The following is a 144,179-nucleotide window of genomic DNA, read 5'->3' on the forward strand; positions in this document are numbered from 1 at the left end:
CGGTGTTTTGATTCACATGGCCGCTTTTGATGTTTTGCGGGGGCAGGTGTGCGGCTTATCCGGTGTATTTTACTGCCAGCCGAGTGGTAACATCCTTCTTGCCGGCTGCGCCTGCGCAACTCTGCCCGGTGTTTCCCCGCTCTTGTTGCGTGAATATTTGCTTCTGCCTGAGTTATTGCTGACGCATGCGCACTTAAACGGGCGCCATATCTCTTCTCCAGCCGGAGTGTCATGTGGCCGTACCTGCGCAAATCCACTTGGCGTCTTCCCTGCTGTGGTTGCTAGGGAACGTATCGGCGCATGCGCGGTATATCCGGCGCTGCTCTTCCGCCCTTGCCGGACCTCTGCTCACCTGCTCTGTATCAGGTTAGTCATACCAGTACTATATATTGATGGTCGCATTTACGGACCATATCTTCCCCTGACGAAGCCCTGTTTGTAGGGCGATACGCATGGGGCCGCGTCTCTTGGTCCTCATTGAGCTGCACACGGGGACGGTATATCCTCTTCTCCCTTTTCATGTGGGTAACTCTATGATGCTTGGGCCTTATTATGGGCCTGTGTCTGGGTATTCGCTCTCACTAGGTCATGGATCATGCTGGCATCAGAAATTTTTTTTTTAGATGTTATGTCTCCTCTAGTTTGCTAGCGGTTTCAGCCAGATGGTATTCCTTGGATACCACGATCAGGACAGCGTGTTTTTTCCTGGCATACACACTTTTTGCCAATAAGGGTTGGTGTGTATCATAGAGGTTTGGGTTTATTCATTATTTCTGTAGTCCCATGAGCCAGATGGTTGGTTTATGTTGATAAATAGGTGTATGCAGGCTCAATTGATTTGTATTTATATATATTATATATGATATGTACATATGGACCAAGTTTCTTATGTGCTACTGTATTTTAATTATGTTTTATGTTTTTTTTGAAGTTATGGTCTGTTAATAAAATTGTTTTCTTTATATTTTGATGATTATTATCGCATTTGTTCATGGTGTGCATTTATATAAGTGGCTGCCTTTTTTCTTGTTCAGTGTTATTGTTTTGGTTGCTTTTTTGCACCCCGAGTTTGATTCATTTGTTTATTGATTGGTAGTGCGCTCTTTTTGCTTTATTGCCTGATAGTGGAATGGGGCCTCTGTGATAGGAAAATATGTTAATAAGATAAGAGCATAATAAATATACAGTATGTGTTAAATACATAGAGAATGGCAAGAACCCATTGTTCCCCGGCATATGTTCCTAAGGGTCAAAGTGGGGATTTAATCCCAAGGAAAAAGGGGGTGATAAAGGACCATAGAGCCACATGCAGAAAGATGGTGGAAAAATGAAAGTTACAGATTGTAAACCAAAAGGAAGATTATATATATATATATATATATATATATATATATATATATATATATATATATATATATCTTCCATAAAAGTCACCTGTTCCAGTGGATACCCATATTTTTTGTAAAGGTCTAATTTTTCATAAAAATGATACATACAGTACGTTGTTTTTACCACTACCTACAGAAAAAAAAGGGGGGCAGAGGCTAATGGTGTGAGCCCGGTGTTTTACTCCTGTTCTTTCGATATTGAGGTATGTTCTACAGTACTTGTAAATCCAGGATACCCCCCCAAAAAAGGGGGGGGGAAGGGTGTGGGTGGGGGGAAAAAACCAACCAGAAAAACCCATCCACAGTCCCATGACCAAGCATATCAAAAAATAGAAAAATGGATTAAAGGGGATTAGAAGCAAACCAGAACTGGACATGCAGTCTGTTGTAAAGTTTATTTTAATGCGACTCTAACATATGATATTGATATATTTATTCTATTTACTCTGTTTACTTGATTTCAGCGCACCACTTTTCTTACACTATTATAACATGGTTCTTTCTGCTTGAATTTTTATTGCAAAAATATTTCTTAAAAATTCATTAGAATTTAAGTTCTAAATTATACTCTTTTTGCAATGTACCCTTTTTCTCCTTATATTTCCCTTCTAAGGGGATGTGCTATGAAATTTTTCTCACATGTAGATTCAGTCAGTGAAGAAAAATCAGATTTCTGCACTGCCCCATTGAATCACATTGGTCTGAGTGCTGTCCGTTTATTTTACAGTCAGGACTCAGACCGAAAATGTAGTCATGTCAACGAGCTCTATTACTCCCAATTTCATACAAGAGATCTGTTGTTGTATATGAATATACATATTCAACTTAAAAGTTGCTTCCTTTAGTATAGGTACCTTCCCTTCAAAATAATGATTAAGTTCCCTTAAAGGTTATTATACTTATTATGCTTTTATTATGTACATTCACTTAAAAATGTGAAGGCTCCCCAATTTTTTTTTGAGTATTTAAAATTATTTGATTTATGGGTCTGAATGATTAAAGAGGAATTAGCATTGCAAGAGAACATAATGGGGTAAGAATCAGATGAGAATTTTGTCAACATGGAAACACAAGTATACAAATCGCATATATGTGGTCACTTGGCTGCCCACTTTCAGTGGGAATGTAGGAGACTTTTGACAGTGTGTATATTGCACACTGTCATTATTCTTTCGTCTACGATCACACACAGTGACTGAAATTTTACTAGGGTCTGGAAAACCCCTTTAACGATTTCTTTCTTTAGTGGAAAGATCAACAGGCAGTAGTTAACAAGCTGAAATTGAGGCAACATTAGGTACCAATGACTGCTTGCATAACAAGTCTGTCAATAATTTACAGCTAGACAGGAAGACATTTATCATTGAATGAATTAGTTACTTATTATGCCACCTTCACAGTTCCATTCACTCTTGCTTTGCTAGCAATGCAAGCTCTATGTCACATGCCTCAGTTTAAATAACATCCTTTCACAAGTGAAGAATAATTTTTTAAAAATGATTTGGCACTCAGACGAAAACAACAAAGAAAACAATTCCTTTATGAGAATTGAGATCCTTTTTATTTTATTTTGCATTCATAGTAGTTGAACATTTTCGGTCCTGCTGGGGACCTTCATCAAAACTGAATGCCCATGGAGAAGGAACCTTGTCGCAATGGCATGTGTAGTAGCGAACAGCGTCACAGGGATAGGACCGAAAACGGTCAACTACTATGAATGCAAAATAAAATAAAAAGGAGCTCAACTCTCATAAAGGAATTGTTTTCTTTGTTTCTTTTTGTCTTAGTGCCAAGTTTGATTGACATTGCACGATACGGGTTGGAGGCCCTACTTGAGCACCTCATCCTGGATACTTAGACTGCTGTATATTAATCCATATTGTTAAAAATTACTGTCAATTAATGACAAATCAAGTTGATAATGCTAGAAAGACATGCATTCATATCTAACAATAATCCCATATATATATATATATATATATATATATATATATATATATATATATATATATATATATATGCTTGAAAGACATGCATTCATATCTAACAATAATCCTATATATATATATATATATATATATATATATATATGTACTGTATATATAAAAATGTTTAATTATTTGCCTTTCTTCTTTCCTTCTATCTCATCTGCTAATAAGTAGTATAGTTGCAAACATAATTACACAACCTCTATCACACATTAGGTTTACCAAAATGTACAAACTTTATGCTGTTTTCAATTTTCCAATTAAACAAAAAAAATCTCATTACAACTAATATAGCAAGTGGTTTAGCCAAATTCAATAGAAAATGCCTTTTTGAATAAGGATCTCTCTGGCCCATTGGAGCACTGGAGAATTGCCTGATGGGCCCTAGATTCGTGCCATCTGCTGGTGCCAGGTATACCTTCAGCTGCATATGTGTACTTGGGTGTACATCTAGCTGAAAACTATTGCAAAACAGTAACTATTGCCACCCTGCCCTGCACTAACTGGATACTCCACTAGCCTATCAGACACCAGAAGCTGACGTCAGACCATTGCGTTGCAGGTGAAGCAATGACATCAGGCACCCCTGCACTGGACATTGGAGGAAGAAGAAGCTGCTCAACATCAGAGTGGGAAAAGCTGTGGGGAATTGGTTTTCGTTTGCTCATTTTTTAAATTGCCATGTAAAGAGCACTAGAGAGAAGGGAACCAAATTGAATGGGGACCAAAGAGGGATACATTATTTGGTACAATGACGACATGGGACATTATGCTGTATAAGCACCACAAAGTGGGACATTATATTATTTGAGGGCCATAGAAGGGGACATTATTACTGTACTGGGGGATACCATCATTGTATGCAGACACAACGTGTTCTATTACCATATTTGGGCTAGAATGTAGGACATTATTACTATTATTTTCATCATAGTTTTCACTCTCCCTGGTTGACAATGATACAAATTAATGTGATGTTTTAATCATACTCACTATTTCTCTGTAGATGCTGGAATCTTTCCATTTTCTTTGCTGTCTTTATTGCCCAGAAACCTGTCAGGAGCCTCCATGAACTGCACTCCAATCACGGTATTTTCCCGTACCTGGTGAGGTGATGTTTGTGTTTCTTTTTCCTTTCTTCCATTATCTAAACACTGGCTAATCATAACAAGTGACCACTAGTGTTGAGCATTCTGATACCGCAAGTATCGGGTATCGGCCGATACTTGCGGTATCGGAATTCCAATACCGAGTTCCAATATTTTTGTGGTATCGGAAATCGGAATCGGAAGTTCCCAGTGTATGGTTCCCAGGGTCTGGAGGAGAGGAGACTCTCCTTCAGGCCCTGGGATCCATATTCATGTAAAAAATAAAGAATTAAAATAAAAAATATGGATATACTCACCTGTCCGGCGGCCCCTGGACCTTACCGATTGTAACCGGCAGCCTCCGTTCCTAAGAGGCTGTTTAGGACCTGCGATGATGTCGCGGCTTGTGATTGGTCGCGTGAGCGGTCACATGAGCGGCACGTGACCAATCACAAGCCGCGACGTCATCGAGGGTCCTAAACTCCTCATTCTTAGGAACGGAGGCTGCCGGTTACAATCGGTAAGGTCCAGGGGCCGCCGGACGGGTGAGTATTTCCATATTTTTTATTTTAATTCTTTATTTTTTACATGAATATGGATCCCAGGGCCTGAAGGAGAGTTTCCTCTCCTTCAGACCCTGGGAACCATCCAGGATAGCTTCCGATACTTGTGTCCCATTGACTTGTATTGGTATCGGGTATCGGTATCGGCGATATCCGATATTTTTCGGGTATCGGCCGATACTATCCGATACCGATACTTTCAAGTATCGGAAGGTATCGCTCAACACTAGTGACCACACTCTATCAGCTCATCTTCTACTGTACCGAATATCATATTCAGACACAACATGAATCTGAAGAACCTTGTAGCTCCTAGCTGCATTCAATCATGTTATAAAATTAGACAAAATTAGAACGGATGGTATATTATACTTCTTTCCAGATCTTATGGGGTGCTATTGTTGTGAGAATGGATGGCACAGCACTGTTTAAGGAGTGCGCCACTGACTGCGGTGCACCCCCCCTCGCCCATTCCATTCACCTGGCCTGCCCCTCTCTCCCTTCCCCCCCCTTTTCGTTTATGTGTTAAATGGTTTGGCCCGTTTTTTGGTTGGTTCCCGCCCTCCTGTCCATCTCAGCCCTAGCCCCAGCCCCATTCCTTCTCCTGCACTGTGAGCAGGGCGCTCACGTGACCGCAGGGCAAGCAGGGCTGCCCTGCCCACACCAGGTCTGTCTGATGTAGCTCTGCCCCCTGTCTTTCAGAGTGTGGTGGCTCCACCCCCTGTCTTTCATAGCGTGGTAGCTCCGCCCCCTGCCTTTCATAGCATGGTAGCTCCGCCCCTGTCTTGCATGGCACGGTAGCTCCGCCCCCTATCTCTGCAATCATTGCTGCTCAGCCTGCCACTACTAATGTTTTCATTCCTTCTGTCAGGCACTCACATGGGCGCAATTCAGAAAGAGGGAGCAAACATAATCTTTCCCTGGCTACTCTCCCTGCTCCACAGCCTGCCGAGTTAGTAATGATACACTCGGGCTGGAAAGAGAGTGTGGCTTTGCCCACTGTGCCCCAGCCTAGTCTCCCCCCTCCCATAGGTCGGCGTGCAGGGCACTGTGGACGCTATTACTGAGGCTCCAATTTTAACCCCTCGGCCTCAGTATTTATTATTACAACCCCCACATAGTTTACAGATGGGGTCCAGAGGCATTACCCTGGCCTCTGCAGATGACTCTGCTGAGCCAATAAGAGTATGCATGCAGCAAGGCACGCAGCAAACTTCAGGGAGGCCCCCCTGCCTGAAGGTGCCGTGCCAGGCACGGTCGCTGGTAGTAATGTTGATCTTGGGATGGTTGTAGCCCCTGCTGTGCCTCAAAGGGCTTCCTCAATTTTGGCTAGTGCCACATCTAATGAGGTTGTATCACATAGGCATAGACACCATGATTCTAGTTTATCATCATTATCTGAATCACCACAGCATCATCGTCACCATGGACACCGCTCCTCACGCTGGTGTAGCAAGCGTTCCACGCATGTGTGCCGGAGGTCCGGATTTCACAGGAGGGTTCATAGGTCATGGTCTTCAAGGTGGCGCCCTCCGTCATCATCGGAGTCTTCGAGCGCATTGGCGAGTCCCGATTATCGGCGTCATTCTCGTGGCGAGAGACGTGAGCCAAGTTCAGCTTCCAGGGCATCCAGCCTGGCCAAGCCAAGGGCGGCATCCAGGGCTGCCAGCCTGGCTCTTACTCACCCAACTGTCGATCCAGGGGCTGGAGTTCCATCAAGTGGAGTCCCTCCTCCAACGACAGATTTGGGTGAGTGCAACTTTTCTTTTGCAGGTAAAAATGTGAATTCTGATTTGTTACCAGCCTTTAAGACTTTGATTGAGCAATTTGTGACGCCGGTTGGTGACACACTAGTAAATCAGAAGAATTCAGTTAAAACGGTTGAGCCACCTCTAGCCAGTATATTTAAAGGTTCATTATATTGCGGGATTAGCCCAGTTGGTTCTCATTTAGATAGTGAAACTAAGAATAAAATACGGTCAAACGATAATATAGATATATGGTCATTAGTATCAGTGGATCAGCATACAATCGATAAGGAGAAGCAAATTAATGATAGGCCGTTTGATAGGAGCAGGCAGAATGTTGCAAAAACCATGAGTAATTGGTTACAGGCTTTTTCGGTTTTGGGTTGTGTCATGGGCCAGAAACATCCGGAACAGTGTTCTGATTTGTTACACTTCTTACAAGGCCCACGGCGGTTCCGCCTGGTGGTGCTACGATGAGGAGTTCCGGAGGCGGCTGGCCCTGCAGCCTGAAATAGGTTGGGGGGTAAAAGCTGGATCAGGTTAATGCTTTCCCAAAAACAGCCCCCCTTTCCAACAGCGGCCACTAGTCAACCCACAACAGCAGGTCACAACTCAGTGGTCGTCCGAAGACCTGGAGCCTGCTGGTTGTTCAATGAGGGACATTGCCGTTTCTTTGGGTTATGCAAGTACAAGCATGAATGCTGCTCCTGCGGAGGAGCTCATCCTGCAGCCCACTGTCCCCGTCCAATGAGCAAACTGCCAGTCAAGCCTGCCTCTAATGAAAGCAGGGAACATAAGGACCCCGCGATGGGCCCTTGGCTAGACCATTATCCTAATAAAGACGCGGCGGGCCAACTTCGATTTGATTTTTCATATGGGTTTTTTATCCCTTTCAAATTTAGTAGATCCCCTTTGTTTGCTGCAAATTTGAAATCTGCCCGGGACCACTCTGAAGTTTTACGCGAGAAAATCATCAAAGAAGTGAAGCTAGGCAGGATTTTGGGCATGTTCGAAACTCCTCCTTTTTGGAACTTTAGAGTTTCCCCTTTGGGTTTAGTTCTGAAAAAGGAACCTGGCAGTTTTCGTCTTATACACCATCTATCCTACCCCAAGGGTAAGTCTGTTAATGATGGAATTTCCATGGTGGACGCATCGGTATCATACATTTCATTTGATAGAGCGGTGACTATTCAGTTCCTTTTTGGATTTGGGTTGTTAGATCCGGAACGGGTTCTAGGTCTGTCACACACTACTTGGACGATTTTCTGTTTGTGAGTCATAAAGATTCAACCATTTGTGTGCAGTTATTGAATTTTTTCAAGGAAATAGCACACCAGTTTGGGGATCCGTTATCTGCAGGAAAAACTGTAGGCCCAGTTACAACCCTGTCGCTCTTGGGGATTGTGTTATGATCTGGTGACCTTGGAGCCGCATGAAACTTTCTCTGGAGTCAGTGGAACCTGTACTGACCGCAATCCTGAACTAACACCGCAACTAGAAGTAGCCGTGGGGTGTGCCTAACACTCCCTAGACACCTCGACACAGCCGGAGGACTAAATACCCCTATAGATGGAAATGGGAATGCTATCTTGCCTCAGAGCAGACCCCCAAAGGATAGGCAGCCCCCCACGAATAATGACTGTGAGTAGGAGAAGAATAGACACACGCAGGTAGAAAACAGGATTTAGCAAAAGAGGCCACTCTAGCTAAATAGGAAAGGATAGGACAGATAACTAGGCGGTCAGTATTAAAACCCTTCCAAAAATATCCACAGCAGATAATACAAAAAGTTCCACAATCTAACTAAAGACATGGAATGTATATCTGCCACTCCAGAGAATCCAGCAAGACTGAGAAAATACTGACACAATCTAAGCTGGACAAGAAAACACAAAGAATAGCACTGAATTGTGAAGCACACAACATGTGTGCCACAGGGAAAAAGAACCAGACACTTATCTTTGCTGATTTGGCAGAAAGGCAGGAGGAACAAGGCAGAGGTCCTAAACCTCCCAACAACAATAGACAACTGGCAAGGACTAATGAATCCTGCATGCCTAAATACCCCAGTCAGATCTGCAACCAGCAGATACACCTGACCAGGACTGCAACTCAGGGGCAACTGCATTACCACCTACAACCACCGGAGGGAGCCCAAAAGCAGAATTCACAACAGTACCCCCCCTTGAGGAGGGGTCACCGAACCCTCACCAGAGCCCCCAGGCCGATCAGGAGGAGCCAGATGAAAAGCATGAACCAAATCAGCAGCATGGACACCAGAAGCAAAAACCCAAGAATTATCCTCCTGGCCATAACCCTTCCATTTGACAAGGTACTGAAGCCTCTGCCTCGAAAAACGAGAATCCAAAATCTTCTCAACCACATACTCCAACTCCCCATCAACCAACACAGGGGCCGGAGGATCAACAGAGGGAACAACGGGCACCACATATTTCTGCAATAAAGATCTATGGAAGACATTATGGATAGCAAAAGAGGCCGGAAGCGCCAATCGAAAAGACACCGGATTAATAATCTCAGAAATCCTATAAGGATCAATAAACCGAGGCTTAAACTTAGGGGAAGAGACCTTCATAGGAACATGACGGGAAGACAACCAAACCAAATCCCCAACCCGAAGCCGGGAACCAACACACCGACGACGGTTAGCAAAATGTTGAGCCTCCTCCTGAGACAACACCAAATTGTCCACCACATGAGCCCAAATCTGCTGCAACCTGTCAAGCACAGAATCCACACCAGGACAGTCAGAAGGCTCAACCTGCCCAGAAGAAAAACGAGGATGAAAACCAAAATTACAAAAAAAAGGCGAAACCAAAGTAGCCGAACTAGCCCGATTATTAAGGGCAAACTCGGCCAATGGCAAAAAGGCCACCCAATCATCCTGATCGGCAGACACAATGCATCTCAAATAAGTCTCCAAAGTCTGATTAGTTCGCTCGGTCTGGCCATTTGTCTGAGGATGGAATGCAGAAGAAAAAGACAAATCAATGCCCAGCCTAGCACAAAAGGCCCGCCAAAACCTAGAAACAAACTGGGAACCTCTGTCGGACACAATATTCTCCGGAATACCATGCAAACGAACCACATGCTGAAAAAACAACGGAACCAACTCTGAAGAGGAAGTCAATTTAGGCAAAGGCACCAAATGAACCATCTTAGAAAACCGGTCACAAACAACCCAGATAACTGACATCCTCTGGGAAACCGGAAGATCAGAAATAAAATCCATAGAAATATGCATCCAGGGCCTCTCAGGGACCGGCAATGGCAAAAGTAACCCACTAGCATGGGAACAACAAGGCTTGGCCCGCGCACAAGTTCCACAGGACTGCACAAAAGAACGCACATCACGTGACAACGAAGGCCACCAAAAGGACCTACCAACCAAATCTCTGGTACCAAAAATGCCAGGATGACCAGCCAACACAGAACAGTGAACCTCAGAAATCACTCTACTAGTCCATCTGTCAGGAACAAACAATTTCCCCACAGGACAGCGGTCAGGTCTATCAGCCTGAAATTCCTGAAGAACCCGCCGTAAATCAGGGGAAATGGCAGAAAGGACCACCCCTTCTTTCAGAATGCCGACCGGTTCAAGGGCCTCAGGAGAATCAGGCAAAAAACTCCTAGAAAGGGCATCAGCCTTAATATTCTTAGAACCCAGAAAATACGAAACCACGAAATCAAAACGGGAAAAAAACAAGGACCATCGAGCCTGTCTAGGACTCAGCCGTTTGGCAGACTTGAGGTAAATCAAATTCTTATGATCGGTCAGGACCACAATACGGTGCTTAGCTCCCTCAAGCCAATGTCGCCACTCCTCAAACGCACACTTCATAGCCAAAAACTCCCGATTGCCGACATCATAATTGCGTTCAGCAGGTGAAAACTTGCGGGAGAAGAAGGCACACGGTTTCATCAAAGAACCAACAGAATCCCTCTGAGACAAAACGGACCCTGCCCCAATCTCAGAAGCATCAATCTCAACCTGAAACGGAAGAGAAACATCTGGTTGGCGCAACACCGGAGCAGAAGTAAATCGGTGTTTAAGCTCCTGAAAGGCAGAGACAGCCGCAGAGGACCAATTCGCCACATCAGTGCCTTTTTTCATCAAATTAGTCAAGGGTTTAACCACGCTGGAGAAGTTAGCAATGAAACGGCGATAAAAATTTGCAAAACCCAAAAATTTCTGAAGGCTCTTCACGGATGTGGGTTGAATCCAATCATGAATGGCCTGAACCTTAACCGGATCCATCTCCATAGATGAGGGAGAAAAAATAAAGCCCAAAAAAGAAACCTTCTGCACCCCAAAGAGACACTTAGACCCCTTCACAAACAAAGCATTGTCACGAAGGATCTGAAATACCATCCTGACCTGTTCCACATGAGACTTCCAATCATCGGAAAAAATCAAAATATCGTCCAAATATACAATCAAGAATTTATCAATATAAGTCCGGAAGATATCATGCATGAAGGATTGAAAAACAGATGGAGCGTTAGTGAGCCCGAATGGCATCACAAGGTATTCAAAATGGCCTTCGGGCGTATTAAATGCAGTTTTCCATTCATCACCCTATTTAATACGAACAAGATTATATGCCCCCCGAAGGTCAATCTTAGTAAACCAACTAGCCCCCTTAATCCTAGCAAACAAATCGGAAAGCAAAGGTAAAGGGTATTGAAACTTGACCATGATCTTATTCAAGAGGCGATAATCAATACAAGGTCTCAAGGAGCCATCCTTCTTAGCAACAAAAAAAAAACCTGCTCCTAACGGTGAAGAAGATGGCCGAATATGCCCTTTCTCCAAAGACTCCTTAACATAACTCTGCATGGCGGTCTGTTCAGGCACAGACAGGTTGAAAAGTCGACCCTTAGGAAACTTACTGCCTGGAATCAAGTCAATAGCACAATCACAGTCCCTGTGCGGTGGAAGGGAACTGGACTTGGGCTCATCAAATACATCCTGAAAATCAGACAAAAACTCAGGAATTTCAGAAGAGGAAGAAGAGGAGATTGACATCAAAGGAACATCATTATGAACCCCCTGACAACCCCAGCTAGTCACAGACATAGATTTCCAATCCAATACAGGATTATGTACCTGCAACCACGGGAAACCCAGCACGATAACATCATGCAAATTATGCAACAACAGAAATCGACAATCTTCCTGATGGGCTGGCGCCATGTGCATGGTCACCTGTGTCCAAAACTGAGGCTTATTTTTAGCCAAAGGTGTAGCATCAATCCCCCTTAAAGGAATAGGGTTCTGCAAAGGCTGCAAGGGAAAACCACAACGTCTGGCAAACTCAAAATCCATTAAGTTCAAGGCGGCACCTGAATCCACAAACGCCATGACAGAGAATGATGACATTGAGCAAATCAAGGACACCGATAACAGAAATTTAGGTTGTACAGTACTGATGGTAGCGATCCTCTTTGTCCGCTTAGGGCAGACTGAAATGACATGAGAAGCGTCGTCACAATAATAACAACCCATGCTGACATCTGAATCCTTGTTGTTCCGTTCTAGACAAAATCCTATCACACTGCATTGGCTCAGAAATTGGCTCTGAGGATGACGCCACAGCGCGCACAGTTCTACGCTCCCGCAAGCGCCAATCAATCTGAATGGCCAGAGACATAGAATCACTCAGACCGTAAGGCGTGGGAAACCCCACCATAACATCTTTAACGGATTCAGAAAGACCCTTTCTGAAAATTGCAGCCAAAGCATCATCATTCCATTTAGTCAACACAGACCATTTTCTAAATTTCTGACATAACAATGCTGCCGCCTCTTGACCTTGAGACAGGGCCAACAAGGTTTTCTCCGCTTGATCCACAGAATTAGGTTCATCATATAATAAACCTAAAGCCTGAAAAAAGGAATCTACATTAAGCAAGGCCGGATTCCCAGATTCGAGGGAAAATGCCCAATCCTGTGGATCACCACGCAGCAGGGAGATGACAATTTTAACCTGCTGAATGGAATCACCGGAGGATCGCGGTCTCAGAGCAAAAAACAATTTACAATTATTTTTAAACCCCAAAAATTTGGACCTATCAGCAAAAAACAAATCAGGAGTAGGAATCTTCGGTTCTAAAGCTGGAGTCTGAACAATATAATCAGAAATACCCTGTACCCTAGCAGCAAGCTGGTCTACACGAGAAGCTAATTCCTGAACATCCATGCTGGCACAAGACTCCTCAGCCACCCATAAATAAAGAGGGAAAAAAAGACAAAACAGACTGCAGAAAAAAAAATGGCTCAACATTTTTCTTCCCTTTTTCTGAGATGCATTTAACTCATTATGGGCCCGTTGTACTGTTATGATCTGGTGACCTTGGAGCCGCATGAAACTTGCTCTGTAGTCGGTGGAACCTGTACTGACCGCAATCCTGAACTAACACCGCAACTAGAAGTAGCCGTGGGGTGTGCCTAACACTCCCTAGACACCTCGACACAGCCGGAGGACTAAATACCCCTATAGATGGAAATGGGAATGCTATCTTGCCTCAGAGCAGACCCCCAAAGGATAGGCAGCCCCCCACAAATAATGACTGTGAGTAGGAGAAGAATAGACACACGCAGGTAGAAAACAGGATTTAGCAAAATAGGCCACTCTAGCTAAATAGGAAAGGATAGGACAGATAACTAGGCGGTCAGTATTAAAACCCTTCCAAAAATATCCACAGCAGATAATACAAAAAGTTCCACAATCTAACTAAAGACATGGAATGTATATCTGCCACTCCAGAGAATCCAGCAAGACTGAGAAAATACTGACACAATCTAAGCTGGACAAGAAAACACAAAGAATAGCACTGAATTGTGAAGCACACAACATGTGTGCCACAGGGAAAAAGAACCAGACACTTATCTTTGCTGATTTGGCAGAAAGGCAGGAGGAACAAGGCAGAGGTCCTAAACCTCCCAACAACAATTGACAACTGGCAAGGACTAATGAATCCTGCATGCCTACATACCCCAGTCAGATCTGCAATCAGCAGATACACCTGACCAGGACTGCAACTCAGGGGTAACTGCATTACCACCTACAACCACCGGAGGGAGCCCAAAAGCAGAATTCACAACAGGACTGAAATTGACACTGTGAATATGGTTAATTGTTTACTTGCGGAAAAAGTGGAGAAGCTGATGTGCATGATTGAAGGTTTTTGTTCAGTTAAAAAAGTTACCCTCCTACAAATGCAATCCTTACGTGGGCTATAGGTTTCTGCCTTTTAAGTCATGCCGGCGGGTAGAGTTTTTTCATAGCATTTGTCATTAGCGACAAGAGGGGCTACCCTTCCCGGTCATAAAATCCGGTTAACAAGAAATTTACGGGCTGATTTGGTGGTTTGGAAAACTTTTTTTATTTCATTCAATGGCCGTAATTGTTCTATGTCCTCAGAAATTTCTAGCCAGGAGTTAAAATTATTTTCGGATGCGGCCGGGTCGGCTGGTTTTGGTACCATTTTCGGAGATCAGTGGTGTGCAACCGCTTGGCCAGAGTCGTGGAAGTTGCAAGGGCTTTGAAAAAACCTTACGCTATTGGAACTTTTTCCCATTGTAGTAGCTGTGGAGATATGGGGCACTCAATTTGCCAACAAAAAAATTTGCTTCTTGTGCGACAATCTCAGTGTGGTCCATTGTATAAATCGCTTGTCTTCATCTTCTCCTCCGGTTCTTAGCCTACTTCGTCACCTAGTTCTTGTCTGTTTAAATAAGAACATATGGTTTTGGGCCCGTCATGATCCAGGAGTGGAAAATGATATCACTGATGCTTTGTTGCGTTTTAATTGGCAGGTCTTCAGGGAGCTTCTCCCCAGTGCACAACAGGAAGGCTTGCTGTGCTCTTCTTCCCTATGGGACATTGTGGCCAACAGTTAATCCCGTTGGTCCGTTCATCAGTGGCTCCCTCTACTTAGCAGTCATGCGGTAAATCTTGGGTGGAATGGTGTCACCTGATCAATGGAGACCAGCTCATTCTCGCTGCCAGGCCAGATTTGAGGTAACAGTTGAATTTTTGTTGTTACTCTGGAATTCCGGAATTTCGGGTTTTTCGGCACTACAACGGCTATCTGGTTTGGCCTTTTATTTTCAGTTGCTAGGTTGGCCAGATGTTACAAAGGCCTTTATAATCAGGCAGGCCTTAAAAGGGTGGAAGAGAGCTCAACCCTGTAAAGAAAGGCCGGATGTAGGCCGAAACGTTGGAAAAAGTTTTTCTGTTATTATATCGGCTGTGGATACCATTAATAAAGACAAATTTTGTTCTCAGATGAGTGCTTGAGGTTATCTTTGTATATACTGGATTTTTTCCTCTTAAGTACTGCTCTTTTTCTATATATGAGAGTGCAACTTCAACTTTAATCTATATATTATACGTTTTTTGAGTTGCCCTGCACCCACCAGCCAGTTTTGATGTCGTTTAATACATTGTCATATGGTACAGCTGAAGCTGAAGAAATAATTTCTCGGATTAATATACCTGGTGAATTTCTCCACACACTGTCTGAGGAGATTCGGTCCAGAGATCTGGAACGGGAATAAAGGAGGAAGTTTGCCTTGGAGCTCCATTACGTCACTTTGGCGGAGTACCATAAGACAAAACGAATACCTAGAGGACTTCGTGTTTCATTGAGACCTACATTATTCCAGGATAAACCGGACTTTTGTCAGAAGTTTGAAGGCATTTTAAATAAATGTTCCATGGACATTATTGTATTAACTATCGAGTATCTTCAGAAAGATCTTGTGATAATTGAAGACCAGATTACCTCTATTAAACAACAATTGACAAGTACTTTATCATCAGATAAATTGGATCATATTCTACAAAAGACTAATTAATCTATCGAGGACTTTAGAACACAACTACAAGAGAGGAAACGGAAAAAGTTTTTTCGGGATGCTGAAAATTACCACCGCAATCAAGTTTACAAATGGCGAGATTCTTCCTATTACAGGGCACGACGCGGTTATCAGCAGACCGATACTTCAGCATCATCGAGTTCAGAGAGCGATTATGGTCCACACACTTCCCAATCTTTTTTAGAACAAAGATGGGGAAAATCCACAAGAGGCCGATGAGGAGGAGCCGCAGAAAATGTTCCGTTCAACAACACACGAATATGCACACGATCGCAGGTGGGGACAATCAGATCGTCTATAATATATCCTCCTACAACCTCTCCCTTGCAGAACTACAGGTCTTACAGAAGGGGCTTTCCTTCTACCCAACTCCCTCATTTCATGCCTTTGTCTTAGATCAAGAGTTACACCGGTTTTTTAGGACATTAAGATTGAAGGCACATTTTCAACCTGAAGGGATGGTTAATAATGGTAATTTGACTCTATCTCAGGAATCTTGTTCTTCACGATCAGATGCTTAATTTATTCTTAGAGATTTGAATCTTCATATTCCTAGTAATTTTAGTCCCTCACGGTCCTATCACCCCGTTGAAACGTATGTTGCTTTTGCTCAAAAAGATATAGCAAGTAATCTTCAGCATATTCACAGGGGTACTCTACGGTTACAGCGTAACTTATCCATAGATGAACAGGAAGCCATTAGGTCATTGAAAGAAAATAAACAAATCGTGATAAAGTCAGCTGACAAAGGGGGTTCAATTATGGTGCTAGATAAGGTGCATTATGTTACTATGGTTCAGTCTCTCCTGTCTGATGAAACTACATATGAGAAAATTGATAGGGATCCTACATTTGAGATCGCTAAGGAAATATGAGAGGTTGTTGACTGCTTCACAATGAAGGGAACCATTGATAAAAAATTGAGTGAATTTCTCATTAATTTGCATCCTACCATCCCTGTATTTTATGTTCTTCCCAAGATGCATAAGAATCTTTTGAATCCACCGGGTCGGCCCATAGTGGCGTCAACGAATTCTATCTTGTCACTTTTCGCTATTACTTTAGATCGTATTCTAACCCCTCTATTAACGCATATTACATCTTATTTGAGAGACACATCTGATTTTTTACTAAATTAAATTCTATTAGTCCTGTTCCCCCTGGGTGTCTTTTGGTTACTTTAGATGTAAACAGTCTTTATACTTGCATAGCTCATGATCGAGGTACTGAAGCTGTACAACAATTTTTGACTAAGTAAACAACTTTTTCAGTGTCACAGGTGGATTTCTGTTTGAGGATTCTTTATCTTATTTTACATCAGAATTTTTTCTTATTCTCTGATCAGTTCTACATACAGAAAATTGGTACTGCCATGGGGTCCAATATGGCAGCCCCTTATGCCAACATCTTTATGTCAGTATTTGAGGAAATGTATGTTTACACTAACCCTCTGTTTCTGGCACATTCACTTCTATGGAAAAGGTACATAGATGATGTCTTTTTGATTTGGAATGGCAATGAGTCTCTTTTGATGACATTTTTTAATGAGATCAATTTATGTATCCCTGACCTTACTTTCTCCATACATAAGAGTTCTGATCAGATTAACTTTTTGGATACATTAATTAGCATTGGTGAGAATGGTACCCTGGACATTGATATGTACACCAAACCAACAGATAAGAATAGCTTGTTGTTTTACACTAGCTGTCACCCTAAGCATGTAAAAAAATCTTTACCAAAGTCTCAATTCAAGAGAGTTGCACGAATTGTATCGGACACGTCTAAACGGTCCATACGTATGGAAGAAATGGCACATAAATTTCAACAGCGGGGTTATCCAAATGAACTTTTATTAAATTCTGATTCTGCTCCTATCATTAGGAATGAGAAAAATTGTAGAATTCCCTTTGTGAATACGTACCATCCTTATGCCCATATCATAAAGAGTTGTATTTATAAACATTGGCATGTTTTAAGTCAATCATATCCAGAGGTTCCGGAATTCAGTACATTACCTATGATATGTTACAACAGACCCTCTAATATTAAGAATATTCTAGTTCGAGCAGATATCGTTCCAGCAGGGTAACAACCCAGAGGACATTGGTCACACAGAAATGTGGTACGTTTCCATGTTTACATTGCCTACAATGGTCCAACATTTCTAAAGGTAACACCTTTTCTCATCCACGGTCAGGCAAAACCTTTTCGGTTGAAGGCTATTTTAGTTGTGATTCATCCTATGTCGTGTACTTCATAAAATGTCCATGCGGTCTCGGGTATGTGGGTGAAACCACCCAACATATCCAAGACCGCATCTCTCAGCACAAGTCAACTATTAGATGCAAAAGACTTATGTTACCCATTCCAGCTCATTTTATCAAGATGGGTCATAATATATCTCAGCTGAAGTATCAAGTAATTGAGCATGTCCCTTTATCTAGACGGGGGGGGGGTGTGATAGAATCAGGAGATTAAAGTTACGGGAGGAATTTTGGATATATACGTTACAGACCCTGGAACCATGGGGTCTCAATAGAGAATACAAGGTCACCCATTTGTAATGTATATTAATGAAGTCTCTTCTTGTTATATATAATCTTTAATGTGGATATATGAGTATATTAATATCCTCTTTCTTTCTTATTTTAGGTCACCTAGTGAGCCTGGCAATGTCTTCCCCTTTATTGTCCCTATTCCTTCCCCTTCTCCTTTTTTCCTCTTCCTTTTTTCTCCCTTCTTCACATAGTTTCCTTTTTTATGTGTGTATGTATATATATATATATATATATATATATATATATATATATATATATGTATATGTGTATATCTTCTTTTCTCTTTGCACATAATGTTCCTTCTCATATAAATAATTATCTTCTTTTTTTTCTCCACTTACTTAATCACTGTTAATTGGTTACTATACATGGTGGGATCCCCTTCCTGGCGCTTGCGTAGTTTGCCGTTTATACTATTTTCTCTTTATGCTCCTCGGCTTTTTCCAGCCTTAATCGCTAGCGCATGCGCACTTCTATCATTGCGACTACGCACTTACTTCTTTTTCTCACGTTCGTCTCCTTTCGGTTCTTGTCGGTTGTTCTCGGCTGCCTGGGATCACATGACGCACCCGGAAGTAGAAGTGGTGGCGGTGCTTTAAAAGGGCTTTCCCCAACATAGCGTCACTCCTTATCACACCGAATTTGGTGCACAGTACACCTGCCGATTTCCCTGCCTACAGGTATAGTAGCTGGCGTTTCTTACTGGAGCTAATAATTTTGCCATTTCTAGGTGTTTAGGTATAAGGCCATGTGCACACGTTCAGGTTTTTTCGCGTTTTTTTCGCTATAAAATCGCGATAAAAACGTAAAAAAACGCTTACATATAGTTCCTAATCGTTTTTATGTATTCCGCAAAAATAGTGCAAACGTTGCGTTTTTTTCCGCAAAAAAAACGATTCGCGGAAAAAAAAGCAACATGTTCATTAATTTTGCGGAATCGCTGATTTCCCGCACACATAGCCTTGCATTGAAACGCTAGAAATCCGCAAACATATAAAAAAATGCGGATTTCTAGCGTTATTTTTGCGGTAAAACAGGAAGTGACAACACAATGTCCATCCCATAATGGCCATCCCATCATGCCATGCATGCATATCCCATAAAATCCAGGAAGCGGAAACTCCCATATTCCCGTCTTCCTGCTTATAGCTGCCGGCATGGAGTGCTACGACCGTATGAGCCTGGATGTGGTGCAGATGATAAGTGTGGTAAGAGTGTGTGTGTTTGTGTATATATGTGTGTGTGTCTGTGTATATATGTGTGTGTGTGTGTCTGTGTATATATGTGTGTGTGTCTGTGTATATATGTGTGTGTGTGTGTCTGTGTATATATGTGTGTGTGTCTGTGTATATATATGTGTGTGTGTCTGTGTATATATATGTGTGTGTGCGTGTGTTCGGACATCGGCCGATGAGACTACACCCATCGGCCTTTGTCTGTTCCCTCCAAGTCGTTGCAGCAGGCTCAGCTCGATGGGAGCAGTATTTCCCATCGAACTGTCCCTGCTGTTATGTACGTCCCCGAAATGTTGTTGTGGCCCCCTCATCCTAAATTTTATAGTAAAATGTAACAAAATTTCCCCCACAAAATGTCCCCTTACTAAAAACAATGGTGGCCAGTGTTTACATTGGTGGCCATAGTGTAGTAATTTACATTGGTGGCCAGTGTTTACATTGGTGGCCAGTGGTAAAAATCAATAAATTAAATTATCCCCCTGTCGTGTCCCTATTTTTTAATAGTCCATTAAATTCATTTTCATTGGTGGCCAGTGGTTACCTGTGGAAATAAATTATACATACCTGTCCCCGCCGATCGCCACCTAAAATAAATTAAAAAAAACAAACCCATACTCACATAAACGCCCAATTCCACGAATCCCTCGTCAGAAAAAAAGTAAAAAAACAAACCACAAAGTATACCTACCCTCCGCAGCATCCAATTAAACGAGTGTCCCACGAGGATCTTGAGTTTAGAGCAGCCACATAACATGCGGCTGCTCTAAACCGCGGCCGCCGATACAATGAACGGGATCGTAAAGCGATCCCGTTCACTGTATACCGAGTTCTCCCGAAGGCAGCTCGCGCTGTTCGGGTGAACTCGATCGGTAGTCACTGTGGCTGCGCGGACTCTCCGGCTGACCGGAGGTGAACTCTGGAGCGTGGGAAATTTTTTCTCATGCTGTCTGTTCATCTCCGTTCAGCCGCTGAGGCTGCGCAGAGATGAAATATGTCATGTGCAGTAATGTTTACAAGGGGACAGGTGCATTAGCACCGGTTCCTTTGTAAATCTTTTTTTTTTTTTTTTTTTTTACCCTTGGATTACCAGTTTAATAAAATGTGGTCAAAAACTGGGTGTCTTTATTTCATTAAAATTTTGAAATCATTTGTCTGTCTTTATTAACCCTTTTCATGTGCAAGGGTTAACAATGGATAGGTGTCATAATTGACGCCTCTCCATTATTAATCTGGCTTAATGTCACCTTCCAATAGCAAGGTGGCATTAACCCTTCATTACCCCATATCCCACCGCTACAGGGAGTGGGAAGAGAGTGGCCAAGTGCCAGAATAGGCGCATCTTCCAGATGTGCCTTTTCTGGGGTGGCTGGGGGCAGATGTTTGTAGCCACGGGGGGGCCAATAACCATGGACCCTCTCCTGGCTATTAATATCTGCCGTCAGTCACTGGCTTTACCACTCTGGCGGAGAAAATTGCGCGGGAGCCCACGCCATTTTTTCCCCGTGATTTAACCCTTTAATAGCTTTAGCGCCCAAATATGTCCCCCTCCAAATAAATGACATGGTTTACTGTATGTTATTCCATATAAGAGAAGAGAGGAGATCTAAAAACCCGGGAATGTAATTACAGGCCTTTCTGCAATCTAGCGCTGTATGTAATAGTGAAATATATATATATATATATATATATACACATACACACACACACACACACACACACACACACTAGATGGTGGCCCGATATACGTGGTATGTCGCACAGCCCACATAGTATATCGCACATAGTATATAGCACAGGCCACGTAGTATATTGCCCAGCCACGTATATAGCACAGCCCATGTAGTATATTGCCCAGCCACGTATATAGCACAGCCACTTATTTAGCACATCCCATGTAGTATATAGCACAGGCCACGTAGTATATTGCCCAGCCACGTATATAGCACAGCCCATGTAGTATATTGCCCAGCCACTTATTTTGCACATCCCATGTAGTATATAGCACAGGCCACGTAGTATATTGTCCAGCCACGTATATAGCACAGGCCACGTAGTATATTGCCCAGCCACGTATATAGCACAGCCCATGTAGTATATTGCCCAGCCACTTATTTTGCACATCCCATGTAGTATATAGCACAGCCAACGTAGTATATTGCCCAGCCACGTATATAGCACAGGCCATGTAGTATATTGCCCAGCCACTTATATAGCACAGCCCATGTAGTATATAGCACAGGCCACGTAGTATATAGCCCAGCCACGTAGTAGCAGTGAAATTTTTTTTGTGCGTAACGACCCAAAAAACCTTCACTTACATGTATTTTCTTGCACACGGTCTTTGTGCAACTGTAGATAACCGTATATTTCTGTCCTTTCACTTTAAATTTTAATACAAATTTTCCCTTGTAATCTGTTATTTTTCAGATTGAAAAACACCCGGAGGTCTGGGACCGGTCACATGAGAATTACAAGGGGTCAAAGCGTGATGCCTGGCCCAAGATTGTAACAACTCTATTTCCTGAGTGGCCGAATCAACCTAAACAGTGGCAAACAACAATTTGTAAGTATTGATTTCTTAAATTTTTTGGGAAAAGTAAGGAAATGGGATTTGTAATATTTTATTTTTAAATTCTTTCATTTCAGTGGGCGATGTGAGGAAGAGGTGGCGGTCAGTGACAGATCGATTAATGAAGTCCCTCAAGACTCCGAGTGGCAGCTCACCGCCAAGGAAGAGGGTGCCATATGCAGACCAGCTGCAGTTTATATTGGGAAGCCGGAGTTTGAGGAGGTAGTTTATATATAAAAATTGTTTAGCTTGACGTAATGATTGAAAATAGTATTTTTTTTACATTGTTTTTTTTTCTTTGGTCTGCAGAACTGAAAGCAACGTCTGTGCCCAAACACCGCCGGACCTAGGTGACTCCACGGAGGACAATATTGGAGAGGAAGTAGAAGAATGCAGGATGGGCAGCCAAGCTTCTCCGGGGGACATGTCTTTGTCCGGAAGGTCACAAGAGGTTACCGATACCTTTGGAGAACGTGACATAGCACCTCGTGCGGGAGAAGTTTTGGACTCTAACACTGCTTCTACTTCCTCGGACGCTGCAGCCAACTCTGGTGGTGGTGTGTCGAGGCACATGGGGATGGGGGCTGCTTCTGCCCGTCCCGTGGCTTTGAGAAGGGCGGCACCAAAGAAGTCTAAACAAGCTCAAGTTATAGAAAACTTAACAAACCGTACGCTCAATCTGCTAGACAATTCGGCAAAGCAAGATGAGCAAGACAAATTTGGGTCACTTTTGGCAGACCGCCTTAGAACACTGCCACGGGACAAGCAGCAAATGTACATGACAGCAGCCAATTGTCTGTTAACGGCAATTGATGGGACATCCACCCTACCCCCAGCCCAACAAATTATGATGGGTATTTTTAATATGTTTAATAACCCCATTGTGCCTCCACCACCACCACCAGCAGCCGCACCGCAGCGTTATGGGCAGGCGGCAACATACAGGCCCGACCACGTAGAGGCTTACAGTTATGGCCATACACCTGGACCTACACCAACTGGCCATCGTACCAGTACACCCAATTCCAGTCTCTCCTCCCAACATGACTCATTTACGGGTTATGGATACCACCCTGAATATCACAATTTTTGAGATTTGATGTCTCCTCCTTTTTCAGTAGAGATGGGAGTGTAGACAATGTTTTACTGTGATGAGAGTTCCCGCCCAAATGTGAATAAGTTTTTTACGTTTTTTTCAAAAAAATCTAAGTTTATTGAAAAAAAATATTTTGTTATTGATTTTTGGATATTACATCAGCTAATGTATCTTCCTTTAATAATCTTCACAACATTTTCTGTTATGTAATAAAATTATTTTTTAATGTAATAAAAGAAGTTTGGTTATACTACTCTGAGTTGGAATGATTACCAAATGTGAAGACCGGATAATGTGATCTGATGAAGCAACATTAACAAAAAAAACAAACATGGAAACGATAATTATTAAAATCATATTTTGTATTTATTAACGATTATTTGCTTTCATATTGATGATTAAAAAGGGTCCTTGGTAGATAGGAAATAGGCTTCGCTAGATAGGGTTTAGGCCTCGCATTTTCTCTGTTGTTATCATCTCTGCCATACACACAGGTTCCTTTTTTTGTATGGGTTTGGCCATCATATGTTCTCTGCTGTTATCGCTGACGTCCAGGCTTGGGCCTTGATTCGGTTTAGGCATCCGATCTTCTCTGCAGTTCAGGCTGCTCAACACCGGCACAAGAGTATTGCCAGTGCACGGCACCTTCAGGACTCATGAAGTAGTCTGCGAAGGTTTCTCTCACACGCACACCCGAGTTACATTGCCTTCCTTGACCAAAGTTGTCCACTGCAACTAATTCTGACACCTGTGGCTCCTCAACTACCTCTGTGCTGTATTCACGAGCATAGTTGTGGAGCACACAGCATGCCTTTATCACAGTGTCCACGGTCTCCGGATCTAACTGGATGGCAGTGTGAAAAATCCTCCACCGACTACACATGATCCCGAAGGTACATTCCACATATCTTCGTGCACGGCACAGCCTGTAATTGAAAATCCTACGCCGATCATCCAGTGCTTTTCGTGGGTATGGGCGCAGCAGGTTGGGCTTTAAGGGAAATGCCTCATCCGATACCATCACAAAGGGCACTGGATGTGTGGAACCCGGCAAAGGTCTTGGGGCTGGGAGCGTGCCGCCATCTTGAAGAATTTGAAGTCCAATCTGTGATGACTGCAGCACCCGAGAGTCCCCAGAACTGCCATAAGCACCGACGTCGATGGCAACAAACTTGTAATGTGCGTTAGCCACCGCCATCAGGACCACAGAAAAATACTTCTTATAATTAAAGAAGCTTGATCCTGATCGTGGTGGCTGCTGAACCCTTACATGTTTGCCATCAACAGCACCTACGCAGTTGGGGAAATTGGCCACAGTTTGAAAACCCGCTGCAACCTGCAGCCAAGTCTCCTCGGTTGGGCAAGGCATCACGATGGGCTGCAACGTCTGCCAGATGACGGTACATGTGCACCGTACAATTTGCGAGATGGTGGATTTGCCTAGCCTAAATTGGAGGTGCAGGGATGTGTAGCTCTCTCCTGTAGCTAAAAACCTGATGACAGAAAAAAAAAATTCTTTAGAATAACTAATAATGGGGGCACTCGCAGCATTGCGGCAGCGCTATGGGGGAACTGGCAGCATTGCGGCAGCACTATGGGGGAACTGGCAGCATTGCGGCAGCACTATGGGGGAACTGGCAGCATTGTGGCAGCATTATGTGGGCACTCGCAGCATTGCGGCAGCATTATGGGGGAACTGGCAGCATTATGGCAGCATAATGGGGGCACTCGCAGCATTGCAGCAGCACTATGGGGGAACCGGCAGCATTGTGGCAGCATAATGGGGGCACTCGCAGCATTGCGGCAGCACTATGGGGGAAGTGGCAGCATTGCGGCAGCACTATGGGGGAACTGGCAGCATTGTGGCAGCATTATGTGGGCACTCGCAGCATTGTGGCAGCATTATGGGTGAACTGGCAGCATTATGGCAGCATAATGGGGGCACTCGCAGCATTGCGGCAGCACTATGGGGGAACTGGCAGCATTGTGGCAGCATAATGGGGGCACTCGCAGCATTGCGGCAGCACTATGGGGGAACTGGCAGCATTATGGCAGCATAATGGGGGCACTCGCAGCATTGCGGCAGCATTATGGGGGAACTGGCAGCATTGTGGCAGCATTATGTGGGCACTCGCAGCATTGCGGCAGCATTATGGGGGAAGTGGCAGCATTGCGGCAGCACTATGGGGGAACTGGCAGCATTGTGGCAGCATAATGGGGGCACTCGCAGCATTGCGGCAGCACTATGGGGGAACTGGCAGCATTATGGCAGCATAATGGGGGCACTCGCAGCATTGCGGCAGCATTATGGGGGAACTGGCAGCATTGTGGCAGCATTATGTGGGCACTCGCAGCATTGCGGCAGCATTATGGGTGAACTGGCAGCATTATGGCAGCATAATGGGGGCACTCGCAGCATTGCGGCAGCACTATGGGGGAACTGGCAGCATTGCGGCAGCACTATGGGGGAACCGGCAGCATTGTGGCAGCATAATGGGGGCACTCGCAGCATTGCGGCAGCACTATGGGGGAAGTGGCAGCATTGCGGCAGCACTATGGGGGAACTGGCAGCATTGTGGCAGCATTATGTGGGCACTCGCAGCATTGCGGCAGCATTATGGGGGAACTGGCAGCATTATGGCAGCATAATGGTGGCACTCGCAGCATTGCGGCAGCACTATGGGGGAACTGGCAGCATTGTGGCAGCATAATGGGGGCACTCGCAGCATTGCGGCAGCATTATGGGGGAACTGGCAGCATTGTGGCAGCATAATGGGGGCACTCGCAGCATTGCGGCAGCATTATGGGGGAACTGGCAGCATTGTGGCAGCATAATGGGGGCACTCGCAGCATTGAGCCAGCATTATAGGGGAACTGGCAGCATTGTGGCAGCATTATGTGGGCACTCGCAGCATTGCGGCAGCATTATGGGTGAAATGGCAGCATTATGGGGGCACTCGCACTATTGCGGCAGCATTAAGAGGGAAACTGGCAGCATTGTGGCAGCATTTAGGGGGGCACTCGCAGCAAGGCCTTACCGCAAGGTGATGAGCAGCCTTTCCTCTGCAGAGATTGCTCTTCGCATGACCGTATCTTCATAACTGAGGTGTGGACCAAGAAGAATTAGAAGACGATCAAATGCCTCAATGGAAAGCCGGCAAAACTGAGTAAATTTATCTGGAAACCTGAAAAAAAAAATAAAAAAAAAAGATTAAAATCAAATAATTTTAAACACACATTTTAAACATAAAGTATGTTGTATATAGCAATAAAAGGTAACAAATAAAATCAGCTGTCAATATACCATTTCTCCCTATATCTTACCTCCTTAAATCCCGGTAAAGGACATGGAAGTGTCCCTTTTCCTCCCGTTCCTGAATAATGGGATGAACCCACATCCTTTTTTGACGTCTGCTATTCCTTCTTCTCCGAGATTGCTCCTATGGGAGAATATAGAATGTATTATTACATGGAACTGTACAACGCATGGAAAACTGCTGCCAATCCGCAGCGTCATAAACTCGGCATCTCCGCAGCCTAAGGCTGGGTTAACATTGCGTTCCCCCAGTCCGTTAGCCGGATTTCGTTACACCGCTGCGTAACGCGGTGAAACGTAGTCTGCTAGCGCCGTCATTGACTCCTATGTCGGACGCATCGCAAGCCATGTGCCGTCATTTCAGTGACGGTTGGACCCCGAGACTCGGACTGCAGCGTTGCCGGGTCTGTCACTGCTAGCGCAGATAGAGCTAGCAGATGCTCTATCGGCGCTAGCGATGTGCCAAAGTCAGCACTAGCGATACAGCAGCCCGTAAACGTATGTGTTGAACGGGCTGCTGTACACAGTGTGAAACCAGCCTAATACTCAAAGTGTTCACATCTAATGACATTATCTTACCTGCTCGCTGTGGTGGTGCAGCAAAAGCAGTGCCGTATGCAACAGTAGCCGGTTCTGTTGTGGAGTAAGACGATGGTGTGGCATGTTGAATCCAACAAGGAAGCAAAATGGAGAAGAGGGGTTGGACCAGGAAATGACCTCATGGGAGGGATTTTTTTTACAACCAACTTTGTGTTCTAAAAAACGCACAAAAAACGCACCAAAAAACGCATTAAAAACGCACCAAAAACGCACAAAAAACGCATAATGATTTCCTGGGAGTGGTGCCAGATTTTCCTCAGGAAAATCTCAGGAAAATTCTGCACAAATTCTGCACAAAATCCTGACGTGTGCACATAATAGTTCAGCATATCATTACTTATGCCTTTTTCTGGTACCTGTCTCTCACATAGTGTTTGGTCTTCTCCTTAGTCATTATTGGAATATCAATTTGATTTAATATGTTCTTTTCTTTTTACTTTGGGATGGTTTTTATTTATATACTGGCGTTGTGATTTTGATAAGTCCAGTTTTCTGGGTTTTAGTTTTATCCACAAGCAAACATATTATGTTTCTTTTCAGCATTCATAAACATGATGTTTTCATTGACTATATGATGGATCTGTATGTTTTTTTGTATTTTTATGCTTATATGTAGAAAACTACCCTTGAAAAAGGCCGGATGTAGACCTTGGAAAAAGTTTTTCAGTTATTATATTGGCTGTGGATACCATTAATAAAGACAAATTTTGCTCTCAGATGAGTGCTTGAGGTTACCTTTGTATATACTGTTTTTTTTCCTCTTAAGCACCGCTCTTTTTCTTTATATGAGAGTGCAACTGCATCTTTAATCTATATATTATAAATTTAAATTTCAGTCGGTTTTTCTCAAGGGCCTGCAGTCTTCTGGGGTCCAACATGGGGAATATGGGACACACTCCTTTCATATAGGGGTCGCCACGGAGGCTGCAAAAGCTGGTTTACCAGAGGCGGAGGTTCAAAGGATAGGTAGATGGCACTCTGCTTGTTATGCTAGGTACATTAGACCGGATTTACTAATTTGATTTATTTTCTTTTGGTTGTTTAGGCCGTTCCAGGGCAGCACGGCTCAGTGGTTAGCACAGCAGCCTTGCAGCGCTGGAGTCCTGGGTTCTAATCCCACCTTGGACAACATCTGCAAAGAGTTTGTATGTTCTCTCCGTGTTTGCGTGGGTTTCCTCCGGGCACTCCGGTTTCCTCCCACATTCCAAAGACATACTGATAGGGAATTTAGATTGTGAGCCCCATCGGGGACAGCAATGATAATGTGTACAAACTGTAAAGCGCTGCGTAATATGTTAGCGCTATGTAAAAATAAAGATTATTATTATTTATTATTTATTAACAATGTGGCTCCTAGGCAATTCATATATTTTATGGGCTGCTCAGAGAGTGGAATGCTGTCCTGGAGGAAGAAATATGGGTTTTCAGGGTTTGGATGTTAATTGGAGGGGCATTCGGGGTCTGAGATGGCCTCAGGTGCTACAAGAAGTGGTTGATATCGGGAGGGATATGTTTGGGCCAGTAATTCTAGTTTTGCATGTTGGCAGGAATGATTTGTATTCCTATAAGGTTGTTGAGCTGCTGACTATGATGAGGTCTGACTTGGTAAGATTTCCTAGTTTTTTCCCAGAGCTCATACTAGTATGGTCAGAGATAGTACCTAGAGCTGTGTAGCAGGGTGCAACGGATGGGATGGCAGTAGAGCAGACTAGATGCACCATAAGCGTCAACATATATGTCAAAATTTGTGAGGGCTAAGTTCGGTGTGGTGGTAAGGCATCGCCAGCTGGAGGGTGACAATTCAGCTCTCCTGAGATCAGATGGCGGCCATCTCACTGATATCGGTTTGGATATCCTGTTGTCAGGGCTTCAAGATGGGATAGAACAAGCGTTGTTCTTGATGGGTTGGGGTCGGAGTCCCATGTAGGACTACACGGGATCCTCCATGGCTGTTTCAACAATAGGAAGCATCGGAAGGTTGAGGCTAAGTAGACTGACATGCCTGTAGATGTTACAGCACATTTGGCTACTGGTCTGTTGTGAAGTTGAAAGTGCTTCCTTCCATTGTTATATATGAAAAAATAAATTAAAGCTGTGACCCTCACCCAGCATTTACTTGTGTTGTCTCTTTATTGGGAAATGGAATCCTCTGCGGGAGGGGGAGGGAGAGTGGTTTTGCTGGGGGGAGGGGGGGGGATTGTGGGTCGCCGCAGTCTCCCAAATACAAGTGCTGTCTGATAACTAAACACAGTTTTTCAACCTTTCAGTCAATGGTCACCAAAGAAAGGTTTCATATCAACCATTTTTTTAATTGAAATACTTTTTTTCATTTATCTGCTTGAGTGTGACTTGAATCTCCAATATGTTGGTAGAATAATATACAACCCATCCATCAAATTAATAAGCACAGATATAACATAAAAATGGTATTCTGAACCCTTCGTGAGGTGCACCTGTGGCACTCCCGAGTTCAGGCGCAGTGTGCCTGAAGGGCACAGGTTATAACCCATAATGTATAATTATCTCAAGTTCAGGACTCTAAGGCTAAGTGCGCACGTTGCGTATTTGTTTGCAGAAATTTCTGCAAGGTTTCTGCATCTCTTGGCAAAAAAACACAGCTCAAAATACGCACATTTTTTGTGTTTTTTATGTTTTTCCATGCGTTTTGTAAATCCATAGAGCTGCATAAAGATATTTTATTTAAAAAAAGAATTGTGATGTAATTTCCTTGTTAAACCTCTTCAGCCAGGTACCCTCATTAATATTAAATAAAGACATACACACACACACACCAGCTTATGTACAGTGGGTACGGAAAGTATTCAGACCCCTTTACGTGTTTCACTCTTTGTTTCATTGTAGCCATTTGGTACATTAAAAAAAGTTATTTTTTTCACAATAATGTACACTCTGCACCTCATCTTGACTGAAAAAAGCAGAAATGTAGAAATTTTCTCAAATTTATTAAAAAAGAAAAACTGAAATATCACATGGTCATAAGTATTCAGACCCTTTGCTCAGACACTCATATTTTAGTCACATGCTGTCTATTTCCTTGTGATCCTCCTTGAAATGGTTCTACTCCTTCATTGGAGCCCAACTGTGTTTGATTGAACTCATATGACTTGATTTGGAAAGACACACACCTGTCTATATAAGACCTCACAGCTCACAGTGCATGTCAGACTGAATGAGAATCATGAGGTCAACGGAACTGGCCAAGGAGCTTAGAGACAGAATTGTAGCAATCCACAAAACTGGCCAAGGTTACAATAGAAATTCTGCAGTACTCAAGGTTCCTAAGGGTACAGTGGCATCCATAATCCATAAATGGAAGAAGTTTTGGACCACCAGAAGTCTTCATAGACCTGGCCATCCAGCTAAACTGAGCAATCATGGGAGAAGAACCTTGGTGAGAGAGGTAAAGAAGAACCCCAAGATCACTGTGGCTGGGCTCCAGAAATGCAGTAGGGAGATGGAAGAAAGTTCCACAAAGTCAACTATCACTGCAGCGCTCCAACAGTCGGGCCTTTATGGCAGAGTGGCCTGACGGAAGCCTCTCCTCACTGCTAGACATATGAGAGCTCGCATAGAGTTTGCTAAAAAAACACATGAAGGACTCCCAGACTATGAGAAATAAGATTCTCTGGTCTGATGAGATGAAGATAGACCTTTTTGGTGATAATTCTAAGCGCTATGTGTGGAGAAAACCAGGCACTGCTCATCACCTGCCCAATACTATCACAACAGTGAAACATGGTGGTGGCAGCCTCATCCTATGGGGGTGTTTTTCAGCAGCAGGAACAGGATGACTGATTACCATTAAAAGAAACATGAATGCGGCCAAGTACAGAGATATCCTGAATAAAAACCTCTTCCAGAGTGCTCTGGACCTCAGACTTGGCCGAAGGTTCACCTTCCAACAAGACAATGACCCTAAGCATACAGCCAAAATAACAAAGGATTGGCTTCAGAACAACTCTGTGACCATTCTTGACTGGCCCAGCTAGAGCCCTGACCTAAACCAATTGAGTATCTCTGGAGAGACCTGAAAATGACTGTCCACCAATGTTCACCATCCAACCTGACAGAACTGGAGAGGATCTGCAAGGAAGAATAGCAGAGGATCCCCAAATCCAGGTGAGAAAAAGTTATTCCATCATTCCCAAGAAGTCTCATGGCTGTACTAGCTCAAAAGGGTGCTTCTACTCAATACTGAGCAAAGGGTCTGAATACTTATGACCATGTGATATTTCAGTTTTTCTTTTTAAATACATTTGCAAACATTGCTACGTTTCTGTTTTTTTTTCTGTGAAGATGTGGTGGAGAGTGAACATTAATGAGAAAAAAATGAACTTTTTGAAATTACCAAATTGCTGCAATAAAACAAAGAGTGAAAAATTTAAAGGGGTCTGAATACTTTCTGTACCCACTGTAGAAAAATTAAATAATTAACCTACATATGCTGTAGCAAAAAAGCAACTGTCAGAAATCTTACTGAAATGGAATATCTGTTTATTTTTAAAAATAAAAATATTTGAGAGGTCTCTCGCATAATTTTCATAACCAGCAGAGATAAAGCCGACAGCTGAGGGCTGATGTTAATATTCTGGGAAGGAGAAAATTGCCAAAGGTTCCCAGGCTATTAATATCAGTTCACAGCTGTTTGCTCAGCCTTTACTGGCTAGTTTACAGGTACCCCCAGAAAAAAATTGACATGGGGTTTCTCTATAAAATCGAACCAGCAAAGGCTAGGCAGACAGCTGCAGGCTGATATTAAAAGCGTGGGAAGGGGCAATAGATATTGGCTTCCCCCCAGGCTAAAAACATCAGCTCCCATCCCAGAAATGGCACATCTTATAGATGTGCCCATTCTGGCACTTAGCCTTGCTCTTCCCACTTGCCCTGTAGCGGTGGCAAGTTGGGTTCATATTTGTGGGGGTTGATGTCACATTTGTATTTTCAGGTGACATCAAACCCACAGGTTAGTAATGGAGAGGCATCTATAAGACACCTATCCATTACTAATCCTATAGTTACATGGTAAATAAAGACACGGCCAGAATAAAGTCCTTTATTTGAAATAATCACACAGACTCCTTTATTGAATCTATATTTTCCATACTTACCGAACACCTAATCCCCAATGCCCTTGACTCCTGCAAACAATCAAAAAAGAATTAACCAGCATATAATACTATCCTGTCTGCCGTAGTCCATTTAATACTGAGTGTCCCATGGTAATCTCATGTGTAGAACAGTCAGATATGACCGCTCTACCTGGCCTCCGGCGATATACTGACAAGAGGTAATCGCTCCCGCAGTATATCATTGAGTTGGCATGAGAGTTCACCCTAGTTTATCAGCTGATCATCTCCGGTGCTAGCACTTACAGCACTACCGCTGTGTGAGAACTTTCTCATGCAGCGGTGCTGTAAGTGAGAGCCCCGAGATGATGAACTCTGGTGAACTCTCACGGCAGCTCAGTGATACACTGCAGGAGCGATTACCTCCTGTCAGTGTATCGCTGACGGCCGGGTAGAGCGGTCACATCTCCGGATGTTAGATGGGTAGTATGGCGAGCACTCTTGCTGAGATCCAAGGTGCTGGTGAAGTGAGATTTCAATCCCTGTAATAATGTTCAATCACCGCACACTCTTGATAGATGCTTGTGAGGACTTTATTGTACAGATGTAGATGCAGCAATAACACAATTCATGAATAAGGAATTGATGCAGGGATAGAGACAATGGTGAGGCAACAAGAACATAACGTTTCAACCCTCATAAGGTCTTATTCATATAGTTGCTGTTGAAGAAAAAACATGGTATGAGAGAACAATTCCATAACAACAGTTGTTTTGGCAAATAAAGGTGATTAGGGTAACCAGTCAGATAAAATAAAGGCATCAAATGCCCATGTTATTGGCAATGATATAAGAGTATGAAGTTGCAAGTATGTGTGAAGTGTGATGTGGTAATATGGGGTAGACACAGGGAGACCACAGGAAGGGGTAGAGACAAAACAAAGGCAGAAGGGAAGGGAAAGGAGAGGAAAGGGAAAAGAGGGGACAGGGGAAGAGAGGGGAAAGGGAAAATGGGAAAGGGGAACTCACCTGAATGGAGGGGTGCAAGGTAATATGGGTAAAGGCTTGCTTCTTTGTGAAGAAAATGAGAAATTAGATCAACAAATTAAGTACGCGGTTGAGACCCTTGGGAGAAAGTGTCTGTAGGGTATGTATCCAAAAGGACTCTCTTTGTTGAAGGAGTTTGATATGGTTCCCACCACGTCGTGCCCTTGGCACCTGTTCGATAGTTTGAAATCTGAGTTGTGAGACAGTATATCTGGCATTTGAGAAATGGAATGGTAAAGGAAGCCATGTCTTACCACATCTGATTGTGGATTTGTGGCCTGCAATTCTATCTCCGATGTGTTGTGTTGTATCCCCTACATATAGTAGACCACATGGACATTTCACCACACAAACCACAAAATTGGACTCACAGGTGTAACAGCCCTTGATTGGATAAGACTTACCCATCCTTTGATGGACAACCATATCAAACTTAATGACGTTTGAACAGGCAGTGCAATTGAGACAGGGAAATGTACCCCATCTTGGTGTACTCAGGAATTGTTGGGTTGTTTTTTAAGAGTGCCACCAATGTCAGTCCGGATAACATCATCCCTAATGTTTTAAAGTCTCCCGCTGCACATAATTGCCTTAGTTAGGAGGGGCCAGTGTCTACGGATAGTGGAATGAATTTTGGACATGAAAGGGTGATAAGTACAGTATGTACAAATGGAATGTGTTCCGGCTTTTGTATAGGAGCGTCTAGCAGTGCTGGATTCACGCCCTCTGTGTCTCGGTTTTGAGTAGATCAGGTGGGTAGTCCCTTTCCAGGAAGTTGTCTGACATCTCTTTGAGTCTGGTGATCAAGATGGTTTTGTCCCTAACGATTCTAGCTACTCTTTGGTATTGGGACCTTGGTAGGCTGTTCCTAGTGGGTTTGGGATGGCAACTAGAATACAGGAGAAGACTATTGTGGTCAGTTGATTTAGTGTATAGATATGTTGAAAGGTGGCCTTGGCGGTCCATGCACACAAGTGTATCCAGGAATGGGATCCTATGACTACTGTGGTTAAGCATGAATTGTAGTTCAGGTCTGATAGAATTGAGGACTGTAAAGAAGTAATTGAGAGAGTCAAGAGGGCCATGCCAAATGCAAAAAATATCGTCGATATATCTATAGCAACATCTGCAGTGTTTAAGAAAGAGTGCATGATTGTATACATGCAGCTTCTCAAAATGAATCATGTACGTGTTGGCATAAGCCGATGCCACGTTCAGACCCATTGCAATTCCGCGGGTCTGTAGATAAAATTGATCACTAGTGTTGAGGGATACCGTCCGATACTTGAAAGTATCGGTATCGGAAAGTATCGGCCGATACCGGCAAAGTATCGGATCTAATCCGATACCGATACCCGATACCAATACAAGTCAATGGGACACCAAGTATCGGACGGTATCCTGTATGGTTCCCAGGGTCTGAAGGAGAGGAAACTCTCCTTCAGGCCCTGGGATCCATATCAATGTGTAAAAGAAAGAATTAAAATAAAAAATAGGGATATACTCACCTCTCCGACGCAGCCTGGACTTTACCGCCGTAACCGTGAGCCGTTGTACCTAAGAATGCGCGCTTGAAGGGCCTTAGATGACGTCACGGCGCTCTGATTGGTCCGTAGCGGTCGCGTGACCGCTACGCGACCAATCACAAAGCAGTGACGTCACCTAAGGTCTTTCAAGCGCTTGAAAGACCTTAGGTGATGTCACTGCTTTGTGATTGGTCGCGTAGCGGTCACACGACCGCTACGGACCAATCAGAGCGCCGAGACGTCATCTAAGGCCCTTCAAGCGCGCATTTTTAGGTACAACGGCTCACGGTTACGGCGGTAAAGTCCAGGCTGCGTCGGAGAGGTGAGTATATCCCTATTTTTTATTTTAATCCTTTCTTTTACACATTGATATTAATCCCGATACCGATTCCCGATACCACAAAAGTATCGGATCTCGGTATCGGAATTCCGATACCCGCAAGTATCGGCCGATACCCGATCCTTGCGGTATCGGAATGCTCAACACTATTGATCACCGAAAAGAAAAAAAATTCTTGAAGAAACAGGCTTAATAGGTCAATACAGAGTTGTATTGAGTTGGGATTCAGATTAGACCTCGTTAAAAGTTCAGATGTAGCCAATATACCTTTCTCATGAATGATGGAGGTATAGAGCCTATTGACACCTAGGGTAGCTAATAGGCTATCTGGAGGGACAGGACCCTGGTTTCTGATATTGCTCAGGAAGTGGCTTGTGTCAAGAAGGTAAAAAGGGCTTGTTTTGGTTAAGGGTGTGAGAATTTTTTTTCAGATAGATAGACAGTGGAGATAGAATGGAGTCTGTTGAGGCCACAATCGAGCGTCCGGAGGGATTTGTGAGAGATTTGTGTATATTTGGGAGAATATAGAAGACGGGCATGATAGGGTACTGGTTGGAAAGGAAAGTGGCTGTCTGTTGATCTATGGTATTATTGGCAAGGTATGCTTTAATAGATTGTGTCTTTCCCCTGATGGTGGATGTAGGGTCCCTAGGGAATTGTCTATAGGTGATTTCATCAGAAAGTTGCCGTTGTACTTCTCTTAGGTAAAGAGACTTATCCATGACAACCATGGCACCCCCTTGTCAGCCTGCTTAATAATGATGTCATTGTTATTCTTGAGTGAATGTATTGCTTGTCTCTCTAAGGGGGTAATGTTGCGGTATGGAGGATAGAAACCCAGATCGCCGTGGGACACTTGGTATTAAATGGACTATGGTGGAAAGGTAAATATATGTTGGTTTATTATTTTTTATTATTTGCAGGATACAAGGGCGTCGGAGATTAGGTGTTCGGGGAGTATGTATTTTGTATGTGAATACGTAAATGTTTTTATTTTTTTTACAATTGAACACAGGCACTGGATGATGAGACTATTCTCCCATCATCAGTTCATGCTGTCTCTATTATATGTGACAAAAGAAGTAGCTGGATGGGAGTAGTAGTCCCATCAGACAACCCCTGGGTACACACGTCGCAAGGGGACAGACACAGACACACAGACAGGCACACACAGACAGACAGACACAGACATATGCACATATTCTCCACCCATACTCAGAGATACATTCACATATTCTCCGCCCACACACTCTTTCTCCTTCTGACATCATTTCCCTTTGACAAATTGCAGTGTTTTAGGCAGCAAATCTGTAGCAAATATGCAGCAAATATGCAAACCTTTTTATACCTGCGTTTTTGCTGCAGATTTCACTGACTCAATTGAAGTCAATAAGTCAAAACGCTGCAGAAATGCAAAAAGAATGGACATGCTACAGAAAATAAAAGGCTGCATATACTGATGAAAATTTACTGATCATTTTCACAACACTTCAGGATTGTCATTAAATTACCATGATTTAGTATTCCATTGCATTTTTGGACCATTTATGTGTGTAAAAAAAGCTGCAAAAAAGCATCAAAAATGCATCATGTGCACATAGCCTAAAAATAATCAGTGACCTTCATAGGGATGTAATAAAAGAGAGTACACAAAATCAGATGCCAAAAAAAATTTAATAACCATAAACATACTAAAAAGCAAAAAGTACAACATTTCTCTAATACTACTACTAAATATTAAAATTAGGAAAACATTTTTAATGGTAATGCACTTACGGTAGACGCTACTTGATTACTATGAAGTTAGATGCAGAGGTTACATGGTCAGCAGAAGAAACACTACACTTACAGAGGCACAACATATTTGCATGGGACAGGCAGATTGTGTTGTGACTTTTTTTGCATTCATAATTTGACATCATTCTGCCACTAGTTTCATGGGTGCACGTGCTTCATCTTTTGGGAGGTGGGAGAGCTGGTGATTTTTCACGACTATCTTTGATGTTAAATCTTTTCAGTGGGATTTGCAGGCTAGAGGGGATTCCACTCGTATTCAGACTTCTTTGGCATAGCTCTCCACTCACCAGTTCATTAGTCAAAGTTTTCAGGTAAATTCTTTTATGCAGTGCTTCCAGTTGATTGCCAAGGTAAATCATTTGTGAATTGAAACCACCCACCTTTAACATCATGAAGAAGATGACCATTGGCCAACACTCGGTGTTTTGGCTAGCACAATAAGTGGCTTCTTGCTCCACTTGGTCATTTTTTTCTTTGCCCAAATAATAGGTTATCTATATCTTGTTCACCTGTATCAGTCTCCTCGCCATCCTGCTCTTGAATCAATTTTACATTCTTCCATCTTATCGTGAGATGAAATGTCACTCTCTTCACCTAAATCTTCACTCAGAGTGGGATTTCCCTCATCATCATTAAACAATAGATTCTTCCTTTCTTCAATAGGAAAGGGGTTAGATAAGACATACATTTTACTGGCCATTTCAGAAGAGAATCTGAAGCAAGCAGAGAGAGTACATGTTAGGGCACAATGTGCCTTAGAGGCCACCCTCTTTTTTCTAAGAAAACCCTACTTATTTCCACAAACTTTGCATTATGCATTCATAAGACAAGCTAAATAAACAATTGTGATCAATAAAAAGAGAAAGTGCTAGCCTTCAAATGTGAGATGAGTTGAGGTGCAGTGAGCCTGAGAAGACACAAACATAAGATCTGTTCTCCAGAAGGTCTGCTGTAACACTGTGAGATCAGTTTTCAAAGAGCATGTAAAGACAGGAAATAACTGGGAGGGGGAGATTTTCTCATAATTTGGTGAGTAGAGAGAAGCAAAACTAATTGAGCTATGCCTGTCAGATCAGCTGCGCCTGACGGAGGGTTAATCACAGTTTATCCAAACATATTTTTAATAAAGCATAGCAAAAAGCAGTTACTACAAAAATATTTAAATTAATTTAAATGTAACTGTACTGATGCAGATACTGGACCACATCCCTACTCTAGAGCCTGATAGATTAAATTAGACTATTGAGAACACACAGTGAGGGGTTAAATGTAAGGAATATAGAAATAAAAATACATCCCTATGCAATCATATCAAAATTCAGATATAGATTCAAGCAATAAGTTTCTTCTATAGAATTATTTACAATTTATACATTTATTCCATGTGGTTTTATTTTTATATGTAATGATGAGCAAGTAGTAAATGGGTGGGTGCTCGGTACTCTAATTAAGCACTTTGGAATGCTTGTGTGCTTGATTCGAGTGCCGAGCATAATGTACGAGAGAGAGTTCCCAGATTCAGTGCTGCATGGATCTGAGCACTTGAGCACCATGTGATACTCTGTCATTATAATGTATAATAACAGAGTGTTCCCAGCTTCAGTGCTGCAGGGACCTGAGCAGTCAAGCACCATGCGATACTCGGCACTGTTCCAAAATGTTCCTATCGAGCTCCTGGACACCATCTTAATTTTACATTCAATCAAACATGTCACGATTCCTCTGCTCAGTGTGTCTTGGACGCAGTGAGAGACAGCTTAGTTGTCCAATTTGGTACAGGGTCATGCTGAGCTGTTGGTATTTTGATTGACAGCACAGCTCTCCGATCTGAGACTGTAAGGTGCTGAACTTCCTTCAGGTGTTCCCTGTTCTAAGTGATTACCCAGCTACTTAGCTAAGCTGTCAGTCCCAGATCTCGGTGATATGTAGCATTTGCTTGATTGCTTGGTGGTGCACGCTCACCTTGTATTCCTATGCTCTGTTTGTTGATCTATTGCTGCCTGACCTTGGACCTCATTCTGACCATCCAATTGGTTAGCCCTTTTGCTCTGCTCCGATATCTTCATGGGACTCTGACCTCAGACTGTGACCTGATTAAACCAGTCATGGCTAATTTTGGGGAGTCGTGACAGCTCTGGTTCTGCTTTAATTTAAATGTGGTTTTTACTTTTGGGCCAGCATCAGACGTAATATTCCATCCATGTGACCTGAGCCTATGGATGGAATTTTACGTCTGAGCGATCGGCAGCGTTCACGGGGGTTGCGCAGGCGATTGTCACTGGATGTCAGCTGATTCTGACAGCTGACACCCGGCACTAGGTGCCAGGAGCAGTCACTTTAACCCCCAAAATTCTGCAATTAAACACGATCGCAGCATTCTGGAAGCCGGCACAGGGCTGGCAACCCCTCTGCTATTGGATCGGAGACCCCGCGGTGTGACGTGGGGTGTCGATCGTTGCCATGGTGAGCGAATGCTGTCATGACGACATCCGGGTCACTATTGCAAGGAAACTTGTTGATCATATGCAGTGGAAAGTAAAAAAGTGAGAAAAAAGTAAAAAAAAATGTTTTTAAATAATTGTAAAGCTATAAAAAAACAAAAATAATTATAAAAAAATCAATATATATTCTATCACTAAATAAATATTTGAATGAAAACAAATCTAAACAATAAAAGTACACATATTTGATATCGCCGTGTCTGTAACGACCCAACCTATAAAACTTGTTTCACTAGTTAACCCTTTTAGTAAACATCATAAAAAATAAAAATAAATAACAAGGCAAAAAACAATGCTTTATCATCATACTGCTAAAAAAAAGTGGAATAACACACGATCAAAAACATGGATGTAAATAAACATGATATCACTGAAAACGTCATCTTGTCCTGCAAAAAACAAGCCACCATACAGCTCCATTAGAGGAAAAATTAAAAAGGTATAGCTCATAGAATAAAATTATGCAAAAATAATTATTTTTTCTATAAAATAGTTTTTATTGTATAAAAGAGCCAAAACATAAAAAAATAAAATAAATGAGTTATTGCTGTAATCCCACTGACCCAAAGAGTAAACCTGCTTTATCATTGAACAGTAGAAAGGCCCCCCAAAAGAAATTCATGAATTTCTGGTATTTGTTCATTCTGCCTCCCAAAAAACGGAATAGAAAGAGATCAAAAAATGTCATGTGCCTAAAAATGGTAACAATAAAAACGTGACCGCGTCTCACAGAAAACAAGACCTGAACTCTCCAGACTAGCGAAGTAAATTTGTACAGAACTAAGACATTTGACTCTCCAGACTAGCGAAGTAAATTTGTACAGAACTAAGACATTTCTTATGACAATTGAGGCTCCACTTAAAAATTACCTAAAGTTTGCCTGTATAATTTGTTGGGACCTGAACATACTGCCATGAAAGAACATGTAAACGAATGTTTATGTAAGGGTCAAATCCATCCTTCGCCCTTGACAATAGCTCCCAGATTTTCTTTGCTAAAAAGAAAGATGGGGGTCACTGTCATTGCCTTGATTTCTGTGAACTAAGCAAAATTACGGCAAAAATACCTGAATACATGCACTCAACGTTGCTGAAGCTGAGGGTTGCAGCCTGTGGCTGACAGTTTTGCCTGGCTGTTTATCAAAAATAATAAAATAATAATAAAATTAAAAAAGGGATCCAATGCCTTACATCTAATATGTCCAAATTTGTGGACTGTCACCTCCAGAAACTGATACCGCATCTCCCAGCATACCTCAAAGACAGTGCCCACATTTTAAAACTTTTACAAAGTATTAAATGGCAGGATCATTTTATATTGGGTACCCTAGATATTTCCTCTCTGTACACTGTGATTGACCACACCAAAGGATGTGATGCTACTAAGTATTTCTTGAAGAAACATTCTGAGGCTCCTAGTGAACAAATTGAGTTTTTAGGGGAGTGTATGCATTTTATTTGAACACACAATTATTTTATTTATCAGGATGACTACTACTCCCAGCAGTGGGGCACCGCTATGGGGACCAGGTTCACGCCAAGTTATGCTAATTTATATGTAGGAAAATGGGAAGAGTCCTTCATTTACCCTGAGGGTACTCTGCATGCGAACCTGGTCCTCTGGCAACGCTTCATTGATGATGTTGTTTTTATTTGGTCCGGTGGCCAGGAACTACTGAACCAGTTTTTAATTGATTTAAATAAAAATGATTGTTTTATTAATTTTAGCAGTAGCACTAGCACTTGTGAAATAAACTTTTTAGACCTTAATATTTTTATTGAGGAAGGCACTATTCATGCACGCACTTTTCATAAACCTACGGATTCAAATAGCTTTATTCCTTTAGATAGCTGTCATCTCCCGCATTGGCTAGTAAATATTCCCAAAAGCCAGTTCATGAGAATCCATAGAAATTGCTCCAGGCCCCAAGACCTTGACAGTGAGGCAGAAATATTAACCAAAAAATTCCTGGAAAAAGGATATGATGAAGAGATGTTGGGGTTAGCCAGCCAGGAAAGCTGCCTTTTCTAAACCCCGCCAGAAGTTTTTTTACCTGACTGCTAAACGAAAGGATGAGCTTGACTTTATTCCAATAATCACCCAATTCAATGCCAATTCGAACATCCTGCGAAGAATTGTAAAAAACCACTGGCATGTACTAAAAAGTGACAAGATTTTGGGGGATAAAATGTCGGAATACCCCCGTTTTGTGTATAAAAAATGCCGCAATCTGGGCAATTTGATCGCCCCCATGATACAAAATAGATCTCACCTTAAACAGATTACTCCTTCCCAGGATATTTTGAAGGGTTTTTTTCCATGTCAAAAATGCAATATGTGCAAACAGGTCCAAACAAGGAAACAAAGCAAGTTCTATAAAGAGGATACTGAATTTATCATCAAGGAATTTATTACCTGCTCCACTACAGGGGTCATTTATACCATAACATGCCCATGCAATAAGGTGTATGTTGGATGTACTAAGAGACCACTGTGAATAAGAATTAGTGAGCACATTCGAAACATCAAGAAAAATTTTTTAGGACATCCCCTTTCAAAGCACTTTATCGAACATCATAATGGAACAATACAACACATGGAGATCTGTTATGACCCCAGTGGACAGGGTCTCAGAGGAACGTGTAAGTCTGCGAGATTCAAAAATCCAGCTCATAGGGCTGTGGTAACTGGGTTGACCAAATAGCTACTCCTAACGCCAACACTAGAAGTAGCCGGGGATCATGCCTACGGATCGCTAGATGACTCGCGCCAGCCGGAGAATCTAACTACCCCTAGGAGAAGAAAACAAAGACCTCTCTTGCCTCCAGAGAAAGGGACCCCAAAGCAAGATACAAGCCCCCCACAAATAATAACGGTGAGGTAAGAGGAAATGACAAACACAGAAATGAACCAGGTTCAGCAAAGAGAGGCCAGCTTACTAATAGCAGAATATAGCAAGATAACTTATCTGGTCAACAAAAACCCTATAAAAATCCACGCTGGAGATTCAAGAACCCCCGAACCGTCTAACGGTCCGGGGGGGAGAACACCAGCCCCCTAGAGCTTCCAGTAAAGGTCAGGATACAGATTGGAACAAGCTGGACAAAAATACCAAACAAAACAAAAGCAAAAAGCAAGGAAGAAGACTTAGCTTGAAATACAGGAACCAGGATCATAGGACAAGAGCACAACAGATTAGCTCTGATTACAACGATGCCAGGCATTGAACTGAAGGTCCAGGGAGCTTATATAGCAACGCCCCTGAACTAACGGCCCAGGTGAGGATATAGGAAAAGACAGAAGCTCCAGAGTCAAATCACTAATGACCACTAGAGGGAGCAAAAAGCAAAATCACTACAGTACCCCCCCCTTAGTGAGGGGTCACCGAACCCTCACCACGACCACCAGGGCGATCAGGACGAGCGGCGTGAAAGGCACGAACTAAATCGGCCGCATGAACATCAGAGGCGACCACCCAGGAATTATCTTCCTGACCATAGCCCTTCCACTTGACCAGGTACTGAAGCCTCCGCCTGGAGAGACGAGAATCCAAGATCTTCTCCACCACGTACTCCAACTCGCCCTCAACCAACACCGGAGCAGGAGGCTCAGCAGAAGGAACCACAGGCACAACGTACCGCCGCAACAAGGACCTATGAAACACGTTGTGGATAGCAAACGACACAGGAAGATCCAGGCGAAAGGATACAGGATTAAGGATTTCCAATATCTTGTAAGGACCAATAAAACGAGGTTTAAATTTGAGAGAGGAAACCTTCATAGGAACAAAGCGGGAAGAAAGCCACACCAAATCCCCAACACGTAGTCGGGGACCCACACCGCGGCGGCGGTTGGCAAAGCGCTGAGCCCTCTCCTGTGACAACTTCAAGTTGTCCACCACAAGATTCCAGATCCGCTGCAACCTATCCACCACAGAATCCACCCCAGGGCAGTCAGAAGGTTCCACATGACCCGAAGAAAAACGAGGGTGGAAACCAGAGTTGCAGAAAAATGGCGAAACCAAGGTGGCGGAACTAGCCCGATTATTAAGGGCAAACTCAGCCAACGGCAAGAAGGTCACCCAATCGTCCTGATCAGCAGAGACAAAACACCTCAAATAAGCCTCCAAAGTCTGATTAGTTCGCTCCGTCTGTCCATTAGTCTGAGGATGGAAAGCAGACGAAAACGACAAGTCAATGCCCATCCTACTACAAAAGGATCGCCAGAATCTGGAAACGAACTGGGATCCTCTGTCTGACACAATATTCTCAAGGATGCTGTGCAAACGAACCACGTTCTGGAAAAACACAGGAACCAGATCGGAAGAGGAAGGCAGCTTAGGCAAAGGAACCAAATGGACCATCTTGGAGAAGCGATCACATATCACCCAGATAACAGACATGCCTTGAGACACCGGAAGATCAGAAATGAAATCCATGGAGATATGTGTCCAAGGTCTCTTAGGGACAGGCAAGGGCAAGAGCAACCCGCTGGCACGAGAACAGCAAGGCTTAGCTCGAGCACAAGTCCCACAGGACTGTACAAATGACCGCACATCCCTAGACAAGGAAGGCCACCAAAAGGATCTGGCCACCAGATCTCTGGTGCCAAAAATTCCTGGGTGACCTGCCAACACCGAGGAATGAACCTCGGAAATGACTCTGCTGGTCCACTTATCAGGCACAAACAGTCTGTCAGGTGGACAAGAATCAGGCCTATCAGCCTGAAATCTCTGCAACACACGTCGCAGATCTGGAGAAATAGCTGACAAGATAATACCATCCTTAAGAATACCAACAGGTTCAGCGACTCCAGGAGCATCAGGCACAAAGCTCCTGGAAAGAGCATCGGCCTTCACATTTTTTGAACCTGGTAAATACGAGACAACAAAGTCAAAACGGGAGAAAAACAATGACCAGCGGGCCTGTCTAGGATTCAGGCGTTTAGCAGACTCGAGATACATCAGATTTTTGTGATCAGTCAAGACCACCACACGATGCTTAGCACCCTCGAGCCAATGACGCCACTCCTCAAATGCCCATTTCATGGCCAACAACTCCCGATTGCCCACATCATAATTTCGCTCCGCAGGCGAAAACTTCCTAGAGAAAAAGGCGCAAGGTCTCATAACAGAGCAACCAGGGCCTCTCTGCGACAAAACGGCCCCTGCTCCAATCTCTGAAGCATCCACCTCAACCTGAAAGGGAAGCGAGACATCAGGCTGGCACAAAACAGGCGCCGAAGTAAACCGACGTTTCAACTCCTGGAAAGCCTCCACGGCAGCAGGAGCCCAATTAACCACATCGGAGCCCTTCTTGGTCATATCCGTCAAAGGTTTCACAATGCTAGAAAAGTTAGCGATAAAACGACGGTAGAAGTTAGCGAAACCCAAGAACTTCTGAAGACTCTTAACTGACGAGGGCTGAGTCCAATCAAGAATAGCTCGGACCTTGACTGGGTCCATCTCCACAGCAGAAGGGGAAAAAATGAACCCCAAAAAGGGAACCTTCTGTACACCAAAAAGACACTTTGAGCCCTTGACAAACAAAGAATTTTCACGCAAAATTTTAAAGACCATCCTGACCTGCTCCACATGCGAGTCCCAATTATCAGAAAAAACCAAAATATCATCCAGATAAACGATCAAAAATTTATCCAGATAGTTCCGGAAAATGTCATGCATAAAGGACTGAAAAACTGAAGGGGCATTAGAGAGCCCAAAAGGCATCACCAAGTACTCAAAATGACCTTCGGGCGTATTGAATGCGGTTTTCCATTCATCCCCTTGCTTAATGTGCACAAGGTTGTACGCACCACGAAGGTCTATCTTGGTAAACCACTTGGCACCTTTAATCCGGGCAAACAAGTCAGACAACAGCGGCAAAGGATACTGAAATTTGACAGTGATCTTATTTAAAAGCCGATAGTCAATACAAGGCCTCAAAGATCCGTCCTTTTTAGCCACAAAAAAGAATCCCGCACCAAGAGGGGAAGAAGACGGACGGATGTGTCCTTTCTCCAGAGACTCCTTGATATATGAACGCATAGCGGTATGTTCAGGTATCGACAGATTAAACAGTCTTCCCTTAGGAAATTTACTGCCTGGAATCAAATCTATTGCACAGTCACATTCCCTATGAGGAGGCAATGCACTGGACCTGGACTCGCTAAAGACATCCTGATAATCAGACAAATACTCCGGAACTTCCGAAGGCGTAGAAGAAGCAATAGACACAGGCAGGGAATCCTCATGAATACCACGACAGCCCCAACTAGACACTGACATAGCCTTCCAGTCAAGGACTGGATTATGGGTCTGTAACCATGGCAGCCCCAAAACAACCAAATCATGCATTTTATGTAGAACGAGAAAACGTATCACCTCGCGGTGTTCAGGAGTCATGCACATGGTAACCTGTGTCCAATACTGCGGTTTATTTTCTGCTAATGGCGTAGCATCAATACCCCTAAGAGGGATAGGGTTTTCTAATGGTTCAAGAATAAAACCACAGCGCTTAGCAAATGAGAGATCCATAAGACTCAGGGCAGCACCTGAATCTACAAACGCCATGACAGGATAAGATGACAGTGAGCAAATCAAAGTTACAGACAGAATAAACTTAGGATGCAAATTACCAACGGTGACAGGACTAACAACCTTAGATATACGTTTAGAGCATGCTGAGATAACATGTGTAGAATCACCACAGTAGTAGCACAAGCCATTCCGGCGTCTATGAATTTTCCTCTCATTTCTAGTCAGGATTCTATCACATTGCATCAAATCAGGTGTCCGTTCAGACAACACCATGAGGGAATTTGCGGTTTTTCTATCACATTGCATCACATCAGGTGTCTGTTCAGACAACAACATGAGGGAATTTGCGGTTTTGCGCTCCCGCAACCGCCGGTCAATTTGAATAGCCAGGGACATGGTATCATTCAGACCTGTGGGAATGGGAAAACCCACCATAACATTCTTAATGGCCTCAGAAAGGCCATTTCTAAAATTAGCGGCCAGTGCACACTCGTTCCAATGTGTCAGCACGGACCATTTCCGAAATTTTTGGCAATACACCTCAGCCTCGTCCTGGACCTGAGACATAGCCAGCAAGGCTTTCTCTGCCTGAATCTCAAGATTGGGTTCCTCATAAAGTAAACCGAGCGCCAGAAAAAACGCATCAATATCAGCCAATGCCGGATCTCCTGGCGCCAACGAAAAAGCCCAATCTTGAGGGTCACCCCGTAAGAATGAAATAACAATTTTTACTTGTTGAGCAGAGTCTCCAGACGAACAAGGTTTCAGGGACAAAAACAATTTACAATTATTCCTGAAATTCCTAAACTTAAATCGGTCTCCTGAAAACAGTTCAGGAATCGAAATCTTGGGTTCAGACCTAGGATTTCTGGTAACATAATCTTGTATACCCTGCACACGAGCGGCAAGCTGGTCCACACTTGTAATCAAGGTCTGGACATTCATGTCTGCAGCAAGCTTAAGCCACTCTGAGGTAAAGGGGAAAAGAAAAAAAAAAAAAAAAAAAAATGAGAGAGGGAAAAAAAAACCTCAAAATTTTCTTTCTTATAATCCCACTTCTGCAATGCATTAAACATTAAATACTGGCCTGGCATACTGTTATGACCCCAGTGGACAGGGTCTCAGAGGAACGTGTAAGTCTGCGAGATTCAAAAATCCAGCTCATAGGGCTGTGGTAACTGGGTTGACCAAATAGCTACTCCTAACGCCAACACTAGAAGTAGCCGGGGATCATGCCTACGGATCGCTAGATGACTCGCGCCAGCCGGAGAATCTAACTACCCCTAGGAGAAGAAAACAAAGACCTCTCTTGCCTCCAGAGAAAGGGACCCCAAAGCAAGATACAAGCCCCCCACAAATAATAACGGTGAGGTAAGAGGAAATGACAAACACAGAAATGAACCAGGTTCAGCAAAGAGAGGCCAGCTTACTAATAGCAGAATATAGCAAGATAACTTATCTGGTCAACAAAAACCCTATAAAAATCCACGCTGGAGATTCAAGAACCCCCGAACCGTCTAACGGTCCGGGGGGGAGAACACCAGCCCCCTAGAGCTTCCAGCAAAGGTCAGGATACAGATTGGAACAAGCTGGACAAAAATACCAAACAAAACAAAAGCAAAAAGCAAGGAAGAAGACTTAGCTTGAAATACAGGAACCAGGATCATAGGACAAGAGCACAACAGATTAGCTCTGATTACAACGATGCCAGGCATTGAACTGAAGGTCCAGGGAGCTTATATAGCAACGCCCCTGAACTAACGGCCCAGGTGAGGATATAGGAAAAGACAGAAGCTCCAGAGTCAAATCACTAATGACCACTAGAGGGAGCAAAAAGCAAAATCACAACAGAGATCATAGGCATCGAGAAAATAGATCCACACTGGAGAGGAGGAAATTTTATTAAAACTATGTCAAGAGCTGAAACAAGATGGATTTTTACTCTGGACACTATTATCCCTAAAGGATTGAATAGCGGTATTGAATTGTTTGGCTTTCAGTGATTTACTGGACGGATGGTGGACATAAGGACTGCCACTAGGGGGTAGGGGCCATCCCTGAGGAAGGAGACAAATGTCTATGAAATGCGTCGGTTGTTGGGTCCCTACCGCCATCCGTACCGTACCTCTAGTCATGTGCGCGGTCATGCTGCTCACCCCGGCACGCAGGTCCTGCTCCAGCGCCGCTCTCACCTCATGCACTAGGCAGGACGCCTGCCTGCACGCCGCTACACGTCGAGCCTAGAGGAGCGGCACGCTGCCACCGGCTGGGGCAGCTGTCGCCTGCTAGCCGAACTCTTGGACTGCAGCCTTTAGCAAAGCATTGCCAGCCGTACTTTTGGACTGCAACCTTCAGGAAAGCATTCCTTCGCCTGCACGAACTCCTTTTCCGGGTAAGAACCTTACCAGCACTCAGATGGTTTTCTAGTTTTCTATAGCACAACCATTGAAAGGTAATTTTTTGTGTTAACCCCGAAGGGGCGATTTTTAGCTAAATGCATGACTACACCACAGCGGCTACTCATGCATTGATTGACTCTTTTAGTTTGCATCTCACGGACTACCACATGTGATCCTCCCCAATTTAGGGTTTAATCAGCGCGAATACTGATATATTATTCTTATATCTTTCTCAGATTGTTCTTGGTTTAATACAATCGTAAGTGGTGATTGTTGAATTTGAAGCAGTATTATTAACCCTGTAATACTTAGCGCCACTCGGCTTTTTTACATATCACTTTTAGAAATATATTTATTTAGAAAATTGGTGATGTGTTCAATACCTATTTTAACTTCTGAATAATATGATGCTGACTTTGAATCAGCAAATATTTTGGCAAAACACCAGGTGAGCAAAACCTTTGCATTTTATAATCTTCAAAATGTATTGTAATTTGTAATCATCTAACTCTTTTAACTGATTGTCATAAAATGGTATATGAGCAATTCACAATCTGTCTTTTAGCTGTGTGTTACCAAAATGGGAACATGCATACAAAGTCCAGTAGATATATATGTGCCTTATCAGGAGTAGGCCAAGCTTCTAAAATCAGTTTCCTCCAGATAAGACTCTACCATAGTGATCTTCGGAAGTGAGCCCATACTGCTGCCTTGTAAGTTTACATAAGAAAGGAAATAATCAATTTATGGTTGTCACTGAATAAGCCCTTATCGTGCTCATTTCCTCACTATTGCTTCACAAGCTAAATATTACATGTTCAAAGTTAACTTCAGAGAGACAGTTAAATGATTCCTGAGCAGCACAGAGATTGATCACTAGGTGACAAGATGAATAACTTTTTTTTTTTAAATAAAAGCACATCTGTTCATGTCAATGTAGCAAATTTGTAACACAACACAATCACCGCATACAGCAGAAGACCTATAGATCATGATCTCTGCAACCTCTATTGGGTCCACCTGTGGAGTCATGCAAATGATGATGTAAGTTTGCATGGGGCATTATTTTGTTTTTCTTACTTTCAAGATTCATGCCAACCTAAATTTTTAATTGAATACATTGCATGAGGTTTGGGCTTATGCAACATGAGTTGTTCTTATTATTTGTTGTTGTTTTGTTTTTTTAAATGGGTTGGAAAAACAATAAATCCATAAATTCAGGAAATATTAAACCAGAAAGATCCCACCAGGTTATAAAGCATGCAGTGGAAAATTATAGGAAATTTCATCTCTCATAATTTATGGGGGCTCTACATGTCATGTAGACATGACATTTTAAAATAAATTAAAAATATTAACTGCTTCACACCCATCACATAAACTGTACAATTACAATGGCAAAGATTTAAAGCCACAGGCCATAAGCTCTAAGTGGAAATAATTTAAAGAGAACCTTTTGCCAAATTTTTCTTTTTAAATCTGTTCACATAATTTATTTGTGGCTGCAGAATGGAATTTTTTTTTATATATATATTTCACCTCAACATTGCAGAGATATTAGGAATTAAAGTATCTGTCACCTAATGAGTTAAATTTAATCCAAGTGGGTGTAAGATAGTTTTCTCTCAGGGCATGTACTTCTCCCTGTATGATGCTGACCAATCATAAGCAGACAGCTGTTATCTGGTAACACTCACTTGGACTTAACAAAAGTTAACTCATTATATGCTAACAGAGAGGCAATTTAAAAAAAATAAATGTTTATTCATTCTTCAGCCACTATTGCATCATGTGTCCAGCTCAAAATGAAAAAAATAGTTAAAGGTCTTCTTTAAAGATTGCCTCATGGAAGTAAATGCAAAGCATTTATAAATAAATTACTTTCTTTCTCACTCTAAAAAAGGAAATTATTGTAAATACTTAAAATGGCACATTCTACCAATTTACCAGAGCCACCATTACATTGTAATTTTCGGTATCGCTGTTTTTATTTTCAATTGTATATGGATAAGAACTTTAAGGTGGTTTTACACACAGAGTTTAGAACCTATGTATGTGTTGCTTTTCTACCGTTTTTCTTCTATCATTGACTAGATATTAAACTGTATGGTGTTAAATAACAATTCCCACAAACCCTTTGAACAGGTTTGTATTGTCTTTTTAGTATTTTTACAGTCTGTGTCAAATTTAATAAAATGGAGCATTCTCTAAGTGTGCTGATTATTCTGGTGTTTACTCTTGTGAATTTCTCCATAGAATTTAAAGGGAATTTATCAGTAGGAATAACCCTCCTAAGTTGTGTATATGGGCATGCAGGACATAGGAAGCTGAATTCAATGATACCATGATGTCTGTGATCTGAAGTCCCATTTTAGAGACATTAATGATTTCCTTATATGTACATGAGTTGTTCAGGACTATGGTCCAAACACTGATCTGCACGAGAATCTACCTCCGGAGCTTATTTTAAGTAAAAGAGGTAGTTACCAGTGTGATGTGTAATGGCCGCTCTCTGCTCTCCTGGTCTCACTACAGAGATGTGTGTGATTATATCTGACACATCTGCAGGTTCCTCTCAGCTTCAGCTTTTATCTCACTGGCATCCAATATTATAATACTGCAGCAAATGTGTTTGGAAGGAGACAAAGAGCAGTCCTACTTTTCTGAGTAAGTTACATGTCTGACACTGGTAATTCCCCCAATTATTAAAATAAGCTCTGGAGGCAGATTCTCAAGCAGATCAGTATCCTCCTATAACATAGAACGGCTCATGTACATATAGGAAAAACATGGATTTCTCTGGAATAAGAAATTAGTTCACAGATATCAAGATATTATTTTATTAATCTTCCTATGAACTGCATGGCTTAGAATGATTGTTCCTACTGACAGATACCCTTTGAAATTCCTAGGAAAATGCTAGCACAATGACACAAAATAAGAATCACCAAAAGATTTTGTTCACACATAGCTTTTGTCATTCAATTTGTCTGCATGAAAATCAGACTATGGCCACAAAACTGAAGCAGATATTGCATGCAATTTGGTGCATTTCGATCAGGGGCATACATAGAAATCACAGGGCCTTATAGCAAATGTTCGAACTCTAATCCAACTCATAAACCCCATACTGGTCGTGTGATCTGATACTTTGGATGATACGCCCCTGATTGTGATGGGGTTTGTTATACTGTTTTATTGCATATTTTTTTGTACTAACCCATTTTGATCTCATGTGCAGTAAAACGCTAAAAACAGTGTTTCAAATCTTTTTATTTTTCTTAAAAGCACCACAGGTAAATGAAACACAAAAAGTGCACCATGAGAGTGAAATGTTAGAAATCTCATATAGTTTGCTTCTTCTGTAAAATATGCAAGTTCTAATCAAAAACACTACTAATAAACAAGCCCCAAAAGTGCTTGAAACACACAATTCCTTTACATGCATTTTAAAAAGCTGAAAAAATATTTGTGAAAGCTGTAAATATATCTGCAATAGTTGTGTACAAATTAAAATTTCATGTTTTAAAAGACTTTTTTGTTAACTCTCGTTTATTTCATATTTGTTGAATTAATATCTATAGTAATCAAAGTAGTCTGTTCCTTTTCTCCTCAATTTACAGTAATATTTTGGTACATTCCACATTTTATAATTTTATATTTAAATATCAAAATACAAACAAAGTCTGAAAATTATATCTATATGTATATAAACGTATACATATATTTATTTTCATTTTTCACACTCCCATAAAGCTAATAACCTGTGCAATAGTGCTAACATGTTACAATGTGTTTCTGTAGGGCATTCAGTGGGTTCTGCCTGAGTCCCTTATGAAACTATAGAACGCAATGACTGGAAGGAGTTAATTTGTGATTTTGTTTTTAAAGTGTCTGACCCAACAGCTACAGAAAAGTGGACACTTTCAGAAGAAAAAAAACATTCTAAGTAAAAATTTTAACAGTAAATTTCAGGAAAAAACTAAAACTCAAATGGAATTCATTTGAGCACTGATTGTGTTATTGCTGTCTATAGCCCCATTGGGGATTTGTTTGAATCCTGTTTAGGGAGATAGAGGCAGAACCCCTAGATGCACTGCAGAAACAGTTTAAAAAGGGGGTTATATGTTGTATAGAATAGTGCAGTCTACTATGCTATTCCAAACTATGCCAGTATACCTGTATAACTTTTTTTGGGGGGGTCAGGTGGATGCTACTCAGTGGAACATTGGTCAGGATTGGGCCTTTGCACAGACACTCTACGTCCATGCTACATGTAGCGGGATGTAGAGGAGGAACAGATGCTGGATGTGGAAGAATACATTGACTTGTCACAAGCAATGGACAAGGTTGTCAGAGTGAAAATGATAACGATGATACTGGTCATCACAATGAACGATTGAGGCAGGGTGGTGATAATAAACCAGGGGCCACCAATTGTGCTGGCATGCATGACAAACTGTATGACAAAATGCTTGTGGGATGTATGCATATTGTTACCAACAAGCAAAGGGATGACTGTTGCACAGCTATGGTTTAACACCCTTCCTATAAAAATACAATGGGTAAATTAATTCCAACTTCCAAAAGGCAGTCCAAATTGATTTTTTTCCAGAATAAGCTGTTTTCTCTGCTTGGTAACTAATTTGCAAAGCAGATGCCTGTCAAATGCATGTCTGACAATAGGATCCATCTTTACTCCCTGCAAAGTCGACACTCCCCCACATTTGAAAACCCTACAGCAATAACAAATAACCAAGGAAGCAGCAGTTATTTAAGTATATATGACATGATGGACTAGATGATTTACCTGCCACTGCACTAATCTGATGTGCATCAGCAAACACAGTTGCATGGCCTGAACAGCCAGGTTTAATCTTATCTGCACTGTGTCTTTTCTCCAGTTAATAATATAGGCTCAGATCACATGAACTTCGAGGTTAGCAGATTGGACCAGGGGCAAGAATCGGTCCTGTTTTCTCTGTACATATTGTCATGTTTAGCCTATATTCTGTCAGAGAGGGTGTTCAGTGCAGTAGGTTACTTTATCACACCCAGGCAGACCTGGTTTTCATCCACATGCGTGGAAAACTATACATTTTTCAAAATTAATTATGCATGCATTGGTGTCAACTTCCATTCACCTATGATTAGATAGGCCATTCCATCCCTTGGCCTGACATTCCATTGTCTGTCTTCCACACAATTCTGCTGCCATCCGTGCAGATTGCAAATGCTCAGCTAGGCATCAACAACCTGACCATCATGTCATCTATGTTGCAGTACTACCGGGGCTGGCCTTACACTGTCAGACACCTCCTTGCCTTCCTCGTCTTATTTTTTTACTATATGGTTACTGCCAAGACCAATGTACAGCCACATCAGCCACACATCTCCTGGCTGCCTACTGTGTGTTACAGCTACACTGAGTATACTTAAACATGAAGCAGCTTCCAAAATAGGTCTCATATTTTTGCATGAAAAAATGTTGATAAGCCATTGCTTCTAGATTTTGAAAACAACTAGCTTGACCCTGCTCCCTATAAAGAAGGAGTATTTTGGGAAGGCTCGATAAAAAAAATTCGTAATCATTCCATCATTCTGACAATGGCAAACCTGTTGTGGATCCCAAAAAAGCCTGATGTTTTTTTCCGTTGAGAAGACATTACTTCTTTACTTTCAAAACAGTAAGCCTGTCAGTGCTTCCTGAATAAAGGAAAAATTTGGGGGCTGTTTGTTAAAAACTACCCACCCCCTGTGTGATATATTCACAGATTATTTAGTTTGCATCATCTGTGTGTAAAGACCAGCATGCCTGGCACCTGCCGCACAAAGGGATTATTTGTGGACCATTTTTTCAATTTAAGCAGACTAAAAAGTGTATTTGTAAAGCAGGTTATTGCTATGTAATCTGAGGTAGGCATTAAAACATACATATCAAAGATGTGTCACATGTCATGTTGTTGTCTACTTAAAGGGGTATTCCCATCTCCTAGATCTTATCCCAATTTGTAGTAGGAGCAATAAGAATAATAATAATAATAATAATAATAATAGCAAATACCTCTAATTAGAAACGTAGTATAGTTTTTCTGATTTGCTATGTCTCTTTCCTCATGTGCAGGCATTGCAGGACCTTAGCCTGTATGTGCATTGCAGATAAGCCTCATTCATTACATTGGAGCTTAGTTACAATTCCAGAGATAACCCAAGTGGGACTATTTCTGGAAGAGAAAAGCCTTGTTTTTCTAATTTGAATTGAAATCATAATAGTTTTTTAAATAAAATTAAATCTTGGTTTTCTGTGCTTAGGGAATGATGTCATTGTGTAATGCATATTAGACTGATGGATAATTCAGACTACAAAAATATTACTAACTGTTTGACATTGTAACTATCAAATTTGTCACAGTAAGCATCTATTTTATAAAGTGGTACAGCAGTAATTTTAGAGTAATATCTGAGATTTGATTTAATAGTTTTGTTCAAACCTTTGCACAAAAACATTTGGGTCAAGTCCCAACAAGACCTCCTGACTGCAGTTTATACAGAAGTCCTAATCCATCCAAATGAGGTATTTCTAGTATCCAAAGAATGTTTTCATCACAAAAGTTTATAGCAAAGCATTATATTAACAAACAGAAGCTTTATATAGCATTATAGGAAGATATCTGTGAACAAATTGAGGGTGAAGTTTTCATAAACCAAGGTGAAGATTTTTTTTTTCTGATAGTTTTTTGATAGCTAACGTTACCAGGGCAACTTTTGTGTTTAGACATACTTGAAATGAATGAAACCGCTTGGCTTGCCTGGCTTATGATCAGATCCTTTCATGTTATAACATGCAGGAAAGAGGCTACAGGAAGTTGAACAAAAGGAGAAAACCCTTTAAAATATACACACAAAAGCTATAAAATTTGTTATGAGGTGAGTGTGGAGCAATAAGCCTGCTCACAAACATCCTTTAGCATTTACCTACACACAAACTTCATTTTGGGTACAGATACTTCCGTGCTGCTATGGAAACCATACAGTAAAATTGTTAACATATGTATACATTAAATATTCACATTTCATAAAAAATTTACATCTAAAAGAGTATGCAAGCATAATAGAGAACACAATGAGTACCATTAAAGCATAACAGAGGGAGTAAAGAGTTTGCTTGATAATGCTGTGTTCCAAAGAGCCCACACTCTACCTATTGGGATATAGATTACAGTTTACAGAGTGCATAATACTTAAAAGAAGATCAGCCACAAGTGCAAAAATTCAGTTAAATACCTTGTAATAATAATTGAAAATTCATGTTTCTGTCACTCTTTTCCGTTTTGCAATGCATCACTGCATTGCAAAAATAGTCAGATTTGTTGTTTTTAGTGTACAATATGTGAAATCTCTGCATTAAGTGCAACTGGGCATTTCTCCACAGTCTTCTCTTGATTTAGGTACTTCTTTCCCCTCCATCGGAGTCTGAGAGAGATAAGTAAAAGCACATACCCCCTGCGCAGACCGTGAAGAAGCGCTCAGTTAGACCACAGAGATTTCATCCAAATAGTACCGCAAAGGAGTAACACAGCACACAAAGGTAAAAGCTTCAGAATCATTGGAGCCAAGGCATTTTTAAGAGAGTAAGAAGCCATGTGTTTTGGTAGCGGTATTGCAACATTAACTTAACCCCTTAGTGACCGCCAATACGCCTTTTAACTGACCTGAGATATAAGAGACTTATATCCCCATACAGGTGACAATCCAGCACCTGTCGACTGGACACTATAGCTGACAACTTGCTGCATCAGCCATGATCAGTGTTTGCACCATCCAAATCTATTTAACCCCTTAGATTCTGCTGCCAGTAGAGACTACATCATTATAAATGGTTAACAGAGTGTGGGGGCTTCCTCTTTATCCCAATTGGTGGTCTCAGATCATGATTGTGTGGTCCTGATGTTTGCCATGGCAGTTCACAACCAAATAGCGGCTTTAGAGTCTGACGGCTGTAGTAATCTGTTCAGAAGTTAGTGACATTTAAGTGGTAAAAATACACATTTTCATTTTTCTCATGCCACTTTGCATTAATTCCTGAAAATCACCTGAAGGGTTAACAAACTACCTGACTGCAGTTTTCAATATGTCATGGGGTGCTGTTTTAAAATGTTATCACGTTTGGGGGTTTCCCTATATATAGGACCCCCCAATTCACTTCAAACATGGATAGATCCCTAAAAAAATACATTTTGTAAATTTCCTTGAAAAATTTTTTAATTGCTGCAACATTTTTAAACCTCCTAAAATGCTAACAAAATAAAATAACATTTTGCAAATGGTGCTGATGTAAAGCCGACATGTGGGAAATGTTATTTATTAATGGTTTGCTGTGGTATGACTATCGGGATTAAAGGGATAATCATTCAAAGTTTGAAAATTGCTAATTTTTTTACATTTTTTTCAAATTTCTGATTTTTTTTTTACAAATAAACACAAAACATATCAACCTAAATTTACCATTATCATAAAGTATAATGTGTCACAAAAAAAAAATCTCAAAATCGCTGGGCTTTGTTGAAGCGTTCCAGAGTTATTACCACATAAAGTGACACCGGTCAGATTTCAAAAATTTGGCTCCGTCACTAAGGGGTTAAATACAAGACACTAGGTTATTTTGTCTCCACGGTCCTAAGAATAAAATCTAAAATGGACTATTGGTACCACAGCATCCCAATTGAAATAGTAATATGTAATTTTGCAAGTTTATACACTTAAAAACATTTCAGATGTATGTCATTTTTATCGCAGGTACACTTCAACTGTGAAAGACAGAATCTAAAAATAAAAAACAGAAAATCACATTGTATGATTTTTAAATAATTCAATTGCATTTTATTACATGAAATAAGTACTTGATCAACTATAAACCATCAAGAATTCTGGCTCTCACAGACCTGTTAGTTTTCCTTTAAGAAGCCCTCCTACTCTGCACTAATTAACTGTATTGATTGCATGTTTTAACTCGTTAGCTTTTAAAGTACACTTGGCCACAAACGCAATCAATCACACTCCAACCTGTCTACCATGGCCAAAACCAAAAAACTGTCTAAGGACACCAGGGATAAAATTGTAGACCTTCACAAGGCTGGTATGGGCTACAGGTCAATAGACAAGCAGCTTGGTGAGAAGGCACTGTTGGCACAATTATTAGAAAATGGAAGAAACACAAGATGACTGTCAATCTCCCTCGGCCTGGGGCTCCAAGCAAGATGTCATCTTGTGGGATAAGAATGATTCTGCAAAAGGTCAGGAATCAGCCCAGAACTGCTAGCCTGAAGTGAGGCATACAGATTCTGATCCTGAGCAGTTTGTGCATGATGAGTCATTGGAATTCCAAGCGTGAGGTGCAGTGGAGTACACACCTTAAAAAGTATGATAGTTTAAAAAACTAATGATGGTTGATGTCTTGCAATACGCTCTTCCCAGCCACCACTACTTTTCTATGCGTGCTATCACTGCCTTGCACACACATCTTGCAGACAAAATAAGGTATGCACTGAGCAATGCCATCAGCTGCATGGTTCACATAACCACTGATTTGTGGACCAGTAAACACAGCCAGGGACGGTACATCTCCCTAACTGTCCAGTGGGTAAAAGATAGTTGCGGCTGGGACAGAAATGCAAGGCATTCTTTCACATTTCCTACCACCAGCGAGGATTGCTGGGCAATGTCCAAGTTGCCTCCTCCTGCTACTCCACTTCCTCCAACGCCTCCTCATCTTGTCACAGTAAGACATGTACCACCAACTTCAGCACACCCAGGGCGAAGTGACAGGAGGATTTTCTTAAACTTAGTGGCCAAATCCCACACCACGCAGAACCTGTGGATGGGGATCAAACAGCAGACAGATGAGTGGTTGGGGACAGTGAACCACAAGCACAGGCTGGTTGTGCGTAATAATAGGTGAAATCTCTAAGCAGCTCTAGGCCTAGCTGGTTTGATGCGCATCCCTTGCCTGATGCATGTGCTGAAGTTGGTGGTGCAGAGCTTCCTGAAAAACTACTTACATATCTCAGAGTTTCTGCTGAAAGTGCAGGCAGTGTGCATGTACTTTCTTTGTTCTCACCCTGCTGCTGGTCACCTGTCTGTGCTGCAGCATCACTTCTGCTTTCCCGCTCACTGGCTGATATGCGACGTCCAAACAAGGTGGAACTCCACCTTGCATATGCTGGAGAGACTGTGCAAGCAGCAGCAGGCAATAGTGGAGTTTCAGCAGCAGCATGTACGGGTAAGTCCCTCTGCAGAACAACATCAATTTACCACCAATGAGTGGGCTTCCATGCTAGACGTGCGTACCATGTTGCACTTCTTTGAATATTCCACCAATATGAGTGCTGATGACACCATCAACAGCTATACTATGCCACTTACATGCCTGCTGGAAAAAACAATTCATGTGATGATGGATGAGGTGTTGGAGCAGGAGGAAGAAGAGCAAGAGGAGCAGGTTTAATTTACACAATTATTAAGCTTGTCATCAATACATGGTTAAGAAGGTGGGTTATTTTCTCCACAGTTGCCAGGAACCCAACTGATCAGCCAGGTGACAGTTTGAGAGGATGAGCACAAGGAGCAGGAGGAACAACCATGTTCACAGAAGGGTGGTGTTCAGAGAAGTTCTCAGGCATCACTGAAGCATGACAACACATCAGAAGGTAGGGTTAGCATGGTTGAAATGTGGCAAAACTTTATGAGCATGCCAAAACAACTGGCACTACAGTGATTATCCCACAATTTGACACCCCACCTAATGTCACTATTTTGTCGAAGGGATCATGCGATATGGTCTTCTCACTTCGTGACATTACAAACCTCCTGGGGGACATGTAAGGTCAACTTGGCACAGATTTACACAGCTACTCCCTGTCTATATGGGCCCAAGGAGGCAAAGGGAGTGAGAGGATGTTGCCCATGCAGTCGCTCACATTGCGCTACACTCACAACCCTGACAGACTGAGAGGCCCCTTTCTCTAGCACCAGTGAAACATTGTCAGGTGAACCCAGTAGGACTGCAACCAGTTCCTCATTAGATATAAGCCTGATACATTAATTGGAATATATTTAGCTAGACACCAGCTCCGCTAGCATGGAAAGTTAAAACAGATAAAACATGTGGGGATTCATGAATCGAGATAAAAGAGCACCATAAAGGCCCCATCACACTTAGCGACGCTGCAACGATACAGACAATGATGCCAATTGCTGCAGCGTCGCTGTTTAGTCGCTGTGTGGTCGCTGGGGAGCTGTCACACAGACAGCTCTCCAGCGACCAACTATGCCGAGGTCCCCGGGTAACCAGGGTAAACATCGGGTTGCTAAGCGCAGGGCCGCGCTTAGTAACCCGATGTTTACCCTGGTTACCAGTGTAAAATGTAAAAAAACAAACATTACATACTCACCTTCGCGTCCCCCGGCGTCCGCTTCCTGCACTGACTGAGCGCCGGCCCTAACAGCAGAGACACCGCTGTGCTGTGCTTTCACTTTACGGCCGGCAGTCAGTCAGTGCGGGAAGCAGACGGCAAGGGACCTGACGGACACCGGAATGTGAGTATGTAGTGTTTGGGTTTTTTTACATTTACGATGGTAACCAGGGTAAACATCGGGTTACTAAGCGCGGCCCTGTGCTTAATAACCCGATGTTTACCCTGGTTACCAGTGAAGACATCGCTGAATCCGTGTCACACACACCGATTCAGTGATGTCAGCGGGACCTCAACGATCAAAAAAAGGTCCAGGCCATTCCGACACGACTAGCGATCTCACAGCAGGGGCCTGGTCGCTGCTACGTGTCAAACATAGCGAGATCGCTACTGAGGTCGCTGTTGCGTCACAAAACTTGTGACTCAGCAGCGATCTCGCTAGCGACCTCGCTTAGTGTGATGGGGGCTTAAGGTTAAATTATATATGCACCATAAGGGTGCACTAGACAATACACTATATACACAATGGTTATACAGTGGGTACGGAAAGTATTAAGAACCCTTTAAATTTTTCACTCCTTGTTTCATTGCAGCCATTTGGTAAATTCAAAAAAGTTTATTTTTTTCTCGTTAATGTACACTCTGCACCCCATTTTGACTAAAAAAAAATAGAAATGTAGAAATTTTTCAAATGTATTAAAAAAGAAAAACTGAAATATCACATGGTTATAAGTATTCAGACCCTTTACTCAGACACTCATATTTAAGTCACATTCTGTTCATTTCCTTGTGATCCTCCTTGAGATTGTTCTACTCCTTCATTGGAGTCCAGCTTTGTTTAATTAAACTGATAGGACTTGTTTGGAAGGCACACACCTGTCTATATAAGACCTCACAGTGAATGTCAGACCAAATGAGAATCATGAGGTCAAAGGAACTGGCCAAGGAGCTCAGAGGCAGAATTGTGGCAAGGCCAAGGTTACAAAAGAATTTCTGCAGTACTCGAGGTTCCTAAGAGCACAGTGGCCACCCTAACCCTTAAAAAGGAAGGAGTTTTGGACTACCAGAAGTCTTCCTAAACCTGGCTGTCCAGCCAAACTGAGGGAGGGAGATGGGAGAAAGTTTCAAAAGTCAACTATCACTGCAGCCCTACACTCAGGCCTTTATGGCAGAGTGGCCCAATGGAAGCCTCTCCTCAGTGCAAGACATATGAAAGCCAAGCCTGCATAGAGTTTGCTAAAAATACATGAAGAACTCCCAGACTATGAGAAATAAGACTCTCTGGTCTAATGAGATGAAGATAGATCTTTTTGGTGATAACTCTAAGCGGTATGTATGTAGAAAATCAGGCACTGCTCATCACCTGCCCAATACAATCCCAACAGTGAAGCATGGTTGTGGCAGCATCATGCTATGGGGGTGTTTTTCAGCAGCATGAACAGGACGACTGATTGCCATTAAAAGAAACATGAATGCGGCCAAGTACAGAGATATCCTGAATAAAAACCTCTTCCAGAGTGTTCTGGACTTCAGACTTGGCCGAAGGTTCACCTTCCAACAAGACAAGGACCCTAAGCACACAGCCAAAATAACAAAGGAGTGGCTTCAGAACAACTCTGTGACCATTCTTGACTGGCTCAGCCAGCGCCCTGGCCTAAACCTAATTGAGCATCTTTGGAGAGACCAGAAAATGGCTGTCCACCAAAATTCACTATCTAACCTAATGGAACTGGAGAGTATCTGCAAGGAAGAATGGCAGAGGATCCCCAAATCCAGGTGAGAAAAAGTTATTGCATCATTCCCAAGAAGACTCATGGCTGTACTAGCTCAAAAGGGTGCTTCTACTCAATAGTGAGTAAAGGGTCTAAATATGTATGACCATGTGATATTTCAGTTTTTCTTTTTTAATAAATTTGTAAAAATTTCAACATTTCTGGGTTTTTTTCAGTCAAGATGGGGTGCAGAGTGTACATTAATGAGAAAAAAATGAACTTTTCCTAATTTACTAAATGGCTGCAATGAAGCAAAGAGTGAAAAATTTAAAGGGGTCTGAATACTTTCCATGCCCGCATTCATGCGTCCATCAATGGCAACCAGTCATCCTGTTCCTGCAGCTGAAATACACCCCCATAGCATGATGCTGCCACCACCACATTTCACTGTTGGAATTGTATTGGGCAGGTGATGAGCAGTGCCTGGTTTTCTCTACACATACTGCTTAGTATTATCACCAAATAGGTCTATCTTCATCTCATCAGACCAGAGAATCTTACTTCTCATAGTTTGGGAGTCCCTCATGTGTTTTTTAGCAACTCTATGCGGGCTTTCATATGTCTTGCACTGAGGAGAGGCTTCCATCGGGCCACTCTGCAATACAGACCCAACTGGTGGAGTCAGTGAGCCGGAAGCTGCAAATGCTGCTGAAGCATGGCAAGGGTGGCGGGAGCTATAACTGACTTCCTAAGTTGGGCACACAGGCAGCGTACTTTGACTAGCAGATTTGGCAGCTTCGAGTAGGTTTTGAGAAACCGCTGAACCACGAGGTTAAGCACATGGGCCTGGCATAGTATGTGCGTGAGCTTGCCTCACCACAGAGCTGCAACCAGGTTTAGGTCATTGTCACACATGACAATGCCTGGCTGTAGGCTCAGAGGTGTCAGCCACAGATCTGCCTGCTCTTTCAGAGCTGGTGACAACTCTTCAGCATTGTGCAGTTTGTCACCTTAAGCATATTAGCCTCAGCACAGCCTGTTGCCGCTTGGCTGAGGCAGTGCTGCTTGTGACTGATGTTGTCATTTTGGAGATGGAGGCTGAAGAGCAGGAGGATGAGGTGCAGGATCTGTAGACTATGGGGGCAACCCTGATTGACCTAGGGCCCGCAATCCTCAGTGTCGGGAGGACATGTTCCATCCCATGGTCTGACTGGGTCCCGACTTCCACTATGTTAACCCACTGTACCATCAGCGAGAAGTACCATCCCTGCCACAAGCAATTGTCCATGTGTCCGTGGTTAGGTGGAATTTCCCAGTAACTGCATTGTTGAGGGCATGGTTAATGTTGCAGGACTCGTGCTTGTGTAATGCCGGTACGGCACAGCAAGAGAAGTAGTGGCAGCTGGGGACCGAGTACCAAGGGATGACCACTGCCATCAGGTTGCAGAAAGTTTCCATCTCCATGAGCCTTAAGGGCAACATTGTGAGCACCGGCAGTAGTAAAATGTGGGAATTTAGTATTGTGGACTGTGGGGCGTTGGCTGCGTATTTGCGCTTGTGTTCCAAGGACAGGTGTATGGACAACTGAACGCTGCGCTGTGACAAGGACGTGGACGTGCTTGCTGATAGTGCTAGTTGAGTGTGTGCAGTGACAGGTGCAGTGCAGGAGGCATCTTTGCATGTACCATGGACAGGGGATTGGCTTGCACGCACAACAGCACAAGAAGCAGTGGTGTTACACGCAGACATTGTTCCTGGATCTTGGGCTTCGCCCACAAAGTTGGGTACTTTGCTGCCATGTGCCTGATCATGGTGGTGGTGGTCAGGCTGGTAGTTTTGCTATCCCTGCTGATGCTAGTCTGGCAGGTGGTGCAAATGGCCTTTTTAGAGTTATCAGTAGTGATGAGCGAACGTGCTCGCCACTGCTCGTTTCTCGCCCGAGTATCACTATGCTCGGTGTACTCGGTGAGCATCGAGCATTTCCGGGATTATTCGACAGTATCTGGTGTCTCCACCCAGAATTTTTGGTGGACTTTAGAGACCCAATCACGCTGCAGGGATTGTCTGCCAGGCCATGAAACGCAGCAGCCATCTTTGTTGTGGTCATACAGTGATTGGCTGGGCGGCACAGCATCATCCCGAGTATAAGAGACCTGGCGCAGCCCTGCTCACCGCATTCTGCTCCAGATTCAGCGAGAGTAGGGAGAGCTGCTGCCGAGATAGGGTCAGAATCGTGGTTTTTATAGTTAGTGTAGGTCTGCAACTCTTAAATCCACAACTCCTGAGAAACCAACAGTCCTTTTTAGGGCTAATTAGTGGGTCCCAATATTGCAGCGCTAGGTAGGCAGGGCACAGCATATCCACATCAGTGCAAGGCCTGCAGGCACTGCATGTGCGTATATTGCTCCCACTGGATCCCTTCCAAAGCTCCATAACTGTTTGCTGCTGCTGCAGCTTCTTTACTATATACTTAGTTCCTTTTTTTTCCCCAAACATTCACCCCCCAAAAATAATGTATAGTGTGTTCTGTCAGACTGAGGCCTGTTTAAAAATCGTAATTTGTTAGGCATACGTAGCATAGTTATGTATGTGTGCTAGCCTTGTGCCACTTTTTTTTTTTTGGTGTTTTAAATTCACCAAAGAAGGGCTCATATATCTGCGTGCTCCAAGTTTCGGCATTTTAGGCTGTTTTGCCATTGTTTTTGCTGTCCGTTATTCTAATTATATACAGCACTATTTGGCATTTAAAAAAAAAAAAAAACAGGCCACATATTTGCCAGTGTGGTATTTCCGTGACAACCCTCATATATCTACGTGCTCCAAGTTTGGGCATTGTGGGCCGGTGTACCACTTTTTTTGCTGTCTGTTACTCTAACTATGTTCAGCACTATTTAGCTTAAAAAAATATAAAAAGTCCACATATTTGCCAGTGTGGTATTTCCGTGACAGCCTTCATATATCTACGTGCTCCAAGTTTGGTCATTGTAGGATGGTGTACCACTTTTTTTGCTGTCTGATACTCTAATCTCAGATGTTTGGATGACACCACTGAACCTGCAGCCAGGTATGGTCATGTGTGACAATGGCCGTAACCTGGTGGCGGCTCTGAGGCAAGGTGAACTCACACACGTACCTTGCTTGGCCCATGTGCTTAACCTCTTGGTTCAACATTTTCTGAAAAGCTACCTGGAGCTGCCGGATCTGCTAGTGAAAGTACGCCATCTGTCTGCCCATTTTAGAAAGTCAGCTACAGCTTTAGCTGCTCTTGCCATGCTTCTGCAGGGTTTGCAGCTTCCAGCTCACCGGCTGGTGTGTGATGTTCCCACGCCCTGGAACTCTACGCTGCACATGTTGGAAAGGATTTGTGAGCAGTAGAGGGCAGTTGTTGACTACCAATATTAACAAGGCTGTCGACTTTCTGTTCAGACTCCACACATAAGACCTCAGGAGTGGACATGGATGTCCGACATATGTACCATCCTCCAAAACTTTGAGGACTACACCAAGATGGTGAGCGGCGATGACGCCATAATTAAAATCACCACCCCGCTTCTCAGCATTCTGAAAACCTCTCTGCTCACAATTAAAGAGGATGCATTGAAGGCAAAGCACGAGGACATGGAACAAGTAACCATACAGGGGGATTACACTCAGCCCAGCCTTATGTCTTCTCAACATGGATTGGTAGTCAATGAGGAGGAGGAGAAGGAGGGAAAGGAGCTATTTTCATGCGCTATTGATGGTACTTCAAACCCAGCTGTCATACCGTCTGTTCAGCGGGGATGGCCTGAGGACAGGGAGGAGGAGGAGGAGGATGAGGAGGACAGCATGGTCAGTCTTCCTGTTTGTGAGGACACGTAAGTCTTACCTGTTAGCAGTCTGGCATGCATGGCTGACTTTATGTTGCGCTGCGTTTCACATGACTCTCGCATCATAAAAATTTTGGGTGACACTCATTACTGGTTGATGACACTTCTAGACCCACGCTACAAGGAGAACTTTCAATCTCTTCTACCAGAGGCAGAGAGGTGTACTAAAATGTTGCAGTACCAGAGGGCCCTTGTAGTGGAATTACTTAGAAAATTCCTATGTGAGAACGCTGCCAGCTGACGTCAATTTGTTGTACAACCAAGGAATCCAAGCGAGAGAGACAGAAGTACAATCCAGCTCAGGCAGAGGAACAATGGCAAAATTCTGGGACAGTTTTCTCATACCCTCCCATCATAACGGCACAATGGCAAGGGGTGCTGTCACAAGAAGTGCAATGTTTGGGAAGATGGTGAGGGAATACCTTGCAGATCGTACAAATGTCCTCCGTGATTCCTCTGTGCCTTTTAATTATTGGGTATCCAAGCAGGACACGTAGCATGAACTGGCTCTTTACGCCTTGGAGGTCCTGGCCTGCCCTGCTACTAGCATTCTGTCAGAGCTGTTTTTTAGTGCCGCTGGTGGAATTATAACAGATAAGCACATCCGCCTGTCAACTGAAAATGCTGACAGGCTGACTCTTATAAAAATTAACAAGCGCTGGATTGGGAAAAACTTCTGTACACCACCAAGTGAAAACAGCTAAACATAACCTCCAATACATTCTCTCTTTTGGGGAGGTGTATTCTCATGCACTTCTTCACAACAACACATGGGTATACACTTCCAGATTTAGTCTGTTTGTTGTTATCCTCCTCCTTATCCTCATCCTCATCATCCAGAACCCCTAGATGACCAGGGAGAATATGCTCTGTACTGTTATAGGCCGGTGCATTTTGGGGAAGGGGGCTGTGATGGCACTATTTTATTTAGTAAAAACAGGACCCCACATTGGGGAATAGAGCATTACATTGGGCCTACTTCTTAATTCTGTCTCCTGCAATGTGTCCTTTAACTGTCACTAGATCACCAGGGTGAACGTGCTCTGTACAGTGCATTTTAGGGAAGGGCGCTGTGATGGCACTATTTTTTATTTTGCAAAAAAAGAAACCCACATTGGGGAACTGGGCATGAATTGGGAATTGGGCACACACCACATGGCCAGCTAGGGTTGTTAAATGTTACAATGACATTTCCCAGTGAACGCATTTGTAGTGGTTGAAAGCAATGTTAAAGTTGAAAAACGCTTCAAAAATGCAGGGTCTGAACTAAGCCTAAGTGGGGGAGGAAATTTTCGTTCTGGGGTTAATAATTTGGCCTTACAGGCAAGTCATTAACCTGCAAAGGATGTACCTTAACATATTTCCCAGCAAAATCCGCTTTGGTTTTGTTTTAGTGTGTTTTTGGTGGCACCGGGAAAAATGGTATGAATCTCAGAAAAAATTGTTTAAAGTTGTTAACTTGGAGTCAGCAATGCTTCCAGGGGCGATCCCCATGATGTTCCTGTGTCATTTGAGCAGTGTTTCCATCATTTTCAAATGATTTAAGACCTTAAAAGGACCCCCGGGAGGGATTGCGGTAAAAATACTCGGGTCTCCCATAGACTTACATTGGGCTCGTTGTTCTGGCCGAGTACCCAAGCATTCCAATCTGCTCAACCCGAGCAATGAGCACTCAAGCATTTTAGTGCTCCCTCATCACTAAATGGGACCCGTGACTGACTCACTTCTTTAGTAGGTTGTAAGGGAGTTTTTGAACAATTGGGTTGACACCTCTGAAAGTGTCCAGGAATGCCAACCCTGGCAGTCTCCTTCTTCCTGAGCAACCTGTACCTCCATTTAGAAGTCACTCAGTTCCTTGAGCTTTTGATAAACCTTATTCACTATTCTGGGAAAATCATTAACTCTTTTATACAAAGCATTTTCTATAGCTTCTACTGACCCATAACATTCATCAAGTCTCTCCCACATCAAACGGAGGCCTGTGTGTGGGTACTTTATGTTAATGTTTCTGATTCTTTTTACATGTTTGGCAGACTTTACCATTAGATATAACTCTTCACTACTGGAAAGATCCAAGTCTTTGATGGCATTCCGGAAGGAGGCTCGCCATGCTCTATAGCTCTCAGCTCAATCGGGGAATTTTACAAGTCCCTTGGTCATCAGCTCCCGACAAGTAAAGAACTTTGCAAAGTTCACAGTGGCTGGGTCAGCGCCAACATGAGCTGGTGTGCTGTTGTCATGTGGTGTGTCTGGTGCATCTTCATACCTGGTAGAAGCTTCTGGCTTAGGATAGTCTGTATAATACCGTTCTGATGCGAAGGGTCTTCTTTTCAGTCTGGGTGGAGGCTTGCCTTCTGTTTCGTAGGGTGGTAGTTGTGGTCGATGTCATTCTGTAGCATATTTTCTTGCTTCCAGTACTGTGGTTCAAGGAAGGATCTCTGGTAATCTGCATAGGCTGGTTGGTGTAATGAATCAAGGTTGTCGTCTACTCTGGGATGTTGGTAAACGTATTCTGAGATGTGTTTTGCTGGATCCTGTCGATCTAGGTCTGATCCAAGTACATTGCTGCCTCTCTCAGATTCAGGAAACTCCATGGCTTCTAAGAACTCAGCCTTGGCTATCGTGGCTACTGCCTCTTTTTCTGCGGTAAGTCTTTCCAAAGTCGCTTGTAGGTGTGCTCGATCTGCTCCTTGATCTGCTTGTAGGCGTGCTAGTTCTGCTTTTGATCTGCTTGCCGATGTGCTCGTTCTGCTTCTTGATCTGCTTGTCTTAGCTTTAACTGCATCTCTTTCAGCGAAGGAGGATCTTACATTTGATGCCTCAGCTTCTGCATGGGCGAGAGCATCAGAATTCTTTGATGAAGACTTTCTAGAGCAGCTTGTATGGGACCTCGTTCTGAGTGAAGATAAGAGATGAGCGGTGTTCAAGCCGAACTGTTCTCCAATTTCAAATTCGAGCTGTTTTGGGTGGTGTTCGAGTCGTTCGAAGAACCCGAACAATTTGCTTAAAATTCGGCTGTTCGAGTTTCTGTTCGATAACTGTTCGTTTACCAAAAGCCTAGCTTGATTTGCACATTAAAACTGTTTATCATTGTTTATAGACTGTTCAGTGTATAGTGGGCGGGGGATAGATCTGTGCTGAAATAACGCCGATCTCCATTTTTTTTTCTTTCCCGCATTTACAGAGGGGCGGTGCAGTCTCTCAGCCTATCAGCAGTGCACACACACACAGCAATGTGCATGTGATGCACACAAGCAAGGGCATGTGTCATTGGCTGTGTATGTCACATGTCCTTGTCCTATAAGAACCAGCCATTTGCCCTGTCGTCACCATTTCCTCACTGCTGCAGCTTAGTGTTAGACGGCACCGCTGCTGCTGTGGGCGCTATACAGACTAAGGCCTGTCCCACACGTCCAGATAATTCTGGTACCGGAAAAATCGGTACCGGAGTTATCCGTGTCTATGTGTCCGTGAGCTCACGTGGCACATCAGTGTGGCACACGTGCAGCAGCCGTGTGCCGCCCGTGTGCCGACTGGGTACCACACGGACCGTGCAGGAGACAGCACTACAGTAAGCGCTGTCCCCTGCTTTGTGTGCTGAAGCCGCCATTCATTTCTTCTCTCCAGCAGCGTTCGCTGGAGAGAAGAAATGAAAAATCATTGGGTTTTTTTGTGTGTGTTTAAAATAAAGATCCTTGTCACCACCCCCTCCCACCCCCTGTGCGCCCGCCAGCTGAAAATAAAATACTCACCCTACTCCCTCGATGCTTCCTCTCAGCGCCGCAGCTTCTTCCTGTATGAGCGGTCACGTGGTACCGCTCATTACAGTGATGAATATGCGGCTCCACCGCCTGTGTATCTCAATTTTTACTGCATCTAACCCAGTAAATCGTTTTGGGCTCAGTAGCAGTGTTTGCACGTCAGCAGAGTAGCCCGCCTGTGAAACTAACTACACCGCCTGTGTATCTCTATTTTCACTGCATCTAATCCAGTTAACAGTTTTGGGCCTAGGAGTAGTCTGCACGTCAGCAGAGTAGCCCGCCTGTGAAACAAACTATACCACCTGTGTATCTCAATTTTTACTGCTTCTAATCCAGTAAATTTTTTTGGGCCTAGGAGCAGTGTCTGCACTGTCCGACGAGCCCTGGTGCAATACGTTATGACGTATAGCCTGGGCCAAAAAGCTCAAGAGGTGGGGCAAATCATGCTGCAGGAGTGGTCTCAGATCAGGGACCTATGCACCCTTCTGCACAGTTTTGAAATAGCAATGAAGATGTTTAGTGCTGACTATGCCATTATCAGCATGACCATTCCGGTGATTTACATGCTGGAGCACACCTTACTCAGTGTTCGGAGTCAGGTGGTGGAACAAGAGGAGGAGGAGGAACAGGAGGAGTCGTATGGAGAAGGGATCATATCTCCAAGGTCAAGAAGGTTGGCAGCACCAAGGCGGCTGGCACTGGAGGCTGGGGGAGAGGGATTACCGAGGGCGCATGGTAGCAGCCAAACTGTTGAGGAAGGTGCAGGAGGCGAGGAAGAAGTGGAGGATGAACTGGCGCTGGGCATGGAAGACTCATCGGATGAGGGAGACCTTGATCAAATTTCTGTTGTGCGAGGTGGGGGGAGAGGGCAGATGAAGGAAGCATGATTCTCACCTCGCCACCACCAAGACAACAAGGACTTGGTCCTCCTGGATGCGCAAGACACATGAGTGCCTTCTTGCTGCACTACCTGCAACATGACCCTCGGATTGTCAGAATCCGAAGTAATGCCGACTACTGGGTTGCCACACTCTTAGATCCCCAGTACAAAAGCAAATTTGGCGAAATAATTCCTGCCATAGAAAGGGATTCACGCATGCAGGAGTATCAGCAGAGACTGTTACAGAAACTAACATCTGCTTTTCCACAAAACACCAGTGGTGCATGTAGTCAATCTCTGAGTTCTAACATGCCAACCGTGGGACTATTGAGTCACTCTAACCATAACAGTAACATTGTATCTGGTGGTAACAGCAATTTTTTCCAATCGTTGCAAGATTTTTTTAGACCATCCTTGTCTGATGCACAGCCAAGGCCTAGAGAGGATGGTACAGGAGTATCTCCAAGTTAACATAGATGCCATAACTGTGGAACTGGACCCTTGCTCATTTTGGGCTTCCAATCTTGAAAAATGGCCTGAGCTCGCCACTCACGCCTTGGAGATCTTGTCGGGTCCCGCAGCCAGCGTTCTCTCTGAACGTGTATTTAGCACTGCTGGTGGTGTGCAGTGACAATGTAGACAGACTAACGTTCATCAAGATGAACAAATTCTGGATCCGCAAGGACTTTTCTACCCATGTGTCATCTTGGGGAGACTAAAAGCATGATGATTTTTGAAAATCACCTCACCAACCGTTTTGAAAAACTCTGGCGAAATTGATGCCACTTAAGTGGTGTCTGTGGCTGAATTTTTTGAAAAAATGGAGACTCTTTTATTTAGTCCCCTTGCTGAATTTTACATGACATTGCCATCGTCAATTCCAGGTGAGTGGGGTCGTCTGCAGAGTTGTTTACTCATACTATGGCCTGGGATTCAGAGGTCTGCTCCAAAGCTTCAGTGTCTGCTAGTCAGCAGAGTAGCCCAGCCACCCACTGCCTCTTTACCTAAGTACTATTTTTAACAGCAACTGGCCCAGGAAATCCTTTTGGGCCCAGTAGAATTTAGTGCTACTCAGCAGCGTACCTCACCCATGAAGCAAGCTACACAGCCTGTTTACCTAAGTACTATTTTGTAAAGGCATCTAGCCCGGGAAATCTTTTTGGGCCTAGTAGAATTTGGTGCTACTCAGCAGCGTACTTCACCCATGAAGCAAGCTACACCACCTGTTTACCTAACTACTATTTTGTAACGGCATCTAGCCCGCGAAAACCTTTTGGGCCTAGTAGAATTTGGTGCTACTCAGCAGCGTACCCGAGCCATGAAGCAAGCTACACCGCCTGTTTACCTAAGTACTATTTTGTAACGGCATCTAGCCCAGGAAATCCTTTTGGGCCTAGTAGAATTTGGTGCTACTCAGCAGCGTACCCCACCCATGAAGCAAGCTACACCGCCTGTTTACCTAAGTACTATTTTGTAACGGCATCTAGCCCAGGAAATCCTTTTGGGCCTAGTAGAATTTAGTGCTACTCAGCAGCGTACTTCACCCATGAAGCAAGCTACACCGCCTGTTTACCTAACTACTATTTTGTAACGGCATCTAGCCCGGGAAATCCTTTTTGGCCTAGTAGAATTTAGTGCTACTCATCAGCGTACCCCACCCATGAGGCAAGCTGCACTGCCTGTTTACCTAAGTACTCTTTTGTAATGGCATCTAGCCCAGGAAATCCTTTTGGGCCTAGTAGAATTTGGTGCTACTCAGCAGCGTACCCCACCCATGAAGCAAGCTACACCGCCTGTTTACCTAAGTACTATTTTGTAATGGCATCTAGCCCAGGAAATCCTTTTGGGCCTAGTAGAATTTAGTGCTACTAAGCAGCGTTCTTCACCCATGAAGCAAGCTACACCACCTGTTTACCTAACTACTATTTTGTAACGGCATCTAGCCCGCGAAAACCTTTTGGGCCTAGTAGAATTTGGTGCTACTCAGCAGCGTACCCGAGCCATGAAGCAAGCTACACTGCCTGTTTACCTAAGTACTATTTTGTAACGGCATCTAGCCCAGGAAATCCTTTTGGGCCTAGTAGAATTTGGTGCTACTCAGCAGCGTACCCCACCCATGAAGCAAGCTACACCGCCTGTTCACCTAAGTACTATTTTGTAACGGCATCTAGCCCAGGAAATCCTTTTGGGCCTAGTAGAATTTAGTGCTACTCAGCAGCGTACTTCACCCATGAAGCAAGCTACACCACCTGTTTACCTAACTACTATTTTGTAACGGCATCTAGCCCGCGAAAACCTTTTGGGCCTAGTAGAATTTGGTGCTACTCAGCAGCGTACCCGAGCCATGAAGCAAGCTACACCGCCTGTTTACCTAAGTACTATTTTGTAACGGCATCTAGCCCAGGAAATCCTTTTGGGCCTAGTAGAATTTGGTGCTACTCAGCAGCGTACCCCACCCATGAAGCAAGCTACACCGCCTGTTTACCTAAGTACTATTTTGTAACGGCATCTAGCCCAGGAAATCCTTTTGGGCCTAGTAGAATTTAGTGCTACTCAGCAGCGTACTTCACCCATGAAGCAAGCTACACCGCCTGTTTACCTAACTACTATTTTGTAACGGCATCTAGCCCGGGAAATCCTTTTTGGCCTAGTAGAATTTAGTGCTACTCATCAGCGTACCCCACCCATGAGGCAAGCTGCACTGCCTGTTTACCTAAGTACTCTTTTGTAATGGCATCTAGCCCAGGAAATCCTTTTGGGCCTAGTAGAATTTGGTGCTACTCAGCAGCGTACCCCACCCATGAAGCAAGCTACACCGCCTGTTTACCTAAGTACTATTTTGTAATGGCATCTAGCCCAGGAAATCCTTTTGGGCCTAGTAGAATTTAGTGCTACTAAGCAGCGTTCTTCACCCATGAAGCAAGCTACACCACCTGTTTACCTAACTACTATTTTGTAACGGCATCTAGCCCGCGAAAACCTTTTGGGCCTAGTAGAATTTGGTGCTACTCAGCAGCGTACCCGAGCCATGAAGCAAGCTACACCGCCTGTTTACCTAAGTACTATTTTGTAACGGCATCTAGCCCAGGAAATCCTTTTGGGCCTAGTAGAATTTAGTGCTACTCAGCAGCGTACTTCACCCATGAAGCAAGCTACACCGCCTGTTTACCTAACTACTATTTTGTAACGGCATCTAGCCCGGGAAATCCTTTTTGGCCTAGTAGAATTTAGTGCTACTCATCAGCGTACCCCACCCATGAGGCAAGCTGCACTGCCTGTTTACCTAAGTACTCTTTTGTAATGGCATCTAGCCCAGGAAATCCTTTTGGGCCTAGTAGAATTTGGTGCTACTCAGCAGCGTACCCCACCCATGAAGCAAGCTACACCGCCTGTTTATCTAAGTACTATTTTGTAATGGCATCTAGCCCAGGAAATCCTTTTGGGCCTAGTAGAATTTAGTGCTACTAAGCAGCGTTCTTCACCCATGAAGCAAGCTACAGCGCCTGTTTACCTAACTACTATTTTGTAACGGCATCTAGCCCGGGAAATCCTTTTGGGCCTAGTAGAATTTAGTGCTACTCAGCAGCGTACCCCACCCATGAAGCAAGCTACACCGCCTGTTTACCTAAGTAAATAAATAAATAGACAGATCTCACATCTCCTATGTACTGGCTGCTATACAGTTAATCACATCTCTGTACAATACTGCATTGCAAGAACAGATATACTAATCTTACAGATATGCTTTACCAGATATCAAACTCAAGTTGGAGCAATTACAGAAGGACAAATAAACACGTGTCCATGAAGTACACAGAAGAAAATGGAGTCTTCTTCTTCCCAGCATACCTTGCTTCAATCCCACAATGCAACACTCTATCTGCTATTAAAGACACAGGCAATACATTCAGCCACCACTAGATGGTGCTATATCTAACTAACCATCACATAATCTAATATATAATTGCCTAGAATACTACTTCCTGCAATTTGTGCCAACTTCCGTGGCTTTGTCCGGAGCTGATGTCCGGAGATAATGTCCGGAGCTAATGTCCGGAGCTATTGTCCGGAGCTAATGTCCGGAGCTAATGTCCGGAGCTAATGTCCGGAGATAAGTGACGTCACCAGTGTCCTACACCCAGGCAGAGCACAGGGGCCCCAGGCAGCATATGGGGCCCCAGGCAGAGCACAGTGGCCCCAGGCAGAGCACAGGGGCCCCAGGCAGCATATGGGGCCCCAGGCAGAGCACAGTGGTCCCAGGCAGAGCACAGGGGCCCCAGGCAGAGCACAGGGGCCCCAGGCAGAGCACAGGGGCCCCAGGCAGCATATGGGGCCCCAGGCAGAGCACAGGGGCCCCAGGCAGCATAAGGGGCCCCAGGCAGAGCACAGTGGCCCCAGGCAGAGCACAGGGGCCCCAGGCAGAACATGGGGCCCCAGGCAGAGCACAGGGGCCCCAGGCAGAGCACAGGGGCCCCAGGCAGCATATAGGGCCCCAGGCAGAGCACAGGGGCCCCAGGCAGCATATGGGGCCCCAGGCAGAGCACAGTGGCCCCAGGCAGCATATGGGGCCCCAGGCAGAGCACAGTGGCCCCAGGCAGAACATGGGGCCCCAGGCAGAGCACAGTGGCACCAGGCAGAGCGCAGGGGCCCCAGGCAGAACATGGGGCCCCAGGCAGAGCACAGGGGCCCCAGGCAGAGCACAGGGGCCCCAGGCAGCATATGGGGCCCCAGGCAGAGCACAGGGGCCCCAGGCAGCATATGGGGCCCCAGGCAGAGCACAGTGGCCCCAGGCAGAGCACAGGGGCCCCAGGCAGCATATGGGGCCCCAGGCAGAGCACAGTGGTCCCAGGCAGAGCACAGGGGCCCCAGGCAGCTTATGGGGCTCCAGGCAGAGCACAGTGGCCCCAGGCAGAACATGGGGCCCCAGGCAGAGCACAGTGGCGCCAGGCAGAGCGCAGGGGCCCCAGGCAGAACATGGGGCCCCAGGCAGAGCACAGGGGCCCCAGGCAGAGCACAGGGGCCCCAGGCAGCATATGGGGCCCCAGGCAGAGCACAGGGGCCCCAGGCAGCATATGGGGCCCCAGGCAGAGCACAGTGGCCCCAGGCAGAGCACACACCAAATCGGAGGCCGAGAAGCCCCGCTAACCAAATCGGAGGCCGAGGGGCCCCGCCAACCAAATCGGAGGCCGAGGAGCCCCGCCCACCAAATCGAAGGCCGATCGGCCCCGCCCACCAAAGCGGAGGCCGAGGGGCCCGGCCCCGCCCACCAAAGCGGAGGCCGAGGGGCCCCGACCACCACATCGGAGGCCGAGGGTCCCCGCCCACCAAATCAGAGGCCGAGGGTCCCCGCCCACCAAATCGGAGGCCGAGGGTCCCCGCCCACCAAATCGGAGGCCGATGGTCCCCGCCCACCAAATTGGAGGCCGAGGGTCCCCGCCAACCAAATCGGAGGCCGAGGGGCCCCGCCTACCAAATCGGAGGCCGAGGGTCCCCGTCCACCAAATCGGAGGCCGAGGGTCCCCGCCCACCAAATCGGAGGCCGAGGGGCCCCGCCCACCAAATCGGAGGCCAGGGGTTCCCGCCCTCCAAATCAGAGGACGAGGGGCCCCGCCCACCACATCGGAGGCCGAGGGGCCCCGACCACCAAATCGGAGGCCAAGGGTCCCCGCCCACCAAATCGGAGGCCGAGGGTCCCCGCCCACCAAATCGGAGGCCGAGGGTCCAAACCATCCAAATCGGAGGCTGAGGGGCCCCGCCCACCAAATCGGAGGCCGACGGGCCCCACCCACCAAAGCGGAGGCCGAGGGTCCCCGCCCACCAAATCGGAGGCCGAGGGTCCCCGCCCACCAAATCGGAGGCCGAGGGTCCCCGCCCACCAAATTGGAGGCCGAGGGGCCCCACCAACCAAATCGGAGGCCGAGGAGCACCGCCCACCAAATCGAAGGTCGAGGGGCCCCGCCCACGAAAGCGGAGGCTGAGGGTCCCCGCACACCAAATCGGAGGCAGAGGGACCCCGCCCACCAAATCGGAGGCCGAGGGGCCCCGCCCACCAAAGCGGAGGCCGAAGGTCCCCGACCACCAAATCGGAGGCCGAGGGTCCCCGCCCACCAAATCGGAGGCCGAGGGTCCCCGCCCACCAAATCGGAGGCCAATAGTCCCCGCCCACCAAATCGGAAGCCGAGGGGCCCCGCCAACCAAATCGGAGGCCGAGGGGCTTCGCCAACCAAATCGGAGGCCGAGGAGACCCGCCCACCAAAGCGGAGGCTGAGGGGCCTGGCCCCGCCCACCACATCGGAGGCCGAGGGGCCCCGCCCACCAAATCGGAGGCCGAGGGTCCCCGCCCACCAAATCGGAGGCCGAGGGTCCCCGCCCACCAAATCGGAGGCCGAGGGTCCCCACCCACCAAATCGTAGGCCGAGGGTCCCCGCCCACCAAATCGGAGGCCGAGGGTCCCCGCCCACCAAATCGGAGGCCGAGGGGCCCCACACACCAAATCGGAGGCCGAGGGTCCCCGCCCACCAAATCGGAGGCCGAGGGTCCCCGGACACCAAATCGGAGGACGTGGGGCCCCGCCAACCAAATCGGAGGCCGAGGGGCCCCGCCCACCAAATCGGAGGCCGAGGGTCCCTGCCCACCAAATCGGAGGCCGAGGGTCCCCGCCCACCAAATTGGAGGCCGAGGGTCCCCGCCCACCAAATCGTAGGCCGAGGGTCCCCGCCCACCAAATCGGAGGCCGAGGGGCCCCACCCACCAAATCGGAGGCCGAGGGTCCCCGCCCACCAAATCGGAGGCCGAGGGTCCCCGGACACCAAATCGGAGGCCGAGGGGCCCCGCCAACCAAATCGGAGGCCGAGGGTCCCCGCCCACCAAATCGGAGGCCGAGAGTCCCCGCCCACCAAATCGGAGGATACGGGGCCCCGCCCAACAAATCGAAGGCCGAGCGGCCCCACCCACCAAAGCGGAGGCCGAGGGGCCCCGACCACCACATCGGAGGCCGAGGGGCCCCGCCTACCAAATCGGAGGCCGAGGGGCCCCGCCCACCAAATCGGAGGCCGAGGGGCCCCGCCCACCAAATCGGAGGCCGAGGGTCCCCGCCCACCAAATTGGAGGCCGAGGGTCCCCGCCCACCAAATCGGAGGCCGAGGGTCCCCGCCCACCAAATCGGAGGCCGAGGGTCCCCGACCACCAAATCGGAGGCCGAGGGTCCACACCAACCAAATCGGAGGCCGAGGGGCCCCACCCACCAAATCGAAGGCCGAGGGGCCCCGCCCACCAAAGCGGAGGGCCGAGGGTCCCCGCCCACCAAATCGGAGGCCGAGGGTCCCCGCCCACCAAATCGGAGGCCGAGGGTCCCCGCCCACCAAATCGGAGGCCGAGGGTCCCCGCCCACCAAATCGGAGGCCGAGGGTCCCCGCCCACCAAATCAGAAGCCGAGGGTCCACACCAACCAAATCGGAGGCCGAGGGGCCCCACCCACCAAATCGAAGGCCGAGGGGCCCCGCCCACCAAAGCGGAGGCCGAGGGTCCCCGCACACCAAATCGGAGGCAGAGGGACCCAGCCCACCAAATCGGAGGCCGAGGGGCCCCACCAACCAAAGCGGAGGCCGAGGGTCCCCGACCACCAAATCGGAGGCCGAGGGTCCCCGCCCACCAAATCGAAGGCCGAGCGGCCCCGCCCACCAAAGCGGAGGCCGAGGGGCCCGGCCCCGCCCACCAAAGCGGAGGCCGAGGGGCCCCGATCACCACATCGGAGGCCGAGGGGCCCCGCCCACCAAATCGGAGGCCGAGAGGCCCCGCCCACCAAATCGGAGGCCGAGGGTCCCCGCCCACCAAATTGGAGGCCGAGGGTCCCCGCCCACCAAATCGGAGGCCGAGGGTCCACACCAACCAAATCGGAGGCCGAGAGGCCCCGCCCACCAAATCGGAGGCCGGGGGTCCCCGCCCACCAAATCGGAGGCCGATGGGCCCCGACCACCAAATCGGAGGCCGAGGGTCCCCGCCCACCAAATCGGAGGCCGAGGGTCCCCTCCCACCAAATCGGAGGCCGAAGGTCCCCGCCCACCAAATCGAAGGCCGAGCGGCCCCGCCCGCCAAAGCGGAGGCCGAGGGGCCCGGCCCCGCCCACCAAAGCGGAGGCCGAGGGGCCCCGACCACCACATCGGAGGCCGAGGGGCCCCGCCCACCAAAGCGGAGGCCGAGGGGCCCGGCCCCGCCCACCAAAGCGGAGGCCGAGGGGCCCGACCACCACATCGGAGGCCGAGGGGCCCCGCCCACCAAATCGGAGGCCGAGGGGCCCCGCCCACCAAATCGGAGGCCGAGGGTCCCCGCCCACCAAATCGGAGGCCGAGGGTCCCCGCCCACCAAATTGGAGGCCGAGGGTTCCCGCCCACCAAATCGGAGGCCGAGGGGCCCCGCCTACCAAATCGGAGGCCGAGGGTCCCCGCCCACCAAATCGGAGGCCGAGGGTCCCCGCCCACCAAATCGGAGGCCGAGGGGCCCCACCCACCAAATTGGAGGCCGGGAGTCCCCGCCCAACAAATCGGAGGCCGATGGACCCCGCCCACCACATCGGAGGCCGATGGGCCCCGCCCACCAAATCGGAGGCCGAGGGTCCCCGCCCACCAAATCGTAGGCCGAGGGTCCCCGCCCACCAAATCGTAGGCCGAGGGTCCCCGCCCACCAAATCGGAGGCCGAGGGTCCACACCAACCAAATCGGAGGCCGAGGGGCCCCGCCCACCAAATCGAAGGCCGAGGGGCCCCGCCCACCAAAGCGGAGGCCGGGGGTCCCCGCACACCAAATCGGAGGCCGAGGGTCCCCGCCCACCAAATTGGAGGCCGAGGGTCCCCGCCTACCAAATCGGAGGCCGAGGGTCCCCGCCTACCAAATCGGAGGCCGAGGGTCCCCGCCTACCAAATCGGAGGCCGAGGGTCCCCGCCCACCAAATCGGAGGCCGATGGGCCCCGCCCACCACATAGGAGGCTGATGGGCCCCGCCCACCAAATCGGAGGCCGAGGGTCCCCGCCCACCAAATCGGAGGCCGAGGGTCCCCGCCCACCAAATCGGAGGTTGAGGGTCCCCGCCCACCAAATCGGAGGCCGAGGGTCCACACCAACCAAATCAGAGGCCGAGGGGCCCTGCCCACCAAATCGAAGGCCGAGGGGCCCCGCCCACCAAAGCGGAAGCCGAGGGTCCCCGCACACCAAATCGGAGGCAGAGGGACCCAGCCCACCAAATCGGAGGCCGAGGGGCCCCGCCAACCAAAGCGGAGGCCAAAGGTCCCCGACCACCAAATCGGAGGCCGAGGGTCCCTGCCCACCAAATCGGAGGCCGAGGGTCCCCTCCCACCAAATCGGAGGCCGAGGGTCCCCGCCCACCAAATCGGAGGCCGAGGGGCCCCGCCCACAAAATCGGAGGCCGAGGGGCCCAGCCAACCAAATCGGAGGCCGAGGGGCCCCGGAAACCAAATCGTAGGCCAAGGGGCCCCGCCAACCAAATCGGAGTCCGAGGAGCCCCGCCCACCAAATCAAATGCCGAGTGGCCCCGCCCACCAAAGCGGAGGCCGAGGGGCCCAGCCCCGCCCACCAAAGCGGAGGCCGAGGGGCCCCGCCCACCACATCGGAGGCCGAGGGGCCCCGCCCACCAAATCGGAGGCCGAGGGTCCCCACCCACCAAATCGGAGGCCGAGGGTCCCCGCCCACCAAATCGGAGGCCGAGGGTCCCCGCCCACCAAATTGGAGGCCGAGGGTCCCCGCCCACCAAATCGGAGGCCGAGGGTCACCGCCCACCAAATCGGAGGCCGAGGGTCCCCGCCAACCAAATCGGAGGCCGAGGGGCCCTGCCCACCAAATCGGAGGCCGAGGGGCCCCGCCAACCAAATCGGAGGCCGAGGGGCCCCGCCCACCAAATCGGAAGCTGAGGGGCCCCGCCCACCAAATTGGAGGCCGAGGGTCCCCGCCCACCAAATCGGAGGAAAAGGGGCCCCGCCCACCAAATCGGAGGCCGAGGAGCCCCGCCCACCAAATCGAAGGCCGTGGGGCCCCGCCAACCAAAGAGGAGGCCGAGGGTCCCCGCCCACCAAATTGGAGGCGGAGGGGCCCCGCCCACCAAAGCGGAGGCCGAGGGTCCCCGCCCACCAAATCGGAGGTCGAGGGTCCCCGCCCACCAAATCGGAGGCCGAGGGTCCCCACCCACCAAATCGGAGGCCGGTCCCCGCCCACCAAATCGGAGGCCGAGGGTCCCCGCCAACCAAATCGAAGGCCGAGGAGCCCCGCCCAACAAATCGAAGGCCGAGCGGCCCCGCCCACCAAAGCCGAGGCCGAGGGGCCCGGCCCCGCCCACCAAAGCGGAGGCCGAGGGGCCCCGACCACCACATCGGAGGCCGAGGGGCCCCGCCCACCAAATCGGAGGCCGAGGGTCCCCGCCCACCAAATCAGAGGCCGAGGGTCCCCGCCCACCAAATCGGAGGCCGAGGGTCCCCGCCCACCAAATCGGAGGCCGGGGGTCCCCGCCCACCAAATCGGAGGCCGAGGGGCCCCGCCCACCACATCGGAGGCCGATGGGCCCCACCCACCAAATCGGAGGCCGAGGGTCCCCGCCCACCAAATCGGAGGCCAAGGGTCCCCGCCCACCAAATCAGAGGCCGAGGGTCCCCGCCCACCAAATTGGAGGCCGAGGGGCCCCGCCCACCAAATCGGAGGCCGAGGGTCCCCGCCCACCAAATCGGAGGCCGAGGGTCCCCGCCCACCAAATCGGAGGCCGAGGGTCCCCGCCTACCAAATCGTAGGCCGAGGGTCCACGCCCACCACATCGGAGGCCGAGGGGCCCCGCCCACCAAATCGGAGGCCGAGGGGCCCCACCCACCAAATCGGAGGCCGAGGGTCCCCGCCCACCAAATCGGAGGCCGAGGGTCCCCGCCCACCAAATTGGAGGCCGAGGGTCCCCACCCACCAAATCGGAGGCCGAGGGGCCCCGCCTACCAAATCGGAGGCCGAGGGTCCCCGCCCACCAAATCGGAGGCCGAGGGTCCCCGCCCACCAAATCGGAGGCCGAGGGGCCCCACCCACCAAATTGGAGGCCGGGAGTCCCCGCCCACCAAATCGGAGGCCGATGGGCCCCGCCCACCACATCGGAGGCCGATGGGCCCCGCCCACCAAATCGGAGGCCGAGGGTCCCCGCCCACCAAATCGGAGGCTGAGGGTCCCCGCCCACCAAATCGTAGGCCGAGGGTCCCCGCCCACCAAATCGGAGGCCGAGGGGCCCCACCCACCAAATTGGAGGCCGGGAGTCCCCGCCCACCAAATCGGAGGCCGATGGGCCCCGCCCACCACATCGGAGGCCGATGGGCCCCGCCCACCAAATCGGAGGCCGAGGGTCCCCGCCCACCAAATCGGAGGCTGAGGGTCCCCGCCCACCAAATCGTAGGCCGAGGGTCCCCGCCCACCAAATCGGAGGCCGAGGGTCCACACCAACCAAATCGGAGGCCGAGGGGCCCCGCCCACCAAATCGAAGGCCGAGGGGCCCCGCCCACCAAATCGGAGGCCGAGGGTCCCCGCCCACCAAATCGGAGGCCGAGGGTCCCCGCCCACCAAATCGGAGGTTGAGGGTCCCCACCCACCAAATCGGAGGCCGAGGGTCCACACCAACCAAATCGGAGGCCGAGGGGCCCCGCCCACCAAATCGAAGGCCGAGGGGCCCCGCCCACCAAAGCGGAGGCCGAGGGTCCCCGCACACCAAATCGGAGGCAGAGGGACCCAGCCCACCAAATCGGAGGCCGAGGGGCCCCGCCCACCAAATCGAAGGCCGAGGGGCCCCGCCCACCAAAGCGGAGGCCGAGGGTCCCCGCACACCAAATCGGAGGCAGAGGGACCCAGCCCACCAAATCGGAGGCCGATGGGCCCCGCCCACCAAATCGGAGGCCGAAGGTCCCCGACCACCAAATCGGAGGCCGAGGGTCCCTGCCCACCAAATCGGAGGCCGAGGGTCCCCTCCCACCAAATCGGAGGCCGAGGGTCCCCGCCCACCAAATCGGAGGCCGAGGGGCCCCGCCCACAAAATCGGAGGCCGAGGGGCCCCGCCAACCAAATCGGAGGCCGAGGGGCCCCGCCAACCAAATCGGAGGCCAAGGGGCCCCGCCAACTAAATCGGAGTCTGAGGAGCCCCGCCCACCAAATCGAAGGCCGAGTGGCCCCGCCCACCAAAGCGGAGGCCGAGGGGCCCAGCCCCGCCCACCAAAGCGGAGGCCGAGGGGCCCCGCCCACCACATCGGAGGCCGAGGGGCCCCGCCCACCAAATCGGAGGCCGAGGGTCCCCACCCACCAAATCGGAGGCCGAGGGTCCCCGCCCACCAAATCGGAGGCCGAGGGTCCCCGCCCACCAAATTGGAGGCCGAGGGTCCCCGCCCACCAAATCGGAGGCCGAGGGTCCCCGCCCACCAAATCGGAGGCCGATGGGCCCTGCCCACCAAATCGGAGGCCGAGGGTCCCTGCCCACCAAATCGGAGGCCGAGGGGCCCCGCCAACCAAATCGGAGGCCGAGGGGCCCCGCCCACCAAATCGGAAGCTGAGGGGCCCCGCCCACCAAATTGGAGGCCGAGGGTCCCCGCCCACCAAATCGGAGGATAAGGGGCCCCGCCCACCAAATCGGAGGCCGAGGAGCCCCGCCCACCAAATCGAAGGCCGAGCGGCCCCGCCCACCAAAGCGGAGGCAGAGGGACCTCGCCCACCAAATCGGAGGCCGTGGGGCCCCGCCAACCAAAGAGGAGGCCGAGGGTCCCCGCCCACCAAATCGGAGGCGGAGGGGCCCCGCCCACCAAAGCGGAGGCCGAGGGTCCCCGCCCACCAAATCGGAGGTCGAGGGTCCCCGCCCACCAAATCGGAGGCCGAGGGTCCCCGCCCACCAAATCGGAGGCCGGTCCCCGCCCACCAAATCGGAGGCCGAGGATCCCCGCCAACCAAATCGAAGGCCGAGGAGCCCCGCCCAACAAATCGAAGGCCGAGCGGCCCCGCCCACCAAAGCCGAGGCCGAGGGGCCCGGCCCCGCACACCAAAGCGGAGGCCGAGGGGCCCCGACCACCACATCGGAGGCCGAGGGGCCCCGCCCACCAAATCGGAGGCCGAGGGTCCCCGCCCACCAAATCGGAGGCCAAGGGTCCCCGCCCACCAAATCGGAGGCCGAGGGTCCCCGCCCACCAAATCGGAGGCCGAGGGTCCCCGCCCACCAAATCGGAGGCCGAGGGGCCCCGCCTACCAAATCGGAGGCCGAGGGTCCCCGCCCACCAAATCGGAGGCCGAGGGTCCCCGCCCACCAAATCGGAGGCCGAGGGTCCCCGCCCACCAAATCGGAGGCCGGGGGTCCCCGCCCACCAAATCGGAGGCCGAGGGGCCCCGCCCACCACATCGGAGGCCGATGGGCCCCGCCCACCAAATCGGAGGTCGAGGGTCCCCGCCCACCAAATCGGAGGCCAAGGGTCCCCGCCCACCAAATCGGAGGCCGAGGGTCCCCGCCCACAAAATCAGAGGCCGAGGGTCCACACCAACCAAATCGGAGGCCGAGGGGCCCCGCCCACCAAATCGAAGGCCGAGGGGCCCCGCCCACCAAAGCGGAGGCCGAGGGTCCCCACACACCAAATCGGAGGCAGAGGGACCCCGCCCACCAAATCGGAGGCCGAGGGGCCCGCCCACCAAAGCGGAGGCCGAGTGTCCCCGACCACCAAATCGGAGGCCGAGGGTCCCTGCCCACCAAATCGGAGGCCGAGGGTCCCCGCCCACCAAATCGGAGGCCGAGGGTCCCCGCCCACCAAATCGGAGGCCGAGAGTCCCCGCCCACCAAATCGGAGGCCGAGGGGCCCCGCCAACCAAATCGGAGGCCGAGGGGCCCCGCCAACCAAATCGGAGGCCGATGAGCCCCGCCCACCAAATTGAAGGCCGAGCGGCCCTTCCCACCAAAGCGGAGGCCGAGGGGCCCGGCCCCGCCCACCAAAGCGGAGGCCGAGGGGCCCGGCCCCGCCCACCAAAGCGGAGGCCGAGGGGCCCCGCCCACCGCATCGGAGGCCGAGGGGCCCCGCCCACCAAATCGGAGGCTGAGGGTCCCCACCCACCAAATCGGAGGCTGAGGGTCCCCGCCCACCAAATTGGAGGCCGAGGGTCCCCGCCCACCAAATGGGAGGCCGAGGGTCCCCGCCCACCAAATCGGAGGCCGAGGGTCCCCGCCCACCAAATCGGAGGCCGAGGGTCCCCGCCCACCAAATCGGAGGACGAGGGGCCCCACCTGTGAAAATTTTACTGTGAAAATACCTGATGGGCACACAAGTATGCGCCAGTATGGGTACTAAGAGCTTTTCCACATAATAATGAAATATTTTAAAATGTCATAGAACATACCAATATACATAGTTATTGATACATATTATTTATTATTTACATTATTGTTCTTAAGCAAAGAACCGTTGTTGTGGCATTTGCCACAACACGCAAAGTTGTTGTCTGATGTCTTTCATCACTCCCCTCATAAGCATGTTCATGGATCCTGTGTAACTGTACCTTAAATAACAAGAATTCTCAAGAGCTGGTGAGTGCAGCCATTTTTTGTTCTTTCTTACTATTATTTATTAATTGTATTATTCTTACATTTGAATAAATAAAGTATATATGGATTCTAGACTCCCGATTCTTTAGAATCGGGCTGCCATCTAGTACAAACATATTGCCCTATATTCAAAGGGCAGAACACTCTGGGACCTTGATTTCCAAATTAAATGCAAAATTTACTTTCATCTGAAAACAACACCTTGGACCATTGAGCAAAAGTCCAGTTCCTTTACTCCTTGGCCCAGGAAAGACGCTTCTGGTGTTGTCTATTGGTCATGAGTGGCTTGACAAAAGGAATGCGACACTTGTAGCCCATGTCCTGGATATGTCTGTGTGTAGTGGCTCTTGAAGCAATGACTTCAACAGCAGTCCACTCCTTGTGAATCCCCCCAAATTTTTGAATGACCTTTTCTTAACAATCCTTTCAAGGCTTCCGTTATCCTTGTTGCTTGTGCACCTTTTTCTACCACACTATTCCCTTCCACTCAACTTTCCACACTTGAAATAGATCACTCTGTTTTTAATGACTCTATATAATATATGAGGTTCACTATTTGCATTGAAGAATTGATCTGAATTAACTTTTTGATGATATTCTAATATTGTGAGAAGTACCTGTATCTATGTATTCTATGTGTATATAGCTATTCAACCTATTCTATTCTAATCTGTCAGTATGATTTTACTGTATGCACATGAATTGCCGGCTTTTCAAATGCAATGGGTGTGTAAAAATCAGACACCACTCGCATGGTCTGAGTGCTGTGTGATTTTTTTTTTTCTCACCCTTTGACTTCTATTTCGAGAAGTGCTTCAATTTCTGACTTTTTTCCAGTCTGATCGTGGTCTGATCCGAGCTGACAAAAAAAAGCAGATATACCTACAATGATAGAATAACATTGGTCCAAATTTAATCCGATTTTCTATCAGATTGCATTTGTCAGATTTCGTCGCAAGTGGGAATGAGCCCTAAGAAAGGTCACACTTACTAAAATATATTTAAAATACCAGTTCGCTGCAGGATGCAGACATGCCCTAATGTGTTATGATGGAAATAGTCTATAACTTTTGTCAGTGACTAATATTCTTTTTATGCTGCTTACTTGACTAATTTGAGTATATTTCATTCATTTCTTTATAATCCGCAACTGAAAAAAATCAGTAGTAGGAGAGTTTTTTCAGTTCACATAAGGCAAACAAGATTTCTGCATTCCTGAAATAGGAAACATGTTGTATAGAAAGGAATGGGCTGTTTTATAAACATGACAGAGTTCCTTTTGCCTGCATTATCAGCCACACTTCATTTACTTGTGGAATGCAACTCCATATGGCTTCTATAAGTGTTAAATGTTTCTATTTAGCTATAGAACACACATAATTCTGGGTCAATGATTCCCTCACCACTACACATCCTCTTCTTTTTTCACACTGAAAAGTCAAAGGACAAAGAAACATTGTACAATTTATGGCAGTACTCTTAGTAATCAATACAGACCATCTCTACATTCCTGATAGCATAGGTATAGTAGCTATTTAGTATATTGGAAGTTGTGGGAGATTTTGTGGACATCCCGATCCAAATGGAACATCTGCATGAAGTTTGTATGTTCTCACCGGGTTTGCATGGGTTTCCTCCCACATTCCCCCCCCCAAAAAAAAAGTTAAACAAGTTGTCTGAGAAACTACAAAATTCAACTAGCTACTAGGGATGATCGAAAGTTCTCAGTGATACTTGGCTATCACTCGAGTATCTGGGTGCCCAAATGTGCTAGGCACTCATCCTTGAATCCCCATTACACAGCCAATAAGCAAGCCCCCGCTTGATTATTGGCTGTGTAACAGGCACCAAACATGTGGGATGGGGATCCAAGGACTGTAAAGCCTTAACCATCTTGTTATGGCATTACTGTGATTGGTTGGCTACATTACCTCATTAGAGATTATAAAACGACTGGTGATGGTGCACTCGGCTCATTGACGCTATTGCACAGCTCAGGGACAGTTCTGATTTTAGGGTGAGAAGTTATCCAGGCCTGTATCTGCACAGTTTAACTAATCAGCGTCCTCTATTATTAAAACTGGTGCCCATGCTGAACCATCATACTAACAGTCCTTCTAAGGGCTAATCTTATGCTTTGCTGTTAGTATCAGATACATTCCACATTTAGCATAGGGACAATTGCAGGAGCAGGAAGAGTAGCAGCATACAGCCTCTAGGCAGGGCATAGGGCTTTGCAGTTAATTGCTAAATATATAGCTGCTGCGATAAAACATTTTTTTTTTTTGGGGGGGGGAAATGTACTATATTGTTATCCATAGAGTATTATGTGCTTTGTGTTACATTATGATGGTATATAACATTCAAGAAAACATTCAAAAATGTTTCTAGTTTCAAACAGTCGTCCAAAGAGTGTTATGTGGTTTGCAATACATTTCAGTGGTACGAGTATATAGTATTCCAATAAAGTGTTCAAAATTTTTTTCTGGATTGAATGTGTCATCAACATAGTATTACTTAGTTGGAGTTATACAGCTCTGGTAAAAAATTGAGAGCACCACGTCAAAACCCTGTCATGGGCAGTCCAATCTCCAGACCTGAACCCCATTGAAATCCTCTGGAATGTACTCAATAGGATGATGGATAGTCACAAGCCATCAAACACTGCCAGAAGCAGTGTGAAAGACTGGTGGAAAGCTTTCCAAGAGGCATGAAAGCTGTGATTAAAATCATGTTTATTCCACAAAATATTGATTTCTGAACTCTTTCTGAGTTAAAACATTATTATTGTTGTTTGTAAACAGTTATGCACTTGTTTTCTTTGCATTATTTGAGGTCTGAAAGCACTGTTTTTCTTTAATTTTGACCATTTTTCTTTTTTCAGAAAAAAAATACAAAATGTATTACTTGGAAATTCAGAGACATATTGTCAGAAGTTTATAGACTAAAGGAACAATTTACATTTTACTCAAAAATATACCTATAAAGAGAAAAATCAGACAAACTGAACATTTTGCAGTGGTCTCTTAATTTTTGCCAGAACTGTATTTCAGTGGTATATAACACTCCTAAAAAGCATTGACATTTTTATTCCGGATTAAGTTAGTCATGCATAGAGCAGTACGTGCCTTATGTTATATTTTGGTAGCATATACCACTCCAAAAAGCTTTGAAAAATGTTTCTGGATTCAAGTAGTCATCCAATTGCTTTGTATTACATTTTGATGGATTGAAATACTCCAAAAAAGTGTTGAAAAAGTTTTCTTAATTCAGTTAGTCATCCATTAAGTATTACGTGGTTTGTGTTATATTTCAGTGGTATAGAACACTTCAAAAAAGCCTTCAAAAGTTGTTTGACACTTGCAAAGAAATTCAATGACAATGAAGCAGAGGTGCTGTAATGGCCCCTACAGTCCCTTATCCTCAACCCAATCAAACACTTGTGGGTAGAAGTGAAGAAAACATTTTTTACCTAATGAGTCGACCAGTATGCGCCAACTTTGGAAACGTGTAGAATAAACCTGAGATGAAATTTTGGTCAACAAATGTTTGAATCTGATTGAGAACATGCCCAGAAAGAGTCAAGAAGTGTTGAAAGCCAAAGGTGAATTTACAAAATACTTACAAAATAATACAAATTAAAATTTAGAACTTTAGGAGCAAAACAGTAACATTGCAGTGACATGACAAGAATATGCATAACTAATCATATGCTAAATAGTTGAAAGTAACATTTATGCATGAGATAGCTAGGATGATTTTCTATAAAATGATGGTAGTCTTACAACCAAAGCAGTAGTGAATGGTGAGAAAGTCACAAGTTCAAAACAGTGTTACTCTTTAGCTCTTTACTGTATAACAATGCAAAAAAGTGTTCAACATTTTTCTGGATTCAATTAGTCATGCATAGAGTATTACGTGCTTTGTGATACATTTCGGTGGTATATAACACTCCAAAAAGAGTTGAAATTTTGTTCTGGATTCAATTAGTCATCCATAGAGTATTACGTGCTTTGTGTTACATTTCAGTGGTATATAACACTCGAAAAAAACATTCAATTTTTTTTTCTGGTTTCAATTAGTCATCAAAAGAGTCAGATAGTCAGATAGGCTGGTCAGAAGAGAGAAGGAGGCAAGCCAGGACCTGTTACGGACTGACCTGAGTTGGAGTAGTGATATTACAACTACTAGGAGCAGCACTGGCAAGTAGTGTGGTCAGACTATAGCCAGGGACCTGTACACAGAGCAGCAGTGAAGTTGGAAGGATAAGCAGAATCATAGTCAGGATATAGCCAGAGGTTGGTAGGCGAAGCAGCTATAGGATCTTGAGGATAAGTGGGAATAGTAGTCAGGATATAGCCAGAGCTCGGTACAAGCTGCAGGGATTGCTCCCTGCCCGCCAATTGACCTCAGGGTTAGCTGCCCTGCAAAGGCCCACCCTTGGGGCCCTGAAGCAGCTGCATCGGCTTTACATGCAGGCAGTGTTAGCCTCAGCATGCGGCTAACACTGCCCGCTATTAAAGTGAAATGAATGTTCACTCATCTCCACACCCATGAAGGCATGGGGAAGCATGAATATTCATTTCTCTTTACCAGCAGGGACAGGCTCCTTTCTCCAGCTGCTGCTCCGCTGGCACCGGGTGGGCCTCCTTGATAAAGGGGCCCAATAGCTGCTGGGAATGCCGCTATTAGCGACACACCACTTGCAGGGGGAACCTGGAGCAATGGGGGCCCTAGGCAGCTGCTGGCCAGTATGCCAGCTGTTGTGAAATTGGATTCTGGGCTCCCCCGGTGGCCACTTGTGGAATTGTACTTGTGTGCATCATCCCCTCTGTTCACCTGCTCCTATCAGGATGTGGGAGTCGCTATATAACCTTGCTCCTCTGTCAGTTTCATGCCGGTCAACAATGTAATCAGAAGCCTTTCTGTGCATGTTCCTGCTACTAGACAACTCCCAGCTAAGTTGGACTTTTGTCCTTGTGTGTTTTTGCATTTTGTTCCTGTTCACAGCTGCTGTTTCGTTACTGTGTCTGGAAAGCTCTTGTGAGCGGAAATTGCCACTCTGGTGTTATGAGTTAATGCTAGAGTCTTAAAGTAATTTCTGGATGGTGTTTTGATAGGGTTTTCTGCTGACCATGAAAGTGCCCTTTCTGTCTTCTTGCTATCTAGTAAGCGGACCTCGATTTTTGCTAAACCTATTTTCATACTACGTTTGTCATTTCATCTAAAATCACCGCCAATATATGTGGGGGCCTCTGTCTGCCTTTTGGGAAAATTTCTCTAGAGGTGAGCCAGGACTGTCTTTTCCTCTGCTAGGATTAGGTAGTTCTCCGGCTGGCGCTGGGCATCTAGGGATAAAAAAACGTAGGCATGCTACCCGGCCACTTCTAGTTGTGCGGCAGGTTTAGTTCATGGTCAGTATAGTTTCCATCTTCCAAGAGCTAGTTCTCATATATGCTGGGCTATGTTCTCTCGCCATTGAGAATCATGACAGTTTGACCGGCCCAAAAAAAAGGGTTAAATTACTGGCTGAGAAAGGAGAGAAAAAAGAAGTCTGCTACAATTTTTTTTTTTTTTTTCCCTCTAGTTCTGAATGTGCTCTTAATTGAATCACTTGCTAGTCTGCCTATACTGCAGCCTTCCTCTCTTTCTCTCCTTCTTATCCTTGAATGGCTCTGTGTTCACCTGTTTCAAATGGATCTTCAGAGTGTAGCTACAGGTTTGAATAATCTCGCCACAAAGGTACAAAATTTGCAAGATTTTGTTGTTCATGCACCTATGTCTGAGCCTAGAATTCCTTTGCCTGAATTCTTCTCGGGGAATAGATCTCACTTTCAAAATTTTAAAAATAATTGCAAATTGTTTTTGTCCCTGAAGTCTCGCTCTGCCGGAGACCCTGCACAGCAGGTCAGGATTGTAATTTCCTTGCTCCGGGGCGACCCTCAAGACTGGGCTTTTGCATTGGCACCAGGGGATCCTGCGTTGCTCAATGTGGATGCGTTTTTTCTGGCCTTGGGGTTGCTTTATGAGGAACCTCATTTAGAGCTTCAGGCGGAAAAGGCCTTGATGTCCTTGTCTCAGGGGCAAGATGAAGCTGAAATATACTGCCAAAAATTCCGCAAATGGTCTGTGCTTACTCAGTGGAATGAGTGCGCCCTGGCGGCGATTTTCAGAGAAGGTCTCTCTGATGCCATTAAGGATGTTATGGTGGGGTTCCCTGTGCCTGCGAGTCTGAATGAGTCCATGACGATGGCTATTCAGATCGATAGGCGTCTGCGGGAGCGCAAACCTGTGCACCATTTGGCGGTGTCTACTGAGAAAACGCCAGAAAATATGCAATGTGATAGAATTCTGTCCAGAAGCGAGCGGCAGAATTTTAGACGAAAAAATGGGTTGTGCTTCTATTGTGGTGATTCAACTCATGTTATATCAGCATGCTTTAAGCGTACTAAGAAACCTGACAAGTCTGTTTCAATTAGCACTTTACAGTCTAAGTTTATTCTATCTGTGACCCTGATTTGTTCTTTGTCATCTATTACCGCGGACGCCTATGTCGACTCTGGCGCTGCTTTGAGTCTTATGGATTGGTCCTTTGCCAAACGCTGTGGGTATGATTTGGAGCCATTGGAGGCTCCGATACCTCTGAAAGGGATTGACTCCACCCCATTGGCTAGTAATAAACCACAATACTGGACACAAGTGACTATGCGTGTTAATCCGGATCACCAGGAGGTTATTCGCTTTCTGGTGCTGTATAATCTACATGATGTTTTGGTGCTGGGATTGCCATGGCTGCAATCTCATAACCCAGTCCTCGACTGGAGAGCTATGTCTGTGTTAAGCTGGGGATGTAAAGGAACTCATGGGGACGTACCTTTGGTTTCCATTTCATCATCTATTCCCTCTGAGATTCCTGAATTCTTGTCTGACTTTCGTGACGTTTTTGAAGAACCCAAGGTTGGTTCACTACCTCCGCACCGGGAGTGCGATTGTGCCATAGACTTGATCCCGGGTAGTAAATACCCTAAGGGTCGTTTATTTAATCTGTCTGTGCCTGAACACGCGGCTATGCGAGAATATATAAAGGAGTCCTTGGAAAAGGGACATATTCGTCCTTCGTCATCTCCCTTAGGAGCCGGTTTTTTCTTTGTGTCTAAGAAAGACGGCTCTTTGAGGCCGTGTATTGATTATCGACTTTTGAATAAAATCACGGTTAAATATCAATATCCGTTACCACTGCTTACTGATTTGTTTGCTCGTATAAAGGGGGCCAAGTGGTTCTCTAAGATTGATCTCCGTGGGGCGTATAATTTGGTGCGAATCAAGCAGGGGGATGAGTGGAAAACCGCATTTAATATGCCCGAGGGCCATTTTGAGTATTTGGTGATGCCTTTTGGTCTTTCAAATGCCCCTTCAGTCTTCCAGTCCTTTATGCATGACATTTTCCGCGATTATTTGGACAAATTTATGATTGTGTATCTGGATGATATTCTGATTTTTTCGGATGACTGGGACTCTCATGTCCAGCAGGTCAGGAGGGTTTTTCAGGTTTTGCGGTCTAATTCCTTGTGTGTGAAGGGTTCTAAGTGTGTTTTTGGGGTTCAAAAGATTTCCTTCTTGGGATACATTTTTTCCCCCTCTTCCATCGAGATGGATCCTGTCAAGGTTCAGGCTATTGGTGATTGGACGCAACCCTCTTCTCTTAAGAGTCTTCAGAAATTTTTGGGCTTTGCTAACTTTTATCGTCGATTTATTGCTGGTTTTTCTGATGTTGTAAAACCATTGACTGATTTGACTAAGAAGGGTGCTGATGTTGCTGATTGGTCCCCTGATGCTGTGGAGGCCTTTCGGGAGCTCAAGCGCTGCTTTTCTTCCACCCCAGTGTTGCGTCAGCCTGATGTTGCTCTTCCTTTTCAGGTTGAGGTCGACGCTTCTGAAATCGGTGCTGGGGCGGTGTTGTCGCAGAGAAGTTCCGACTGCTCCGTGATGAGACCTTGTGCTTTTTTTTCCCGTAAATTTTCGCCCGCCGAGCGGAATTATGATATTGGGAATCGGGAGCTTTTGGCCATGAAGTGGGCTTTTGAGGAGTGGCGTCACTGGCTTGAGGGGGCCAGACATCAGGTGGTGGTATTGACTGACCACAAAAATTTAATTTACCTTGAGTCTGCCAGGCGCCTGAATCCTAGACAGGCGCGCTGGTCGTTGTTTTTCTCTCGGTTTAATTTTGTGGTGTCTTACCTACCGGGTTCTAAGAATGTTAAGGTGGATGCCCTTTCTAGGAGTTTTGAGCCTGACTCCCCTGGTAATTCTGAGCCCACAGGTATCCTTAAAGATGGAGTGATATTGTCTGCCGTTTCTCCAGACCTGCGGCGGGCCTTGCAGGAGTTTCAGGCGGATAGACCTGATCGTTGCCCACCTGGTAGACTGTTTGTTCCTGATGATTGGACCAGTAGAGTCATCTCTGAGGTTCATTCTTCTGCGTTGGCAGGTCATCCTGGAATCTTTGGTACCAGGGATTTGGTGGCAAGGTCCTTCTGGTGGCCTTCCCTGTCACGAGATGTGCGAGGTTTTGTGCAGTCTTGTGACGTTTGTGCTCGGGCCAAGCCTTGTTGTTCTCGGGCTAGTGGATTGTTGTTACCCTTGCCTATCCCGAAGAGGCCTTGGATGCACATCTCGATGGATTTTATTTCGGATCTGCCTGTTTCTCATAAGATGTCTGTCATCTGGGTGGTGTGTGACCGTTTCTCTAAGATGGTCCATCTGGTTCCCTTGCCTAAGTTGCCTTCTTCTTCCGAGTTGGTTCCTCTGTTTTTTCAAAATGTTGTTCGTTTGCATGGTATTCCGGAGAATATCGTTTCTGACAGAGGGACCCAATTCGTGTCTAGATTTTGGCGGGCATTCTGTGCTAGGATGGGCATAGATTTGTCTTTTTCGTCTGCTTTCCATCCTCAGACTAATGGCCAGACCGAGCGGACTAATCAGACCTTGGAGACATATTTGAGGTGTTTTGTGTCTGCGGATCAGGATGATTGGGTTGCTTTTTTGCCTTTGGCGGAGTTCGCCCTCAATAATCGGGCCAGCTCTGCCACCTTGGTGTCCCCGTTTTTCTGTAATTCGGGGTTTCATCCTCGATTTTCCTCCGGTCAAGTGGAATCTTCGGATTGTCCTGGAGTGGATGCTGTGGTGGAGAGGTTGCATCAGATTTGGGGGCAGGTGGTGGACAATTTGAAGTTGTCCCAGGAGAAGACTCAGCTTTTTGCCAACCGCCGTCGTCGTGTTGGTCCTCGGCTTTGTGTTGGGGACTTGGTGTGGTTGTCTTCTCGTTTTGTCCCTATGAGGGTTTCTTCTCCTAAGTTTAAGCCTCGGTTCATCGGCCCGTACAAGATATTGGAGATTCTTAACCCTGTGTCCTTCCGTTTGGACCTCCCTGCATCCTTTTCGATTCATAATGTTTTTCATCGGTCATTGTTGCGCAGGTATGAGGTACCGGCTGTGCCTTCCGTTGAGCCTCCTGCTCCGGTGTTGGTTGAGGGTGAGTTGGAGTACGTTGTGGAAAAGATCTTGGACTCTCGTGTTTCCAGACGGAAACTCCAGTATCTGGTCAAATGGAAGGGATACGGTCAGGAGGATAATTCTTGGGTCACTGCCTCTGATGTTCATGCCTCCGATCTTGTCCGTGCCTTTCATAGGGCTCATCCTGATCGCCCTGGTGGTTCTGGTGAGGGTTCGGTGCCCCCTCCTTGAGGGGGGGGTACTGTTGTGAAATTGGATTCTGGGCTCCCCCGGTGGCCACTTGTGGAATTGTACTTGTGTGCATCATCCCCTCTGTTCACCTGCTCCTATCAGGATGTGGGAGTCGCTATATAACCTTGCTCCTCTGTCAGTTTCATGCCGGTCAACAATGTAATCAGAAGCCTTTCTGTGCATGTTCCTGCTACTAGACAACTCCCAGCTAAGTTGGACTTTTGTCCTTGTGTGTTTCGGGGTATTTTGTTCCTGTTCACAGCTGCTGTTTCGTTACTGTGTCTGGAAAGCTCTTGTGAGCGGAAATTGCCACTCTGGTGTTATGAGTTAATGCTAGAGTCTTAAAGTAATTTCTGGATGGTGTTTTGATAGGGTTTTCTGCTGACCATGAAAGTGCCCTTTCTGTCTTCTTGCTATCTAGTAAGCGGACCTCGATTTTTGCTAAACCTATTTTCATACTACGTTTGTCATTTCATCTAAAATCACCGCCAATATATGTGGGGGCCTCTGTCTGCCTTTTGGGAAAATTTCTCTAGAGGTGAGCCAGGACTGTCTTTTCCTCTGCTAGGATTAGGTAGTTCTCCGGCTGGCGCTGGGCATCTAGGGATAAAAAAACGTAGGCATGCTACCCGGCCACTTCTAGTTGTGCGGCAGGTTTAGTTCATGGTCAGTATAGTTTCCATCTTCCAAGAGCTAGTTCTCATATATGCTGGGCTATGTTCTCTCGCCATTGAGAATCATGACAGCCAGCAGGTTTATTTGCCTGGGCCCACCAGGGAATCCTCCGGTTCTCTGGTGGGCCAGTCCGACCCTGGGCTTGATATTGACAGGCTAGGTTGGACTGATAAACATTAAGTGCACACCATTTTTACTAGTCATACTAATTAAAATATGCAGCACAGCAAAATTAAAACACTGATTTTACAATTATGCTGTCAAAATTCCTGTAACATTGAGGTTGCTAGTAGTGATGAGCGAACGTGCTCACCACTACTCGTTACTCGCCCGAGTATCACTGTACTTAGTGAGCACCGAGCATTTCCGGGATTACTTGGTGGGAACTCGGGTCTCTACCATGCATTTTTGGCAGTCTTTAGAGACCCAATCAACATGCAGGGATTGTCTGCATTGCACTGTAACGCCGCAGCCATCTTTGTTGTGGTCTTGCAGTGATTAGATGGCCACACAGCATCATCAGGGGAATAAGACACTGGATGCCGCCCTGCTCGGCACATTCAGCTCCAGAATCAGACAGTGTAGGGAGAGCTGCTGCTGAGATAGTCAGATTTGGGGATTTCTTAGTCAGTGTGGGGTCTACCATCCTAAACTATTCGAAGCCAGCTAAACCAGCAGTCCTTCTAAGGACTAATTCTGGAGTATATAGGTTGCAGTGTTAGGTAGGCAGGGGAGTTTACATTGCTCTATACATATCAGTGCAAGACCTGCAGGCACTGTATGTGTGTATATAGATATCATTGCATACAACAAGAGGGTCCATTCCATTACTGCCTGCTGCTGCTGCTGCTACCTATAGCATATATTGATCGTATATGCAGTTATATGAAAAAGTTTGGGCACACCTATTAATCTTAAGCCTAATGTTTTATAAAAATTGTTTTTTTTTGCAACAGCTATTTCAGTTTCAGTTTCATATATCTAATAACTGTTGGACACAGTAATTGGTTGGACACCAATTTGATAACCAAAAAAACATTTTTAACTATAGTCCAAATAGTTTAAAGTGTGGTTTTCCCACACACATAGCACATACAAGTTCGCTGTCAATTCAGCCATTTGTAGTGAACGTATAAAATATCCTAGCACATTTACAATGGTCAAGGCACGTGGCAAGTGATGGGGAAGTGGACGTGATGGTGATGGTGCATGCCGAGGCCGTCGGTAAGCTCAAATTGGGCCACCAAAAACACCAACATCTTCTCCCTGGCCCTTAGTGTCCGAAGTCCTAGGGGACAAGACAGCACTATTGAAGGCAGAGCAGTGTGAAAAGGTTGTTGATTGGAAAGTGGATAATACTTCCAGTTAATTGGCCACCACCAAAAGCACACTGTCTTCCACACGGTCAAGTCTGAGTAGCTGTGAATCTGGACCGCACATTACTCACCCTGATCCTCCTTCCTCCCACCATGCTGAGTACCCTGTGACACCATTGCTTCTTCCACTTTTGAGCATGCAAGCCAATCCCCTGTCTACGGTGCATGCAAAGATACCCCCTGCCCTGCACCTGCCGTTGCCCACACTCAAATAGCACAATCATCAAGCACATCCACATCCTTGTCCCAGCGCAGCATTCAGTTGTCCATACCCCAGTCATTGGAATGCATGCGGAAATATGCAGCCACAGGCCACAGTACTAAGTTCACACATTTCTCATCTGCTTGCACTGGAAATGTTGCCTTTTAGGCTCATGGAGACAGAATGCTTCCGCAACCTGATGGCAGCAGCCATCCCAAGGTACTCAGTCGCCAGTCACCACTATTTCTCCTGCTGTGCTGTCTCGGCATTACAAAAGCACGTGTCCCACAACATTACCCCTACCTTCAACAATGCAGTTACTGAAAAAGTACACCTAACCTCGGACACGTGGATAAGTGCTTGTGGCCAGGGATGGTGCATCTCGCTGAAGGAACACTGGGTTAACATAGTGAAAGCCAGGACCCAGTCAGACCTTGGGATGGAACACGTCCTCCTGATGCCAAGGATTGTGGGCCCTACGTCAATCAGGTTTGCCCCCCCAGTCTACAGCTCCTGCATCTCCACCGCCTCTTCAGCCTCCATCTCTGAAATGAGCACATCAGTCCCAAGCTGAAAGCACTGCAGCACTGCCAAATCAAAGCAGCAACAGGCTGTGCTGAAGCTAATATGCTTAGGTGGCAAACCACACAATGCTGTAGAGATGTGGACAGCTCTGAAAGAGCAGGCAGATCTGTGGCTGACACCGCTGAACCTCCAGCCAGGCACAGAATTATAGAATCATAGAATAGAAGAGTTGGAAGGGACCTTCTGGGTCATCTGGCCCAACCACCTGCTCAAAGAAGGATTCACTAAATCACCCCAGACAGATTTATGTCCAGCCTCTGTTTGAAGACTTCCATGGAAGGAGAACTCACCACCTGTCGTGGCATCCTATTCCACTCATTGATCACCCTGTCTAAAAGTTTTTTCTAATATCTAATCTGTGTCTCCTCCCATTCATTCATGAACTCAGTAAGCCTTTTCAGCAGACGTACTTTACTGCCTCATGACAAACTTGTTCCCATTAGAAGAAAGTGTGTCTCCCACACTGTTTTCTTATGCATTGAATGCAAGGCCTGCCCTGCACAAATGTTACATGCACCCCAATAAGCCTTTCAGAAGACGTACTTTACCGCCTCATTACAAAATTGTTCCCATTAGAAAAAAGTGTGTCTCCCATACTGTTTTCTTATGCATTGAATGCAAGGCCTGCCCTGTACTAATGTTACATGCACTCCAATAACTCTTTGAAACCATGTACTGGATGGCCACATGAAACAAAAGTTTACATTATTATTATTTTTTTATTACCATAAATTTTGTCCATGAAGTGAATGCAAGGCCTGGCCGTAATTTGCATGCACTTCAATCCCCCTTGGAAGAAACGTGGAGGAGGGTCTCATAAAAATTTGTCACATTAAAAAGAAGTGCTTCACCTATACTTGGAATGCCCATTCACTAAGTGTATGGGCTAAAAAACATTTCCACCTGGGGGGTACCTTTATTTTTTTTAGAATTATTTACGGGCATCATAACACCCTTGCCCAAAATTGAGTGACTGTTGCATCACGGAATGCCTTCACCCTTGTGTTCTAGTGGTGGTGCCTGAAGAGACGTGGAGGATGTCCTGATATGTCTCTATTCCCAATTTAAAGGAGCGGGTCTCCTACATTTTGAATGCCCATACATTAAGTGTGTGGGCTGACAAACATTTCCCCCTGGGGGTACAATGTTTTTTTTGGTAAGTATTTACGGGCATCATAACAACACCCTTGCCCAAAAATTGAGTGACTGTTGCATCATGGAATACCTTCACCCTCGTGTTCTAGTGGTGGTGCCTAAAGAGACGTGGAGGATGTCCTCATATGTCTCTATTCCCTATTTAAAGGAGTGGGTCTCCTACATTTTAAATGTCCATACACTAAGTGTACGGGCTGATAAACATTTCCCCCTGGGGGAGTACATTTTTTTTTGTTTCCAATTAGTAACAGGCATCACAAAAACACCCTTGCACAAAAATTGAGTGACTTTTGCATCACACAATACATTCACCCTGGTGTTATAGTGGTTGTGGATGATAAGAATGAGGATAAGGAGGAGGATAACACCAAATAGACAAAATCAGGAAGCATATACCCATGTGTGGTTGTGAAGAGGTGTATGAGAATACACCTCCCAAAAAAGACAATGTATTTGAGGTTATGTTTCGCTGTTTTCATTCGGTGGTGTACAAAAGTGACTCTTGCCCAATCCAGCCCTTGTTCATTTTTATAAGAGTCAGCCTGTCAGCATTTTCAGTTGCGCTTATCAGTTATAATTCCACCAGCTGCACTAAAAACCCGCTCTCACAGAACGCTAGCAGCAGGGCAGGCCAGAACCTCCAAGGCGTAGAGAGCCATTTCATGCCATGTGTCCAGCTTGGATACCCAATAATTGAACGGCACAGAGGAATAAGGGAGGACATTTGTACGATCAGCAAGGTACTTCCTCAGCATCTTCCCAAACATTGCACTTCTTCTGACAGCATCCCTTGCCTCTGTGCCGGCATGATGGGAGGGTCTGAGAAAACTTTCACGGAACTTTGCCATTGTTCCCCTGCCTGTGCTGGATTGTACTTCTGTCTCTCTCACCTGTACTCCTTGGTTGTACAACAAACTCTGGCTTCTGTTGCCAGCGTTCTCAGATGGGAATTTTTTTTAGCACTTCTGCTACAAGGGCCCTCTGGTACTGCACCATTTTAGTACACCTGTCTGCCTCTGGAAGAAGAGACTGAAAGTTCTCCGTGTAGAATTGGTTTAGAAGTGTCACCTACCAATAATGAGTGTCACCGAAAATTTTAATAATGAGAGGGTCACGGGAAATGCAGCACACCATAAAGTCAGTCATGCGTGCCAGACTGCTAACAGGCAAGACTTCTGTGTCCTCACCAACAGTACGACTGACCATGCTGTCCTCCTCTTCCTCATCCTCCTCCTCCTCCTCCCTGTCCTCAGGCCATCCACGCTAAACAGACAGTATGACAGTTGTGCTTGTACCGTCTACAGCGCATGAAATGAGCTCCTGTTCTTCCTCCTCCTCCTCTTCCTCATTGTCTACCAATCCACATTGGTACGACATGAGGCTAGGCTGTGTGTAATCACCCTGTATGGTTCCTTGCTCCATGTCCTCATGCTTTGCCTGCAATGCATCCTCTTTAATTGTGAGCAGAAAGATTTTCAGAATGCAGAGAAGCAGAATGGTGATGCTAATTATGGCGTCATCGTTGCTCACCATCTTGATGCAGTCCTCAAAATTTTGAAGCATGATACATATGTCTGACATCCATGTCCACTCCTGAGGTCTTATGTGGGGATTCTGACCTGAATAACGACAGTCTTGTTAATGCTGGTAGTCAGCAGCTGCCCTCTTCTGCTCACAAATCCTTTCCAACACATGCAGTGTAGAGTTCCAATGCGTGGGGACATCACACACCAGTCGGTGAGCCAGAAGCTGCAAATGCTGCTGAAGCACGGCAAGGGCGGCTGAAGCTGTAGCTGACTTTCTAAAATGAGCAGACAGGTGGTGTACTAGCAGATCTGGCAGCTCCAGGTAGCTTTTGAGGAAACATTGAACAACGAGGTCAAGCACATGGGCCAGGCAATTTACGTGTGTGAGCTCACCTTGCCTCAGAGCTGCCACCAGGTTCTGGCCATTGTCACGCACAACCATGCCTGGCTGCAGATTCAGCGGTGTCAGCCAAAAATCTGACTGCTCTTTCAGGGCTGTCCACAACTCTTCAGCATTCTACGGTTTGTCACCTATGCAGATTAGCTTCAGCACAGCCTGTTGCCGCTTGGCTGAGGAAGTGCTGCAGTGCTTCCAGCTTCTGACTGATGTGCCCATTTCAGAGATGGAGGCTGAAGAGGAGGAGGAAGAGGAGGAGGAGGTACAGGAGCTGTAGACTGTGGGGGCAACCCTGATTGACCTAGGGCATGCAATCCTTGGCGTAGGGAGGATGTGTTCCACTACCCCAAAAAATTGAGTGCACTGAAGCCCAACCACTTGTTCTGTTAGAGTATGAGAACGTGGGATGGGTAGTGCAAACGGTCAGTGGACCACTGTATTACATCTCTCATGATGCTGATGATGAAACATCGGGTCAGCTGCTGTAGCTTTCTGCTCTGTGTACAAAGACAAGGGTGGCAGAGGTGAAGACTGGGTGGAACATCATGTGGGGGATAATTATTATTATTTATTTTAAGAATACCATTGACTTCATGGTGCTGTAAAACAAAACACAAATAGAAAGTTCAATGAGCAAAGTAATAGTGACAAACAGGAACAGAGGGGGAAATACCCTACACTTGCAGCCTTAGATGCTACAGAATAATAGGGAAGGAGACAGAAGGTTCAGGGGTTGCAGCAGCTCAGGTGTTGGTGAGGTGGCAGCAAGGTCATTGCAGGCTCTAAGCTGCTGTGAAGACGTTGGTTTTTAAGTTCTGCTTGAAAGTTCCGAATGTAGCTGTTAATCAGAGGTTTTGGACCAAAGAATTCTACAGGATGGGAAATACTCGTGAGAAGTCTTGCAGGCAATTAGATGAGAAACATACAATTGTGAAAGAGAGAAGGAGGTCTCGGGAGGACCAAAGATTACATAGTAGGAGACATTGGGAGATAAGTTTATTGATATATGGATTCATTTTCATTGATATTTTATTTACACAAGTCTGCGACTAAAAAGCTGTTTGATTATTTTCATCTAATTTCCATGTATTTTGGTGTGCTGAAAACGAAAAAAATATTGAAAAAAATCCTGGACGTCAGGATTTGCCACAAAATGCAAAATTCTGTTCAAATTTAGTATATTTTTCTAAATTTTTGGTATTTTTTTTTTATCTTAGGGTTTTGAAAGTCAAAATTACTATTAATTAATTCACATCAATGCATTGAAGATATGCAATGCCAAAAAACATAACTTTCAAAGAAAAGAACTTTCAGAGTAGGCTAATGAAACCAGCATCAACATGTTGCAAGCTGAACGAGCAGGCTCTGACATGCCCGGGCTTGATTCAATTGTTTTATCTTGGTTCTCGCCTGTTCACGCTTTTTCATCTCAGTTTGTGTTAGCTCGTCATATTCAACCGTGTTTCCCAAAATTACCATTATGGCTCAGCGGAAGTGTATTAATTCGCCTGACAGTTTCTGTTACATTTGTGGTGAATATACAGTGTTGAAGCAACAGCTGAATATTACAAACTTTGTGAAAAAAGTATACTTCGCTTATTTCGGACTAAAGCTTGGAGATCAAAATAAAGCTTGGGCGCCTCATAAAGTGTGCAAACGGTGTGTTGAGGTCCTCCGAAATTGGTTCAAGTGTTAGAAAAAAGCTTTCCATTATGGGATTCCTATGGTATGGTGAGAGCAAAAGAACCATAGTGACAATTGTTACTTATGTTCATGCGATGTGAAAGGGTATAATTCAAAATGAAAGCATTCCATTTCATACCCCAATATTCACTCAGCAATTCGTCCCATCCCCCATGGCACAGATATACCAGTACCCAAGGCCCCTGCTACCTTGGAAGAGATAACTAGCTCCGATGACAGTGGAGTCATACCTGAACCAGATGATGAATCAAGTTCTGTCTTTGAAGATGATACAAGACCAAAATTGTTTTCCCAGGAGGAGATGAATGATTTGGTAAGAGACTTGAATCTTCCCAAAGATGCTGCTGAGTTACTTGGATCAAGGCTCAAAAGCAAGAATTTATTGTTGCCAGGAGTGTCTTTTTCATGGTTCAGACATCGGGAAAATGAGTTTGTTCTTTATTTTGCCCAGGAAAATAAGTTGGTTTATTGCATCGATGTCGAAGGTTTGATGGGTCAATTCAAAATCCAATATGATTCAGCGCAATGGCGTCTTTTTATAGATTCTTCAAAAAGAAGTCCCAAAGCAGTTTTACTCCACAACGGCGGTTTTTATGCTTCCATCCCTGTAGGTCATTCTGTACACCTCAAGGAAACCTACGAGAACTTGGAATCGGTTCTTCGAAAACTTAAATATGAAGACCACGGTTGGAAAGTGTGTGGGGATTTGAAAGTCTTGTGCATGCTGCTCGGGCAACAAGCTGGGTATACCAAATACCCTTGTTTTCGGTGTCTATGGGACAGTCGAGACCGACAAAATCACTGGACCAAGAAGAATTGGCAGCCGAGGGTGCTCACAGTTGGTAAAAAAATGTCCTCCGAGAAACTTTGGTTCCTCCCCATAAAGTTCTTCTACCACCTCTCCATATAAAATTGGGATTGATGAAGCAATTTGTAAAATCACTTCCAAAAGATGGAGAATGCTTCAAATACTTGGTCACCAAGTTTCCAGGCCTCTCGGAGGCAAAATTGAAGGAAGGTTTGTTTGTTGGACCAGACATTAGAAGGCTTATAGCTGATCAAGAGTTTATCAATACCATGACGCATCCTCAAAAAGAAGGGTGGTTTGCATTTAAAGAGGTCGTAGAGAAATTTTTAGGCAATAACAAAGACCCTGACTACAAAAAAATAGTCGGACGAATGCTGAAAGCATTTCAAGCTTTAGGTTGCCTGATGAGTTTGAAAGTGCATTTCCTCCATTCCCACCTTGACAACTTTTCTGAAAATTTGGGAGCTGTGAGTGAAGAGCAAGGTGAACGATTCCACTAAGACATTAAAGAGATGGAAAGAAGATACCAGGGAAGATGGAGTATTACAATGATGGCAGACTACTGTTGGACGCTTCAGAGAGACATTAAAGATGCTACTCACAAGCGTAAATGTACCAAGAGAAGCCTCACAGGGAAGAAGAATCGATTTTAGTGTGTGTTAGTGAGCTCATTGCAGTTAAAAAATGATTTTCATGAAACATTTGTAATACAAAAATAATTTTAGGAGTCTATTTTCATTTATTTTGAGGTATTGTCTTATTTAACATAGTTACTTAAATTGACAGAAAACGTGATGTCCTATTACAAAACGGAGGCCATTTTCAGATTCAGCGCACTTAAAAACATGAAGATTAATGGAGGAATAACCAAAACAGCTCTTGAAAAAATTTGTTTTGCAGACCTGTGTTATTATTACTTTTGTCAGATTCAAGATATTTCTGTAACCATTGTGGGTTTTTCCATCATTAAATGAGGGGTACCAACAATTTTGACCACGTATGTATATCAAAAGCAGCCATGTACACACATTTTCAGGCAGGGGACAATTTTGGAGGTTGATTAGGAATATGAGGAGAAGGCTGAGGAACAACCATATTCACAGAAGCGTGGCACTCAAACCAGCTCAGAGGCATTACTGGAATAAGATTGGGGTATGCAGAGGAAACAGATGATACAGAGGACCCAGACTATACACCTCCCACCTAGGACATCTTATCGTTGTCTTTGGGCAGCCTGTCACACAAGAGGCAATACATGCTTCTTTGCCTACACAATGACCTTCTAGCTGCCTGAAATGTTACAAGTGTTGATTACTGGGTCGCCACCCTGCTGAATCCCTGCTACAAGCACAATGGTGCCATCCTTACTTCCATCACTAGAGCGAGATCAGAAAATACGGGAATACACACTATATATACCTATATATACAGGTCCTTCTCAAAAAATTAGCATATAGTGTTAAATTTCATTATTTACCATAATGTAATGATTACAATTAAACTTTCATATATTATAGATTCATTATCCACCAACTGAAATTTGTCAGGTCTTTTATTGTTTTAATACTGATGATTTTGGCATACAACTCCTGATAACCCAAAAAACCTGTCTCAATAAATTAGCATATTTCACCCGTCCAATCAAATAAAAGTGTTTTTTAATAACAAACCAAAAAACCAACAAATAATAATGTTCAGTTATGCACTCAATACTTGGTCGGGAATCCTTTGGCAGAAATGACTGCTTCAATGCGGCGTGGCATGGAGGCAATCAGCCTGTGACACTGCTGAGATGTTATGGAGGCCCAGGATGCTTCAATAGCGGCCTTAAGCTCATCCAGAGTGTTGGGTCTTGCGTCTCTCAACTTTCTCTTCACAATATCCCACAGATTCTCTATGGGGTTCAGGTCAGGAGAGTTGGCAGGCCAATTGAGCACAGTAATACCATGGTCAGTAAACCATTTACCAGTGGTTTTGGCACTGTGATCAGCCGATGGAAGCATGAAGTGCTCCAAAATCTCCTGATAGCTAGCTGCATTGACCCTGCCCTTGATGAAACACAGTGGACCAACACCAGCAGCTGACATGGCACCCCACACCATCACTGACTGTGGGTACTTGACACTGGACTTCAGGCATTTTGGCATTTCCTTCTCCCCAGTCGTCCTCCAGACTCTGGCACCTTGATTTCCGAATGACATGCAAAATTTGCTTTCATCAGAAAAAAGTACTTGGGACCACTTAGCAACAGTCCAGTGCTGCTTCTCTGTAGCCCAGGTCAGGCGCTTCTGCCGCTGTTTATGGTTCAAAAGTGGCTTTACCTGGGGAATGCGGCACCTGTAGCCCATTTCCTGCACACGCCTGTGCACGGTGGCTCTGGATGTTTCCACACCAGACTCAGTCCACTGCTTCCTCAGCAATCTTCCTCAGGGTCTGGTCACCTCTTCTCGTTGTACAGCGTTTTCTGCCACATTTTTTTCTTCCAACAGACTTACCATTGAGGTGCCTTGATACAGCACTCTGGGAACAGCCTATTTGTTGAGAAATTTCTTTCTGGGTCTTACCCTCTTGCTTGAGGGTGTCAATGATGGCCTTCTTGACATCTGTCAGGTCGCTAGTCTTACCCATGATGGGGGTTTTGAGTAATGAACCAGGCAGGGAGTTTTTAAAAGCCTCAGGTATCTTTTGCATGTGTTTAGAGTTAATTAGTTGATTCAGAAGATTAGGGTAATAGGTCGTTTAGAGAACCTTTTCTTGATATGCTAATTTATTGAGACAGGTTTTTTGGGTTATCATGAGTTGTATGCCAAAATCATCAGTATTAAAACAATAAAAGACCTGACAAATTTCAGTTGGTGGATAATGAATGTATAATATATGAAAGTTTAATTGTAATCATTACATTATGGCAAATAATGAAATTTAACACTATATGCTAATTTTTTGAGAAGGACCTGTATACACACTACTGATGGTGTTTTCACCTAACAGTGGGCAGGGCCGCCATCAGGGCATAACTGCCCTGACTGGCGTATGGGGCTCGGTGGGCAGAGGGGGCCCGCATCGAACCCCATCTCATCTGCTCACCGGGCCCCTACCGGCAGGCTAAACCGAGCCCTTAGCGGCGCTATGGTAGTTTAATGCTATTGACGTGCAGGTGCGGGCTCACACCCGCACGTCATTGGTTAACAGCTGACGTCAGCCGCAGCGTGCACGTCACCAGCATCTGACGTCATTGTCAGTCGCCGGCGATTGCGCGCTTCAGCTGCTTGGAGTGGAGCTTCGCCGCAGGAGCACGGCCAGGTAAAAATAACTTTTTTTTTTTTAATTGAGAACGGCGATTCGGGGGGCCCGGGGCAGATAGTAAGACACAGGGGCAGACTGTGAGACACGGAGGGGCAGAATGCTGGACACGGGGGGCAGAATGATGGACACATGGGCAGAATGCTGGACACACAGGCAGAATGCTGGACATGGGGAAGAGTGCTGGACACGGGGGCAGAATGCTGGACCCACAGGCAGAATGCTGGACACAGGGGCAGAATGCTGGACACAGGGGCAGAATGCTGGACACACAGGCAGAATGATGGACACATGGGCAGAATGCTGGACACATGGGCAGAATGCTGGACATGGGGAAGAGTGCTGGACACGGGGGCAGAATGCTGGACCCACAGGCAGAATGCTGGACACAGGGGCAGAATACTGGACATGGGGGCAGAATGCTGGACACGGGCAGAATGCTGGACACACGGGCAGAATGCTGGACACACGGGCAGAATGCTGGACAAGGGGGGCAGAGTGCTGGACACGGGGGCAGAGTGCTGGACACACGGGCAGAATGCTGGACACACGAGCAGAATGCTGGACATGGGAGCAGAGTACTGGATACGGGGACAGAGTGCTGGACACATGGGCAGAATGCTGGACATGGGGGCAGAGTGCTGGACACAGGGGCAGAATGCTGGACATTGGGGCAGAATGCGAGACACAGGGGGCAGAATGGAGATACGGGGCATGATTGGAGACACGGGGCAGGATGAAAGACATGGGGGCATGACTGGAGACACTGGGGGCATGACTGGAGACACTGGGGGAATGACTGGAGACACTGGGAGCATGACTTGAGACACTGGGGGCAGGATTGGAGACACAGGGGGCATGATTGGAGACACAGGGCAGGATTGCAGACATAGGGGGCATGATTGGAGACATAGGGGGCAGAATGGAGATATGGGCATGATTGAAGACATGGGGCAGAATGGAGATACAGGGCATGATTGGAGACACGGGGCATGATTGGAGACAGATGGGGCAGGGTTGGAGACAGATCGTGCAGGATCATGGGGCTGGATGGATACGATGGAGATGGATGGGGAGATCATATGGGGCAGAATGGATACCCATGAGGGCAAGATGGGTGAACATATGGCTGAAGCCAGGAATGAGACACACGGGGGCTAGGATGGGGAATATTATTACCATAGGGGCTAATTAAGGGATTAAGGGATTACTGCAGTGATATATTTATTTAATTTTTTGAGTATACTGTTTTAAATAGGGGGGCGGTCCTGTTACTGTGCAGAGTTATACTATGTTGCCTTTTTTTCTTCATGTGGTGTAATGTAGAAGTTGGGAAAAATTAAGTAACGTGTTCTGCAAGCGGAGCTCGAGATAGCTGTGTTATTTCCTGCAGAGACAAGCCCTGGCTGGAAGAAGTGATGGCGATCTGTGCTGGATGAAAGATGAAAAACAAAGATGAAGGACTTCACCTAGAGACGTCACTGGTGAGTCAGTGTGTTACCTGTACACTGACACTATACACTGTATACTCTATACAGAGGTCCTATGTACCATGTCAACAGTGGTCACTGTATTACCTTTACATTATACATTATATACAGAGCTCCTGTGTATAATGTCACTGGTGATCACTGTATTACCTGTACACTGACACTATATACAGAGGTCCTGTGTACAATGTCACCAGTGATCACTGTATTACCTGTACACTGACACTATATACAGAGCTCCTGTGTATAATGTCACCAGTGATCACTGTATTACCTGCATACTGACACTATATACAGAGCTCCTGTGTATAATGTCACTGGTAATCACTTTATTACCTGTACACAGACACTGCATACTAAGTACAGATCTCCTGTGTATAATGGCACTTATGGTAATAGTATTGTGTTTTTTTATTACTGATCAGTATTGTAGTATTCAGTCACTATGTGGTGGTAATATGTGTCTGGACATGGTGTTGCGGTATTTGTCCCTTGTATGTGCTATTTGGTCACTTTGTGGTGGTAATATGTGGTCTGGTCATGGTGCAGTGGTATTTGTTCTTTGTATGTGATATTATTCAGTCACTGGTGGTAATATGTGGTCTGGTCATGGTGTTGTGGTATTTGTTCCTTGTATGTGATATTATTGGTCATTTTAAAAATTTAAAAATAATTAAAAATACACCTAAATTGTATTGCGTATTTTAACAAATATTTAATAGGTTACAGTAGAGTAGGGCCCGGTCAAAAGTGTCTACCATATTATGGTGGCGGCTTAAAAAATCTTTTGGCCAAAACAAAAGCTGCCGGCTATATGTGTGATCTGGTGATGGGAACTGTTAATGTGTGATAGGTGAGAAGTTGAGTTTTTCCAAGAGAGAGCGGAGGTACTGTGGACAGTTCGAGGGGTGGAGGCAGGGCTGGGGAGGAGCCTGGGCGGAGTCTCAAGGGGGCCCCAAAAATTTTGCCAGTATGGGGCCCCAAAATTGCTAGTGGCAGCCCTGACAGTGGGAGCTGAGTGGAAGCGCCAGGCAGAGGAGAATAAAGTCACTAATGCAACTGGGGCACTGGCAGCACCTCGGTTGGGATGGATAGCATGGCAAAAATGTGGAAAACCTTTCTCAGCACGTTGCAAAATCCAGCACCACCATCTGATATGGTCCCAATTTTGTGCAGTACAAACAGATACTTTTTGGAAAAGTATAGTGATGAGAGAGCACTATAATGCGGAGGTCTGGAGACGGTCTAAAAATTGCTGAAAACAATGGAAACAGAGATGAAATGGCATGGGAACAGCAACCTGGAAGCATCTCTAAATCCCAGGTCGGTGTTGAGAACAATATTGTCAGAGTATTACGCCACCTTTAAGGACTGACAATAAAACATACAAAACTGAATTAAAATGGATTTGACTGGAAGAAATGTTAAGAAAGTTTCTTTTCAGGATAATGAATTGTATATAAAGCAAAATAAATAAGAGAAAAAAATGGTCCTCCACACCTTGGGCTAAGATCACAAGCAGTGTTTTTGCTGTGTTTTTACATGTTTACATTGCTTTCAATGGTAAAAAAAAAACATTCAACAGAAAATATAATTACATCATTTTAATACCTTATCTGAGACATGATCAGACACATTGAAATTCATTTTTCTTTTTTTTGTCGTGCCATCAGCCAGCCATTACTATTTGTAAAGGGCCATGAGGCCCTTTCTATTTTTAGAGGGCTAGCAGCTGTCTTGTGGACAGATGAGATCAAGATAGAGTTTTTTGGTAAAGCACATCATTCTATTGTTTACTGTAAATGGAATGCGGCCTACAAATAACAGAACAAAGTAGTTACAGTCAAGTATGATGGAGGTTCAAAGATATTTTGGGGTTGTTTTGCTGCCTCTGGCCCTGGGTGTCTTGAAATGTAAAGATTCCCAAATAATTTTGGGTAATAATGTAATGCCTGGAGTCAGAAAGCTGGGTTTGCATCCTAGTAGGTCACAGGTCTTCCAGGAGGACAATGACCCCCAAACATATTTCAAGAACGACCAAGAAAAAGATGAAAGCAAAACACTGGAGAGTTCAGAAGTAGTAATTCCAGCCCCAGTACGGTAAAACCTTAACCACTATCGCTTACATACACATGCTACAGAGAAACTGTGAATAGACACATTAAATAATTTAATTTATGAGTACAGAACACCATAAAAAAATGAATCAGTCAGTAAGTGCATGAAAAAAGCAGCAGCAAGGCTTAGAATTTATAAGGCAATAATCCCTAACTAGATGCTTGTCATGCCAACTTTGAAGAATTTCTGAGTACAGATGAACGTAAAAAACATGAATCCATCAACAAATGCATGAAAAAAAAACTGCAGGAAGGCTTACAACAAGTTATAAAGCAATATTCCCTGATCAGATGCATATCGTACGCTCTCCGTACTGCCACATCTCACCGTTGATGAACTGCAGATAAGAGTTGTACTATTGAACAATATAGAAGGGATTTGGATTGGCCCTGAACATTTTTTTTCTTGTACGTGGCAGCAACAAACTCTGGAGTAATGCTAGTAACACTGCAAGTTGTGAAGAATTTCTGAGTACATATAAACCTTAAAAGGAACCTGTCAGCATTATTGTGCACAATAACCCACAGATAGTGTCAGGTCGGCGCCGCTATCCTGATTGAAATTAAACTTTGGTTGATGAAATCTATCTTGTGGCTGTTGTTTAATATTTATTTGTAGTTTTCAATTAACAATATGCTTATTATCTGGGGTGGGGCTGTGGGAGGGGTCTGCATGTGGTGCTCTGATTAGATGTTCATATGTGTGGCTTCTGACAGGTCACTGATCCCTCAGCTACCTGCCCCCTAGTTTACATAATGAATATTATATATACTGTATACCTTGGAAAATAAAAAATCCCACGCTGCAGGCAGGCACCAGTGGTGATGCCTGCACTGCAGTCTAACCGCATGTGTAATCTGTATATTATTCATTTGTTTGAGGTTATCCTGAAATTCCTTAAAGAAAAATCCATTTGAAAATGACGCCGACCGTGCCTGTGCAGTAGCAGCGATTGGTGATCCGATAGATGCTACAGCGCAGACCCTGGCCGCACCATCTTTGTTGAGAAAAAAAATACTCCTCCAAGATGGCGCCTGCGCAGTAGCCGCTATCAGAATACCCCACACTCCAGAGCCTGGCACTGGGAGGGTCTCAGATTGGAATTTTTGAAAATGTTTCTTCAATTACGACCTTCTGGTACTACAACATTTTATTAGACCTCTCCGCCATGAGAAGGAGAGATGTAAAGTTCTCCTTGTAGCATTGGTCTAGAAGGGTGAACAAGCAATCAGTAGTGTTGGCTAAAATGCATACAACCCAAGGGTCACGGGAAAGGCAGAGGTACATACACTCAGGCATGAGTGCCAGACTGTCAATAGCCAAGAATTCCCTGTCCCCACCAAGAGGACGACTATTGTCCTTGTCGTCCTCATCCTCTTCCTCATCCTCACTCTCCTCCTCATCTTCAGCCATCCACACTAAACAGAAAGGATGAAGGTGGTCTGGGTGCTACCATCTATAGCGCAGGCAGCTAGAGGCAAGCAAACTTTTCAAGGTTTGGTTCTGGGAATGGACGATGTTCACCAAACAGTCTGTTGAATGTATCTGAACCTCACTAAATTCAATGGAAGGCAAAAACAACAGCATAGACAACACCTTTAGGGATGTCAAAAAGCTGCCCAAAAAGCTCAAATTATGTGCAAACACCATGAAAAGTGCAATCAATTGACCCACAGTAGAAATGTTATAATAGCGCAACAGTCAGGCATAGGCAATGCATGAGATAGGGTTTGAGCCAGTATTTACAGCTTAGAATTGAAGCTTCAATGAGGGACCTGATGGTTAAAGAAGCATTGTAAGCCTTCTTAGCTGGGAGACCTGATACCTCATGAAACACCTCCAATATTGGTGGAAAAATGTAAGGAAAGTAACAAAGGTTGTTTACTGATCAATTAACCCACAGTAGAACCTTTTATAATGGCACAGAAACAGTCAGCCATGGCTCATGCATGGGAGCTGATACCTCATTGGAAACCTAATAACTCATACAACACCTCCAATTTTTCTTTACTCCAGCCACACTCAGATGGCACAAACATCAGTTTCATAGACTACTATTGATGGACAAAGGTAAGAATAGTAACACAGGTAGTTGACTGATCAATTGACCCACAGTAGAAACTGTTATAATGGCACTGAAGCAGTTGGCCATGGCCAATGCATAAGGTATCAGGGTCTGGCCCAGTATTTACAGCTTGGAATTGAAGTTTCAAAGAGGACCTGATGGTTACACAGTTCATGCAACACCTCCAATTTTTTTTTTATCCAGCCACACTCAGATTGCACAAACATCAGTTTCATAGACTACTATTGATACAAAAATGTAAGTAAAGTAACACAGGTAGTTGACTGAAAGTAAGTGCAAGCCTTCCTGTCTGGAAGCCCTAGTCACACAGGCAATCCACCAGATGGAGACCCAGCTAATAATTGCCACAGAGGACAAAGAGGCATCAATTTCCACAGAATAGAAATATTATAATAGGTCTCTGACACACCATCCACCACAGGCAACCCACCAGATGGAGACCCAACTTGGAGTCTCCACATTTCAGAAAATATTTGTCACACAGAACAAAAGTGACATCAATTTCCATAGAGCAGAAACATTATGATAAGCCTCTGACTCAACTTATCCTACAGGCAACCCACCAGATGGAGACCCAACTTGAAGTGTCCACATTTCAAAAAACTGTTTGCAACATCAGCAGTAGTAACAGCAGGCACAGAAGACACCACAAGGATGGCAAATACTGCAATAATGCAAGATCAATGCATGAGATTAAAAATAACATCATCGCCCAGTCTGGCCAGTCTGCGACTGGGGTGCAAAGGCTATTGGAGATTCATGGCTTGTTCATTTTGATTAATGTTAGGCAGTCGACACTTTCAGGGGACAGCTGGATGCGCTTATCCGGCAGGAGACCACCAGCAGTGCTGAAGACATGCTCTGAGGACGCTGGCTGCAGGCATGGCAAAACGTATGTTTTTAACCCCTTTCTGACATTACATGTACTATCCTGTCCATGTTCCTTGGGCCCGTCTGACCATGGATGGGATGGTATGTCATCGCCAATCGGCCATGCACACGGGTGGTGTGTGGCCGATCGCGGCCAGGTGTCAGCTGATTCTCACAGCTCACACCCGGCACTAAGTACCAGTCACAGACCACTTCCCGCACTTTAACGTCTGGAACACTGCGATCAAACATGATCACAATGTTCAGAAGTCGGCACAGGGGCTGACAGCCCCTCTTCCGTTGGATCGGTGCATGGAGACTCGTTGTCGCCATAATGACATCCGGGTCTCCAGAGCTGAGAGACTTCCTGTCATGCGCAGTGATGATCAGGAAGTCTCTCAGGTCAGTGAGCAGTATCTGCAGCGCTGATCGTTTCTATAGCATGCAGATGCTGCTTCATCTCCTTGCTATAGAAGCGGTCAGTTTGCACAGAATGATTGTCCCATAGTGGGACCAAGTGTAAAAGTAAGAATTAAATAAAAAACATTTTTTAATAATTGTAAAAATATTTTAAAAAATAACAAAAATAATATTACAGAAATCAATATTTATTCTATCAATAAATAAATATTTGAATGAAAAAAATCTAAATAATAAAAGCACACATTTGGTACCTCCGCATCCATAATGACCTGACCTATAAAACTGTCCCACTAATTAACCCCTTTAGTGAACACAATAAAAAAAACAAGGCAATAAACAATGCTTTATTATCATACTGCCAAACAAAAAGTGGAATAACACATGATCAAAAAGACGGATATAAATATGCATGGTACTGCTGAAAACGTCATATTGTCCTGCAAAAAACGAGCTGCCACACAGCTTCATCAGCGGAAAAATAAAAAAGTTATAGCTCTCAGAATAAAGCGATGCAAAATAATTATTTTTTATATAAAATAGTTTTTATTGTATAAAAGCACCAAAACATAAAAAAAGATATAAATTAGGTATCGCTGTAATTATACTGACCCGAATCAATAAAGCTGCTTTATCAATTTTACCACAGGCGGAACTATATAAACGCCCACCCAAAGGAAATTTATGATTTCCTGGTTTTTGTTCATTCTGCCTCCCAAAAATCGGAATAAAAAGCGATCAAAAATGTCATGTGCCCGAAAATGGTACCAATAAAAATGTCAACTTATCCGGCAAAAAACAAGACTTCACATGACTCTGTGGGCCAAAATATGGAAAAATTATAGCTCTCAAAATGTGATGATGCAAAAAACTATTTTTTGCAAGAAAAAGGGTCTTTTAGTGTGTGACAGCAGCCAAATATAAAACCCCACTATAACACCTCTTTCACATGTCCTGATATTTCTGGTACCGGAGATGTCAGCGTCCGGGTGGGTAATTCATGCAGCACACGTGTGGCATGCATGTGCCGCATCAGTACCACAAGGACGGGCGCCAGGGAAGAAGCATTACAGTAAGCACTGTTCCCCGGTCAGTGTTGGGTGCTGAACATGGCTCTCATCATTCTCCCCTGATCTGTTGGCGATCGGCACAAGCAGGGGAGAATCAGTCTCTCCTGCTTGTGCCAATCACTGGCAGAGCAGAGGAGAATGATGAGAGCTGTGTTCAGCTCCCGGTGCAAGCAGAGGAGAATAATTCTCCCCTGCTTGTGCCAATCACCGGCAGAGCAGGGAAAAATGATGAGAGCCATGTTCAGCACCCGGGGCCGGGGAACAGCGCTTGCTGTAGCGCTTCTTCCCCTGCGCCAATGCGTGTCACATGGATGACATCCATATGTGTTATGCGTATGCACATGTGCAAGATGTTTTGTGGCCCATGCTGACATTAAAAAATGGACATGTCAGCATGTTTTGCTCACGGAAACACACTGACATGTGCACAGACCCATTCACTTGAATAGGCAATTAGCGCTCCGTTCTTCCCGAGTCTCTCCGCATGGCTGCCCAATGGTATAAAATTCTGTGACACATCCATGGTGTCAATATGATCACTGCACACCTAGATGAATTCCATGAGAGGTGTAATTCATAAAATGGGGTAACTTATGGGGGCTCTGCTGTTTTGGCACCTCATGGGCTCTCCCAGTGGGTCATGGCACCTGCAAACCATAACAGTAAAATCTGGCGCTCCTTCCCTTCTGAGCTATGCCATGTGCCCAAACAGTGGTTTACTCCCACATATGGGGTGTCAGTGTACTCAGGCCAAATTTCACAATAACTTTTGGGGTCCAAATTCTTCTGTTACCCTTGGGAAAATAAAAAATTGGGGTGAAAAAAATATTTTTGTGGAAAAAAATATGATTTTATGTTTTTACGGCTTTACATTACAAACTTCTGTGAAGCACTTGGGGGTTCAAAGTGCTCACCACACATCTAGATAAGTTCCTTGGGGGGCTAGTTTTCAAAAAGGGGTCACTTTTGGGGGGTTTCCACTGTTTAGGCACATCAGGGACTCTCCAAATACGACATGATGCCCGCAGACCATTCCATCAAAGTCTGCATTCCAAAATGTCACTACTTCCATTCCGAGCCCTGACGTGTGCCCATACAGTAGTTCTATCCCACATATAGGGTATCAGAGTACTCAGGACAAATTGGAAAACAACTTTTGGGGTCCAAATTCTCCTGTTACCCTTGGGAAAATAAAAAATTTAGGACTAAAATATCATGTTTGTGGAAAAAATATGATTTTTTTATTTTCACGCCGGGCGCTATAAACTTTAGTGAAACACCTGGGGCTTCAACTTTCTGACCACACATCTAGATAAGTTCCTTAGGTGATGTGGTTTTCAAAATTGGGTCACATGTGGGGGGTTTCCACTGTTTAGCAACATCATGGGCGCTCCAAATTCCATCAAAGTCTGCATTCCAAAATGTCACTTCTTCCCTTCCGAGCCCCGACGTGTGCCCATACAGTAGTTTTCTCCCACATATGGGGTATCAGCATACTTAGGACAAATTACACAATAACTTATGGGGTCCAATTTCTCCTGTTACCCTTAGGAAAATAAAAAAAATTGTATGTGAAGTAATTTTTTGTGAAAAAAGTTAAATGTTCAATTTTTTTTAAACATTCCAAAAATTTCTGTGAAGCACCAGAAGGGTTAATAAACCTCTTGAATGTGGTTTTGAGAACCTTGAGAGGTGGAGTTTTTAGAATGGTGTCAATTTGGGGTATTTTCTATCATATAGACCCCTCAAAGTGACTTGTGATGTGGTTCCTAAAAAAAAAAAATGGTGCTGTAAAATTGAGAAAACACTGTTTAACTTTTAACCCTTATAACTTCCTAACAAAAACAATTTTGGCTCCAAAATTGTGCTGATGTAAAGTAAACATGTGGGAAATGTTACTTATTAAGTATTTTGTTTGACATATCTGTGTGATTTAAGGGCATGAAAATTCAAAGTTGGAAAATTGCAAAATTTTCAAAATTTTCGGCAAATTTCCATTTTTTTCACAAATAAACGCAAGTAATATCAAATAAATTTTACCACTATCATGAAGTACAATATGTCTTGAGAAAACATTGTCAGAATCACCTGAATCCATGCAAGTGTTCCAGAGTTATTTTCCTCATAAAGGAACAGTGGTCAGAATTGTAAAAATTGGCCTGGTCATTAAAATGCAAACCACCCTTGGGGGTAAAGGGGTTAAAAAAGAAAAAAGTAAAAGGGCCCAAAGCCACCTGATGGCATTGATATTGAGTTTCAGATACTCCTGCACCATCCTCTCCAGTCATTCACAACGTGTCAGACTTGTATTCTGTTCTGCTGGTGCACAGGCTGGTCTAAAAAATGTGTGAAACAACTCACAGAAATTGCTTCTGCCAATTACCCTACTGCTGCTGCTAAAGTTTTGATGATGATGCCTTGAGATTCCCAGGGTTGAACGTCTAGAACTGGGATGCACACTGTGTGCCTCATTACGATCTTGGGGAAGCACTCATAAGATTGTCTACAAGAGTATTTTGATACTCCAGCATGCAAGCATACTTTTCCAGGTGTAAAGCATCTGGCTAAATTTACTCTTGTAACGTGGATCTTACAGAGTGACAACCCAGTAGTCTGCAGTATTTCTAACCCTAAAAATATGGGCATCATTTTGAAGATAGTGCAGCAAGAAGGAACTCATGGTAGCGCTCAAGTGAGCTCACAGTGACAGTGCTTTCTGCAGCAGTGCATCCAGGTCAGAGTAGTGGCTAAGAAATTTCTGTACCACCAGACTGAGGACATGAACCATGCAAGGCACGTGTGAGGTTGCCATGGCATAGAGCTGCCACCAGGGTTTGCACTGTTATCGCACACGGCCTTCCCTGTTCAAGGTTCAGTGGAGACAGCCAATGCTCTATCTCAGCCTGGATAGCTGTCCACAACTCCTGTGTCCACAACGCTGTGTGACTGTAATCTCCAAGGCATATTAATTTAAACACTGCCTGATTGCAGTGGCTGCGCAGAATAGATGTTGGGGAGATTCTACCTGCACTGTTGGAATGCAAGTCTGATTAAGGGAGAGGTTGAGGGCACAGGTGGAGGTCCTAGAGTAGGTAGAGGAGGCAGAAGCAGTGAAGAAAGTGTTAGATACAGAGGTTTGTCCTGCAAGCCTTTGAGATTCAAAGACTTGTGCAGTAGACACTTGACCGCCTGCTCCCATAGCTACCAGAGTCACCCAATGCCCAGTCAGTGAGATGAAATGCCCCTGCCCATGTTTGCTCGTCCAGGTGTCAGTGGTGAAATGCACCCTGGTAGACATAGATTTTTTCAGGAAATGGGTGATGTTGTCGGTGACATGCATGTGTAATACAGGCACAGCTTTCTTAGAGAAGTAATGGTGAGTGGGCAACTGGTACTGGGGGACTGCGATAGCCATCAACTTTCTGAAACTATCTGTATTCACAAGGTGGAAAGGCAGCATTTTTGTGGACAACAGACTGGAGATGGTGGAGTTCAAGCTCTTAGCTTTGGCAAGCGTAGGAGGAAACATTATTTTACATGACCACAACTGTGGGACCAAGAGCTGGCTGATGTGCTGAGAAAGGGTGGAGGTGCAGGCAGAGATGTTATGGTGGATTGAGAAAGATGTGTTGTGCTATGTGACACAAAACAGCAGTCATGTCTCCTTCTTTAACAGCTGATGGGCTTTCACTCACCCAGACTGTAGGTGGTAAACAAGTGTAATTTCTTTGGCCACAAACCTGTTTCAGAAAACTTGACATTGTGACAGAGGAGGAAGAAGCAGCAAATGGGGTTGATGGGATGGACGGTGGTTGGCTAGGCCCACTAGTCCTCATTTTAGCGCAGTGACATTCCCACACTAAGGCATGTTGATCGGGCATCTACTGCTTGATGCATGTAGTTGTCAAATTATTGCAATTTTTCCTCTACTGACATTCTTTTGCAAATTTGACAGATAACTTGTGCTGCATCATCCTTTGCGGTCTCTAAAAAAGGCCCAGGCTAGGCAACCCTTGCCGCTCCTGCGAACTGCACACTGGTGCTGGCCACAGCCAGAATTGGGGGTGAGAATGCAGTGCTTGTCATATTTGCATCACTTCATGTCTGTGAAGCCACAGTGTAATGTCCTCATCTTCCTCCTCATCCACCTCCTTTGCTGAGCTACTCAACTGCATACCTCTGGGTTCACAAGAAGTAGGAACTACAAACTCATCATCATCTTCTCTGTTCTCACACTCCTTATCCTGAGAGTCACCCTCCTCCTCTTCCTGTCCTGACACCACAGTATAGTCCGCATGCATTTCGTGTATCAGAGTCTCATTAGGATCACCTAAACCCTTGGTGGCTAGCGTCTGATGACGAGAGTCTGGATTTGGCTCAGACTCTACTTTGCCCTGCCCCACACCCAGCATGAAAACATTTTGGACATTGTTGCAGATGCTTTGGATTCTGTGACTCTTCGGAGCAGACTTTGGAATAGAATGTGTGACTAGCTCTGCAGAATGGCCCATCTGTGGTTCCTCCAGTCAGTTGGGCATTTGGAATTTTTTGACGCTGTGGGAAACAAGGGTGATTGGGGTGCCTCCTATGAGGATTGTAGTGTGTGTGATGTTAAGGTGGAGAAAGAGAAGAGGCCACTTGATGCAGCATTTACCATCCACTCAAGCACATTCTCTTTATAAGCCTCATCTGACCTTTTATTAATACTAACACCTAACCCACGTACATGTCGAATACCAAAGCTACTCCCCCTTGCACCACAACCTCACTTTTTACTACTCATGTTTCAAGTGGCCTTCTCCTTTTGTAACTTGCTGTTTCACATCCTTAGTAGTGTTGAGCATTCCGATACCGCAAGTATCGGGTATCGGCCGATACTTGCGGTATCGGAATTCCGATACCGAGATCCGATACTTTTGTGGTATCGGGAATCGGTATCGGGATTAATATCAATGTGTAAAAGAAAGAATTAAAATAAAAAATAGGGATATACTCACTTCTCCGGCGGCCCCTGGACTTTACCGCCGTAACCGGGAGCCGTTGTACCTAAGAATGCGCGCTTGAAGGGCCTTAGATGACGTCACGGCGCTCTGATTGGTCGCGTAGCGGTCACGTGACCGCTACGCGACCAATCAGAAGCTGCGGACGTCTTCTAAGGTATTTCAAGCGCTTGAAAGACCTTAGGTGACTTCACGGCTTTGTGATTGGTCGCGTAGCGGTCACGCGACCGCTACGGACCAATCAGAGCGCCGTGACGTCATCTAAGGCCCTTCAAGCGCGCATTCTTAGGTACAACGGCTCCCGGTTACGGCGGTAAAGTCCAGGGCGCGTCAGAGGGTGAGTATATCCCTATTTTTTATTTTAATTCTTTCTTTTACACATTGATATGGATCCCAGGGCCTGAAGGAGAGTTTCCTCTCCTTCAGACCCTGGAAACCATACAGGATACCGTCCAATACTTGGTGTCCCATTGACTTGTATTGGTATCGGGTATCGGTATTGGATTAGATGCGATACTTTGCCGGTATCGGCCGATACTTTCCGATACCGATACTTTCAAGTATCGGACGGTATCGCTCAACACTAATCCTTAGGCATACAGTGGTCAGTCACCTGTCACTAAATGATCAATCACTATTTATTTTCTTAGATAGCGTGCCTGACCAAACCTTGTTATACCTAATGATTTTTAAGTGGAAATCTGGCCTTCTAATTTTCCACTGAAACACAGTTTTATCACAAACAATTGGGAGTAGCAAATGGGGCTCCTGGAGACTGACACACAGTTTTTACGTAATCTACTTTAATGCTGGAAGATCGATTTCACACAGGACAAGATCCTATCAAGTTAACTGATAAGTTCACTATCAGCAGCAGCAATAGCGCAAGAGCGACCTCTCTGCACTGTGACACTGAGACAATGGCACCAGCAAAACATGATGTCCACTTTTTACATGGCCAAGGACTTGTGACTTCGGCAGCCTATCACAGAATACCTTGTGTCATGACATTTTGAATGGTTTCTGAGCCCTGATTGGCTGCTGGAATCAACAAACATAAAGTTAAGGGAAAAAAAGGAGCATGCCGCTCCTTTAACCTCTCCACAATGCTTCCCTAACCTCTCCACACCCCCTCTTCTCATCAAACACAACCCCCCACTCATCATTCTGCGCCACTATCATAGCCAAAGTAACAAAAGCATTAGTAGAAATGCAATGATTTACCGAACTGTGACTGAGTTTTGACGACTTTGAGTGAAAATGCTCGTGAAAGTGAAAACTAATCCGAATATGCTACGTTCGTACCAAATTTGAAATTGGCAAACGTTTTCCAAACACGTTTGCTCATCTCTAGTGGCAGTCAGAAAGGAAATTAATCCTTTCATAAACACGTAATAATTTTTTCTAAGAAATCACCTAAGCTTTTTTGAAGGTACCAACTGTTTCTGTTCTAATCAGCTTCTGAGGTGACTATTCCACAGATTTACAGCTCTTCTGGTATAACAAGCCTTGCTATCTCTGGACTTAAAAGCTTTTTTTTCTAACAGACTAAGGAAGTACCGTCAGTACCAAGTGGAACTATTATTACTAAGCGTTGGTGCGTTTCCTGAGTGCTGCCAGCAATTAATATATGTGACCTATTTTTAAGTTGGGCGTTACCCTTCCCTTGAAATTTAAACGACGTGATAACTTATAATTATAACCCTTTGTTTAATCCAAAGAGGTGGGATGCGAATGTTTGGCAAAGAAATTATTATCTATTGATATACAGTAGGTTGCTAATATATTTTTGGCAAACGGTATGACACACAGTATTAAGCAACTTTTCTTTTGAAGCTTGTAACTAGCTTCCAAGTGTAATAGAAAAATAGGAAACAATATATTGTAAATTAAGGACTTTTTGCCCCGCGGTGATAGGAGGGATTGGATTTACGCCAAAACATTCATTTTGCAGAATCTGTAGCCTGGTATTGTTGATTTGAGGAGTTTTGGTGAGTAGTTTCTACATGTCTACAAGTATATTTAGTCAGATCTAAAGAAGACGAACCATGTAAGATGATCTCTCTTAAAATTAACCTTTTGATTCTACTTTGATTAGCCTGAAGCTTTAATGAAAAAATGGATGTGTTTTATGAGAAATGAATGTGAATTTCAATATGAGAGAGATTCCAAGTTTGTACTGTGCAAAGTAGAATACACAAGTTTTATTGCAGAGGTAATTTGTCTTTTCTAAATGTTATACGATATCAAGTATATTAAATTAATGGATATTATTTTTATATCATTGTGTCAAGCACTCTGCAAGACTGTGAATCTCTCCATCCCAAGATACAATTTTTGCAATTTTTTGCAAAATGCTCCCTTCAATACCTGATATGTAGCACACTATAGAAAATTAATCTTTCATCTATAATTAAATACGATAATTCCAATATTCCACATACAACATATATGTATATTAACATATACTGTAAATAAATATTATTGTATGTAAGTATTTTAATATAATTATTCCAGATGTGCCAGCTTCTCACCTCCCAGGTAACAATTTAAAGGGAATCTGTCAGCAGGTTTTTGTTACTTCATCTAACTGCAGCTTGATGTAGGCAAAAAGACCCTGAATTCAACGATATAAAAATTAGATTACTGGGTGCAGCGGTTCTGAATAAATAATTGCCACACTAAAAGCAATTTCCTATTAGTTTATATGCAAAAGACTGAGGTAATAAATGTCATGCTTTACAGAAGATAAATACAATAATAATACTAAAAAATATTAAAGGCAAGTCTATATTCTGTTGCTCATTAAAAAGGTGCATACCATGTAATATCCCATAAGTCAAAAAACAATTATACAAAATTCAAACAAAAATATACAGTGCCTTGCGAAAGTATTCGGCTTCATGGAACTTTTCAACCTTTTCCCACATATCATGCTTCAAACATAAAGATACCAAATGTAAATTTTTGGAGAAGAATCAACAACAAGTGGAAAACAATTGTGAAGTTAAACTAAATGTATTGGCTATTTTACATTTTTGATGAAATTCAAAAACTGAAAAGTGCAATATTATTTGGCCCCTTTAACTTAATACTTTGTTTCGCTACCTTTTGCTGTGATTACAGCTGCAACTCACTTGAGGTATGTCACTATCAGTTTTGTAAATCGAGAGAATGAAATTCTTGTCCATTCCTCCTTGGCCAACAGCTCGAGCTCAGTGAGGTTTGATGGAGATCGTTTGTGAACAGCAGTTTTTAGCTCTTTCCACAGATTCTCGATTGGATTGAGGTCTGGACTTTGACTTGGCCATTCTAACACTTGGATACGTTTATTTGTGAACCATTCCATTGCAGATTTTGCTTTATGTTTGGAATCAATGTCTTGTTGGAAGACATATCTCCGTCCCAGTCTCAGGTCTTTTGCAGACTCCAACAGGTTTTCTTCAAGAATGGTCCTGTATTTGGCTTCATCCATCTTCCAATCAATTTTAACCATTTTCCCTGTCCCTGCTGAAGAAAAGCAGGCCCAAAACATGATGCTGCCACCACCATGTTTGACAGTGGGGATGGTGTGTTCAGGGTGATGAGCTGTGTTGCCTTTGCGCCAAACATATCATTTGGCATTGTTGCCAAAAAGTTCAATTTTGGTTTCATCTGACAAGAGCACCTTTTTCCACATGTTTGGTGTGTCTCCCAGGTGGCTTATTGCAAACTTTAAACTACACTTATTATGGATATCTTTGAGAAATGGCTTTCTTCTTGCCACTGTTCTATAAAGGCCAGATTTGTGCAGTGTGCGACTGATTGTTGTCCTAAGGACAGACTGTCCCACTTCAGCTGTAGATCTCAGCAGTTCATCCAGAGTGATCATGGGCCTCTTGGCTGCATCTCTGATCAGTCTTCTCCTGGTTTGAGATGAAAGTTTAGAGGGACGGCTAGGTCTTGGTAGATTTGCAGTGGTATGATACTCCTTCCATTTCAATATGATCGCTTGCACAGTGCTCCTTGGGATGTTTAAAGTTTTGGAAATCATTTTGTAACCAAATCTGGCTATAAACTTCTCCACAACAGTATCACGGACCTGCCTGTTGTGTTCCTTGGTCTTCATGATGCTCTGTGTGCTTCAAACAGAACCCTGAGACTATCACAAAGCAATTGCATTTATACGGAGACTTGATTACACACAGATGGATTATAATTATCATCATTAGGCATTTAGGACAACATTGGATCATTCAGAGATCCACAATGAACTTCTGGAGTGAGTTTGCTGCACTGAAAGTTAAGGGGCTGAATAATATTGCATGCCCCACTTTTCAGTTTTTGAATTTCCACAAAAATTTAAAATAACCAATAAATTTTGTTCAACTTCACAATTGTGTTCCACTTGTTCGCCAAAAATGTACACTTGGTATCTTTATGTTTGAAGCATGATATGTGGGAAAAGGTTGAAAAGTTCCAGGGGGCCGAATACTTTCGCAAGGCACTGTATGTTCAGTAAATGCACTCAATACTTGGTCGGGGCTCCTTTTCCATCAATCACTGCATCAATGCGGCATGGCATGAGCCTGTAGCACTGCTTTGGTGTTATGGAAGCCCAGGTTGCTTTGATAGCAGCCTTCAGCTCATCTGCATCATTGCGTCTGGTGTTTCTCATCTTCCTCTTGTCAATGCCCAATAAATTCTCTATGGGGTTAAGGCCAGGCAAGTTTGCTTGCCAATCAAGCACAGTGATACTGTTGTTTTTAAACCAGGTATTGGTACTTTCAACAGTGTGAACAGGTGCCAAGTCCTGTTGGGAATTAAATTTCCATCTCCAAAAGTTTGTCAGAGGAGGGAAGCATGAAGTGCTCTAAAATTTCCTGGTAGACGGCTGCGCTGACTTTGGTCTTGATAAAACACAGTGGACCTACACCAGCAGATGACACGGCTTCCCAAACCATCACTGATTGTAGAAATTTCACACTAGACCTCAAGCAGCTTGGATTGTGTGCCTTTCCATTCACTCTTCCTCCAGACTCTGGGACCTTGATTTTCAAACAAAATGCAAACATTTGCTTTCATCTGAAAATGCATGTCCTGTATATGTCTGTGTATGGTGGCTCTTGAAGTAATGACTCCAGCAGCAGTCCACTCCTTGTGAATCTCCCCCCAATTTTTGAATGGCCTTTTCTTAACAATCCTTTCAAGGTTGCGTTTATCCCAGTTGCTTGTGCACATTTTTCTACCACATTTTCTCCTTTCACTCAACTTTCAATTAATATGCTTGGATACAACACTCTCTGAGCAGGCAGATGCTTTAGCAACGACATTTTGTGGTTTTACCTCCTTGAGGTGTGTGTCAATGACTGCCTTCTGGACATCTGTCAAGTCAGCAGTCTTCCCCATGATTGTGGAGCCCATTGAAACAGAATAAGGCTACTTTCACACTAGCGTTAACTGCAAACCGTCACAAATCGTCTTTTTGCCGAAAAAACGGATGCGTAAAAAAAAAGTGAAAAACGTATGCAACGCATACAGCATTTCGACGGATCCGTCGCAAATCCGCTAAACAGTTCCGTCGAAATACTGGATGCGTTGCATACGTTGCATCCGTTTTTACCATCCGTTGCATCCGTTTTTACGACGGATCCGTTTTTAAAATGGAAGGCTCCCAAATTTGATTGGCTACTGGAAAATATGGAAAACTATATAGTTACTGTTTTTACAGCCCATCTTTGAGGGTTTTAGTTTTATGGCAGAGATGGAAGGTGTTCTTGTGAGGATTGCGAGTTTGGTTACTGACATTATATTTGAGACAAATCGCCTGGATATCATAGTGCGGGAGAAGGAGGCGGCAACGGAAAGACGGAGGATGCTTCTGCAGGAACGGAGACGGAGACGACTCTGGATCCATCCGATTAATGAACTGCGGATGACCCGGGGTGTCCAGTCCACTCTCTACCTGGAGTTGCGGCATAATCCACACAAATTCTACAATTACGTACGGATGAGGATGGAACATTTTGACAATTTGCTTGAAAAACTAGGGGATGTCATCCGAAGGCAGGACACAAGGATGAGGCTTGCCATCACACCGGCGGAGCGGCTGATGGTGACCCTGCGGTAAGCCTCTTTTTTTTATGTCATTGCTCATATTTAATGTTATATTACATGCTGCAGACAATACTGCGCTGACATATTGCGCACTATTTTCTGCAGCATGTAATTTTTGTATTGTTTGCGGCCATTCCACTGCGTTTTTTTAATGTCATTGCTCATATTGAGTGTCATATAACATACTGCAGAAAATACTGCGCTGAAACATTGCGTTGCATTTTCTGCAGAATGTTTTTTTTTTTGGTTTGTTGACATGCAACTGCTTTTTTTTATGTCATTGCTCATATTTAATGTTATATTACATGCTGCAGACAATACTGCGCTGACATATTGCGCACTATTTTCTGCAGCATGTAATTTTTGTATTGTTTGCGGCCATTCCACTATTTTACACCGGTTTCATGCAGGTTTTATTGTGTGTCCCGTCCTTAAAAAAATGTTCACAGTGCCATTTATTGAAACTTTACCAGGAAACCAAAAAAAAAAAAAGGTTGTTGGTCTGTGCAATTTTTTCTAACCTTTTTTTTTTTTTTTTTTCAGCTTCCTAGCTATGGGTGAATCTCTGACTTCGCTCCATTACCAATTCCGGCTGGGCATTTCCACTATTTCCGGAATAGTGAAGGAGACATGTCGGGCTATTTGGGACATTTTACAGCCGGAGTATATCCCCCAACCATCCATGGACATCTGGTTGAGAAGTGCAGAACAGTTTCAGCAGATTTGCCATTTCCCAAATTGTGTTGGTGCCGTTGACGGGAAACACATAAGGATTGCAAAACTGGCAGGAACAGGGTTGCAGTACTACAATTACAAGAAATATTTCTCAATCGTACTCATGGCTATTGCAGACGCCAACTGCAAGTTCCTTGCTGTGGACATAGGAGCGTATAGCCGGTCCAACGATTCTCAAGTTTTTAAAAACTCTCCAATGGGTCGTTGCCTGTATGGAGAGACATACGATTTCCCGCCAGCCAGACCACTCCCAGGAACAAGTGAACCAGCCATGCAGTATGTTTGTGTAGGTGATGAAGCGTTTCAACTCTCGTCGCACCTACTGAAACCATATAGTAGCCGGGACTTAACCCGTACCAAACGGGTATTTAATTACCGCCTTACTAGAGCAAGAAGAGTAGTCGAGTGTTCTTTTGGTATATTGACGGCAAAGTGGAGAGTTCTGCTGACGGCAATCAAACTGCAAACCACAACTGTAGACGAGGTTGTTAAGGCCTGTGTGGTGCTCCACAACTTTGTCCTTTCAAAGGAGCCTGTTTCCTTGGATGACGAAGAATTGGAGACAACCTTGTGGGATTACTGCAGCAGCTCTGTTCGCTCCACAGGTTCTGTTGCCAGGATGAGGGACCAGTTTGCGGATTATTTTGTGTCACCAGTCGGGCGGATTCCATGGCAAGGCATGATTGTGTGACATGTTTTCCATGTGTTTTGTTTATGTAAAAAATGTGTTTCTCCCCCCCCCAAAAAAAAAAGGTCCAAAAGCGTGGTTTTCTTGGTAATAAAACCAATATGTTAGACCTTTCACACGTCTGGTGTTTATTTTGATTTTACCTTTTTTATTAGTTACCATATTACCTTAATGAATCCACACACACACAAAGAGTAGAATTTAAATCATACTTAATTTTATTTTAACTTTTTTTTATTTTTCTGCCAAAAAAATAGAAATAGATTAGTTATTTTCAAATGTTTTTATTTTTTTTTTATAACATTAATAAACTTCAACATAATAACATGTTTTACAAGTCTTCAAACTGTGGGGTGGAGATACAAGGGGAGGAGGGGCTGGAAGGTTGGACCACATCGATAGGTGGGGAAACCCTACTTGGTTGGGGTGCAGTGGAAGGGGGGGTAAAAGTAGGAGGCTGACCAGAGGGGGGTGGTGTTGGGGTAGGGGGAATACTTACTGGGGAAGAAAACCTGGGCAAGGAAGAAAACATTGGGGAAGGAATTTGGTTTGGGGGCCGGGATGGGTATGGGGACTGGGTTGGGTATTGGGACTGGGTTGGGTATTGGGACTGGGTTGGGTATTGGGACTGGGTTGGGTATTGGGGCTGGCGTGGGGTTTGGGGCTGGGTTTGGTAATGGGGCTGGCGTGGGGATTGGGGCTGGGTTTGGTATTGGGGCTGGTGTGGGTATTGTGGCGTATGGTGTGGAAATGGGGCCTGGGGTGGGGCATGGTGTGGAAATGGGGCCTGGGGTGGGGCCTGGTGTGGAAATGTGGCCTGGAGTGGGGCCTGGGGTGGAATTGTAGTGGATGTGTGGGGAGGTGTGGGGGTAGATTGGGGTTCGTGAAGGGCCTTCAGTAGAGCATTATGGCAGGTATTCATTACCCGCATCTGTTGCTCAAAAGAAAGCTTTTCCATGCTCCTGAGCATGGATTGAAAAAAAAGATTGGCTGGAGACTGACTTACATCTGAATGCAGCCTATCCAAGCGACTGCTGGTTTCATGGCTTGTTTCACTGATGCGTGACTGCACCATGTTGAAACCAGCAGTCACTTGCTCTCCCTAAATTTTGAAAGAGCTTTGGAAGGATGCATTCAGATGTAAGAACTCAGGAGCATAGCTCCTTTCCTGACCCCTCTGTCGCTGCCGCCACGAACCTAATGGTGGTCTAGAGGTGGCAGGATCAGAGGGGTGGGTTAAAGGGAACGCTATCTGTTGAGCATCAGATGCGAGCAAGGAAGGCTGCAATAATGCTCCACTGCTTGGGGCGGATGAAGTGGAGGGGACAGAGGGGTCAGAGGAGGGGTCAGAGGTGTGGGGCCTACCGACGTGGCCCTCGGTGGAGGACTCAGGAGGGATCGCTCCAGAGGGCGCAGAGGAAGATGCAGGCGCCCGGAGGCTGGAGAAGGTGCTGTGAAAGTAAGAACAAAAACAATTAATATTATGATATGAAAAAGCCCTGACTGAAACCAAACTAAGTTAGACAGGTTAACATGGTTATTAGTGGGCTGTAGAATACTTACACTCTGCTCAGCATGGTTCGCCTCAGGAAGGAGAGGGCCGTGCCATATTTATATCTGCTCCTCTTTCTTCCTGCTGAGCCACTCGGGGCCTGCATCTCCTCGTTAAATTCCCTCTTAAAGCGATCCCTCAGTGACCGCCACCGCTTCCTAACCTTTCCACCTGTGAAGACAAGAATGAAAAGAAAAAAAAAATTGGTAAATGCAATACATTACAGTCAGCTCAAAACATCACTGAAAAGTGAATACTTACATATTTTGCTCTGCTGCTGTGGATGAAGGTCCTCCCACCTTGGAAAGATGTTCTGGCATACTTCCCCCCAGAGCCAACGGGTGACACTGGTATCAGCATGCCTGCGGTCAGCCATGTTCCACAGCGGCTCCCGCTCGCGAACCTCCTCAATGTGACTGTCGATGTCAATATCATCGTCAAAGTCTTCGGCGGGAGCACGCTGTGAAGCCTGTGCAAAAAAAAGAAGTAGAAAAACAAAAAAATTAGTACACTGAACACAAAAAGTACCAATAGAATCCCCCCCCAAAAAAAAAACTCACTGATGGCCGACTGCGGCGATGATTCCGCCGACTCTGGGAGAACCTTCATGGTTTGCTGACTGTTCAGAAGCAGCAGCAGCAGCAGGAGCAGCAGGAGACTGAAATAAAGGAAACAAATTCTCTGTAATGTAGGCATATGTTTTCTGTGTTTAGTTATGTATGAAAATATGTTTTGTGTATGGTGCAGTGTGATGTGTGAAGCAACTGTTTCACCACTACTTACACTTGGTTCCTCCTCCACTTGCATCTCTCCACCCGTCTCACCCCCTTCTGACAGCTCCTCATCTGATTCAGCTTCCTTTTTAAACATAATTTATGCATGTAGTGATCAACAAAAGTGTAAATTAAAAAACCAAAAAAAACCAAAAAACATTTTTTGTGTTAACTTACCGATACACGCTGTTGCTGTAGAGGAGGGCTGTCAGAAGAGGACATTGTTGCGTTAGCCAGGCGGCGGCTGTGGTCCTGGGGTCTCTGTAAGTTAAAAGACACTTGCAATCTGCTCTGTTATGATCCCAGTGGCTGGGGATCACAGGAAATACTAGCTAAGTAACTAAACATAGACACGAGCTCTAGGGAGATGGTAACTGGACTGACCGCAAAACCTGATCCTATCCAAACACACTAAAGGTAGCCGGTGAACGTGCCTAAAATCCTGGACGTCTCGACACAGCCTGAGAAACTGACTACCCCTAAAGAGAAAGCAAGACCTCACTTGCCTCAAGAGAAATAACCCCAAAGATATAGGAAGCCCCCAACAAATAATAACAGTGAGGTAAGGAGAAAAGACACACGTAGGAATGAAAACAGATTCAGCAAATGAGGCCCGCTAATACTAGATAGCAGAAGACAGATAGCGAACTGTGCGGTCAGCAAAAAACCCTACCAAAATATCCACGCTGAGAATTCAAGAACCCCCACACCAACTAACGGTGTGGGGGGAGAAACTCAGCCCCCTAGAGCTATCAGCAAGCTGGGAAATCACATATTAGCAAGCTGGACAAGAAACAAATAGAACACTGATGATCAAAAAATGAACAAAACGGAAACTTAGCTTCTCTTGAAGAGACTGGGAGCAAGGTAGTCAGAAGGAATCAGAATAGCACTGAATACATTTACAGCAGGCATAGACTGAGAGTCCAAGTGAGCTTAAATAGAAAACCAGCCCACAGTAACGAGACAGCTGATGCCAGTCACAACCTGCAAAAAGACAGCACTCACACAGTACCACTTGTGACCACAAGAGGGAGCCCAGAAATAGAGTTCACAACAGTACCCCCCCCTTGAGGAGGGGTCACCGAACCCTCATCAAGACCCCCAGGGTGATCAGGATGAGCCGCATGGAAGGCACGAACCAAATCGGCCGCATGGACATCAGAGGCGACAACCCAGGAATTATCCTCCTGACCATAGCCCTTCCACTTAACTAAATACTGAAGCCTCTGTCTGGAAATACGAGAATCCAAGATCTTCTCCACCACGTACTCCAATTCTCCCTCAACCAGCACCGGAGCAGGAGGCTCAACAGAAGGAACCACAGGCACCGCATACCTCCGCAACAAAGACCTATGGAACACATTATGAATGGCAAACGATGCTGGGAGGTCCAAACGAAAAGACACCGGGTTAAGGATTTCCAAAATCTTATAAGGACCGATGAAGCGAGGCTTGAATTTAGGAGAGGAAACCTTCATAGGAACATACCGAGAAGACAGCCATACCAAATCCCCAACACGAAGTCGGGGACCAACACCGCGACGGCGGTTGGCAAAGCGCTGAGCCTTCTCCTGTGACAACTTCAAATTGTCCACCACATGGTTCCAAATCTCCTGCAACCTATCCACCACAGAATCCACCCCCGGACAGTCAGAAGGCTCAACTTGACCCGAGGAAAAACGAGGATGAAAACCAGAATTGCAGAAAAAAGGCAAAACCAAAGTAGCAGAACTAGCCCGATTATTAAGGGCAAACTCGGCCAATGGCAAAAAAGTCACCCAATCATCCTGATCAGCAGAAACAAAACATCTTAAATAAGTTTCCAACGTCTGATTAGTTCGCTCGGTTTGGCCATTCGTCTGAGGATGGAAGGCCGACGAAAAAGGCAAATCAATGCCCATCTTAGCACAAAAAATCCGCCAAAATCTGGACACAAACTGGGATCCTCTGTCAGACACAATATTTTCAGGGATGCCGTGCAAGCGAACCACATTCTGAAAAAATAAAGGAACCAAATCGGAGGAGGAAGGCAACTTAGGCAAGGGCACCAAATGGACCATTTTGGAAACACGATCACACACCACCCAGATGACAGACATTCGCTGAGATACTGGAAGATCTGAAATAAAATCCATGGAAATGTGCGTCCAAGGCCTCTTCGGGACAGGCAAAGGCAAAAGCAAACCGCTGGCATGAGAACAGCAAGGCTTAGCCTGAGCACAAATCCCACAGGACTGCACAAAGGAACGCACATCCCGCGACAAGGAAGGCCACCAGAAGGACCTAGCCACCAAATCTCTGGTACCAAAAATCCCAGGATGACCTGCCAACACCGAAGAATGAACCTCGGAAATAACTCTGCTGGTCCATCTATCTGGGACAAACAGTCTCTCTGGTGGGCAACGGTCAGGTCTATCAGCCTGAAATTTCTGCAGCACTCGTCGCAAATCTGGGGAAATGGCAGACAAAATCACTCCCTCTCTGAGGATACCAGCCGGCTCTGAAAATCCCGGAGAGTCAGGCACAAAACTCCTAGAAAGGGCATCAGCCTTCACGTTCTTCGAACCAGGCAGGTACGAGACCACGAAATCGAAACGGGAGAAAAACAACGACCAACGAGCCTGTCTAGGATTCAGGCGATTGGCAGACTCGAGATAAATCAGATTTTTGTGATCAGTCAAGACCACCACACGATGCCCAGCTCCCTCAAGCCAATGTCGCCACTCCTCAAATGCCCTCTTCATAGCCAACAACTCCCGATTACCAACATCATAATTCCGCTCGGCAGGTGAAAACTTTCTTGAAAAGAAGGCACAAGGCTTCATCACAGAGCCATCAGAGCTTCTCTGCGACAAAACAGCCCCTGCTCCAATCTCAGAAGCATCCACCTCGACCTGGAAAGGAAGAGAGACATCAGGCTGACATAAGACTGGAGCTGAAAAAACCGGCGCTTCAGCTCCCGAAAGGCTTCCACTGCCGCAGGAGACCAATTAGTCACATCAGAACCTTTCTTGGTCAAATCCGTCAAGGGCTTAACCACGCCAGAAAAATTAGCGATGAAGCGACGGTAAAAATTAGCAAAACCCAAGAACTTCTGAAGACTCTTAACAGATGTAGGCTGAGTCCAGTCATGAATAGCCTGGACCTTGACTGGGTCCATCTCAATAGTAGAAGGAGAAAAAATAAAACCCAAAAATGAAACCTTCTGTACTCCGAAGAGACATTTTGAGCCCTTCACAAATAAAGCATTAGCACGCAGGACCTGAAACACCATCCTGACTTGCTTCACATGGGACTCCCAATCATTAGAAAAGACCAAAATGTCATCCAGATACACAATCATAAATTTATCCAGATATTCTCGGAAAATGTCATGCATAAAGGACTGAAACACAGAAGGAGCATTAGAGAGTCGAAAAGGCATCACCAAGTACTCAAAATGGCCTTCGGGCATATTAAATGCTGTTTTCCATTCGTCCCCATGCTTGATACGCACAAGGTTATACGCACCACGAAGATCTATCTTGGTGAACCAACTGGATCCCTTAATCTGAGAAAACAGATCAGACAATAATGGCAAAGGATACTGAAATTTGACCGTGATTTTATTTAGAAGACGATAATCTATACAAGGTCTCAGAGAACCATCCTTCTTGGCCACAAAAAAGAATCCTGCACCAAGAGGGGAGGAGGATGGGCGAATATGTCCCTTCGCCAAAGACTCCTTTATATAACTCCGCATCGCGGCATGTTCTGGTATAGACAAATTAAAAAGTCGTCCCTTAGGGAACTTACTGCCAGGAATCAAATTTATGGCACAATCACAATCCCTATGAGGAGGCAGGGCACCGGATCTGGGCTCATCAAATACATCCTGGTAGTCTGACAAAAACTCAGGGACCTCAGAAGGAGTGGAAGAAGCAATTGACACCAAAGGGACATCGCCATGAATCCCCTGACAACCCCAACTTGACACAGATAGCTTTCCAATCCAGAAGTGGATTATGGGCCTGCAGCCATGGCAGACCCAAAACTACAACATCATGCAAATTATGCAGTACAAGAAAGCGAATCACCTCCTGATGTACAGGAGTCATGCACATGGTCACTTGAGTCCAATACTGAGGCTTATTCTCAGCCAATGGCGTAGCATCTATTCCCCTCAGTGGAATAGGAAATTCCAAAGGCTCCAGAACAAAACCACAGCGCTTGGCAAACAACAAATCCATAAGATTCAGGGCAGCACCTGAATCCACAAAAGCCATAACCGAGTAGGATGACAAAGAACAGATTAAAGTAACAGACAAAATGAACTTAGGCTGTATAGTACCAATGGTGACAGGTTTAGCGATTTTTTTAAAGCGCTTAGAGCATGCTGAGATAACATGGGTAGAATCACCACAGTAAAAGCACAACCCATTTTGACGTCTATGACTTTGTCGCTCAATTCTAGTCAGAATTCTGTCACATTGCATTGACTCAGGTCTCTGTTCAGAGAACACCGCCAGAGGATGCGCAGATTTGCGCTCCCGCAAACACCGATCAATCTGAATGGCCAAAGCCATTGAGTCATTCAGACTTGCAGGCGTGGGGAACCCCACCATAACATTCTTAGTGGCTTCAGAAAGACCTTCTCTGAAATTTGCAGCCAGGGCACACTCATTCCATTGAGTAAGCACCGACCATTTCCAAAATTTTTGACAATACACCTCAGCTTCATCCTGGCCCTGAGAAAGAGCCAGCAAGGCCTTTTCTGCCTGGTTCTCAAGATTAGGTTCCTCATAAAGCAGTCCAAGCGCCAGAAAAAACGCATCCACATTCAGCAATGCAGGATCTCCTGGTGCCAGAGAGAAAGCCCAATCTTGAGGGTCGCCGCGTAACAAGGAGATAACAATTTTAACTTGCTGAGCGGAATCACCAGAGGAACGAGGTCTCAAAGATAGAAACAATTTACAATTATTCCTAAAATTCAGAAACCTAGATCTATCTCCAGAAAACAACTCAGGAATAGGTATCTTTAGCTCAGACATAGGGCTATGAATCCTGAATATTTTGCACCTTTGCAGCAAGATGATCCAAACTAGAAGTCAGACTCAGAATATCCATGTCTGCAGCTGAGCTCAAAACCACCCAGAGATTAAGGGGATGAGAGAAGCTAGACAGACTGCAGCAAAGGAGGAAAAAAAAAAAATTGTACTCAGGACTAGTGTTGAGCGATACCGTCCGATACTTGAAAGTATCGGTATCGGAAAGTATCGGCCGATACCGGCAAAGTATCGGATCCAATCCGATACCGATACCCGATACCAATACAAGTCAATGGGACTCAAGTATCGGACGGTATTCCTGATGGTTCCCAGGGTCTGAAGGAGAGGAAACTCTCCTTCAGGCCCTGGGAACCATATTAATGTGTAAAAGAAAGAATTAAAATAAAAAATATTGCTATACTCACCTGTCCGACGCAGCCGGGACCTCAGCGAGGGAACCGGCAGCGTTGTTTGTTTAAAATTCGCGCTTTTACTTGGTTACGTGAGGTCCCGGCTTGTGATTGGTCAGGGCGGCCATGTTGCCGGGACGCGGACCAATCACAGCAAGCCGTGACGAAATTACGTCACGGCTTGCTGTGATTGGTCCGCGTCCCGGCAACATGGCCGCCATTAACCAATCACAAGCCGTGACGTCACGGGAGGCTGGACATGCGCGTATTTTGAAAAGCGCGCGTGTCCAGCCTCCAGTGACGTCCCGGCTTGTGATTGGTTAATGGCGGCCATGTTGCCGGGACGTCACTGGAGGCTGGACACGCGCGCTTTTCAAAATACGCGCATGTCCAGCCTCCCGTGATGTCCCGGCTTGTGATTGGTTAATGGCGGCCATGTTGCCGGGACGTCACTGGAGGCTGGACACGCGCGCTTTTCAAAATACGCGCATGTCCAGCCTCCCGTGACGTCCCGGCTTGTGATTGGTTAATGGCGGCCATGTTGCCGGGACGTCACTGGAGGCTGGACACGCGCGCTTTTCAAAATACGCGCATGTCCAGCCTCCCGTGACGTCCCGGCTTGTGATTGGTTAATGGCTTCCATGTTGCCAGGACGTCACTGGAGGCTGGACACGCGCGCTTTTCAAAATACGCGCATGTCCAGCCTCCCGTGACGTCACGGCTTGTGATTGGTTAATGGCGGCCATGTTGCCGGGACGCGGACCAATCACAGCAAGCCGTGACGTAATTTCGTCACGGCTTGCTGTGATTGGTCCGCGTCCCGGCAACATGGCCGCCCTGACCAATCACAAGCCGGGACTTCACGTAACCAAGTAAAAGCGCGAAATTTAAACAAACAACGCTGCCGGTTCCCTCGCTGAGGTCCCGGCTGCGTCGGACAGGTGAGTATAGCGATATTTTTTATTTTAATTCTCTTTTTTACACATTATTACATTAATGTTGTTGCGATACCCGATACCCGATACCACAAAAGTATCGGATCTCGGTATCGGAAATTCCGATACTGCAAGTATCGGCCGATACCCGATACTTGCAGTATCGGAATGCTCAACACTACTCAGGACTTCTTTTATCCCACTTCATGCGATGCATTAAACACTTTTGTGGCCTGCTGTACTGTTATGATCCCAGTGGCTGGGGATCACAGGAAATACTAGCTAAGTAACTAAACATAGACACGAGCTCTAGGGAGATGGTAACTGGACTGACCGCAAAACCTGATCCTATCCAAACACACTAAAGGTAGCCGGTGAACATGCCTAAAATCCTGGACGTCTCGACACAGCCTGAGAAACTGACTACCCCTAAAGAGAAAGCAAGACCTCACTTGCCTCAAGAGAAATAACCCCAAAGATATAGGAAGCCCCCAACAAATAATAACGGTGAGGTAAGGAGAAAAGACACACGTAGGAATGAAAACAGATTCAGCAAATGAGGCCCGCTAATACTAGATAGCAGAAGACAGATAGCGAATAGTGTTGAGCGATACCGTCCGATACTTGAAAGTATCAGTATCGGAAAGTATCGGCCGATACCGGCAAAGTATCGGATCTAATCCGATACCGATACCCGATACCAATACAAGTCAATGGGACTCAAGTATCGGACGGTATCCTGATGGTTCCCAGGGTCTGAAGGAGAGGAAACTCTCCTTCAGGCCCTGGGATCCATATTAATGTGTAAAATAAAGAATTAAAATAAAAAATATTGCTATACTCACCTCTCCGACGCAGCCTGGACTGCTATGACCCCAATGGCAGAGGGTCTCAAAAGTACATACCAAGTCTACAACTGCAAACATAAAAAACCAGCTCATAGGGCAGTGGTAACTGGGCTAACCGTATATCTAATCCTAGCACCACAAATAGCAGCAGCCGGGGAACGTGCCTACGTTGGTTCTAGACATCTCGCGCCAGCCGGAGAACTAACTAACCCTAGAAGGGAAAAGATAGACCTTTCTTGCCTCCAGAGAAAAGACCCCAAAAGTTGGATACAAGCCCCCCACAAATAATAATGGTGAGGTAAGGAGAAAAGACAAACGTAAGAATGAACTAGATATTTAGCAAAGAGAGGCCCACTGACTAATAGCAGAATATAGTAAGATGACTTATACGGTCAGCAAAAACTCTATCAAAATTTCCACGCTGGATATTCAAGAACCCCCGAACCGTCTAACGGCCCGGGGGGAGAATACCAGCCCCCTAGAGCTTCCAGCAAAATCAGGAATCACATTTAGTACAAGCTGGACAGAAAATAAAAGCCATACAAATAACCAAAAAACAAGGAAGCAGGACTTAGCTTAATTTTGCAAGAACCAGGACCAGCAGACAGGAGCAAACAGAAAGGATCTGATTACAACGATGCCAGGCACTGGACTGAGAATCCAGGAAGCTTATATAGCAACACCCCTGGACTAATGACCCAGGTGGGTGCCAAACTGAGAAAGACAATCCCAGAGTCATATCACCAGTGACCACAAGAGGGAGCCAAAAAAGTCTAATTCACAACAGTACCCCCCCTTTAAGGAGGGGTCACCGAACCCTCACCAAGACCACCAGGGCGATCAGGATGAGCAGCGTGAAAGGCACGATCTAAGTCGGCCGCATGCACATCAGAGGCAACCACCCAGGAATTATTCTCCTGACCATAGCCCTTCCACTTGACCAGATACTGAAGCCTCCGCCTGGAGAGACGAGAATCCAAGATCTTCTCCACCACGTACTCCAACTCGCCCTCAACCAACACCGGAGCAGGAGGCTCAACAGAAGGAACCACAGGTACAACGTACCGCCGCAACAAAGACCTATGGAACACGTTGTGAATGGCAAACGACACCGGAAGATCCAAGCGAAAGGACACAGGATTAAGGATTTCCAATATCTTGTAAGGACCGATGAAGCGAGGCTTAAATTTAGGAGAGGAGACCTTCATAGGAACAAATCAAGAAGACAGCCATACCAAATCCCCAACACGAAGTCGGGGACCCACACCGCGGCGGCGATTGGCAAAACGCTGAGCCTTCTCCTGTGACAACTTCAAGTTGTCCACCACATGATTCCAGATCTGCTGCAACCTATCCACCACGGAATCTACCCCAGGACAGTCAGAAGGCTCCACATGTCCCGAGGAAAAACGGGGATGGAAACCAGAGTTGCAAAAAAAAGGCAAAACCAAAGTAGCGGAACTAGCCCGATTATTAAGGGCAAACTCAGCCAACGGCAAGAAGGTCACCCAATCATCCTGATCTGCAGAAACAAAACACCTCAAATAAGCCTCCAGAGTCTGATTAGTTCACTCCATTTGTCCATTAGTCTGAGGATGAAAGGCAGACGAAAACGACAAATCAATGCCCATCTTAGCACAAAAGGATCACCAGAACCTGGAAACAAACTGGGATCCTCTGTCAGACACAATATTCTCAGGAATGCCGTGTAAACGAACCACATTCTGAAAGAACAAAGGAACCAGATCGGAAGAGGAAGGCAGCTTAGGCAAAGATACCAAATGGACCATCTTGGAAAAGCGATCACATACCACCCAGATGACAGACATGCCCTGAGACACCGGAAGATCTGAAATGAAATCCATGGAAATGTGTGTCCAAGGCCTCTTTGGGACAGGCAAGGGCAAGAGCAACCCGCTGGCACGAGAACAGCAAGGCTTAGCTCGAGCACAAGTCCCACAGGACTGCACAAATGACCGCACATCCCGTGACAAGGAAGGCCACCAAAAGGACCTAGCCACCAGATCTCTGGTGCCAAAAATTCCCAGATGCCCTGCCAACACCGAGGAATGAACCTCGGAAATGACTCTGCTGGTCCACTTATCAGGAACAAACAGTCTGTCAGGTGGACAAGAGTCAGGTCTACCAGCCTGAAATCTCTGCAACACACGTCGCAAATCCGGAGAAATGGCTGACAAGATAACTCCCTCTTTAAGAATACCAACTGGTTCTACGACTCCAGGAGAGTCAGGCACAAAGCTCCTTGAAAGAGCATCAGCCTTCACATTCTTTGAACCTGGTAAATACGAGACCACAAAGTCAAAACGGGAGAAAAACAATGACCAGCGGGCCTGTCTAGGATTCAGGCGTTTAGCAGACTCGAGATACATCAGATTTTTGTGATCAGTCAAGACCACCACACGATGCTTAGCACCCTCGAGCCAATGACGCCACTCCTCAAATGCCCACTTCATGGCCAACAACTCCCGATTGCCAACATCATAATTCCGCTCAGCAGGCGAAAACTTCCTAGAGAAAAAGGCACATGGTCTCATTACAGAGCAACCAGGGCCTCTCTGCGACAAAACGGCCCCTGCCCCAATCTCAGAAGCATCCACTTCAACCTGAAAGGGCACTGAGACATCAGGCTGGCACAAAACAGGCGCCGAAGTAAACCGGCGCTTCAACTCTTGGAAAGCTTCCATGGCTGCAGGAGCCCAGTTAGCAACATCAGAACCTTTCTTGGTCATATCCGTCAAAGGTTTAACAACGCTAGAAAAATTAGCGATAAAATGACGGTAGAAGTTAGCAAAACCCAAGAACTTCTGAAGACTTTTAACTGACGTGGGCTGAGTCCAATCATGAATAGCTCGGACCTTGACTGGGTCCATCTCCACCGCAGAAGGGGAAAAAATAAACCCCAGAAAGGGAACCTTCTGTACTCCAAAGAGACACTTTGAGCCCTTAACAAACAAAGCATGCTCACACAAAACCTGAAACACCATCCTGACCTGCTCTACATGCGAGTCCCAATCATCAGAAAAAACCAGAATATCATCCAGATAAACAATCATAAATCTATCCAGATACTTCCGGAAAATATCATGCATAAAGGACTGAAACACTGAAGGAGCATTAGAGAGCCCAAAAGGCATCACCAAGTACTCAAAATGACCTTCGGGCATATTAAATGCAGTTTTCCATTCATCTCCCTGCTTAGTGCGCACAAGGTTGTACGCACCACGAAGATCTATCTTGGTGAACCACTTGGCACCTTTAATCCGGGCAAACAAGTCCGACAACAGAGGCAAAGGATACTGAAATTTAACAGTAATTTTATTCAGAAGCCGATAGTCAATACAAGGTCTCAAAGATCCGTCCTTCTTGGCCACAAAAAAGAATCCCGCACCAAGAGGGGAAGAGGATGGACGGATATGCCCCTTCTCCAGAGACTCCTTGATATACGAACGCATTGCGGTATGCTCAGGTACAGACAGATTAAATAGTCTTCCCTTAGGAAATTTACTACCTGGAATCAAATCTATGGCGCAGTCACAGTCCCTATGAGGAGGCAGAGCACTGGACCTGGACTCGCTGAATACATCCTGATAATCAGACAAATACTCAGGAACTTCCGAAGGAGTAGAGGAAGCAATATACACCGGGGGGGAATCACCATGAATTCCCTGACAGCCCCAACTTGACACAGACATTGCCTTCCAATCCAAGACTGGATTATGGGTCTGTAACCATGGCAGACCCAAAACGACCAAATCATGCATTTTATGCAGAACAAGAAAACGAATCACCTCCCGATGTTCAGGAGTTATGCACATGGTTACCTGTGTCCAAAACTGCGGTTTATTTTCCGCCAATGGCGTAGCATCAATACCTCTAAGAGGGATAGGATTTACCAAAGGCTCAAGAACAAAACCACAGCGCTTGGCAAATGACAGATCCATAAGACTCAGGGCAGCACCTGAATCCACAAACGCCATAACAGGGTAGGAAGACAATGAGCAAATTAAAGTCACAGACAAAATAAATTTAGGTTGCAAATTACCAATGGCGACAGGGCTAACAACCCTTGTTAGGCGTTTAGAGCATGCTGATATAACATGTGTAGAATCACCAGAGTAAAAACACAACCCATTCTGACGTCTATGATTTTTCCGTTCATTTCTAGTCTGAATTCTATCACATTGCATTAAATCAGGTGTTTGTTCAGACAACACCACCAGAGGATTAGCAGTTTTGCGCTCCCGCAAACGCCGGTCAATTTGAATAGCCAGCACCATGGAATCATTCAGACTTGTAGGAATGGAGAAACCCACCATCACATTCTTAATGGCTTCAGAAAGGCCATTTCTGAAATTTGCGGCCAGAGCACACTCATTCCACTGAGTAAGCACGGACCATTTCCAAAATTTTTGGCAATACACTTCAGCTTCATCCTGGCCCTGAGAAATAGCCAGCAAGGCTTTTTCTGCCTGAATTTCAAGATTGGGTTCCTCGTAAAGCAATCCGAGCGCCAGAAAAAACGCATCAATATTTGCCAATGCCGGATCTCCTGGCGCTAGCGAGAAGGCCCAATCCTGAGGGTCACCACGTAAGAAAGAGATAACAATTTTAACTTGCTGAGCTGAGTCTCCAGATGAATGGGGTCTCAGAGATAGAAACAATTTACAATTATTCCTGAAATTCCTAAACTTGAATCGGTCTCCAGAGAACAGTTCAGGAATAGGTATTTTAGGTTCAGACATTGGACTACTGGTAGCAAAATCTTGTATGCCCTGCACACGAGCAGCAAGCTGATCCACACTTGTAATCAAGGTCTGGACATTCATGTCTGCAGCAAGCACAAGCCACTCAGAGGTAAAGGGGAGGAACAAAGAGAGGAAAAAAAAAACTCAGAATTTCCTTTCTTATTATCCCACTTCTGCAATGCATTAAACATTCAACTTAGGCCTGGCATACTGTTATGACCCCAATGGCAGAGGGTCTCAAAAGTACATACCAAGTCTGCAAACATAAAAAACCAGCTCATAGGGCAGTGGTAACTGGGCTAACCGTATATCTAATCCTAGCACCACAAATAGCAGCAGCCAGGGAACGTGCCTACGTTGGTTCTAGACGTCTCGTGCCAGCCGGAGAACTAACTAACCCTAGAAGGGAAAAGATAGACCTTTCTTGCCTCCAGAGAAAAGACCCCAAAAGTTGGATACAAGCCCCCCACAAATAATAACGGTGAGGTAAGGAGAAAAGACAAACGTAAGAATGAACTACATATTTAGCAAAGAGAGGCCCACTGACTAATAGCAGAATATAGTAAGATGACTTATACGGTCAGCAAAAACCCTATCAAAATTTCCACGCTGGATATTCAAGAACCCCCGAACCGTCTAACGGCCCGGGGGGAGAATACCAGCCCCCTAGAGCTTCCAGCAAAATCAGGAATCACATTTAGTACAAGCTGGACAGAAAATAAGAGCCATACAAATAACCAAAAAACAAGGAAGCAGGACTTAGCTTAATTTTGCAAGAACTAGGACCAGCAGACAGGAGCAAACAGAAAGGATCTGATTACAACGATGCCAGGCACTGGACTGAGAATCCAGGAAGCTTATATAGCAACACCCCTGGACTAACGACCCAGGTGGGTGCCAAACTGAGAAAGACAATCCCAGAGTCATATCACCAGTGACCACAAGAGGGAGCCAAAAAAGTCTAATTCACAACACTGGACCTCACCGAGGGAACCGGCAGCGTTGTTTGCTTAAAATGCGCACGTTTCCTGCCTCCCGCGACGTCACGGCTTCTGATTGGTCGCGTGCCGCCCATGTGGCCGCGACGCGACCAATCACAGCAAGCCGTGACGTAATTTTGAGGTCCTGGAAGCCTAATTGTAGGCATTCAGGATTTTAAAATTACGTTCCGGCTTGTGATTGGTCGCGTCGCGGTCACATGGGCGACGCGACCAATCACAAGCCGTGACGTCACGGGAGGCAGGACACGCGCGCATTTTAAAATTACGTCACGGCTTGTGATTGGTTGCGTGCCGCCCATGTGGCCGCGACGCGACCAATCACAGCAAGCCGTGACGTAATTTCAGGTCCTGAATGCAGAAATAGGCATTCAGGACCTAAAATTACGTCACGGCTTGCTGTGATTGGTCGCGTCGCGGCCACATGGGCGGCACGCGACCAATCAGAAGCCGTGACGTCGCGGGAGGCAGGAAACGCGCGCATTTTAAGCAAACAACGCTGCCGGTTCCCTCAGTGAGGTCCAGGCTGCGTCGGAGAGGTGAGTATAGCAATATTTTTTATTTTAATTCTTTATTTTACACATTAATGTTGTATTTTACACATTAATGTTGTTTCGATACCGATACCCGATACCACAAAAGTATCGGATCTCGGTATCGGAATTCCGATACCCGCAAGTATCGGCCGATACCCGATACTTGCGGTATCGGAATGCTCAACACTAATAGCGAACTGTGCGGTCAGCAAAAACCCTACCAAAATATCCACGCTGAGAATTCAAGAACCCCCACACCAACTAACGGTGTGGGGGAAGAAACTCAGCCCCCTAGAGCTACCAGCAAGCTGGGAAATCACATATTAGCAAGCTGGACAAGAAACAAATTGAACACTGATGATCAAAAAATGAACAAAACGGAAACTTAGCTTCTCTTGAAGAGACTGGGAGCAAGGTAGTCAGAAGGAATCAGAATAGCACTGAATACATTGACAGCAGGCATAGACTGAGAGTCCAAGTGAGCTTAAATAGAAAACCAGCCCACAGATAACGAGACAGCTGATGCCAGTCACAGCCTGCAGAAAGACAGCACTCACACAGTACCACTTGTGACCACAAGAGGGAGCCCAGAAATAGAGTTCACAACACTGCTCTACACATTGAAGTAGCAGATTTGGGGTCTTCAAAACTTACTTTTCAAGATTTGTGGCTGTGGTCCTGGTGGGCTGGTCCTGGTGGTCTCGTCCTGGTGGGGAACACAGGCGGCGGCTGTGGTCCTGGGGTCTCTGTAAGTTAAAAGACACTTGCAATCTGCTCTACACATTGAAGTAGCAGATTTGGGGTTTTCAAAACTTACTTTTCAAGATTTGTGGCTGTGGTCCTGGTGGGCTGTGTTATGGACCTGGTGGTTAGGTGCACCAGGAATGACCTGATAGTTAAACACGGAATCAGGACGAGCTCTGGGGAAATGGGAACTCTGCTGACCGCAAACCCTACTCCTATCAACACAACTAGAAACAGCCGTGGAGCGTGCCTGACTCTGCCTAGACGCCTCTTCACAGCCTAAGTGCTAACTACCCCTAAAGAAAGGAAACAAAGCCTTACTTGCCTCAGAGAAATTTCCCCAAAGGTAAAAGCAGCCCCCCCCCAAGTATTGACTGCGAGATAAGAGGAAATCACAAACACAGGATGAAATAGGTTTTAGCAAAGAGAGGCCAGTCTAACTAAACAGATTGAGGACAGGAAAGGGATCTTTGCGGTCAACACAAAAAGCTACAAAAACCACGCAGAGTGTGCAAAAAATACCCCCGCACCGACTCACGATGCGGTGGTGCCACTCTGCACCCCCAGAGCTTCCAGCTAGCCAGGTAGTTTCATGATAGCAAGCTGGACTAGAACTTAGCAAGAAAAACCATATGTAACAAATGAACAAGCAGGAACTTAGCTTGTGCTGGAGTAGACAGGTCCTCAGAAAGATCCAGGAGAGATCTGAACCAGTACTAGAACATTGACAGCTGGCATGGAGTAACGATCTGAGTGGAGTTAAATAGAGAATCAGCCTAGCCTCAAACGAGGGCAGCTGGAGAAGGAATCTCAGAACCAGCAGCTCCAGTCACAGCCACCAGAGGGAGTCCACGGACAGAACTCACCGAAGTACCATTCATGACCACAGGAGGGAGTTCGAGAACGGAATTCACAACAGTACCCCCCCTTGAGGAGGGGTCACCGAACCCTCACCAGAGCCCCCAG

The sequence above is a fragment of the Ranitomeya variabilis genome, chromosome 1 (assembly GCF_051348905.1).
Source record: "Ranitomeya variabilis isolate aRanVar5 chromosome 1, aRanVar5.hap1, whole genome shotgun sequence".
Lineage (NCBI taxonomy): Eukaryota > Metazoa > Chordata > Amphibia > Anura > Dendrobatidae > Ranitomeya > Ranitomeya variabilis.